The following is a 144,179-nucleotide window of genomic DNA, read 5'->3' on the forward strand; positions in this document are numbered from 1 at the left end:
TGGAAATATCTGCACCGCTCTCTCTATAAACATGGAAATATCTACACAGCCCTCTGTATAAACATGGAGATACCTACACAGTCATGTGTATAAACACGGAAATATCTACACCGCAATCTGTATAAACATGGAAATACCTACAAAGTCATCTGTATAAACATGGAAATATCTACACAGCCAGCTGTATAAACATGGAAATATCTACACAGCCATCTGTATATACATGGAAATATCTACACCGCCATCTGTTTAAACATGGAAATATATACACAGACATCTGTTTATACATGGAAATATCTACACCGCTATCTGTATAAACATGCTAATAACTACACCGCTATCTGAATAAATGTGGAAATATTTGCACCGCTATCTCTATAAACATGGTAATATCAACTCCATGATCTGTATAAACATGGAAATATGTACACCATGATCTGTATAAACATGGAAACATCTACACCGTCATCTGTATAAACATGGAAATATCTACACCCCTATCTGTATAAACATGGAAATATCCACACCGCTAACTCTATAAACATGGAAAAATCAACACCGCTATCTCTATGAACATGGAAATAACTACACCGCCATTTCTATCAACATGGAAATATCTACACCGCGATCAGTATAAACATGGAAATATCTACACCGCTATCTGCATAAACGTGGAAATATCTCCACTGCTATCTCTATAAACATCGAAATATCTACACCGCCATCTGTATCAACATGGAAATACTTACAAAGTTATCTGTATAAACATGGAAATATCTACACCGCCATCTGTATAAACATGGAAATATCTACACAGCCATGTGTATATACATGGAAATATCTACCCCGCTATCTATATAAACATGGAAATAACTACACCGCTTTCTGTATAAACACGGAAATATTTACACCGCCATCTACATATCCATAGAAATATCTGCGCCGCCAGCTGTATAAACATGGAAATATCTACACGGTCATCTGTGTATAGATGGAAATATCAACCCCGCCATCTGTACAAACATGGAAATAACTGCAAAGCTATCTGTATAAACATGGAAATATTTACACCGCGGTCTGTATACACATGGAAATATCTACATCGCTATCTGTATAAACATGGAAATATCTACACCGCTATCTCTATAAACATGGAAATATCTACACCGTTCTCTGTATAAACATGGAAATATTTTCACTGCTATCTGTATAAACATGGAAATATCTACACCGTTATCTGTATAAATATGGAAATATCTACACCGCTATCTCTATAAACATGGAAATATCTACACGGCCATCTGTATAAATATGGGAATATCTACACTGCTATGTCTGTAAACATGGAAATATCTACTATGCCATTGGTAAAAACATGGAAATACCTATACAGTCATCTGTATAAACATGGAAATATCTACACCACCATCTGTATAAACATGGAAATATCTACACCGCTATCTGTATAAACATGGAAATATCTACACCGCGATCTGTATAAACATGGAAATATCTACAGCGCCATCTCTATAAACATTGAAATATCTACACTGCCATCTGTAAAAACATGGAAATATCTACACAGTCATCTGAATAAACATGGAAATATCTACACCACCATCTGTATAAACATGGAAATACCTACAATACCATCTGTATACACATGGAAATATCTACACAGACATCTGTATAAGTATGGAAATATCTACACCGCCATCTGTATAAACATGGAAATATCTACACTGACATCTGTAGAAAGATGGAAATATCTACACCGCTATCTCTATAAATATGGAAATATCTACACCGCCATCTCTATAAACATGAAAATATCTACACTGCCATCTCCATAAAGATGGAAGTATCTACTCCGCCATGTGTATAAACACGGAAATATCTACACCACCATCTGTGAAAACATGGAAATATCTACACCGCTATCTGTATAAACATGGAAATATCTACACCGCCAATTGCATGTCCATGGAAATATCTACGCTGGCATCTGTATAAACATGGAAATATCTACACGGCCATCTGTGTATAGATGGAAATATCAACAACGCCATCTGTACAAACATGGAAATATCTACACCGCTATCTCTATATACATGGAAATATCTGCACAGCCATCTGTAAAACATGGAAATACCTCTACAGTCATCTGTATAAACATGGAAATATCTACAATGCCATCTGTATACACATGGAAATATCTACACAGCCATCTGTATAAACATGTAAATATCCACACTGCTATCTCTATAAACATGGAAATATCTACACCGCCATCTCTATAAACATGAAAATATCTACACTGCCATCTCCATAAACATGAAACAAACTACTCCGCCATCTGTATAAACATGGAAACATCTACACCTCCATCTGTGTGAATAAGGAAATATCTACAATGCCATCTGTATAAAGATATAAATATCTGCACCGCGAGCTGTATAAACATGGAAATATCTACATGGCTATCTCTATAAACGTGGAAATACCAACATATCTATCGGTATAAACATGGAAATATCTACAACGCCATCTATATAAACATGGAAATATCTACACCGCTATGTCTATAAACATGGAAATACCTACACCGCTATCTCTATAAACATGGAAATATCGACACCGCTATCTGTATAAACATGGAAATATCTACACCGGTATCTGTATAAACATGGAAATATCTACAACGCTATCTCTATAAACATGGAAATATCTACACTGCGGTCTGTATAAACATGGAAATATCTACACCGGTATCTGTATAAACATGGAAATTTCTACACCACGATCTGTATAAACATGGAAATATTTACACCGCTATCTATATAAAAATGGAAATATCTGCACCGCTTTCTCTAAAACATGGAAATATCTACAAAGCCATCTGTATAAACATGGAAATACCTACACAGTCATGTGTAGGAACATGGAAATATCTACACTGTCATCTGTATAAACATGGAAATATCTACACAGCCCTCTGTTTAAATATGGAAATATCTGCATAGGCATCTGTATAAACATCGAAATATCTGCACCGCTATCTGTATAAACATGGAAATAAATACAACGCTGTCTCTATAAACATGGAAATATGTACACCGCTATGTGTATAAACATGGAAATATCTCCACTGCTGTCTGTATAAACATGGAAATATCTACACAGCGATCTGTATAAATATGGAAATATCTACACCGCTATCTGTATAAACATGGAAATATCTACACAGCTATCTCTATAAACATGGAAATTTCTACACCGTTATCTGTATAAGTATGGAAATATCTACACCGCTACATCAATAAAAAAGGAAATATCTACACCGCCATCTGTATAAACATGGAAATACCTATATAGTCATCTGTGTAAACATGGAAATACCTACACCACCATCTGTATAAACATGGAAATATCTACAATGCCATCTGTGTACACATGGAAATACATACACGGCAATCTGTGTATAGATGGAAACATCAACACCGCCAGCTGTACAAACATGGAAATATCTACACTGCTATCTTTATAAACATGGAAATATCTACACTGCGGTCTGTATAAACATGGAAATATGTACACCGCTATCTGTATAAACATGGAAATAACTATACCACCATCTGTATGTCCATGGAAATATCTACGCAGCCATCTGTATAAACATGGAAATATCTACATGGCCATCTGTGTATATTTGGAAATATCATCACCGCCATCTGTACAAACATGGAAATATCTACACCGCTATCTCTATAAACATGGAAATATCTACACCGCAATCTGTATAAAAATGGAAATATCTACATTGCTATCTCTATAAACATGGAAATATCTACAATGCCATCTGTAAACACATGGAAATACCTATGAAGTCATCTGTATAAACACGGAAATATGTACACCACCATCTGTATAAACATGGAAATATGTACAATGCCATCTGTATACACATGGAAATACCTACACGGCAATCTGTGTATAGATGGAAACATCAACACCGCCATCTGTACAAACATGGAAATATCTACACCGCTATCTCTATAAACATGGAAATACCTACACTGCGGTCTGTATAAACATGCAAATATCTACACCGGTATCTGTATAAACATGGAAATATCTTCACCACGATCTGTATAAACATGGAAATATTTACACCGCTATCTGTATAAACATGGAAATATCTGCACCGCTATCTCTATAAACATGGAAATATCTACACAGCCCTCTGTATAAACATGGAGATACCTACACAGTCATGTGTATAAACACGGAAATATCTACACCGCAATCTGTATAAACATGGAAATACCTACAAAGTCATCTGTATAAACATGGAAATATCTACACAGCCATCTGTATAAACATGGAAATATCTACACAGCCATCTGTATATACATGGAAATATCTACACCGCCATCTGTTTAAACATGGAAATATATACACAGACATCTGTTTATACATGGAAATATCTACACCGCTATCTGTATAAACATGCTAATAACTACACCGCTATCTGAATAAATGTGGAAATATTTGCACCGCTATCTCTATAAACATGGTAATATCAACTCCATGATCTGTATAAACATGGAAATATGTACACCATGATCGGTATAAACATGGAAACATCTACACCGTCATCTGTATAAACATGGAAATATCTACAACCCTATCTGTATAAACATGGAAATATCCACACCGCTAACTTTATAAACATGGAAAAATCAACACCGCTATCTCTATGAACATGGAAATAACTACACCGCCATTTCTATCAACATGGAAATATCTACACCGCGATCAGTATAAACATGGAAATATCTACACCGCTATCTGCATAAACGTGGAAATATCTCCACTGCTATCTCTATAAACATCGAAATGTCTACACCGCCATCTGTATCAACATGGAAATACTTACAAAGTTATCTGTATAAACATGGAAATATCTACACCGCCATCTGTATAAACATGGAAATATCTACACAGCCATGTGTATATACATGGAAATATCTACCCCGCTATCTATATAAACATGGAAATAACTACACCGCTTTCTGTATAAACACGGAAATATTTACACCGCCATCTACATATCCATAGAAATATCTGCGGCGCCAGCTGTATAAACATGGAAATATCTACACGGTCATCTGTGTATAGATGGAAATATCAACCCCGCTATCTGTACAAACATGGAAAGAACTGCAAAGCTATCTGTATAAACATGGAAATATTTACACCGCGGTCTGTATACACATGGAAATATCTACATCGCTATCTGTATAAACATGGAAATATCTACACCGCTATCTCTATAAACATGGAAATATCTACACCGTTCTCTGTATAAACATGGAAATATTTTCACTGCTATCTGTATAAACATGGAAATATCTACACCGTTATCTGTATAAATATGGAAATATCTACACCGCTATCTCTATAAACATGGAAATATCTACACGGCCATCTGTATAAATATGGGAATATCTACACTGCTATGTCTGTAAACATGGAAATATCTACTATGCCATTGGTAAAAACATGGAAATACCTACACAGTCATCTGAATAAACATGGAAATATCTACACCACCATCTGTATAAACATGGAAATACCTACAATACCATCTGTATACACATGGAAATATCTACACAGACATCTGTATAAGTATGGAAATATCTACACCGCCATCTGTATAAACATGGAAATATCTACACTGACATCTGTAGAAAGATGGAAATATCTACACCGCTATCTCTATAAATATGGAAATATGTACACCGCCATCTCTATAAACATGAAAATATCTACACTGCCATCTCCATAAAGATGGAAGTATCTACTCCGCCATGTGTATAAACACGGAAATATCTACACCACCATCTGTGAAAACATGGAAATATCTACACCGCTATCTGTATAAACATGGAAATATCTACACCGCCATCTGCATGTCCATGGAAATATCTACGCTGGCATCTGTATAAACATGGAAATATCTACACGGCCATCTGTGTATAGATGGAAATATCAAAAACGCCATCTGTACAAACATGGAAATATCTACACCGCTATCTCTATAAACATGGAAATATCTGCACAGCCATCTGTAAAACATGGAAATACCTCTACAGTCATCTGTATAAACATGGAATTATCCTCAATGCCATCTGTATACACATGGAAATATCTACACAGCCATCTGTATAAACATGTAAATATCTACACTGCTATCTCTATAAACATGGAAAGATCTACACCGCCATCTCTATAAACATGAAAATATCTACACTGCCATCTCCATAAACATGGAACTAACTACTCCGACATCTGTATAAACATGGAAACATCTACACCGCCATCTGTGTGAATAAGGAAATATCTACAATGCCATCTGTAAAAAGATGTAAATATCTGCACCGCGAGCTGTATAAACATGTAAATATCTACATCGCTATCTGTATAGACGTTGAAATACCAACATCGCCATCCGTATAAACATGGAAATATCTACAACGCCATCTATATAACCATGGAAATATCTACACCGCTATGTCTATAAACATGGAAATACCTACACCGCTATCTCTATAAACATGGAAATATCTACACCGCTATCTGTATAAACATGAAACTATCTACACCGCTATCTATATAAACCTGGAAATATCTACACCGCGTTCTGTATAAACATGGAAATATCTACACCGCGATTTGTATAAACATGGAAATATTTTCACCACGATCTGTATAAACATGGAAATATCTACACCGCTATCTGTATAAACATGGTAATACCTACACCACCATCTATATAAACATGGAAATATCTACACCGCTATCTTTATAAACATGGAAATATCTACACCACGATCTGTATAAGCATGGAAATATCTACACCGCGATCTGTATAAACATGGAAATATCTTCAAAGCGATCTGTATAAACATGGAAATATCTACACCGCTATCTGTATAAACTTGGTAATATCTACACCACCATCTATATAAACATGGAAATATCTACACCGCTATCTGTATAAACATGGAAATATCTACACCGCGATCTGTATAAACATGGAAATATCTACAGCGCCATCTGTATAAACATGTAGATATCTACACTGCTATCTCTATAAACATGTAAATATCTACACCGCCATCTCTATAAACATGAAAATATCTACACTGCCATCTCCATAAACATGAAACAAACTACTCCGCCATCTGTATAAACATGGAAACATCTACACCTCCATCTGTGTGAATAAGGAAATATCTACAATGCCATCTGTATAAAGATATAAATATCTGCACCGCGAGCTGTATAAACATGGAAATATCTACATTGCTATCTGTATAAACGTGGAAATACCAACATATCTATCGGTATAAACATGGAAATATCTACAACGCCATCTATATAAACATGGAAATATCTACACCGCTATGTCTATAAACATGGAAATACCTACACCGCTATCTCTATAAACATGGAAATATCTACACCGCTATCTGTATAAACATTTAAATATCTACACCGCTATCTGTATAAACATGGAAATATCTACACCGCGATTTGTATAATCATGGAAATACCTTCACCACGATCTGTATAAACATGGAAATATCTACACCGCTATCTGTATAAACATGGTAATATCTGCAACACCATCTATATAAACATGGAAATATCTACACCTCCATCTGCATGAACATGGAAATATCTACAATGCCATCTGTAGAAAGATGGAAATATCTACACCGCAATCTGTGTAAACATGGAAATATCTACACCGATATCTGTAAAAACATGGAAATATCTACACCGCTATCTGTATAAACATGGAAATATCTACACCTCGATCTGTATGAACATGGAAATATCTACAGCGCCATCTCTATAAACATTGAAATATCTACACTGCCATCTGTAAAAACATGGAAATATCAACACAGTCATCTGAATAAACATGGAAATATATACACCACCATCTGTATAAACATGGAAATACCTACACAGTCATGTGTAGGAACATGGAAATATCTACCCTGCCGTCTGTATAAATGCAGAAATATCTACACAGCCCTCTGTATAAATATGGAAATATCTGCATAGGCATCTGTATAAACATGGAAATTTCTGCACCGCTATCTGTATAAACGTGGAAATACCTACACCGCTGTCTCTATACACATGGAAATATGTACACCGCTATGTGTATAAACATGGAAATATCTCCACTGCTGTCTGTATAAACATGGAAATATCTCCACGTTATCTGTATAAACATGGAAATATCTACAGCGCCATCTCTATAAACATTGAAATATCTACAGTGCCATCTGTAAAAACATGGAAATATCTACACAGTCATCTGAATAAACATGGAAATATCTACACCACCATCTGTATAAACATGGAAATAACTACGATACCATCTGTATACACATAGAAATACCTACACAGACATCTGTATAAATATGGAGATATCTACACTGCCATCTGTATAAACATGGAAATATCTACACTGCCATCTGTAGAAAGATGGAAATATCTAAACCGCTATCTCTATAAATATGGAAATATCTACACCTGCATCTCTGTAAACATGAAAATATCTACACTGCCATCTCCATAAAGATGGAAGTATCTACACCACCATGTGTATAAACACGGAAATATCTACACCACCATCTGTGTAAACATGGAAATATCTACACCGCTATCTGTATAAACATGGAAATAACTACACCGCCATCTGAATGTCCATGGAAATAACTATGCCGCCATCTGTATAAACATGGAAATATCTACATGGCCATCTGTGTATATATGGAAATATCAGCACCGCCATCTGTACAAACATGGAAATATCTACACCGCTATCTCTATAAACATGGAAATATCTGCACTGCCATCTGTAAAAACATGGAAATACCTATACAGTCATCTGTATAAACTTGGAAATATCTACAATGCCATCTTTATACACATGGAAATATATACATAGCCATCTGTAAAAACATGTAAATATCTACACTGCTATCTCTATAAACATGGAAATATCTACACAGCCATCTCTATAAACATGAAAATATCTACACTGCCATCTCCATAAACATGGAACTAACTATTCCGCCATCTGTATAAACATACAAACATCTACACCGCCATCTGTGTGAATAAGGAAATATCTACAATGCCATCTGTATAAAGATATAAATATTTGCACCACGAGCTGTATAAACATGGAAATATCTACATCGCTATCTGTATAAACGTGGAAATACCAACACGGCTATCGGTATAAACATGGAAATATCTACAACGCCATCTACATAAACATGGAAATATCTACACCGCTATGTCTATAAACATGGAAATACCTACACCGCTATCTCTATAAACATGGAAATATCCACACCGCCCTCTGCATATCCATGGAAATATCTACAACGCCATCTGTATAAAGATGGAAATATCTACACGGCAATCTGTGTACAGATGGAAATATCAACACCGCCATCTGAACAAACATGGAAATATCTACACTGCTATCTGTATAAACATAGAAATACCTACACTGCAGTCTGTATAAACATGGAAATATCTACACCGGTATCTGTATAAACATGGAAATATCTACACCACGATCTGTATAAACATGTAAATATTTACACCGCTATCTGTATAAACCTGGAAATATCTACACTGCTATCTCTATAAATATGGAAATATCTACACCGCCATCTGTATAAACATGGAAATAACTACACAGTCATGTGTAGGAACATGGAAATATCTACACCACCGTTTGTATAAAGATGGAAATATCTACAACGTTACCTGTAAAAACATGGAAATATCTACACAGTGATCTGTATAAACATGGAAATATGTACAGCACTCTCTGAATAAAGATGGAAATATCTACACCGCTATCTATAAAAACATGGAAATATCTACACCACTATCTGAATAAATATGGAAATATTTACACCGCTATCTCAATAAACATGGAAATATCTACACCGCTATCTCTATATACATGGCAATATCTACACCGCCATCTGTATTAACATGGAAATATCTACACAGTCATATGTATAAACCTGGAAATATCAACACTGTCATCTATATAAACTTGGAAATATCTACAGAGATCTCTGTATAAACATGGAAATATCGACACAGCCATCTGTATAAACATGGAAAAATCTACACCGCTATCTGTATAAACATGGAAATATCTACACAGCTATGTGTATGAACGTGTAAATATCTCCATTGCAATCTGTATAAACATGGACATATCTCCACGACAATCTGTATAAACATGAAAATATCTTCACCGCTATCTCTATAAACATGGAAATATCTACCCTTCCATCTGTACAATCATGGAAATATCTACACAGTCATCTGTAGAAATATGGAAATATCTACACCGCTATCTCTATAAACATGAAAATACTTACACCACCATCTCTATAAACATGGAGATATTTACACTGCTATCTCTATAAACATAGAAATAACTACACCGCCATATCTATAAACATGGAAATATCTACACCGCCATCTGAATAAACATGGAAATATCTACACAGACATCAGTATAAACATGGAAATATCTACAATGCCATCTGTATAAACTTGGAAATATCTACACTGACATCTGTAGAAAAATGGAAATGTCTACAAAGCGATCTGAATAAACATGGGAATTTCTACACCGCTACCTGTATAAACATGGAAATATCTACACCGCTATCTGTATCAACATGGAAATAACTACACCGCAATCTGTATAAACACGGAAATGTCTACAATGCTATCTCTGTAAACATGGAAATATCTACAAAGCTATCTGTGTAAACTTGGAAATATCTACACCGCTATCTGTGTAAATTTGGCAATACCTACAACGCAATCTGTGCAAAGATGGAAATACCTACACCACTATCTCTGTAAACATGGAAATATCTACACCGATATCTGTATAAACATGGAAATATCAACACTGCCATCTGTATAAACATGGAAATATCTACAGCGCCATCTGTATAAACATGGAAATATCTACATCGCCATCTGTACACACATGGAAATATCTACACAGCCATCTGTATAAACATGGAAATATCTACACTGCTATCTCTATAAACATGGAAATACCTTTACCGCTATCTGTACAAACATGGAAATGTCTACATCGCTATCTGTATAAACAGGGATATATCTCCACCGCTATCTGTATAAACATGGAAATATCTACACAGCTATCTGTGTAAACTTGGAAATATCTACACAGCTATCTCTGTAAAAATGGAAATATCTTCACAGCAATCTGCGCAAAGATGGATATATCTACACTGCTATCTCTGTAAACATGGAAATATCTACACCGCTATCTGTATAAACATGGAAATATCTATACCGCAGTCTCTATAAACATGGAAATATCTCCACCGATCTCTGTATAAACATGAAAATATCTACACCTCTTTCTGTATAAACATGGACATATCTACACCTCAATCTGTATAAACATGGAAATATCTACAACGCTATGTGTGTAAACATGGAAATATCTACACAGCTATCTGTGTAAACTTGGAAATATCTACACAGCTATCTGCGTAAACATGGAAATATCTACACGGAAATCTGTGCAAAGATGGAAATATCTACACCACCATCTGTATAAACATGGAAATATCTACACCGCCATCTGTATAAACATGGAAATATCTACACTGCCATCTGTAGAAAGATGGAAATATCTACACCGCTCTCTCTATAAATATGGAAGTATCTACACCGCCATCTCTATAAACATGAAAATATTTACACTGCCATCTCCATAAAGCTGGAAGTATCTACTCGACCATGTGTATAAACACGGAAATATCTACACCACCATCTGTGTAAGCATGGAAATATCTACACAGCTATCTGTATAAACATGGAAATAACTGCACCGCCATCTGAATGTCCATGGAAATATCTACGCCGCCATCTGTATAAACATGGAAATATCTACACGGCCATCTGTGTATAGATGGAAATATCAACACCGCCATCTGTACAAACATGGAAATATCTACACCGCTATCTCTATGAACATGGAAATATCTGCACTGCCATCTGTAAAAACATGGAAATACCTATACAGTCATCTGTATAAACATGGAAATATCTACAATGACATCTGTATACACATGGAAATATCTACACAGCCAACTGTATAAACATGTAAATATCTACACTGCTATCTCTATAAACATGGAAATATCTACAGTGCCATCTGTAAAAACATGGAAATATGTACACAGCCATCTGCATAAACTTGGAAATAACTACACCGCTATCTCTATACAAATGGAAATAATTACACAGCTATCTCTATAAACATGGAAATATCTACACTGCCATCTCTATAAACCTGGAAATATCCACACTGACATATTTTTAAACAAGAAAATATCTACACCGGCATCTCCATAAACATGGAACTATCTACACCACCATCTGTGTAAAAATGGAAATATCTACACCGCTATCTGTATAAACATGGACATATCTACACTGCCATCTGTATAAAGATGGAAATATCTACACCGTGAGCAGTATAAACATGGAAATATCTACACCGCTATCTGTATAAACATGGAAATACCAACACGGCCATCTGTATAAACATGGAAATATCTACACCGCTATCTGTATAAATATGGAAATATCCACACCACTATCCTTATAAACATGGAAATGTCTACACCGCTATCTGTATAAACATGGAAATATCTACATGGCTATCTCTATAAACATGGAAATATCAACAACGCTATCTGCATAAACACGGAAATATCTACATCGCTATCTGTATAAACGTGGAAATACCAACATATCTATCGGTATAAACATGGAAATATCTACAACGCCATCTATATAAACATGGAAATATCTACACCGCTATGTCTATAAACATGGAAATACCTACACCGCTATCTGTATAAATATGGAAATATCTACACCGCTATCTGTATAAACATGGAAATATCTACAGCGCTATCTGTATAAACATGGAAATATCTACACCGCGATCTGTATAAACATGGAAATATCTACACCACGATCTGTATGAACATGGAAATATCTTCACCACGATCTGTATAAACATGGAAATATCTACACCGCTATCTGTATAAACATGGTAATATCTACACCACCATCTATATAAACATGGAAATATCAACACCGCCATCTGCATAAACATGGAAATATCTACAATGCCATCTGTAGAAAGATGGAAATATCTACACCGCAATCTGTGTAAACATGGAAATATCTACACCGATATCTCTATATACATGGAAATATCTACACCGCTATCTGTATAAACATGGAAATATCTTCACCGCGATCTGTATAAACATGGAAATATCTACAGCGTCATCTCTATAAACATTGAAATATCTACACTGCCATCTGTAAAAACATGGAAATATATACACAGTCATCTGAATAAACATGGAAATAAATACACCACCATCTGTATAAACATGGAAATACCTACAATACCATCTGTATACACATGGAAATATCTACACAGACACCTGTATAAGTATGGAAATACCTCCACCGCCATCTGTATAAACTTGGAAATATCTACACTGCCATCTGTAGAAAGATGGAAATATCTACACCGCTATCTCTATAAATATGGAAATATCTACACCGCTATGTCTATAAACATGGAAATCCCTACACCGCTATCTCTATAAATATGGAAATATCTACACCGCTATCTGTATAAACATGGAAATATCTACACCGCTATCTGTATAAACATGGAAATATCTACACCGCGATCTGTATAAACATGGAAATATCTACACCACGATCTGTATGAACATGGAAATATCTTCACCACTATCTGTATAAACACGGAAATATCTACACCGCTATCTGTATAAACATGGTAATATCTACACCACCATCTATATAAACATGGAAATATCAACACCGCCATCTGCATAAACATGGAAATATCTACAATGCCATCTGTAGAAAGATGGAAATATCTACACCGCAATCTGTGTAAACATGGAAATATCTACACCGATATCTGTAAAAACATGGAAATATCTACACCGCTATCTGTATAAACATGGAAATATCTACACCGCGATCTGTATAAACATGGAAATATCTACAGCGTCATCTCTATCAACATTGAAATATCTACACTGCCATCTGTAAAAACATGGAAATATATACACAGTCATCTGAATAAACATGGAAATAAATACACCACCATCTGTATAAACATGGAAATATCTACAATACCATCTGTATACACATGGAAATATCTACACAGACATCTGTATAAGTATGGAAATATCTACACCGCCATCTGTATAAACATGGAAATATCTACACTGCCATCTGTAGAAAGATGGAAATATCTTCACCGTTATCTCTATAAATATGGAAATATCTACACCCCCATCTCTATAAACATGAAAATATCTACACTGCCATCTCCATAAAGATGGAACTATCTACTCCGCCATGTGTATAAACACGGAAATATCTACACCACCATCTGTGAAAACATGGAAATACCTACACCGCTATCTGTACAAACATGGAAATATCTACACCGCCATGTCCATGTCCATGGAAATATCTACGCTGCCATCTGTATAAACATGGAAATATCTACACGGCCGTCTGTGTATAGATGGAAATATCAACAACGCCATCGGTACAAACATGGAAATATCTTCAACGCTATATCAATATACATGGAAATATCTGCACAGCCATCTGGAAAACATGGAAATACCTCTACAGTCATCTGCATGAACATGGAAATATCTACAATGCCATCTGTATACACATGGAAATATCTACACAGCCATCTGCATAAACATGTAAATATCTACACTGCTATCTCTATAAACATGGAAATATCTACACTGCCATCTATATAAACATGAAAATATCTACACTGCCATCTCCATAAACATGGAACTAACTACTCCGCCATCTGTATAAACATGGAAACATCTACACCGCCATCTGTGTGAATAAGGAAATATCTACAATGCCATCTGTATAAAGATATAAATATCTGCACCGCGAGCTGTATAAACATGGAAATGTCTACATCGCTATCTGTATAAACGTGGAAATACCAACACATCTATCGGTATAAACATGGAAATATCTACAACGCCATCTATATAAACATGGAAATATCTACACCGCTATGTCTATAAACATGGAAATCCCTACACCGCTATCTCTATAAATATGGAAATATCTACACCGCTATCTGTATAAACATGGAAATATCTACACCGCTATCTGTATAAACATGGAAATATCTACACCGCGATCTGTATAAACATGGAAATATCTACACCACGATCTGTATGAACATGGAAATATCTTCACCACTATCTGTATAAACACGGAAATATCTACACCGCTATCTGTATAAACATGGTAATATCTACACCACCATCTATATAAACATGGAAATATCAACACCGCCATCTGCATAAACATGGAAATATCTACAATGCCATCTGTAGAAAGATGGAAATATCTACACCGCAATCTGTGTAAACATGGAAATATCTACACCGATATCTGTAAAAACATGGAAATATCTACACCGCTATCTGTATAAACATGGAAATATCTACACCGCGATCTGTATAAACATGGAAATATCTACAGCGTCATCTCTATCAACATTGAAATATCTACACTGCCATCTGTAAAAACATGGAAATATATACACAGTCATCTGAATAAACATGGAAATAAATACACCACCATCTGTATAAACATGGAAATATCTACAATACCATCTGTATACACATGGAAATATCTACACAGACATCTGGATAAGTATGGAAATATCTACACCGCCATCTGTATAAACATGGAAATATCTACACTGCCATCTGTAGAAAGATGGAAATATCTTCACCGTTATCTCTATAAATATGGAAATATCTACACCCCCATCTCTATAAACATGAAAATATCTACACTGCCATCTCCATAAAGATGGAACTATCTACTCCGCCATGTGTATAAACACGGAAATATCTACACCACCATCTGTGAAAACATGGAAATACCTACACCGCTATCTGTACAAACATGGAAATATCTACACCGCCATGTCCATGTCCATGGAAATATCTACGCTGCCATCTGTATAAACATGGAAATATCTACACGGCCGTCTGTGTATAGATGGAAATATCAACAACGCCATCGGTACAAACATGGAAATATCTTCAACGCTATCTCAATATACATGGAAATATCTGCACAGCCATCTGGAAAACATGGAAATACCTCTACAGTCATCTGCATAAACATGGAAATATCTACAATGCCATCTGTATACACATGGAAATATCTACACAGCCATCTGCATAAACATGTAAATATCTACACTGCTATCTCTATAAACATGGAAATATCTACACTGCCATCTCTATAAACATGAAAATATCTACACTGCCATCTCCATAAACATGGAACTAACTACTCCGCCATCTGTATAAACATGGAAACATCTACACCGCCATCTGTGTGAATAAGGAAATATCTACAATGCCATTTGTATAAAGATATAAATATCTGCACCGCGAGCTGTATAAACATGGAAATATCTACGTCGCTGTCTGTATAAACGTGTAAATACCAACACATCTATCGGCATAAACATGGAAATATCTACAACGCCATTTATATAAACATGGAAATATCTACACCGCTATGTCTATAAACATGGAAATACCTACACCGCTATCTCTATAAATATGGAAATATCTACACCGCTATCTGTATAAACATGGAAATATCTACACCACTATCTGTATAAACATGGAAATATCTACACCGCGATCTGTATAAACATGGAAATATTTACACCACGATCTGTATGAACATGGAAATATCTTCACCACGCTCTGTATAAACATGGAAATATCTACACCGCTATCTGTATAAACATGGTAATATCTACACCACCATCTATATAAACATGGAAATATCTACACCGCCATCTGCATAAACATGGAAATATCTACAATGCCATCTGTAGAAAGATGGAAATATCTACACCGCAATCTGTGTAAACATGGAAATATCTACACCGATATCTGTAAAAACATGGAAATATCTACACCGCTATCTGTATAAACATGGAAATATCTACACCGCGATCTGTATAAACATGGAAATACCTACAGCGTCATCTCTATAAACATTGAAATATCTACACTGCCATCTGTGAAAACATGGAAATATATACACAGTCATCTGAATAAACATGGAAATAAATACACCACCATCTGTATAAACATGGAAATATCTACAATACCATCTGTATACACATGGAAATATCTACACAGACATCTGTATAAGTATGGAAATATCTACACCTCCATCTGTATAAACATGGAAATATCTACACTGCCATCTGTAGAAAGATGGAAATATCTACACCGCTATCTCTAGAAATATGGAAATATCTACACCGCCATCTCTATAAACATGAAAATATCTACACTGCCATCTCCATAAAGATGGAAGTATCTACTCCGCCATGTGTATGAACACGGAAATATCTACACCACCATCTGTGAAAACATGGAAATATCTACACCGCTATCTGTACAAACATGGAAATATCTACACCGCCATCTGCATGTCCATGGAAATATCTACGCTGCCGTCTGTATAAACATGGAAATATCTACACGGCCATCTGTGTATAGATGGAAATATCAACAACGCCATCTGTACAAACATGGAAATATCTACACCGCTATCTCTATATACATGGAAATATCTGCACAGCCATCTGTAAAACATGGAAATACCTCTACAGTCATCTGTATAAACATGGAAATATCTACAATGCCATCTGTATACACATGGAAATATCTACACAGCCATCTGTATAAACATGTAAATATCTACACTGCTATCTCTATAAACATGGAAATATCTACACCGCCATCTCTATAAACATGAAAATATCAACACTGCCATCTCCATAAACATGAAACAAACTACTCCGCCATCTGTATAAACATGGAAACATCTACACCTCCATCTGTGTGAATAAGGAAATATCTACAATGCCATCTGTATAAAGATATAAATATCTGCACCGCGAGCTGTATAAACATGGAAATATCTACATGGCTATCTCTATAAACGTGGAAATACCAACATATCTATCGGTATAAACATGGAAATATCTACAACGCCATCTATATAAACATGGAAATATCTACACCGCTATGTCTATAAACATGGAAATACCTACACCGCTATCTCTATAAACATGGAAATATTGACACCGCTATCTGTATAAACATGGAAATATCTACACCGCTATCTGTATAAACATGGAAATATCTACAACGCTATCTCTATAAACATGGAAATATCTACACTGCGGTCTGTATAAACATGGAAATATCTACACCGGTATCTGTATAAACATGGAAATTTCTACACCACGATCTGTATAAACATGGAAATATTTACACCGCTATCTATATAAAAATGGAAATATCTGCACCGCTTTCTCTAAAACATGGAAATATCTACAAAGCCATCTGTATAAACATGGAAATACCTACACAGTCATGTGTAGGAACATGGAAATATCTACACTGTCATCTGTATAAACATGGAAATATCTACACAGCCCTCTGTTTAAATATGGAAATATCTGCATAGGCATCTGTATAAACATCGAAATATCTGCACCGCTATCTGTATAAACATGGAAATAAATACAACGCTGTCTCTATAAACATGGAAATATGTACACCGCTATGTGTATAAACATGGAAATATCTCCACTGCTGTCTGTATAAACATGGAAATATCTACACAGCGATCTGTATAAATATGGAAATATCTACACCGCTATCTGTATAAACATGGAAATATCTACACAGCTATCTCTATAAACATGGAAATTTCTACACCGTTATCTGAATAAGTATGGAAATATCTACACCGCTACATCAATAAACATGGAAATATCTACACCGCCATCTGTATAAACATGGAAATACCTATATAGTCATCTGTGTAAACATGGAAATACCTACACCACCATCTGTATAAACATGGAAATATCTACAATGCCATCTGTGTACACATGGAAATACATACACGGCAATCTGTGTATAGATGGAAACATCAACACCGCCAGCTGTACAAACATGGAAATATCTACACTGCTATCTTTATAAACATGGAAATATCTACACTGCGGTCTGTATAAACATGGAAATATGTACACCGCTATCTGTATAAACATGGAAATAACTATACCACCATCTGTATGTCCATGGAAATATCTACGCAGCCATCTGTATAAACATGGAAATATCTACATGGCCATCTGTGTATATTTGGAAATATCATCACCGCCATCTGTACAAACATGGAAATATCTACACCGCTATCTCTATAAACATGGAAATATCTACACCGCAATCTGTATAAAAATGGAAATATCTACATTGCTATCTCTATAAACATGGAAATATCTACAATGCCATCTGTAAACACATGGAAATACCTATGAAGTCATCTGTATAAACACGGAAATATCTACACCACCATCTGTATAAACATGGAAATATGTACAATGCCATCTGTATACACATGGAAATACCTACACGGCAATCTGTGTATAGATGGAAACATCAACACCGCCATCTGTACAAACATGGAATTATCTACACCGCTATCTCTATAAACATGGAAATACCTACACTACGGTCTGTATAAACATGCAAATATCTACACCGGTATCTGTATAAACATGGAAATATCTTCACCATGATCTGTATAAACATGGAAATATTTACACCGCTATCTGTATAAACATGGAAATATCTGCACCGCTATCTCTATAAACATGGAAATATCTACACAGCCCTCTGTATAAACATGGAGATACCTACACAGTCATGTGTATAAACACGGAAATATCTACACCGCAATCTGTATAAACATGGAAATACCTACAAAGTCATCTGTATAAACATGGAAATATCTACACAGCCAGCTGTATAAACATGGAAATATCTACACAGCCATCTGTATATACATGGAAATATCAACACCGCCATCTGTTTAAACATGGAAATATATACACAGACATCTGTTTATACATGGAAATATCTACACCGCTATCTGTATAAACATGCTAATAACTACACCGCTATCTGAATAAATGTGGAAATATTTGCACCGCTATCTCTATAAACATGGTAATATCAACTCCATGATCTGTATAAACATGGAAATATGTACACCATGATCTGTATAAACATGGAAACAACTACACCGTCATCTGTATAAACATGGAAATATCTACACCCCTATCTGTATAAACATGGAAATATCCACACCGCTAACTCTATAAACATGGAAAAATCAACACCGCTATCTCTATGAACATGGAAATAACTACACCGCCATTTCTATCAACATGGAAATATCTACACCGCGATCAGTATAAACATGGAAATATCTACACCGCTATCTGCATAAACGTGGAAATATCTCCACTGCTATCTCTATAAACATCGAAATATCTACACCGCCATCTGTATCAACATGGAAATACTTACAAAGTTATCTGTATAAACATGGAAATATCTACACCGCCATCTGTATAAACATGGAAATATCTACACAGCCATGTGTATATACATGGAAATATCTACCCCGCTATCTATATAAACATGGAAATAACTACACCGCTTTCTGTATAAACACGGAAATATTTACACCGCCATCTACATATCCATAGAAATATCTGCGCCGCCAGCTGTATAAACATGGAAATATCTACACGGTCATCTGTGTATAGATGGAAATATCAACCCCGCCATCTGTACAAACATGGAAATAACTGCAAAGCTATCTGTATAAACATGGAAATATTTACACCGCGGTCTGTATACACATGGAAATATCTACATCGCTATCTGTATAAACATGGAAATATCTACACCGCTATCTCTATAAACATGGAAATATCTACACCGTTCTCTGTATAAACATGGAAATATTTTCACTGCTATCTGTATAAACATGGAAATATCTACACCGTTATCTGTATAAATATGGAAATATCTACACCGCTATCTCTATAAACATGGAAATATCTACACGGCCATCTGTATAAATATGGGAATATCTACACTGCTATGTCTGTAAACATGGAAATATCTACTATGCCATTGGTAAAAACATGGAAATACCTATACAGTCATCTGGATAAACATGGAAATATCTACACCACCATCTGTATAAACATTGAAATATCTACACCGCTATCTGTATAAACATGGAAATATCTACACCACGATCTGTATAAACATAGAAATATCTACAGCGCCATCTCTATAAACATTGAAATATCTACACTGCCATCTGTAAAAACATGGAAATATCTACACAGTCATCTGAATAAACATGGAAATATCTACACCACCATCTGTATAAACATGGAAATAACTACAATACCATCTGTATACACATGGAAATATCTACACAGACATCTGTATAAGTATGGAAATATCTACACCGCCATCTGTATAAACATGGAAATATCTACACTGACATCTGTAGAAAGATGGAAATATCTACACCGCTATCTCTATAAATATGGAAATATCTACACCGCCATCTCTATAAACATGAAAATATCTACACTGCCATCTCCATAAAGATGGAAGTATCTACTCCGCCATGTGTATAAACACGGAAATATCTACACCACCATCTGTGAAAACATGGAAATATCTACACCGCTATCTGTATAAACATGGAAATACCTACACCGCTATCTCTATAAACATGGAAATATCGACACCGCTATCTGTATAAACATGGAAATATCTACACCGCTATCTGTATGAACATGGAAATATCTACAACGCTATCTCTATAAACATGGAAATATCTACACTGCGGTCTGTATAAACATGGAAATATCTACACCGGTATCTGTATAAACATGGAAATCTCTACACCACGATCTGTATAAACATGGAAATATTTACACCGCTATCTATATAAAAATGGAAATATCTGCACCGCTTTCTCTAAAACATGGAAATATCTACAAAGCCATCTGTATAAACATGGAAATACTTACACAGTCATGTGTAGGAACATGGAAATATCTACACTGTCATCTGTATAAACATGGAAATATCTACACAGCCCTCTGTTTAAATATGGAAATATCTGCATAGGCATCTGTATAAACATCGAAATATCTGCACCGCTATCTGTATAAACATGGAAATAAATACAACGCTGTCTCTATAAACATGGAAATATGTACACCGCTATGTGTACAAACATGGAAATATCTCCACTGCTGTCTGTATAAACATGGAAATATCTACACAGCGATCTGTATAAATATGGAAATATCTACACCGCTATCTGTATAAACATGGAAATATCTACACAGCTATCTCTATAAACATGGAAATTTCTACACCGTTATCTGTATAAGTATGGAAATATCTACACCGCTACATCAAAAAACATGGAAATATCTACACCGCCATCTGTATAAACATGGAAATACCTATATAGTCATCTGTGTAAACATGGAAATACCTACACCACCATCTGTATAAACATGGAAATATCTACAATGCCATCTGTGTACACATGGAAATACATACACGGCAATCTGTGTATAGATGGAAACATCAACACCGCCAGCTGTACAAACATGGAAATATCTACACTGCTATCTTTATAAACATGGAAATATCTACACTGCGGTCTGTATAAACATGGAAATATGTACACCGCTATCTGTATAAACATGGAAATAACTATACCACCATCTGTATGTCCATGGAAATATCTACGCAGCCATCTGTATAAACATGGAAATATCTACCTGGCCATCTGTGTATATTTGGAAATATCATCACCGCCATCTGTACAAACATGGAAATATCTACACCGCTATCTCTATAAACATGGAAATATCTACACCGCAATCTGTATAAAAATGGAAATATCTACATTGCTATCTCTATAAACATGGAAATATCTACAATGCCATCTGTAAACACATGGAAATACCTATGAAGTCATCTGTATAAACACGGAAATATCTACACCACCATCTGTATAAACATGGAAATATGTACAATGCCATCTGTATACACATGGAAATACCTACACGGCAATCTGTGTATAGATGGATACATCAACACCGCCATCTGTACAAACATGGAAATATCTACACCGCTATCTCTATAAACATGGAAATACCTACACTGCGGTCTGTATAAACATGCAAATATCTACACCGGTATCTGTATAAACATGGAAATATCTTCACCACGATCTGTATAAACATGGAAATATTTACACCGCTATCTGTATAAACATGGAAATATCTGCACCGCTATCTCTATAAACATGGAAATATCTACAGCGTCATCTCTATAAACATTGAAATATCTACACTGCCTTCTGTAAAAACATGGAAATATATACACAGTCATCTGAATAAACATGGAAATAAATACACCACCATCTGTATAAACATGGAAATACCTACAATACCATCTGTATACACATGGAAATATCTACACAGACACCTGTATAAGTATGGAAATACCTACACCGCCATCTGTATAAACTTGAAAATATCTACACTGCTATCTGTAGAAAGATGGAAATATCTACACCGCTATCTCTATAAATATGGAAATATCTACACCGCCATCTCTATAAACATGAAAATAACTACACTGCCATTTCCATAAAGATGGAAGTATCTACTCCGCCATGTGTATAAACACGGAAATATCTACACCACCATCTGTGAAAACATGGAAATATCTACACCGCTATCAGTAGAAACATGGAAATATCTACACGGCCATCTGCATGTCCATGGAAATATCTACGGTGCCATCTGTATAAACATGGAAATATCTACACGGCCATCTGTGTATAGATGGAAATATCAATAACGCCATCTGTACAAACATGGAAATATCTTCACCTCTATCTCTATAAACTTGGAAATATCTGCACAGCCATCTGTAAAACATGGAAATACCTCTACAGTCATCTGTATGAACATGGAAATATCTACAATGCCATCTGTATACACATGGAAATATCTACACAGCCATCTGTATAAACATGTAAATATCTACACTGTTATCTCTATAAACATGGAAATATCTACACCGCTATGTCTATAAACATGGAAATCCCTACACCGCTATCTCTATAAATATGGAAATATCTACACCGCTATCTGTATAAACTTGGAAATATCTACACCGCTATCTGTATAAACATGGAAATATCTACACCGCGATCTGTATAAACATGGAAATATCTACACCAAGATCTGTATGAACATGGAAATATCTTCACCACTATCTGTATAAACACGGAAATATCTACACCGCTATCTGTATAAACATGGTAATATCTACACCACCATCTATATAAACATGGAAATATCAACACCGCCATCTGCATAAACATGGAAATATCTACAATGCCATCTGTAGAAAGATGGAAATATCTACACCGCAATCTGTGTAAACATGGAAATATCTACACCGATATCTGTGAAAACATGGAAATATCTACACCGCTATCTGTATAAACATGGAAATATCTACACCGCGATCTGTATAAACATGGAAATATCTACAGCGTCATCTCTATCAACATTGAAATATCTACACTGCCATCTGTAAAAACATGGAAATATATACACAGTCATCTGAATAAACATGGAAATAAATACGCCACCATCTGTATAAACATGGAAATATCTACAATACCATCTGTATACACATGGAAATATCTACACAGACATCTGTATAAGTATGGAAATATCTACACCGCCATCTGTATAAACATGGAAATATCTACACTGACATCTGTAGAAAGATGGAAATATCTACACCGTTATCTCTATAAATATGGAAATATCTACACCGCCATCTCTATAAACATGAAAATATCTACACTGCCATCTCCATAAAGATGGAACTATCTACTCCGCCATGTGTATAAACACGGAAATATCTACACGACCCTCTGTGAAAACATGGAAATACCTACACCGCTTTCTGTACAAACATGGAAATATCTACACCGCCATGTCCATGTCCATGGAAATATCTACGCTGCCATCTGTATAAACATGGAAATATCTACACGGCCGTCTGTGTATAGATGGAAATATCAACAACGCCATCGGTACAAACATGGAAATATCTACACCGCTATCTCTATATACATGGAAATATCTGCACAGCCATCTGTAAAACATGGAAATACCTCTACAGTCATCTGTATAAACATGGAAATATCTACAATGCCATCTGTATACACATGGAAATATCTACACTGCCATCTGCATAAACATGTAAATATCTACACTGCTATCTCTATAAACATGGAAATATCTACACTGCCATCTCTATAAACATGAAAATATCTACACTGCCATCTCCATAAACATGGAACTAACTACTCCGCCATCTGTATAAACATGGAAACATCTACACCGCCATCTGTGTGAATAAGGAAATATCTACAATGCCATTTGTATAAAGATATAAATATCTGCACCGCGAGCTGTATAAACATGGAAATATCTACGTCGCTGTCTGTATAAACGTGTAAATACCAACACATCTATCGGTATAAACATGGAAATATCTACAACGCCATCCATATAAACATGGAAATATCTACACCGCTATGTCTATAAACATGGAAATACCTACACCGCTATCTCTATAAATATGGAAATATCTACACCGCTATCTGTATAAACATGGAAATATCTACACCGCTATCTGTATAAACATGGAAATATCTACACCGCGATCTGTATAAACATGGAAATATCTACACCACGATCTGTATGAACATGGAAATATCTTCACCACGATCTGTATAAACATGGAAATATCTACACCGCTATCTGTATAAACATGGTAATATCTACACCACCATCTATATAAACATGGAAATATCTACACCGCCATCTGCATAAACATGGAAATATCTACAATGCCATCTGTAGAAAGATGGAAATATCTACACCGCAATCTGTGTAAACATGGAAATATCTACACCGATATCTGTAAAAACATGGAAATATCTACACCGCTATCTGTATAAACATGGAAATAACTACACCGCGATCTGTATAAACATGGAAATACCTACAGCGTCATCTCTATAAACATTGAAATATCTACACTGCCATCTGTGAAAACACGGAAATATATACACAGTCATCTGAATAAACATGGAAATAAATACACCACCATCTGTATAAACATGGAAATACCTACAATACCATCTGTATACACATGGAAATATCTACACAGACATCTGTATAAGTATGGAAATATCTACACCTCCATCTGTATAAACATGGAAATATCTACACTGCCATCTGTAGAAAGATGGAAATATCTACACCGCTATCTCTATAAATATGGAAATATCTACACCGCCATCTCTATAAACATGAAAATATCTACACTGCCATCTCCATAAAGATGGAACTATCTACTCCGCCATGTGTATAAACACGGAAATATCTACACCACCATCTGTGAAAACATGGAAGTATCTACACCGCTATCAGAACAAACATGGAAATATCTACACCGCCATCTGCATGTCCATGGAAATATCTACGGTGCCATCTGTATAAACATGGAAATATCTACACGGCCATCTGTGTATAGATGGAAATATCAACAACGCCATCTGTACAAACATGGAAATATCTACACCGCGATCTCTATAAACATGGAAATATCTGCTCAGCCATCGGTAAAACATGGAAATACCTCTACAGTCATCTGTATAAACATGGAAATATCTACAACGCCATCTGTATACACATGGAAATATCTACACAGCCATCTGTATAAACATGTAAATATCTACACTGCTATCTCTATAAACATGGAAATCTCTACACCGCCATCTCTATAAACATGAAAATATCTACACTGCCATCTCCATAAACATGGAACTAACTACTCCGCCATCTGTATAAACATGGAAACATCTAAATCGCCATCTGTTTGAATAAGGAAATATCTACAATGCCATCTGTATGAAGATATAAATATCTGCACCGTGAGCTGTATAAACATGGAAATATCTACATCGCTATCTGTATAAACGTGGAAATACCAACACATCTATCGGTATCAACATGGAAATATCTACAACGCCATCTATATAAACATGGAAATATCTACACCGCTATGTCTATAAACATGGAAATACCTACACCGCTATCTCTATAAATGTGGAAATATCTTCACTGCTATCTGTAAACATGGAAATATCTACACCGCTATCTGTATAAACATGGAAATATCTACACCGCGATCTGTATAAACATGGAAATATCTACACCACGATCTGTATGAACATGGAAATATCTTCACCACGATCTGTATAAACATGGAAAATCTACACCGCGATCTGTATAAACATGGAAATATCTACACTGCCATCTGTATAAACATGTAAATATCTACACTGCTATCTCTATAAACATGGAAATCTCTACACCGCCATCTCTATAAACATGAAAATATCTACACTGCCATCTCCATAAACATGGAACTAACTACTCCGCCATCTGTATAAACATGGAAACATCTACACTGCCATCTGTGTGAATAAGGAAATATCTACAATGCCATCTGTATAAAGATATAAATATCTGCACCGTGAGCTGTATAAACATGGAAATATCTACATCGCTATCTGTATAAACGTGGAAATACCAACACATCTATCGGTATAAACATGGAAATATCTACAACGCCATCTATATAAACATGGAAATATCTACACCGCTATGTCTATAAACATGGAAATACCTACAGCGCTATCTCTATAAATATGGAAATATCTTCACTGCTATCTGTAAACATGGAAATATCTACACCGCTATCTGTATAAACATGGAAATATCTACACCGCGATCTGTATAAACATGGAAATATCTACACCACGATCTGTATGAACATGGAAATATCTTCACCACGATCTGTATAAACATGGAAAATCTACACCGCGATCTGTATAAACATGGAAATATCTACACCGCGATCTGTATAAACATGGAAATATCTACACCGCGATCTGTATAAACATGGAAATATCTACACCGCTATCTGTATAAACTTGGAAATATCTACACCGCGATCTGTATAAACAAGGAAACATCCTCACCGCTATCTGTATAAACATGGAAATATCTACACCGCTATCTGTATAAACATGGAAATATCTTCACCACCATCTGTATAAACATGGAAATACCTACAATACCATCTGTATACACATGGAAATATCTACACAGACATCTGTATAAGTATGGAAATATCTACACCGCCATCTGTATAAACATGGAAATATCTACACTGCCATCTGTAGAAAGATGGAAATATCTACACCGCTATCTCTATAAATATGGAAATATCTACACCGCCATCTCTATAAACATGAAAATATCTACACTGCCATCTCCATAAAGATGGAAGTATCTACTCCGCCATGTGTATAAACACGGAAATATCTACACCACCATCTGTGAAAACATGGAAGTATCTACACCGCTATCAGAACAAACATGGAAATATCTACACCGCCATCTGCATGTCCATGGAAATATCTACGCTGCCATCTGTATAAACATGGAAATATCTACACGGCCATCTGTGTATAGATGGAAATATCAACAACGCCATCTGTACAAACATGGAAATATCTTCACCTCTATCTCTATAAACATGGAAATATCTGCACAGCCATCTGTAAAACATGGAAATACCTCTACAGTCATCTGTATAAACATGGAAATATCTACAATGCCATCTGTATACACATGGAAATATCTACACAGCCATCTGTATAAACATGTAAATATCTACACTGCTATCTCTATAAACACGGAAATATCTACACTGCCATCTCTATAAATATGAAAATATCTACACTGCCATCTCCATAAACATGAAACTAACTACTCCGCCATCTGTATAAACATGGAAACATCTACACCGCCATCTGTGTGAATAAGGATATATCTACAATGCCATCTGTATAAAGATATAAATATCTGCACCGCGAGCTGTATAAACATGGAAATACCTACATCGCTATCTGTATAAACGTGGAAATACCAACACATCTATCGGTATAATCATGGAAATATCTACAACGCCATCTATATAAACATGGAAATATCTACACCGCTATGTCTATAAACATGGAAATACCTACACCGCTATCTCTATAAACATGGAAATATCTACACTTCTATCTGTATAAACATGGAAATATCTACACCGCTATCTGTATAAACATGGAAATATCTACACTGCGATCTCTATAAACATGGAAATATCTTCACCACGATGTGTATAAACATGGAAATATCTACACCGCTATCTGTATAAACATGGTAATATCTACACCACCATCTATATAAACATGGAAATATCTACACTGCCATCTGCATAAACATGGAAATATCTACAATGCCATCTGTAGAAAGATGGAAATATCTACACCGCAATCTGTGGAAACATGGAAATATCTACACTGATATCTGTAAAAACATGGAAATATTTACACCGCTATCTGTATAAACATGGAAATATCTACACCGCGATCTGTATAAACATGGAAATATCTACAGCGCCATCTCTATACTCATTGAAATATCTGCACTGCCATCTGTAAAACATGGAAATATCTACACAGTCATCTGAATAAACATGGAAATATCTACACCACCATCTGTATAAACATGGAAATACCTACAATACCATCTGTATACACATGGAAATATCTACACAGACATCTCTATAAGTATGGAAATATCTACACCGCCATCTGTATAAACATGGAAATAGCTACACTGCCATCTGTAGAAAGATGGAAATATCTACACCACTATCTCTATAAATATGGAAATATCTATACCGCCATCTGTATAAACATGAAAATATCTACACTGCCATCTCCATAAAGGTGGAAGTATCTACTCCGCCAAGTGTATAAACACGGAAATATCTACACCACCATCTGTGAAAACATGGAAATATCTACACCGCTCTCTGTATAAACATGGAAATATCTACACCGCCATCGGCATGTCCATGGAAATATCTACGCTGCCATCTGTATAAACATGGAAATATCTACACGGCCATCTGTGTATAGATGGAAATATCAAAAACGCCATCTGTACAAACATGGAAATATCTACACCGCGATCTCTATAAACATGGAAATATCTGCTCAGCCATCGGTAAAACATGGAAATACCTCTACAGTCATCTGTATAAACATGGAAATATCTACAACGCCATCTGTATACACATGGAAATATCTACACAGCCATCTGTATAAACATGTAAATATCTACACTGCTATCTCTATAAACATGGAAATCTCTACACCGCCATCTCTATAAACATGAAAATATCTACACTGCCATCTCCATAAACATGGAACTAACTACTCCGCCATCTGTATAAACATGGAAACATCTAAACCGCCATCTGTTTGAATAAGGAAATATCTACAATGCCATCTGTATGAAGATATAAATATCTGCACCGTGAGCTGTATAAACATGGAAATATCTACATCGCTATCTGTATAAACGTGGAAATACCAACACATCTATCGGTATCAACATGGAAATATCTACAACGCCATCTATATAAACATGGAAATATCTACACCGCTATGTCTATAAACATGGAAATACCTACACCGCTATCTCTATAAATATGGAAATATCTTCACTGCTATCTGTAAACATGGAAATATCTACACCGCTATCTGTATAAACATGGAAATATCTACACCGCGATCTGTATAAATATGGAAATATCTACACCACGATCTGTATGAACATGGAAATATCTTCACCACGATCTGTATAAACATGGAAAATCTACACCGCGATCTGTATAAACATGGAAATATCTACACTGCCATCTGTATAAACATGTAAATATCTACACTGCTATCTCTATAAACATGGAAATCTCTACACCGCCATCTCTATAAACATGAAAATATCTACACTGCCATCTCCATAAACATGGAACTAACTACTCCGCCATCTGTATAAACATGGAAACATCTACACAGCCATCTGTGTGAATAAGGAAATATCTACAATGCCATCTGTATAAAGATATAAATATCTGCACCGTGAGCTGTATAAACATGGAAATATCTACATCGCTATCTGTATAAACGTGGAAATACCAACACATCTATCGGTATAAACATGGAAATATCTACAACGCCATCTATATAAACATGGAAATATCTACACCGCTATGTCTATAAACATGGAAATACCTACAGCGCTATCTCTATAAATATGGAAATATCTTCACTGCTATCTGTAAACATGGAAATATCTACACCGCTATCTGTATAAACATGGAAATATCTACACCGCGATCTGTATAAACATGGAAATATCTACACCACGATCTGTATGAACATGGAAATATCTTCACCACGATCTGTATAAACATGGAAAATCTACACCGCGATCTGTATAAACATGGAAATATCTACACCGCGATCTGTATAAACATGGAAATATCTACACCGCGATCTGTATAAACATGGAAATATCTACACCGCTATCTGTATAAACTTGGAAATATCTACACCGCGATCTGTATAAACAAGGAAACATCCTCACCGCTATCTGTATAAACATGGAAATATCTACACCGCTATCTGTATAAACATGGAAATATCTTCACCACCATCTGTATAAACATGGAAATACCCACAATACCATCTGTATACACATGGAAATATCTACACAGACATCTGTATAAGTATGGAAATATCTACACCTCCATCTGTATAAACATGGAAATATCTACACTGCCATCTGTAGAAAGATGGAAATATCTACACCGCTATCTCTATAAATATGGAAATATCTACACCGCCATCTCTCTAAACATGAAAATATTTACACTGCCATCTCCATAAAGTTGGAAGTATCTACTCCGTCATGTGTATAAACACGGAAATATCTACACCACCATCTGTGAAAACATGGAAATATCTACACCGCTATCTGTATAAACATGGAAATATCTACACCGCCATCTGCATGTCCATGGAAATATCTACGCTGCCATCTGTATAAACATGGAAATATCTACACGGCCATCTGTGTATAGATGGAAATATCAACAACGCCATCTGTACAAACATGGAAATATCTACACAGCTATCTCTATAAACATGGAAATATCTGCACAGCCATCTGTAAAACATGGAAATACCTCTACAGTCATCTGTATAAACATGGAAATATCTACAATGCCATCTGTATACACATGGAAATACCTACACAGCCATCTGTATAAACATGTAAATATCTACACTACTATCTCTATAAACATGGAAATATCTTCACCGCCATCTGTATAAACATGAAAATATCTACACTGCCATCTCCATAAACATGGAACAAACTACTCCGCCATCTGTATAAACATGGAAACATCTACACCGCCATCTGTGTGAATAAGGAAATATCTACAATGCCATCTGTATAAAGATATAAATATCTGCACTGCGAGCTGTATAAACATGGAAATATCTACATCGCTATCTGTATAAACGTGGAAATACCAACACATCTATCGGTATAAACATGGAAATATCTACAATGCCATCTATATAAACATGGAAATATCTACACCGCTATGTCTATAAACATGGAAATACCTACACCGCTATCTCTATAAACATGGAAATATCTACACCGCAATCTGTATAAACATGGAAATATCTACACCGTGATCTGTATAAACATGGAAATATCTTCACCACGATCTGTATAAACATGGAAATATCTACACCGCTATCTGTATAAACATGGTAATATCTACACCGCCATCTATATAAACATGGAAATATATACACCGCCATCTGCATAAACATGGAAATATCTACAATGCCATCTGTAGAAAGATGGAAATATCTACACCGCAATCTGTGTAAACATGGAAATATCTACACCGATATCTGTAAAAACATGGAAATATCTACACTGCTATCTGTATAAACATGGAAATATCTACACCGCGATCTGTATAAACATGGAAATATCTACAGCGCCATCTCTATAAACATTGAAATATCTACACTGCCATCTGTAAAAACATGGAAATACCTACACAGTCATCTGAATAAACATGGAAATACCTACACCACCATCTGTATAAACATGGAAATATCTACAATACCATCTGTATACACATGGAAATATCTACACAGACATCTGTGTAAGTATGGAAATATCTACACCGCCATCTGTATAAACATGGAAATATCTACACTGCCATGTGTATAAACACGGAAATATCTACACCACCATCTGTGAAAACATGGAAACATCTACACCGCTCTCTGTATAAACATGGAAATATCTACACCGCCATCTGCATGTCCATGGAAATATCTTCGCTGGCAGCTGTATAAACATGGAAATATCTACACGGCCATCTGTGTATAGATGGAAATATCAACAACGCCATCTGTACAAACTTGGAAATATCTACACCGCTATGTCTATAAACATGAAAATATCTGCACAGCCATCGGTAAAACATGGAAATACCTCTACAGTCATCTGTATAAACATGGAAATATCTTCAATGCCATCTGTATACACATGGAAATATCTACACAGCCATCTGTATAAACATGTAAATATCTACACTGCTATCTCTATAAACATGGAAATCTCTACACCGCCATCTCTATAAACATGAAAATATCTACACTGCCATCTCCATAAACATGGAAATAAGTACTCCGCCATCTGTATAAACATGGAAACATCTACACCGCCATCTGTGTGAATAAGGAAATATCTACAATGCCATTTGTATAAAGATATAAATATCTGCACCGCGAGCTGTATAAACATGGAAATATCTACATCGCTATCTGTATAAACGTGGAAATACCAACATATCTATCGGTATAAACATGGAAATATCTACAACGCCATCTATATAAACATGGAAATATCTACACCGCTATGTCTATAAACATGGAAATACCTACACCGCTATCTCTATAAACATGGAAATATCTACACTGCTATCTGAATAAACATGGAAATATCTAAACCGCTATCTGTATAAACATGGAAATATCTACACCGCGATCTGTATAAACATGGAAATATCTACACCACGATCTGTATGAACATGGAAATATCTTCACCACGATCTGTATAAACATGGAAATATCTACACCGCTATCTGTATAAACATGGTAATATCTACACCACCATCTATATAAACATGGAAATATCTACACCGCCATCTGCATAAACATGGAAATATCTACAATGCCATCTGTAGAAAGATGGAAATATCTACACCGCAATCTGTATAAACATGGAAATATCAACACCGATATCTGTAGAAACATGGAAATATCTACAGCATCATCTCTATAAACATTGAAATATCTCCACTGCCATCTGTAAAAACATGGAAATATATACACAGTCATCTGAATAAACATGGAAAGAAATACACCACCATCTGTATAAACATGGAAATACCTACAATACCATCTGTATACACATGGAAATATCTACACAGACATCTGTATAAGTATGGAAATATCTACACCGCCATCTGTATAAACATGGAAATATCTACACTGCCATCTCCATAAAGATGGAAGTATCTACTCCGCCATGTGTATAAACACGGAAATATCTACACCACCATCTGTGAAAACATGGAAATATCTACACCGCTATCTGTACAAACATGGAAATATCTACACCGCCATCTGCATGTCCATGGAAATATCTACGCTGCCATCTGTATAAACATGGAAATATCTACACGGCCATCCATGTATAGATGGAAATATCAACAACGCCATTGGTACAAACATGGAAATATCTACAGCGCTATCTTTATACATGGAAATATCTGCACAGCCATCTGTAAAACATGGAAAAACCTCTACAGTCATCTGTATAAACATGGAAATATCTACAATGCCATCTGTATACACATGGAAATATCTACACAGCCATCTGTATAAACATGTAAATATCTACACTGCTATCTCTATAAACATGGAAATATCTACAACGCCATCTCTATAAACATGAAAATATCTACACTGCCATCTCCATAAACATGAAACAAACTACACCGCCATCTGTAAAACATGGAAACATCTACACTTCCATCTGTGTGAATAAGGAAATATCTACAATGCCATCTGTATAAAGATATAAATGTCTGCACCGCGAGCTGTATAAACATGGAAATATCTACATTACTATCTGTATAAACGTGGAAATACCAACATATCTATCGGTATAAACATGGAAATATCTACAACGCCATCTATATAAACATGGAAATATCTAAACCGCTATGTCTATAAACATGGAAATACCTACACCGCTATCTCTATAAACATGGAAATATCTACACTGGTATCTGTATAAACATGGAAATATCTACACCGCTATCCATATAAACCTGGAAATATCTACACCGCGTTCTGTATAAACATGGAAATATCTACACCGTGATTTGTATAAACATGGAAATATCTCCACCACGATCTGTATAAACATGGAAATATCTACACCGCTATCTGTATAAACATGGTAATATCTACACCACCATCTATATAAACATAGAAATATCTACACCGCTATCTTTATAAACATGGAAATATCTACACCACGATCTGTATATGCATGGAAATATCTACACCGCGATCTGTATAAACATGGAAATAACTTCACCGCGATCTGTATAAACATGGAAATATCTACACCGCTATCTGTATAAACTTGGTAATATCTACATCACCATCTATATAAACATGGAAATATCTACACCGCCATCTGCATAAACATGGAAATATCTACAATGCCATCTGTAGAAAGATGGAAATATCTACACCGCAGTCTGTGTAAACATGGAAATATCTACACCGATATCTGTAAAAACATGGAAATATCAACACCGCTATCTGTATAAACATGGAAATATCTACACCGCGATCTGTATAAACATGGAAATATCTACAGCGTCATCTCTATAAACATTGAAATATCTACACTGCCATCTGTAAAAACATGGAAATATATACACAGTCATCTGAATAAACATGGAAATAAATACACCACCATCTGTATAAACATGGAAATACCTACAATACCATCTGTATACACATGGAAATATCTACACAGACATCTGTATAAGTATGGAAATATCTACACCGCCATCTGTATAAACATGGAAATATCTACAATGCCATCTGTAGAAAGATGGAAATATCTACACCGCTATCTCTATAAATATGGAAATATCAACACTGCCATCTCTATAAACATGAAAATATCTACACTGTCATCTCCATAAAGATGGAACTATCTACTCCGCCATGTGTATAAACACGGAAATATCTACACCACCATCTGTGAAAACATGGAAATATCTACACCGCTATCTGTACAAACATGGAAATACCTACACCGCCATCTGCATGTTTATGGAAATATCTACGCTACCATCTGTATAAACATGGAAATATCTACACGGCCATCTGTGTATAGATGGAAATATCAACAACGCCATCTGTACAAACATGGAAATATCTACACCGTGATCTCTATAAACATGGAAATATCTGCACAGCCATCTGTAAAACATGGAAATACCTCTACAGTCATCTGTATAAACATGGAAATATCTACAATGCCATCTGTATACACATGGAAATATCTACACAGCCATCTGTATAAACATGTAAATATCTATACTGCTATCTCTATAAACATGGAAATATCTACACCGCCATCTCTATGAACATGAAAATATCTACACTGCAATCTCCATAAACATGAAACAAACTACTCCGCCATCTGTATAAACATGGAAACATCTACACCTCCATCTGTGTGAATAAGGAAATATCTACAATGCCATCTGTATAAAGATATAAATATCTGCACCGCGAGCTGTATAAACATGGAAATATCTACATAGCTATCTGTATAAACGTGGAAATACCAACATATCTATCGGTATAAACATGGAAATATCTACAACGCCATCTATATAAACATGGAAATATCTACACCGCTATGTCTATAAACATGGAAATACCTACACCGCTATCTCTATAAACATGGAAATATCTACACCGCTATCTGTATAAACATGGAAATATCTACACCGCTATCTGTATAAACATGGAAATATCTACACCGCGATTTGTATAATCATGGAAATACCTTCACCACGATCCGTATAAACATGGAAATATCTACACCGCTATCTGTATAAACATGGTAATATCTACAACACCATCTATATAAACATGGAAATATCTACACCTCCATCTGCATGAACATGGAAATATCTACAATGCCATCTGTAGAAAGATGGAAATATCTACACCGCAATCTGTGTAAACATGGAAATATTTACACCGATATCTGTTAAAACATGGAAATATCTACACCGCTATCTGTATAAACATGGAAATATCTACACCTCGATCTGTATAAACATGGAAATATCTACAGCGCCATCTCTATAAACATTGAAATATCTACACTACCATCTTTAAAAACATGGAAATATCAACACAGTCATCTGAATAAACATGGAAATATATACACCACCATCTGTATAAACATGGAAATACCTACAATACCATCTGTATACACATGGAAATATCTACAGAGACATCTGTATAAGTATGGAAATATCTACACCGCCATCTGTATAAACATGGAAATATCTACACTGCCATCTGTAGAAAGATGGAAATATCTACACCGCTATCTCTATAAATATGGAAATATCTACACCGCCATCTCTATGAACATGAAAATATCTACACTGCCATCTCCATAAAGATGGAAGTATCTACTCCGCCATGTGTACAAACACGGAAATATCTACACCACCATCTGTGAAAACATGGATATATCTACACCGCTCTCTGTATAAACATGGAAATATCTACACCGCCATCTGCATGTCCATGGGAATATCTACGCTGCCATCTGTATAAACATGGAAATATCTACACGGCCATCTGTGTATAGATGGAAATATCAACAACGCCATCTGAACAAACATGGAAATATCTACACCGCTATCTCTATAAACATGGAAATATCTACACAGCCATCTGTAAAACATGGAAATACTTCTACAGTCATCTGTATAAACATGGAAATATCTACAATGCCATCTGTATACACATGGAAATAACTACACAGCCATCTGTATAAACATGTAAATATCTACACTGCTATCTCTACAAACATGGAAATATCTAGACTGCCATCTCTATAAACATGAAAATATCTACACTGCCATCTCCATAAACATGGAACTAACTACTCCGCCATCTGTATAAACATGGAAACATCTACACCGCCATCTGTGTGAATAAGGAAATATCTACATTGCCATCTGTATAAAGATATAAATATCTGCACCGCGAGCTGTATAAACATGGAAATATCTACATCGCTATCTGTATAGACGTTGAAATACCAACATCGCCATCGGTATAAACATGGAAATATCTACAACGCCATCTATATAAACATGGAAATATCTACAACGCTATGTCTATAAACATGGAAATACCTACACCGCTATCTCTATAAACATGGAAATATCTACACCGCGATCTGTATAAACATAGAAATATCTTCACCACGATCTGTATAAACATGGAAATATCTACACCCCTATCTGTATAAACATGGTAATATCTACACCACCATCTATATAAACATGGAAATATCTACACCGCTATCTGTATAAACATGGAAATATCTACACCGTGATCTGTATAAACACGGAAATATCTACAGCGCCATCTCTATAAACATTGAAATATCTACATTGCCATCTGTAAAAACATGGAAATATCTACACAGTCATCTGAATGAACATGGAAATATCTACACCACCATCTGTATAAACATGGAAATACCTACAATACCATGTGTATACACATGGAAATATCTACACAGACATCTGTATAAGTATGGAAATATCTACACCGCCATCTGTATAAACATGGAAATATCTACACTGCCATCTGTAGAAAGATGGAAATATCTACACTGCTATCTCTATAAATATGGAAATATCTACACCGCCATCTCTATAAACATGAAAATATCTACACTGCCATCTCCATAAAGATGGAAGTATCTACACCGCCATGTGTATAAACACGGAAATCTCTACACCACCATCTGAGAAAACATGGAAATACCTACACCGCTATCTGTATAAACATGGAAATATCTACACTGCCATCTGCATGTCCATGGAAATATCTACGCCGCCATCTGTATAAACATGGAAATATATACACGGCCATCTGCGTATAGATGGAAATATCAACACCGCCATCTGTACAAACATGGAAATATCTACACCGCTATCTCTATAAACATGGAAATATCTGCACTGCCATCTGCAAAAACATGGAAATACCTCTACAGTCATCTGTATAAACATGGAAATATCTACAATGCCATCTGTATACACATGGAAATATCTACACAGCCATCTGTATAATCATGTAAATATCTACACTGCTATCTCTATAAACATGGAAATATCTACACCGCCATCTCTATAAACATGAAAATATCTACACTGCCATCTCCATAAACATGGAACTAACTACTCCGCCGTCTGTATAAACATGGAAATATCTACAACGCCATCTGTGTGAATAAGGAAATATCTACAATGCCATCTGTATAAAGATATAAATATCTGCACCGCGAGCTGTATAAACATGGAAATATCTACATCGCTCTCTGTATAAACGTGGAAATACCAACATCGCTATCGGTATAAACATGGAAATGCCTACAATGCCATCTATATAAACATGGAAATATCTACACCGCTATGTCTATAAACATGGAAATACCTACACCGCTATCTCTATAAACATGGAAATATCTACACCACTATCTGTATAAGCATGGAAATATCAACACCGCTATCTCTATAAACATGGAAATATCTACAGCGCCATCTGTATAAACATGGAAATATCTACACCGCGATCTGTATAAACATGGAAATATCTTCACCACTATCTCTATATACATGGAAATACCTACACAGCTATCTGTATAAACATGGTAATATCTACACCACCATCTATATAAACATGGAAATATCTACACCGCCATCTGTATAAACATGGAAATATTTACAATGCCATCTGTAGAAAGATGGAAATATCTACACCGCAATCTGTGTAAACATGGAAATATCTACATCGATATCTGTGTAAACATGAAAATATCTACACCGCTATGTGAATAAACATGGAAATATCTACAACGCGATCTGTATAAACATGGAAATATCTACACCGTGATCTGTGTAAACATGGAATTATCTACACCGCTATCTGTATAAACATGGAAATATCTACACAGCTATCTCTATAAACATGGAAATATCTACACCGCCATCTGTATAAACATGGAAATACCTACAAAGTCATCTGTATAAACATGGAAATATCTACACAGCCATCTGTAAACATGGAAATATCTACATAGCCATCTTTATATACATATAAATATCTACAAAACTATCTGTATAAACATGGAAATAACTACACCGCTATTTGCATAAACAAGCAAATATCTACACCGTGATCTGTATAAACATGGAAATATCTATACCGCCATCTCTATAAACATGGAAATATCTACACCCCTATCTGTATAAACATGGAAATATCCACACCGCTATCTCTATAAATATGGAAAAATCAATACCGCTATCTCTATGAACATGGAAATATCTACACCGCCGTTTCTATAAAAATGCAAATATCAACACCACGATCAGTATAGACATGGAAATATCTACACCGCTATCTGTATAAAGATGGAAATATCTCCACTGCTATCTCTATAAACATCTAAATATCTACACCGCCATCTGTATAAACATGGAAATACTTACAAAGTTATCTGTGTAAACATGGAAATATCTTCACCGCCATCTGTATGAACATGGAAATATCTACACAGCCATGTGTATATACATGGAAATATCTACACCGCTATCTATATACATGAAAATAACCACAACGCTATCTGTATAAACATGGAAATATCTACACCGCCATCTACATATCCATGGAAATATCTGCAACGCCATCTGTATAAGCATGGATATACCTACACGGTCATCTTTGTATAGATGGAAATATCAACACCGCCATCTGTACAAACCTGGAAATATCTACACCGCTATCTGTATAAACATGGAAATATCTACACCGCGGTCTGTATAAACATGGAAATATCTACACCGCTATCTGTATAAACATGGAAATATCTACACCGCTATCTCTATAAAAATGGAAATATCTACACCGTGATCTGTATAAACATGGAAATATTTACACCGCTATCTGTATAAACATGGAAATTTCTTCACCGTTATCTGTATAAATATGGAAATATCTACACCGCTATCTCTATAAACATGGAAATATCTACACTGCCATCTGTATAAACATGGAAATACCTATACAGTCATCTGTGTAAACATGGAAATATCTACACCACCATCTGTATAAACATGGAAATATCTACAATGACATCTGTATACACATGGAAATACCTACATAGCAATGTGTGTATAGATGGAAACATCAACACGGCCATCTGTACAAACATGAAAATATCTACACCACTATCACTATAAACATGGAATTATCTACTCTGCGGTCTGTATAAACATGGAAATATCTACACCGGTATCTGTATAAACATGGAAATATCTACACCACGATCTGTATAAACATGGAAATGTATACAGCGCTATCTGTATAAACATGGAAATATCTGCACCGCTATCTCTATAAACATGGAAATATCTACAAAGCAGTCTGTATAAACAAGGAAATACCTACACAGTCATTTGTAGGAACATGGAAACATCTACACCGCCATCTGTATAAACATGGAAATATCTACAATGCCATCTGTATAAAGATATAAATATCTGCACTGCGAGATGCATAAAGAAGGAAATATCTACATCGCTATCTGTATAAACGTGGAAATACCAACACCGCTATCGGTATAAACATGGAAATAACTACAACGCCATCTATATAAACATTGAAATATCTACACCGCTATGTCTATAAACATGGAAATACCTACACCGCTATCTCTATAAACATTGAAATATCTACACCGCTATCTGTATAAACATGGTAATATCTACAACACCATCTATATAAACATGGAAATATCTACACAACCATCTGTATAAACATGGAAATATCTACAATGCAATCTCTAGAAAGATGGAAATATCTACACCGCAATCTGTGTAAACATGGAAATAACTACACCGATATCTGTAAAAACATGGAAATATCTGAACCACTATCTGTATAAACATGGAAATATGTACACCATGATCTGTATAAACATGGAAACATCTACACCGTGATCTGTATAAACATGGAAATATCTACACCGCCATCTCTATAAACATGGAAATATCTACACCCCTATCTGTATAAACATGGAAATATCCACACCGCTATCTCTATAAACATGGAAAAATCAACACCGCTATCTCTATGAACATGGAAATAACTACACCGCCATTTCTATAAACATGGAAATATCTACACCGCGATCAGTATAAACATGGACATATCTACACCGCTATCTGCATAAACGTGGAAATATCTCCACTGCTATCTCTATAAACATCGAAATATCTACACCGCTATCTGTATCAACATGGAAATACTTACAAAGTTATCTGTATAAACATGGAAATATCTACACCGCCATCTGTATAAACATGGAAATATCTACACAGCCATGTGTATATACATGGAAATATCTACACCGCTATCTATATAAACATGGAAATAACTACACCGCTTTCTGTATAAACATGGAAATATTTACACCGCCATCTACATATCCATAGAAATATCTGCGCCGCCAGCTGTATAAACATGGAAATATCTACACGGTCATCTGTGTATAGATGGAAATATCAAGCCCCGCCATCTGTACAAACATGGAAATAACTGCAAAGCTATCTGTATAAACAAGGAAATATTTACACCACGGTCTGTATAAACATGGAAATATCTACATCGCTATCTGTATAAACATGGAAATATCTACACCGCTATCTCTATAAACATGGAAATATCTACACCGTGATCTGTATAAACATGGAAATATTTTCACTGCTATCTGTATAAACATGGAAATATCTACACCGTTATCTGTATAAATATGGAAATATCTACACCGCTATCTCTATAAACATGGAAATATCTACACCGCCATCTGTATAAATATGGAAATATCTACACTGCTATGTCTATAAACATGGAAATATCTACAATGCCATCGGTAAAAACATGGAAATACCTATACAGTCATCTGTATAAACATGGAAATACCTACACCACCATCTGTATAAACATGGAAATATCTGCAATGCCATCTGTATACACATGGAAATACTTACACGGCAATCTGTGTATAGATGGAAACTTCTACACCGCCATCTGTACAAACATGGAAATATCTACACCACTATCTCTATAAACATGGAAATATCTACACTGCGGTCTGTATAAACATGGAAATATCTACACCGGTATCTGTATAAACATGGAAATTTCTACACCACGATCTGTATAAACATGGAAATATTTACACCGCTATCTATATATAAATGGAATTATCTGCACCGCTTTCTCTAAAACATAGAAATATCTACAAAGCCATCTGTATAAACATGGAAATACCTACACAGTCATGTGTAGGAACATGGAAATATCTACACTGTCATCTGTATAAACATGGAAATATCTACACAGCCCTCTGTTTAAATATGGAAATATCTGCATAGGCATCTGTATAAACATCGAAATATCTGCACCGCTATCTGTATAAACATGGAAATAAATACAACGCTGTCTCTATAAACATGGAAATATGTACACCGCTATGTGTATAAACATGGAAATATCTCCACTGCTGTCTGTATAAACATGGAAATATCTACACAGCGATCTGTATAAATATGGAAATATCTACACCGCTATCTGTATAAACATGGAAATAACTACACAGCTATCTCTATAAACATGGAAATTTCTACACCGTTATCTGTATAAGTATGGAAATATCTACACCGCTACATCAATAAACATGGAAATTTCTACACCGCCATCTGTATAAACATGGAAATACCTACATAGTCATCTGTGTAAACATGGAAATACCTACACCACCATCTGTATAAACATGGAAATATCTACAATGCCATCTGTGTACACATGGAAATACATACACGGCAATCTGTGTATAGATGGAAACATCAACACCGCCAGCTGTACAAACATGGAAATATCTACACTGCTATCTTTATAAACATGGAAATATCTACACTGCGGTCTGTATAAACATGGAAATATGTACACCGCTATCTGTATAAACATGGAAATAACTACACCGCCATCTGAATGTCCATGGAAATATCTACGCAGCCATCTGTATAAACATGGAAATATCTACATGGCCATCTGTGTATATTTGGAAATATCATCACCGCCATCTGTACAAACATGGAAATATCTACACCGCTATCTCTATAAACATGGAAATATCTACACCGCAATCTGTATAAAAATGGAAATATCTACATTGCTATCTCTATAAACATGGAAATATCTACAATGCCATCTGTAAACACATGGAAATACCTATGAAGTCATCTGTATAAACACGGAAATATCTACACGACCATCTGTATAAACATGGAAATATGTACAATGCCATCTGTATACACATGGAAATACCTACACGGCAATCTGTGTATAGATGGAAACATCAACACCGCCATCTGTACAAACATGGAAATATCTACACCGCTATCTCTACAAACATGGAAATACCTACACTGCGGTCTGTATAAACATGTAAATATCTACACCGGTATCTGTATAAACATGGAAATATCTTCACCACGATCTGTATAAACATGGAAATATTTACACCGCTATCTGTATAAACCTGGAAATATCTACACTGCTATCTCTATAAATATGGAAATATCTACACAGCCCTCTGTATAAACATGGAGATACCTACACAGTCATGTGTATAAACACGGAAATATCTACACCGCAATCTGTATAAACATGGAAATACCTACAAAGTCATCTGTATAAACTTGGAAATATCTACACAGCCAGCTGTATAAACATGGAAATATCTACACAGCCATCTGTATATACATGGAAATATCTACACCGCCATCTGTTTAAACATGGAAATATATACACAGACATCTGTTTATACATGGAAATATCTACACCGCTATCTGTATAAACATGCTAATAACTACACCGCTATCTGAATAAATGTGGAAATATTTGCACCGCTATCTCTATAAACATGGTAATATCAACTCCGCGATCTGTATAAACATGGAAATATGTACACCATGATCTGTATAAACATGGAAACATCTACACCGTCATCTGTATAAACATGGAAATATCTACACCCCTATCTGTATAAACATGGAAATATCCACACCGCTAACTCTATAAACATGGAAAAATCAACACCGCTATCTCTATGAACATGGAAATAACTACACCGCCATTTCTATCAACATGGAAATATCTACACCGCGATCAGTATAAACATGGAAATATCTACACCGCTATCTGCATAAACGTGGAAATATCTCCACTGCTATCTCTATAAACATCGAAATATCTACACCGCCATCTGTATCAACATGGAAATACTTACAAAGTTATCTGTATAAACATGGAAATATCTACACCGCCATCTGTATAAACATGGAAATATCTACACAGCCATGTGTATATACATGGAAATATCTACCCCGCTATCTATATAAACATGGAAATAACTACACCGCTTTCTGTATAAACACGGAAATATTTACACCGCCATCTACATATCCATAGAAATATCTGCGCCGCCAGATGTATAAACATGGAAATATCTACACGGTCATCTGTGTATAGATGGAAATATCAACCCCGCCATCTGTACAAACATGGAAATAACTGCAAAGCTAGCTGTATAAACATGGAAATATTTACACCGCGGTCTGTATACACATGGAAATATCTACATCGCTATCTGTATAAACATGGAAATATCTACACCGCTATCTCTATAAACATGGAAATATCTACACCGTTCTCTGTATAAACATGGAAATATTTTCACTGCTATCTGTATAAACATGGAAATATCTACACCGTTATCTGTATAAATATGGAAATATCTACACCGCTATCTCTATAAACATGGAAATATCTACACGGCCATCTGTATAAATATGGGAATATCTACACTGCTATGTCTGTAAACATGGAAATATCTACTATGCCATTGGTAAAAACATGGAAATACCTATACAGTCATCTGTATAAACATGGAAATATCTACACCACCATCTGTATAAACATGGAAATATCTACACCGCTATCTGTATAAACATGGAAATAACTACACCGCGATCTGTATAAACATGGAAATATCTACAGCGCCATCTCTATAAACATTGAAATATCTACACTGCCATCTGTAAAAACATGGAAATATCTACACAGTCATCTGAATAAACATGGAAATATCTACACCACCATCTGTATAAACATGGAAATACCTACAATACCATCTGTATACACATGGAAATATCTACACAGACATCTGTATAAGTATGGAAATATCTACACCGCCATCTGTATAAACATGGAAATATCTACACTGACATCTGTAGAAAGATGGAAATATCTACACCGCTATCTCTCTAAATATGGAAATATCTACACCGCCATCTCTATAAACATGAAAATATCTACACTGCCATCTCCATAAAGATGGAAGTATCTACCCCGCCATGTGTATAAACACGGAAATATCTACACCACCATCTGTGAAAACATGGAAATATCTACACCGCTATCTGTATAAACATGGAAATATCTACACCGCCATCTGCATGTCCATGGAAATATCTACGCTGGCATCTGTATAAACATGGAAATATCTACACGGCCATCTGTGTATAGATGGAAATATCAACAACGCCATCTGTACAAACATGGAAATATCTACACCGCTATCTCTATAAACATGGAAATATCTGCACAGCCATCTGTAAAACATGGAAATACCTCTACAGTCATCTGTATAAACATGGAATTATCCTCAATGCCATCTGTATACACATGGAAATATCTACACAGCCATCTGTATAAACATGTAAATATCTACACTGCTATCTCTATAAACATGGAAATATCTACACCGCCATCTCCATAAACATGAAAATATCTACACTGCCATCTCCATAAACATGGAACTAACTACTCCGCCATCTGTATAAACATGGAAACATCTACACCGCCATCTGTGTGAATAAGGAAATATCTACAATGCCTTCTGTAAAAAGATGTAAATATCTGCACCGCGAGCTGTATAAACATGTAAATATCTACATCGCTATCTGTATAGACGTTGAAATACCAACATCGCCATCCGTATAAACATGGAAATATCTACAACGCCATCTATATAACCATGGAAATATCTACACCGCTATGTCTATAAACATGGAAATACCTACACCGCTATCTCTATAAACATGGAAATATCTACACCGCTATCTGTATAAACATGGAAATATCTACACCGCTATCTATATAAACCTGGAAATATCTACACCGCGTTCTGTATAAACATGGAAATATCTTCACCGCGATTTGTATAAACATGGAAATATTTTCACCACGATCTGTATAAACATGGAAATATCTACACCACTATCTGTATAAACATGGTAATACCTACACCACCATCTATATAAACATGGAAATATCTACACCGCTATCTTTATAAACATGGAAATATCTACACCACGATCTGTATAAGCATGGAAATGTCTACACCGCGATCTGTATAAACATGGAAATATCTTCAAAGCGATCTGTATAAACATGGAAATATCTACACCGCTATCTGTATAAACTTGGTAATATCTACACCACCATCTATATAAACATGGAAATATCTACACCGCTATCTGTATAAACATGGAAATATCTACACCGCCATCTGTATAAACATGTAGATATCTACACTGCTATCTCTATAAACATGTAAATATCTACACCGCCATCTCTATAAACATGAAAATATCTACACTGCCATCTCCATAAACATGAAACAAACTACTCTGCCATCTGTATAAACATGGAAACATCTACACCTCCATCTGTGTGAATAAGGAAATATCTACAATGCCATCTGTACAAAGATATAAATATCTGCACCGCGAGCTGTATAAACATGGAAATATCTACATTGCTATCTGTATAAACGTGGAAATACCAACATATCTATCGGTATAAACATGGAAATATCTACAACGCCATCTATATAAACATGGAAATATCTACACCGCTATGTCTATAAACATGGAAATACCTACACCGCTATCTCTATAAACATGGAAATATCTACACCGCTATCTGTATAAACATTTAAATATCTACACCGCTATCTGTATAAACATGGAAATATCTACACCGCGATTTGTATAATCATGGAAATACCTTCACCACGATCTGTATAAACATGGAAATATCTACACCGCTATCTGTATAAACATGGTAATATCTGCAACACCATCTATATAAGCATGGAAATATCTACACCTCCATCTGCATGAACATGGAAATATCTACAATGCCATCTGTAGAAAGATGGAAATATCTACACCGCAATCTGTGTAAACATGGAAATATCTACACCGATATCTGTAAAAACATGGAAATATCTACACCGCTATCTGTATAAACATGGAAATATCTACACCTCGATCTGTATGAACATGGAAATATCTACAGCGCCATCTCTATAAACATTGAAATATCTACACTGCCATCTGTAAAAACATGGAAATATCAACACAGTCATCTGAATAAACATGGAAATATATACACCACCATCTGTATAAACATGGAAATACCTACAATACCATCTGTATACACATGGAAATATCTTCACAGACATCTGTATAAGTATGGAAATATCTACACCGCCATCTGTATAAACATGGAAATATCTACACTGCCATGTGTAGAAAGATGGAAATATCTACACCGCTATCTCTATAAATATGGAAATATCTACACCGCCATCTCTATAAACATGAAAATATCTACACTGCCATCTCCATAAAGATGGAAGTATCTACACCGCCATGTGTATAAACACGGAAATCTCTACACCACCATCTGTGAAAACATGGAAATATCTACACCGCTATCTGTATAAACATGGAAATATGTACACTGCCATCTGCATGTCCATGGAAATATCTACGCCGCCATCTGTATAAACATGGAAATATATACACGGCCATCTGCGTATAGATGGAAATATCAACACCGCCATCTGTACAAACATGGAAATATCTACACCGCTATCTCCATAAACATGGAAATATCTGCACTGCCATCTGCAAAAACATGGAAATACCTCTACAGTCATCTGTATAAACATGGAAATATCTACACCGCCATCTGTATAAACGTGGAAATACCAATACAGTCATCTGTGTAAACATGGAAATACCTACAGCACCATCTGTATAAACATGGAAATATCTACAATGCCATCTGTGTACACATGGAAATACATACACGGCAATCTGTGTATAGATGGAAACATCAACACCGCCAGCTGTACAAACATGGAAATATCTACACTGCCATCTTTATAAACATGGAAATACCTACACTGTGGTCTCTATAAACATTGAAATATCTACACCGGTATCTGTATAAACATGGAAATATCTACATCACGATCTGTATAACCATGGAAATATATCCACCGCCCTCTGTATAAACATGGAAATATCTGCACCTCTATCTCTATAAAGATGGAAATAAATACAAAGCCATCTGTATAAACATGGAAATACCTACACAGTCATGTGTAGGAACATGGAAATATCTACCCTGCCGTCTGTATAAACGCAGAAATATCTACACAGCCCTCTGTATAAATATGGAAATATCTGCATAGGCATCTGTATAAACATGGAAATTTCTGCACCGCTATCTGTATAAACGTGGAAATACCTACACCGCTGTCTCTATACACATGGAAATATGTACACCGCTATGTGTATAAACATGGAAATATCTCCACTGCTGTCTGTATAAACATGGAAATATCTCCACCGTTATCTGTATAAACATGGAAATATCTACAGCGCCATCTCTATAAACATTGAAATATCTACAGTGCCATCTGTAAAAACATGGAAATATCTACACAGTCATCTGAATAAACATGGAAATATCTACACCACCATCTGTATAAACATGGAAATAACTACGATACCATCTGTATACACATAGAAATATCTACACAGACATCTGTATAAATATGGAAATATCTACACCGCCATCTGTATAAACATGGAAATATCTACACTGCCATCTGTAGAAAGATTGAAATATCTAAACCGCTATCTCTATAAATATGGAAATATCTACACCTGCATCTCTGCAAACATGAAAATATCTACACTGCCATCTCCATAAAGATGGAAGTATCTACACCACCATGTGTATAAACACGGAAATATCTACACCACCATCTGTGTAAACATGGAAATATCTACACCGCTATCTGTATAAACATGGAAATAACTACACCGCCATCTGAATGTCCATGGAAATAACTATGCCGCCATCTGTATAAACATGGAAATATCTACATGGCCATCTGTGTATATATGGAAATATCAGCACCGCCATCTGTACAAACATGGAAATATCTACACCGCTATCTCTATAAACATGGAAATATCTGCACTGCCATCTGTAAAAACATGGAAATACCTATACAGTCATCTGTATAAACTTGGAAATATCTACAATGCCATCTTTATACACATGGAAATATATACATAGCCATCTGTAAAAACATGTAAATATCTACACTGCTATCTCTATAAACATGGAAATATCTACACAGCCATCTCTATAAAAATGAAAATATCTACACTGCCATCTCCATAAACATGGAACTAACTATTCCGCCATCTGTATAAACATACAAACATCTACACCGCCATCTGTGTGAATAAGGAAATATCTACAATGCCATCTGTATAAAGATATAAATATTTGCACCACGAGCTGTATAAACATGGAAATATCTACATCGCTATCTGTATAAACGTGGAAATACCAACACCGCTATCGGTATAAACATGGAAATATCTACAACGCCATCCACATAAACATGGAAATATCTACACCACTATGTCTATAAACATGGAAATACCTACACCGCTATCTCTATAAACATGGAAATATCCACACCGCCCTCTGCATATCCATGGAAATATCTACAACGCCATCTGTATAAAGATGGAAATATCTACACGGCAATCTGTGTACAGATGGAAATATCAACACCGCCATCTGAACAAACATGGAAATATCTACACTGCTATCTGTATAAACATAGAAATACCTACACTGCAGTCTGTATAAACATGGAAATATCTACACCGGTATCTGTATAAACATGGAAATATCTACACCACGATCTGTATAAACATGTAAATATTTACACCGCTATCTGTATAAACCTGGAAATATCTACACTGCTATCTCTATAAATATGGAAATATCTACACCGCCATCTGTATAAACATGGAAATAACTACACAGTCATGTGTAGGAACATGGAAATATCTACACCACCGTTTGTATAAAGATGGAAATATCTACAACGTTACCTGTAAAAACATGGAAATATCTACACAGTGATCTGTATAAACATGGAAATATGTACAGCAATCTCTGAATAAAGATGGAAATATCTACACCGCTATCTATAAAAACATGGAAATATCTACACCACTATCTGAATAAATATGGAAATATTTACACCGCTATCTCAATAAACATGGAAATATCTTCACCGCTATCTCTATATACATGGAAATATCTACACAGCCCTCTGTATAAACATGGAGATACCTACACAGTCATGTGTATAAACACGGAAATATCTACACCGCAATCTGTATAAACATGGAAATACCTACAAAGTCATCTGTATAAACTTGGAAATATCTACACAGCCAGCTGTATAAACATGGAAATATCTACACAGCCATCTGTATATACATGGAAATATCTACACCGCCATCTGTTTAAACATGGAAATATATACACAGACATCTGTTTATACATGGAAATATCTACACCGCTATCTGTATAAACATGCTAATAACTACACCGCTATCTGAATAAATGTGGAAATATTTGCACCGCTATCTCTATAAACATGGTAATATCAACTCCGCGATCTGTATAAACATGGAAATATGTACACCATGATCTGTATAAACATGGAAACATCTACACCGTCATCTGTATAAACATGGAAATATCTACACCCCTATCTGTATAAACATGGAAATATCCACACCGCTAACTCTATAAACATGGAAAAATCAACACCGCTATCTCTATGAACATGGAAATAACTACACCGCCATTTCTATCAACATGGAAATATCTACACCGCGATCAGTATAAACATGGAAATATCTACACCGCTATCTGCATAACCGTGGAAATATCTCCACTGCTATCTCTATAAACATCGAAATATCTACACCGCCATCTGTATCAACATGGAAATACTTACAAAGTTATCTGTATAAACATGGAAATATCTACACCGCCATCTGTATAAACATGGAAATATCTACACAGCCATGTGTATATACATGGAAATATCTACCCCGCTATCTATATAAACATGGAAATAACTACACCGCTTTCTGTATAAACACGGAGATATTTACACCGCCATCTACATATCCATAGAAATATCTGCGCCGCCAGCTGTATAAACATGGAAATATCTACACGGTCATCTGTGTATAGATGGAAATATCAACCCCGCCATCTGTACAAACATGGAAATAACTGCAAAGCTAGCTGTATAAACATGGAAATATTTACACCGCGGTCTGTATACACATGGAAATATCTACATCGCTATCTGTATAAACATGGAAATATCTACACCGCTATCTCTATAAACATGGAAATATCTACACCGTTCTCTGTATAAACATGGAAATATTTTCACTGCTATCTGTATAAACATGGAAATATCTACACCGTTATCTGTATAAATATGGAAATATCTACACCGCTATCTCTATAAACATGGAAATATCTACACGGCCATCTGTATAAATATGGGAATATCTACACTGCTATGTCTGTAAACATGGAAATATCTACTATGCCATTGGTAAAAACATGGAAATACCTATACAGTCATCTGTATAAACATGGAAATATCTACACCACCATCTGTATAAACATGGAAATATCTACACCGCTATCTGTATAAACATGGAAATATCTACACCGCGATCTGTATAAACATGGAAATATCTACAGCGCCATCTCTATAAACATTGAAATATCTACACTGCCATCTGTAAAAACATGGAAATATCTACACAGTCATCTGAATAAACATGGAAATATCTACACCACCATCTGTATAAACATGGAAATACCTACAATACCATCTGTATACACATGGAAATATCTACACAGACATCTGTATAAGTATGGAAATATCTACACCGCCATCTGTATAAACATGGAAATATCTACACTGACATCTGTAGAAAGATGGAAATATCTACACCGCTATCTCTCTAAATATGGAAATATCTACACCGCCATCTCTATAAACATGAAAATATCTACACTGCCATCTCCATAAAGATGGAAGTATCTACCCCGCCATGTGTATAAACACGGAAATATCTACACCACCATCTGTGAAAACATGGAAATATCTACACCGCTATCTGTATAAACATGGAAATATCTACACCGCCATCTGCATGTCCATGGAAATATCTACGCTGGCATCTGTATAAACATGGAAATATCTACACGGCCATCTGTGTATAGATGGAAATATCAACAACGCCATCTGTACAAACATGGAAATATCTACACCGCTATCTCTATAAACATGGTAATACCTACACCACCATCTATATAAACATGGAAATATCTACACCGCTATCTTTATAAACATGGAAATATCTACACCACGATCTGTATAAGCATGGAAATGTCTACACCGCGATCTGTATAAACATGGAAATATCTTCAAAGCGATCTGTATAAACATGGAAATATCTACACCGCTATCTGTATAAACTTGGTAATATCTACACCACCATCTATATAAACATGGAAATATCTACACCGCTATCTGTATAAACATGGAAATATCTACACCGCGATCTGTATAAACATGGAAATATCTACAGCGCCATCTGTATAAACATGTAGATATCTACACTGCTATCTCTATAAACATGTAAATATCTACACCGCCATCTCTATAAACATGAAAATATCTACACTGCCATCTCCATAAACATGAAACAAACTACTCTGCCATCTGTATAAACATGGAAACATCTACACCTCCATCTGTGTGAATAAGGAAATATCTACAATGCCATCTGTACAAAGATATAAATATCTGCACCGCGAGCTGTATAAACATGGAAATATCTACATTGCTATCTGTATAAACGTGGAAATACCAACATATCTATCGGTATAAACATGGAAATATCTACAACGCCATCTATATAAACATGGAAATATCTACACCGCTATGTCTATAAACATGGAAATACCTACACCGCTATCTCTATAAACATGGAAATATCTACACCGCTATCTGTATAAACATTTAAATATCTACACCGCTATCTGTATAAACATGGAAATATCTACACCGCGATTTGTATAATCATGGAAATACCTTCACCACGATCTGTATAAACATGGAAATATCTACACCGCTATCTGTATAAACATGGTAATATCTGCAACACCATCTATATAAGCATGGAAATATCTACACCTCCATCTGCATGAACATGGAAATATCTACAATGCCATCTGTAGAAAGATGGAAATATCTACACCGCAATCTGTGTAAACATGGAAATATCTACACCGATATCTGTAAAAACATGGAAATATCTACACCGCTATCTGTATAAACATGGAAATATCTACACCTCGATCTGTATGAACATGGAAATATCTACAGCGCCATCTCTATAAACATTGAAATATCTACACTGCCATCTGTAAAAACATGGAAATATCAACACAGTCATCTGAATAAACATGGAAATATATACACCACCATCTGTATAAACATGGAAATACCTACAATACCATCTGTATACACATGGAAATATCTTCACAGACATCTGTATAAGTATGGAAATATCTACACCGCCATCTGTATAAACATGGAAATATCTACACTGCCATGTGTAGAAAGATGGAAATATCTACACCGCTATCTCTATAAATATGGAAATATCTACACCGCCATCTCTATAAACATGAAAATATCTACACTGCCATCTCCATAAAGATGGAAGTATCTACACCGCCATGTGTATAAACACGGAAATCTCTACACCACCATCTGTGAAAACATGGAAATATCTACACCGCTATCTGTATAAACATGGAAATATGTACACTGCCATCTGCATGTCCATGGAAATATCTACGCCGCCATCTGTATAAACATGGAAATATATACACGGCCATCTGCGTATAGATGGAAATATCAACACCGCCATCTGTACAAACATGGAAATATCTACACCGCTATCTCCATAAACATGGAAATATCTGCACTGCCATCTGCAAAAACATGGAAATACCTCTACAGTCATCTGTATAAACATGGAAATATCTACACCGCCATCTGTATAAACGTGGAAATACCAATACAGTCATCTGTGTAAACATGGAAATACCTACAGCACCATCTGTATAAACATGGAAATATCTACAATGCCATCTGTGTACACATGGAAATACATACACGGCAATCTGTGTATAGATGGAAACATCAACACCGCCAGCTGTACAAACATGGAAATATCTACACTGCCATCTTTATAAACATGGAAATACCTACACTGTGGTCTCTATAAACATTGAAATATCTACACCGGTATCTGTATAAACATGGAAATATCTACATCACGATCTGTATAACCATGGAAATATATCCACCGCCCTCTGTATAAACATGGAAATATCTGCACCTCTATCTCTATAAAGATGGAAATAAATACAAAGCCATCTGTATAAACATGGAAATACCTACACAGTCATGTGTAGGAACATGGAAATATCTACCCTGCCGTCTGTAAAACGCAGAAATATCTACACAGCCCTCTGTATAAATATGGAAATATCTGCATAGGCATCTGTATAAACATGGAAATTTCTGCACCGCTATCTGTATAAACGTGGAAATACCTACACCGCTGTCTCTATACACATGGAAATATGTACACCGCTATGTGTATAAACATGGAAATATCTCCACTGCTGTCTGTATAAACATGGAAATATCTCCACCGTTATCTGTATAAACATGGAAATATCTACAGCGCCATCTCTATAAACATTGAAATATCTACAGTGCCATCTGTAAAAACATGGAAATATCTACACAGTCATCTGAATAAACATGGAAATATCTACACCACCATCTGTATAAACATGGAAATAACTACGATACCATCTGTATACACATAGAAATATCTACACAGACATCTGTATAAATATGGAAATATCTACACCGCCATCTGTATAAACATGGAAATATCTACACTGCCATCTGTAGAAAGATGGAAATATCTAAACCGCTATCTCTATAAATATGGAAATATCTACACCTGCATCTCTGCAAACATGAAAATATCTACACTGCCATCTCCATAAAGATGGAAGTATCTACACCACCATGTGTATAAACACGGAAATATCTACACCACCATCTGTGTAAACATGGAAATATCTACACCGCTATCTGTATAAACATGGAAATAACTACACCGCCATCTGAATGTCCATGGAAATAACTATGCCGCCATCTGTATAAACATGGAAATATCTACATTGCCATCTGTGTATATATGGAAATATCAGCACCGCCATCTGTACAAACATGGAAATATCTACACCGCTATCTCTATAAACATGGAAATATCTGCACTGCCATCTGTAAAAACATGGAAATACCTATACAGTCATCTGTATAAACTTGGAAATATCTACAATGCCATCTTTATACACATGGAAATATATACATAGCCATCTGTAAAAACATGGAAATACCTATACAGTCATCTGTATAAACTTGGAAATATCTACAATGCCATCTTTATACACATGGAAATATATACATAGCCATCTGTAAAAACATGTAAATATCTACACTGCTATCTCTATAAACATGGAAATATCTACACAGCCATCTCTATAAAAATGAAAATATCTACACTGCCATCTCCATAAACATGGAACTAACTATTCCGCCATCTGTATAAACATACAAACATCTACACCGCCATCTGTGTGAATAAGGAAATATCTACAATGCCATCTGTATAAAGATATAAATATTTGCACCACGAGCTGTATAAACATGGAAATATCTACATCGCTATCTGTATAAACGTGGAAATACCAACACCGCTATCGGTATAAACATGGAAATATCTACAACGCCATCCACATAAACATGGAAATATCTACACCACTATGTCTATAAACATGGAAATACCTACACCGCTATCTCTATAAACATGGAAATATCCACACCGCCCTCTGCATATCCATGGAAATATCTACAACGCCATCTGTATAAAGATGGAAATATCTACACGGCAATCTGTGTACAGATGGAAATATCAACACCGCCATCTGAACAAACATGGAAATATCTACACTGCTATCTGTATAAACATAGAAATACCTACACTGCAGTCTGTATAAACATGGAAATATCTACACCGGTATCTGTATAAACATGGAAATATCTACACCACGATCTGTATAAACATGTAAATATTTACACCGCTATCTGTATAAACCTGGAAATATCTACACTGCTATCTCTATAAATATGGAAATATCTACACCGCCATCTGTATAAACATGGAAATAACTACACAGTCATGTGTAGGAACATGGAAATATCTACACCACCGTTTGTATAAAGATGGAAATATCTACAACGTTACCTGTAAAAACATGGAAATATCTACACAGTGATCTGTATAAACATGGAAATATGTACAGCAATCTCTGAATAAAGATGGAAATATCTACACCGCTATCTATAAAAACATGGAAATATCTACACCACTATCTGAATAAATATGGAAATATTTACACCGCTATCTCAATAAACATGGAAATATCTTCACCGCTATCTCTATATACATGGAAATATCTACACAGCCCTCTGTATAAACATGGAGATACCTACACAGTCATGTGTATAAACACGGAAATATCTACACCGCAATCTGTATAAACATGGAAATACCTACAAAGTCATCTGTATAAACTTGGAAATATCTACACAGCCAGCTGTATAAACATGGAAATATCTACACAGCCATCTGTATATACATGGAAATATCTACACCGCCATCTGTTTAAACATGGAAATATATACACAGACATCTGTTTATACATGGAAATATCTACACCGCTATCTGTATAAACATGCTAATAACTACACCGCTATCTGAATAAATGTGGAAATATTTGCACCGCTATCTCTATAAACATGGTAATATCAACTCCGCGATCTGTATAAACATGGAAATATGTACACCATGATCTGTATAAACATGGAAACATCTACACCGTCATCTGTATAAACATGGAAATATCTACACCCCTATCTGTATAAACATGGAAATATCCACACCGCTAACTCTATAAACATGGAAAAATCAACACCGCTATCTCTATGAACATGGAAATAACTACACCGCCATTTCTATCAACATGGAAATATCTACACCGCGATCAGTATAAACATGGAAATATCTACACCGCTATCTGCATAACCGTGGAAATATCTCCACTGCTATCTCTATAAACATCGAAATATCTACACCGCCATCTGTATCAACATGGAAATACTTACAAAGTTATCTGTATAAACATGGAAATATCTACACCGCCATCTGTATAAACATGGAAATATCTACACAGCCATGTGTATATACATGGAAATATCTACCCCGCTATCTATATAAACATGGAAATAACTACACCGCTTTCTGTATAAACACGGAGATATTTACACCGCCATCTACATATCCATAGAAATATCTGCGCCGCCAGCTGTATAAACATGGAAATATCTACACGGTCATCTGTGTATAGATGGAAATATCAACCCCGCCATCTGTACAAACATGGAAATAACTGCAAAGCTAGCTGTATAAACATGGAAATATTTACACCACGGTCTGTATACACATGGAAATATCTACATCGCTATCTGTATAAACATGGAAATATCTACACCGCTATCTCTATAAACATGGAAATATCTACACCGTTCTCTGTATAAACATGGAAATATTTTCACTGCTATCTGTATAAACATGGAAATATCTACACCGTTATCTGTATAAATATGGAAATATCTACACCGCTATCTCTATAAACATGGAAATATCTACACGGCCATCTGTATAAATATGGGAATATCTACACTGCTATGTCTGTAAACATGGAAATATCTACTATGCCATTGGTAAAAACATGGAAATACCTATACAGTCATCTGTATAAACATGGAAATATCTACACCACCATCTGTATAAACATGGAAATATCTACACCGCTATCTGTATAAACATGGAAATATCTACACCGCGATCTGTATAAACATGGAAATATCTACAGCGCCATCTCTATAAACATTGAAATATCTACACTGCCATCTGTAAAAACATGGAAATATCTACACAGTCATCTGAATAAACATGGAAATATCTACACCACCATCTGTATAAACATGGAAATACCTACAATACCATCTGTATACACATGGAAATATCTACACAGACATCTGTATAAGTATGGAAATATCTACACCGCCATCTGTATAAACATGGAAATATCTACACTGACATCTGTAGAAAGATGGAAATATCTACACCGCTATCTCTCTAAATATGGAAATATCTACACCGCCATCTCTATAAACATGAAAATATCTACACTGCCATCTCCATAAAGATGGAAGTATCTACCCCGCCATGTGTATAAACACGGAAATATCTACACCACCATCTGTGAAAACATGGAAATATCTACACCGCTATCTGTATAAACATGGAAATATCTACACCGCCATCTGCATGTCCATGGAAATATCTACGCTGGCATCTGTATAAACATGGAAATATCTACACGGCCATCTGTGTATAGATGGAAATATCAACAACGCCATCTGTACAAACATGGAAATATCTACACCGCTATCTCTATAAACATGGAAATATCTGCACAGCCATCTGTAAAACATGGAAATACCTCTACAGTCATCTGTATAAACATGGAATTATCCTCAATGCCATCTGTATACACATGGAAATATCTACACAGCCATCTGTATAAACATGTAAATATCTACACTGCTATCTCTATAAACATGGAAATATCTACACCGCCATCTCTATAAACATGAAAATATCTACACTGCCATCTCCATAAACATGGAACTAACTACTCCGCCATCTGTATAAACATGGAAACATCTACACCGCCATCTGTGTGAATAAGGAAATATCTACAATGCCATCTGTAAAAAGATGTAAATATCTGCACCGCGAGCTGTATAAACATGTAAATATCTACATCGCTATCTGTATAGACGTTGAAATACCAACATCGCCATCTGTATAAACATGGAAATATCTACAACGCCATCTATATAACCATGGAAATATCTACACCGCTATGTCTATAAACATGGAAATACCTACACCGCTATCTCTATAAACATGGAAATATCTACACCGCTATCTGTATAAACATGGAAATATCTACACCGCTATCTATATAAACCTGGAAATATCTACACCGCGTTCTGTATAAACATGGAAATATCTTCACCGCGATTTGTATAAACATGGAAATATTTTCACCACGATCTGTATAAACATGGAAATATCTACACCGCTATCTGTATAAACATGGTAATACCTACACCACCATCTATATAAACATGGAAATATCTACACCGCTATCTTTATAAACATGGAAATATCTACACCACGATCTGTATAAGCATGGAAATGTCTACACCGCGATCTGTATAAACATGGAAATATCTTCAAAGCGATCTGTATAAACATGGAAATATCTACACCGCTATCTGTATAAACTTGGTAATATCTACACCACCGTCTATATAAACATGGAAATATCTACACCGCTATCTGTATAAACATGGAAATATCTACACCGCGATCTGTATAAACATGGAAATATCTACAGCGCCATCTGTATAAACATGTAGATATCTACACTGCTATCTCTATAAACATGTAAATATCTACACCGCCATCTCTATAAACATGAAAATATCTACACTGCCATCTCCATAAACATGAAACAAACTACTCTGCCATCTGTATAAACATGGAAACATCTACACCTCCATCTGTGTGAATAAGGAAATATCTACAATGCCATCTGTACAAAGATATAAATATCTGCACCGCGAGCTGTATAAACATGGAAATATCTACATTGCTATCTGTATAAACGTGGAAATACCAACATATCTATCGGTATAAACATGGAAATATCTACAACGCCATCTATATAAACATGGAAATATCTACACCGCTATGTCTATAAACATGGAAATACCTACACCGCTATCTCTATAAACATGGAAATATCTACACCGCTATCTGTATAAACATTTAAATATCTACACCGCTATCTGTATAAACATGGAAATATCTACACCGCGATTTGTATAATCATGGAAATACCTTCACCACGATCTGTATAAACATGGAAATATCTACACCGCTATCTGTATAAACATGGTAATATCTGCAACACCATCTATATAAGCATGGAAATATCTACACCTCCATCTGCATGAACATGGAAATATCTACAATGCCATCTGTAGAAAGATGGAAATATCTACACCGCAATCTGTGTAAACATGGAAATATCTACACCGATATCTGTAAAAACATGGAAATATCTACACCGCTATCTGTATAAACATGGAAATATCTACACCTCGATCTGTATGAACATGGAAATATCTACAGCGCCATCTCTATAAACATTGAAATATCTACACTGCCATCTGTAAAAACATGGAAATATCAACACAGTCATCTGAATAAACATGGAAATATATACACCACCATCTGTATAAACATGGAAATACCTACAATACCATCTGTATACACATGGAAATATCTTCACAGACATCTGTATAAGTATGGAAATATCTACACCGCCATCTGTATAAACATGGAAATATCTACACTGCCATGTGTAGAAAGATGGAAATATCTACACCGCTATCTCTATAAATATGGAAATATCTACACCGCCATCTCTATAAACATGAAAATATCTACACTGCCATCTCCATAAAGATGGAAGTATCTACACCGCCATGTGTATAAACACGGAAATCTCTACACCACCATCTGTGAAAACATGGAAATATCTACACCGCTATCTGTATAAACATGGAAATATGTACACTGCCATCTGCATGTCCATGGAAATATCTACGCCGCCATCTGTATAAACATGGAAATATATACACGGCCATCTGCGTATAGATGGAAATATCAACACCGCCATCTGTACAAACATGGAAATATCTACACCGCTATCTCCATAAACATGGAAATATCTGCACTGCCATCTGCAAAAACATGGAAATACCTCTACAGTCATCTGTATAAACATGGAAATATCTACACCGCCATCTGTATAAACGTGGAAATACCAATACAGTCATCTGTGTAAACATGGAAATACCTACAGCACCATCTGTATAAACATGGAAATATCTACAATGCCATCTGTGTACACATGGAAATACATACACGGCAATCTGTGTATAGATGGAAACATCAACACCGCCAGCTGTACAAACATGGAAATATCTACACTGCCATCTTTATAAACATGGAAATACCTACACTGTGGTCTCTATAAACATTGAAATATCTACACCGGTATCTGTATAAACATGGAAATATCTACATCACGATCTGTATAACCATGGAAATATATCCACCGCCCTCTGTATAAACATGGAAATATCTGCACCTCTATCTCTATAAAGATGGAAATAAATACAAAGCCATCTGTATAAACATGGAAATACCTACACAGTCATGTGTAGGAACATGGAAATATCTACCCTGCCGTCTGTATAAACGCAGAAATATCTACACAGCCCTCTGTATAAATATGGAAATATCTGCATAGGCATCTGTATAAACATGGAAATTTCTGCACCGCTATCTGTATAAACGTGGAAATACCTACACCGCTGTCTCTATACACATGGAAATATGTACACCGCTATGTGTATAAACATGGAAATATCTCCACTGCTGTCTGTATAAACATGGAAATATCTCCACCGTTATCTGTATAAACATGGAAATATCTACAGCGCCATCTCTATAAACATTGAAATATCTACAGTGCCATCTGTAAAAACATGGAAATATCTACACAGTCATCTGAATAAACATGGAAATATCTACACCACCATCTGTATAAACATGGAAATAACTACGATACCATCTGTATACACATAGAAATATCTACACAGACATCTGTATAAATATGGAAATATCTACACCGCCATCTGTATAAACATGGAAATATCTACACTGCCATCTGTAGAAAGATGGAAATATCTAAACCGCTATCTCTATAAATATGGAAATATCTACACCTGCATCTCTGCAAACATGAAAATATCTACACTGCCATCTCCATAAAGATGGAAGTATCTACACCACCATGTGTATAAACACGGAAATATCTACACCACCATCTGTGTAAACATGGAAATATCTACACCGCTATCTGTATAAACATGGAAATAACTACACCGCCATCTGAATGTCCATGGAAATAACTATGCCGCCATCTGTATAAACATGGAAATATCTACATGGCCATCTGTGTATATATGGAAATATCAGCACCGCCATCTGTACAAACATGGAAATATCTACACCGCTATCTCTATAAACATGGAAATATCTGCACTGCCATCTGTAAAAACATGGAAATACCTATACAGTCATCTGTATAAACTTGGAAATATCTACAATGCCATCTTTATACACATGGAAATATATACATAGCCATCTGTAAAAACATGTAAATATCTACACTGCTATCTCTATAAACATGGAAATATCTACACAGCCATCTCTATAAAAATGAAAATATCTACACTGCCATCTCCATAAACATGGAACTAACTATTCCGCCATCTGTATAAACATACAAACATCTACACCGCCATCTGTGTGAATAAGGAAATATCTACAATGCCATCTGTATAAAGATATAAATATTTGCACCACGAGCTGTATAAACATGGAAATATCTACATCGCTATCTGTATAAACGTGGAAATACCAACACCGCTATCGGTATAAACATGGAAATATCTACAACGCCATCCACATAAACATGGAAATATCTACACCACTATGTCTATAAACATGGAAATACCTACACCGCTATCTCTATAAACATGGAAATATCCACACCGCCCTCTGCATATCCATGGAAATATCTACAACGCCATCTGTATAAAGATGGAAATATCTACACGGCAATCTGTGTACAGATGGAAATATCAACACCGCCATCTGAACAAACATGGAAATATCTACACTGCTATCTGTATAAACATAGAAATACCTACACTGCAGTCTGTATAAACATGGAAATATCTACACCGGTATCTGTATAAACATGGAAATATCTACACCACGATCTGTATAAACATGTAAATATTTACACCGCTATCTGTATAAACCTGGAAATATCTACACTGCTATCTCTATAAATATGGAAATATCTACACCGCCATCTGTATAAACATGGAAATAACTACACAGTCATGTGTAGGAACATGGAAATATCTACACCACCGTTTGTATAAAGATGGAAATATCTACAACGTTACCTGTAAAAACATGGAAATATCTACACAGTGATCTGTATAAACATGGAAATATGTACAGCAATCTCTGAATAAAGATGGAAATATCTACACCGCTATCTATAAAAACATGGAAATATCTACACCACTATCTGAATAAATATGGAAATATTTACACCGCTATCTCAATAAACATGGAAATATCTTCACCGCTATCTCTATATACATGGAAATATCTACACAGCCCTCTGTATAAACATGGAGATACCTACACAGTCATGTGTATAAACACGGAAATATCTACACCGCAATCTGTATAAACATGGAAATACCTACAAAGTCATCTGTATAAACTTGGAAATATCTACACAGCCAGCTGTATAAACATGGAAATATCTACACAGCCATCTGTATATACATGGAAATATCTACACCGCCATCTGTTTAAACATGGAAATATATACACAGACATCTGTTTATACATGGAAATATCTACACCGCTATCTGTATAAACATGCTAATAACTACACCGCTATCTGAATAAATGTGGAAATATTTGCACCGCTATCTCTATAAACATGGTAATATCAACTCCGCGATCTGTATAAACATGGAAATATGTACACCATGATCTGTATAAACATGGAAACATCTACACCGTCATCTGTATAAACATGGAAATATCTACACCCCTATCTGTATAAACATGGAAATATCCACACCGCTAACTCTATAAACATGGAAAAATCAACACCGCTATCTCTATGAACATGGAAATAACTACACCGCCATTTCTATCAACATGGAAATATCTACACCGCGATCAGTATAAACATGGAAATATCTACACCGCTATCTGCATAACCGTGGAAATATCTCCACTGCTATCTCTATAAACATCGAAATATCTACACCGCCATCTGTATCAACATGGAAATACTTACAAAGTTATCTGTATAAACATGGAAATATCTACACCGCCATCTGTATAAACATGGAAATATCTACACAGCCATGTGTATATACATGGAAATATCTACCCCGCTATCTATATAAACATGGAAATAACTACACCGCTTTCTGTATAAACACGGAGATATTTACACCGCCATCTACATATCCATAGAAATATCTGCGCCGCCAGCTGTATAAACATGGAAATATCTACACGGTCATCTGTGTATAGATGGAAATATCAACCCCGCCATCTGTACAAACATGGAAATAACTGCAAAGCTAGCTGTATAAACATGGAAATATTTACACCGCGGTCTGTATACACATGGAAATATCTACATCGCTATCTGTATAAACATGGAAATATCTACACCGCTATCTCTATAAACATGGAAATATCTACACCGTTCTCTGTATAAACATGGAAATATTTTCACTGCTATCTGTATAAACATGGAAATATCTACACCGTTATCTGTATAAATATGGAAATATCTACACCGCTATCTCTATAAACATGGAAATATCTACACGGCCATCTGTATAAATATGGGAATATCTACACTGCTATGTCTGTAAACATGGAAATATCTACTATGCCATTGGTAAAAACATGGAAATACCTATACAGTCATCTGTATAAACATGGAAATATCTACACCACCATCTGTATAAACATGGAAATATCTACACCGCTATCTGTATAAACATGGAAATATCTACACCGCGATCTGTATAAACATGGAAATATCTACAGCGCCATCTCTATAAACATTGAAATATCTACACTGCCATCTGTAAAAACATGGAAATATCTACACAGTCATCTGAATAAACATGGAAATATCTACACCACCATCTGTATAAACATGGAAATACCTACAATACCATCTGTATACACATGGAAATATCTACACAGACATCTGTATAAGTATGGAAATATCTACACCGCCATCTGTATAAACATGGAAATATCTACACTGACATCTGTAGAAAGATGGAAATATCTACACCGCTATCTCTCTAAATATGGAAATATCTACACCGCCATCTCTATAAACATGAAAATATCTACACTGCCATCTCCATAAAGATGGAAGTATCTACCCCGCCATGTGTATAAACACGGAAATATCTACACCACCATCTGTGAAAACATGGAAATATCTACACCGCTATCTGTATAAACATGGAAATATCTACACCGCCATCTGCATGTCCATGGAAATATCTACGCTGGCATCTGTATAAACATGGAAATATCTACACGGCCATCTGTGTATAGATGGAAATATCAACAACGCCATCTGTACAAACATGGAAATATCTACACCGCTATCTCTATAAACATGGAAATATCTGCACAGCCATCTGTAAAACATGGAAATACCTCTACAGTCATCTGTATAAACATGGAATTATCCTCAATGCCATCTGTATACACATGGAAATATCTACACAGCCATCTGTATAAACATGTAAATATCTACACTGCTATCTCTATAAACATGGAAATATCTACACCGCCATCTCTATAAACATGAAAATATCTACACTGCCATCTCCATAAACATGGAACTAACTACTCCGCCATCTGTATAAACATGGAAACATCTACACCGCCATCTGTGTGAATAAGGAAATATCTACAATGCCATCTGTAAAAAGATGTAAATATCTGCACCGCGAGCTGTATAAACATGTAAATATCTACATCGCTATCTGTATAGACGTTGAAATACCAACATCGCCATCTGTATAAACATGGAAATATCTACAACGCCATCTATATAACCATGGAAATATCTACACCGCTATGTCTATAAACATGGAAATACCTACACCGCTATCTCTATAAACATGGAAATATCTACACCGCTATCTGTATAAACATGGAAATATCTACACCGCTATCTATATAAACCTGGAAATATCTACACCGCGTTCTGTATAAACATGGAAATATCTTCACCGCGATTTGTATAAACATGGAAATATTTTCACCACGATCTGTATAAACATGGAAATATCTACACCGCTATCTGTATAAACATGGTAATACCTACACCACCATCTATATAAACATGGAAATATCTACACCGCTATCTTTATAAACATGGAAATATCTACACCACGATCTGTATAAGCATGGAAATGTCTACACCGCGATCTGTATAAACATGGAAATATCTTCAAAGCGATCTGTATAAACATGGAAATATCTACACCGCTATCTGTATAAACTTGGTAATATCTACACCACCGTCTATATAAACATGGAAATATCTACACCGCTATCTGTATAAACATGGAAATATCTACACCGCGATCTGTATAAACATGGAAATATCTACAGCGCCATCTGTATAAACATGTAGATATCTACACTGCTATCTCTATAAACATGTAAATATCTACACCGCCATCTCTATAAACATGAAAATATCTACACTGCCATCTCCATAAACATGAAACAAACTACTCTGCCATCTGTATAAACATGGAAACATCTACACCTCCATCTGTGTGAATAAGGAAATATCTACAATGCCATCTGTACAAAGATATAAATATCTGCACCGCGAGCTGTATAAACATGGAAATATCTACATTGCTATCTGTATAAACGTGGAAATACCAACATATCTATCGGTATAAACATGGAAATATCTACAACGCCATCTATATAAACATGGAAATATCTACACCGCTATGTCTATAAACATGGAAATACCTACACCGCTATCTCTATAAACATGGAAATATCTACACCGCTATCTGTATAAACATTTAAATATCTACACCGCTATCTGTATAAACATGGAAATATCTACACCGCGATTTGTATAATCATGGAAATACCTTCACCACGATCTGTATAAACATGGAAATATCTACACCGCTATCTGTATAAACATGGTAATATCTGCAACACCATCTATATAAGCATGGAAATATCTACACCTCCATCTGCATGAACATGGAAATATCTACAATGCCATCTGTAGAAAGATGGAAATATCTACACCGCAATCTGTGTAAACATGGAAATATCTACACCGATATCTGTAAAAACATGGAAATATCTACACCGCTATCTGTATAAACATGGAAATATCTACACCTCGATCTGTATGAACATGGAAATATCTACAGCGCCATCTCTATAAACATTGAAATATCTACACTGCCATCTGTAAAAACATGGAAATATCAACACAGTCATCTGAATAAACATGGAAATATATACACCACCATCTGTATAAACATGGAAATACCTACAATACCATCTGTATACACATGGAAATATCTTCACAGACATCTGTATAAGTATGGAAATATCTACACCGCCATCTGTATAAACATGGAAATATCTACACTGCCATGTGTAGAAAGATGGAAATATCTACACCGCGATCTGTATAAACATGGAAATATCTACAGCGCCATCTCTATAAACATTGAAATATCTACACTGCCATCTGTAAAAACATGGAAATATCTACACAGTCATCTGAATAAACATGGAAATATCTACACCACCATCTGTATAAACATGGAAATACCTACAATACCATCTGTATACACATGGAAATATCTACACAGACATCTGTATAAGTATGGAAATATCTACACCGCCATCTGTATAAACATGGAAATATCTACACTGACATCTGTAGAAAGATGGAAATATCTACACCGCTATCTCTCTAAATATGGAAATATCTACACCGCCATCTCTATAAACATGAAAATATCTACACTGCCATCTCCATAAAGATGGAAGTATCTACCCCGCCATGTGTATAAACACGGAAATATCTACACCACCATCTGTGAAAACATGGAAATATCTACACCGCTATCTGTATAAACATGGAAATATCTACACCGCCATCTGCATGTCCATGGAAATATCTACGCTGGCATCTGTATAAACATGGAAATATCTACACGGCCATCTGTGTATAGATGGAAATATCAACAACGCCATCTGTACAAACATGGAAATATCTACACCGCTATCTCTATAAACATGGAAATATCTGCACAGCCATCTGTAAAACATGGAAATACCTCTACAGTCATCTGTATAAACATGGAATTATCCTCAATGCCATCTGTATACACATGGAAATATCTACACAGCCATCTGTATAAACATGTAAATATCTACACTGCTATCTCTATAAACATGGAAATATCTACACCGCCATCTCTATAAACATGAAAATATCTACACTGCCATCTCCATAAACATGGAACTAACTACTCCGCCATCTGTATAAACATGGAAACATCTACACCGCCATCTGTGTGAATAAGGAAATATCTACAATGCCATCTGTAAAAAGATGTAAATATCTGCACCGCGAGCTGTATAAACATGTAAATATCTACATCGCTATCTGTATAGACGTTGAAATACCAACATCGCCATCTGTATAAACATGGAAATATCTACAACGCCATCTATATAACCATGGAAATATCTACACCGCTATGTCTATAAACATGGAAATACCTACACCGCTATCTCTATAAACATGGAAATATCTACACCGCTATCTGTATAAACATGGAAATATCTACACCGCTATCTATATAAACCTGGAAATATCTACACCGCGTTCTGTATAAACATGGAAATATCTTCACCGCGATTTGTATAAACATGGAAATATTTTCACCACGATCTGTATAAACATGGAAATATCTACACCGCTATCTGTATAAACATGGTAATACCTACACCACCATCTATATAAACATGGAAATATCTACACCGCTATCTTTATAAACATGGAAATATCTACACCACGATCTGTATAAGCATGGAAATGTCTACACCGCGATCTGTATAAACATGGAAATATCTTCAAAGCGATCTGTATAAACATGGAAATATCTACACCGCTATCTGTATAAACTTGGTAATATCTACACCACCGTCTATATAAACATGGAAATATCTACACCGCTATCTGTATAAACATGGAAATATCTACACCGCGATCTGTATAAACATGGAAATATCTACAGCGCCATCTGTATAAACATGTAGATATCTACACTGCTATCTCTATAAACATGTAAATATCTACACCGCCATCTCTATAAACATGAAAATATCTACACTGCCATCTCCATAAACATGAAACAAACTACTCTGCCATCTGTATAAACATGGAAACATCTACACCTCCATCTGTGTGAATAAGGAAATATCTACAATGCCATCTGTACAAAGATATAAATATCTGCACCGCGAGCTGTATAAACATGGAAATATCTACATTGCTATCTGTATAAACGTGGAAATACCAACATATCTATCGGTATAAACATGGAAATATCTACAACGCCATCTATATAAACATGGAAATATCTACACCGCTATGTCTATAAACATGGAAATACCTACACCGCTATCTCTATAAACATGGAAATATCTACACCGCTATCTGTATAAACATTTAAATATCTACACCGCTATCTGTATAAACATGGAAATATCTACACCGCGATTTGTATAATCATGGAAATACCTTCACCACGATCTGTATAAACATGGAAATATCTACACCGCTATCTGTATAAACATGGTAATATCTGCAACACCATCTATATAAGCATGGAAATATCTACACCTCCATCTGCATGAACATGGAAATATCTACAATGCCATCTGTAGAAAGATGGAAATATCTACACCGCAATCTGTGTAAACATGGAAATATCTACACCGATATCTGTAAAAACATGGAAATATCTACACCGCTATCTGTATAAACATGGAAATATCTACACCTCGATCTGTATGAACATGGAAATATCTACAGCGCCATCTCTATAAACATTGAAATATCTACACTGCCATCTGTAAAAACATGGAAATATCAACACAGTCATCTGAATAAACATGGAAATATATACACCACCATCTGTATAAACATGGAAATACCTACAATACCATCTGTATACACATGGAAATATCTTCACAGACATCTGTATAAGTATGGAAATATCTACACCGCCATCTGTATAAACATGGAAATATCTACACTGCCATGTGTAGAAAGATGGAAATATCTACACCGCTATCTCTATAAATATGGAAATATCTACACCGCCATCTCTATAAACATGAAAATATCTACACTGCCATCTCCATAAAGATGGAAGTATCTACACCGCCATGTGTATAAACACGGAAATCTCTACACCACCATCTGTGAAAACATGGAAATATCTACACCGCTATCTGTATAAACATGGAAATATGTACACTGCCATCTGCATGTCCATGGAAATATCTACGCCGCCATCTGTATAAACATGGAAATATATACACGGCCATCTGCGTATAGATGGAAATATCAACACCGCCATCTGTACAAACATGGAAATATCTACACCGCTATCTCCATAAACATGGAAATATCTGCACTGCCATCTGCAAAAACATGGAAATACCTCTACAGTCATCTGTATAAACATGGAAATATCTACACCGCCATCTGTATAAACGTGGAAATACCAATACAGTCATCTGTGTAAACATGGAAATACCTACAGCACCATCTGTATAAACATGGAAATATCTACAATGCCATCTGTGTACACATGGAAATACATACACGGCAATCTGTGTATAGATGGAAACATCAACACCGCCAGCTGTACAAACATGGAAATATCTACACTGCCATCTTTATAAACATGGAAATACCTACACTGTGGTCTCTATAAACATTGAAATATCTACACCGGTATCTGTATAAACATGGAAATATCTACATCACGATCTGTATAACCATGGAAATATATCCACCGCCCTCTGTATAAACATGGAAATATCTGCACCTCTATCTCTATAAAGATGGAAATAAATACAAAGCCATCTGTATAAACATGGAAATACCTACACAGTCATGTGTAGGAACATGGAAATATCTACCCTGCCGTCTGTATAAACGCAGAAATATCTACACAGCCCTCTGTATAAATATGGAAATATCTGCATAGGCATCTGTATAAACATGGAAATTTCTGCACCGCTATCTGTATAAACGTGGAAATACCTACACCGCTGTCTCTATACACATGGAAATATGTACACCGCTATGTGTATAAACATGGAAATATCTCCACTGCTGTCTGTATAAACATGGAAATATCTCCACCGTTATCTGTATAAACATGGAAATATCTACAGCGCCATCTCTATAAACATTGAAATATCTACAGTGCCATCTGTAAAAACATGGAAATATCTACACAGTCATCTGAATAAACATGGAAATATCTACACCACCATCTGTATAAACATGGAAATAACTACGATACCATCTGTATACACATAGAAATATCTACACAGACATCTGTATAAATATGGAAATATCTACACCGCCATCTGTATAAACATGGAAATATCTACACTGCCATCTGTAGAAAGATGGAAATATCTAAACCGCTATCTCTATAAATATGGAAATATCTACACCTGCATCTCTGCAAACATGAAAATATCTACACTGCCATCTCCATAAAGATGGAAGTATCTACACCACCATGTGTATAAACACGGAAATATCTACACCACCATCTGTGTAAACATGGAAATATCTACACCGCTATCTGTATAAACATGGAAATAACTACACCGCCATCTGAATGTCCATGGAAATAACTATGCCGCCATCTGTATAAACATGGAAATATCTACATGGCCATCTGTGTATATATGGAAATATCAGCACCGCCATCTGTACAAACATGGAAATATCTACACCGCTATCTCTATAAACATGGAAATATCTGCACTGCCATCTGTAAAAACATGGAAATACCTATACAGTCATCTGTATAAACTTGGAAATATCTACAATGCCATCTTTATACACATGGAAATATATACATAGCCATCTGTAAAAACATGTAAATATCTACACTGCTATCTCTATAAACATGGAAATATCTACACAGCCATCTCTATAAAAATGAAAATATCTACACTGCCATCTCCATAAACATGGAACTAACTATTCCGCCATCTGTATAAACATACAAACATCTACACCGCCATCTGTGTGAATAAGGAAATATCTACAATGCCATCTGTATAAAGATATAAATATTTGCACCACGAGCTGTATAAACATGGAAATATCTACATCGCTATCTGTATAAACGTGGAAATACCAACACCGCTATCGGTATAAACATGGAAATATCTACAACGCCATCCACATAAACATGGAAATATCTACACCACTATGTCTATAAACATGGAAATACCTACACCGCTATCTCTATAAACATGGAAATATCCACACCGCCCTCTGCATATCCATGGAAATATCTACAACGCCATCTGTATAAAGATGGAAATATCTACACGGCAATCTGTGTACAGATGGAAATATCAACACCGCCATCTGAACAAACATGGAAATATCTACACTGCTATCTGTATAAACATAGAAATACCTACACTGCAGTCTGTATAAACATGGAAATATCTACACCGGTATCTGTATAAACATGGAAATATCTACACCACGATCTGTATAAACATGTAAATATTTACACCGCTATCTGTATAAACCTGGAAATATCTACACTGCTATCTCTATAAATATGGAAATATCTACACCGCCATCTGTATAAACATGGAAATAACTACACAGTCATGTGTAGGAACATGGAAATATCTACACCACCGTTTGTATAAAGATGGAAATATCTACAACGTTACCTGTAAAAACATGGAAATATCTACACAGTGATCTGTATAAACATGGAAATATGTACAGCAATCTCTGAATAAAGATGGAAATATCTACACCGCTATCTATAAAAACATGGAAATATCTACACCACTATCTGAATAAATATGGAAATATTTACACCGCTATCTCAATAAACATGGAAATATCTTCACCGCTATCTCTATATACATGGAAATATCTACACAGCCCTCTGTATAAACATGGAGATACCTACACAGTCATGTGTATAAACACGGAAATATCTACACCGCAATCTGTATAAACATGGAAATACCTACAAAGTCATCTGTATAAACTTGGAAATATCTACACAGCCAGCTGTATAAACATGGAAATATCTACACAGCCATCTGTATATACATGGAAATATCTACACCGCCATCTGTTTAAACATGGAAATATATACACAGACATCTGTTTATACATGGAAATATCTACACCGCTATCTGTATAAACATGCTAATAACTACACCGCTATCTGAATAAATGTGGAAATATTTGCACCGCTATCTCTATAAACATGGTAATATCAACTCCGCGATCTGTATAAACATGGAAATATGTACACCATGATCTGTATAAACATGGAAACATCTACACCGTCATCTGTATAAACATGGAAATATCTACACCCCTATCTGTATAAACATGGAAATATCCACACCGCTAACTCTATAAACATGGAAAAATCAACACCGCTATCTCTATGAACATGGAAATAACTACACCGCCATTTCTATCAACATGGAAATATCTACACCGCGATCAGTATAAACATGGAAATATCTACACCGCTATCTGCATAACCGTGGAAATATCTCCACTGCTATCTCTATAAACATCGAAATATCTACACCGCCATCTGTATCAACATGGAAATACTTACAAAGTTATCTGTATAAACATGGAAATATCTACACCGCCATCTGTATAAACATGGAAATATCTACACAGCCATGTGTATATACATGGAAATATCTACCCCGCTATCTATATAAACATGGAAATAACTACACCGCTTTCTGTATAAACACGGAGATATTTACACCGCCATCTACATATCCATAGAAATATCTGCGCCGCCAGCTGTATAAACATGGAAATATCTACACGGTCATCTGTGTATAGATGGAAATATCAACCCCGCCATCTGTACAAACATGGAAATAACTGCAAAGCTAGCTGTATAAACATGGAAATATTTACACCGCGGTCTGTATACACATGGAAATATCTACATCGCTATCTGTATAAACATGGAAATATCTACACCGCTATCTCTATAAACATGGAAATATCTACACCGTTCTCTGTATAAACATGGAAATATTTTCACTGCTATCTGTATAAACATGGAAATATCTACACCGTTATCTGTATAAATATGGAAATATCTACACCGCTATCTCTATAAACATGGAAATATCTACACGGCCATCTGTATAAATATGGGAATATCTACACTGCTATGTCTGTAAACATGGAAATATCTACTATGCCATTGGTAAAAACATGGAAATACCTATACAGTCATCTGTATAAACATGGAAATATCTACACCACCATCTGTATAAACATGGAAATATCTACACCGCTATCTGTATAAACATGGAAATATCTACACCGCGATCTGTATAAACATGGAAATATCTACAGCGCCATCTCTATAAACATTGAAATATCTACACTGCCATCTGTAAAAACATGGAAATATCTACACAGTCATCTGAATAAACATGGAAATATCTACACCACCATCTGTATAAACATGGAAATACCTACAATACCATCTGTATACACATGGAAATATCTACACAGACATCTGTATAAGTATGGAAATATCTACACCGCCATCTGTATAAACATGGAAATATCTACACTGACATCTGTAGAAAGATGGAAATATCTACACCGCTATCTCTCTAAATATGGAAATATCTACACCGCCATCTCTATAAACATGAAAATATCTACACTGCCATCTCCATAAAGATGGAAGTATCTACCCCGCCATGTGTATAAACACGGAAATATCTACACCACCATCTGTGAAAACATGGAAATATCTACACCGCTATCTGTATAAACATGGAAATATCTACACCGCCATCTGCATGTCCATGGAAATATCTACGCTGGCATCTGTATAAACATGGAAATATCTACACGGCCATCTGTGTATAGATGGAAATATCAACAACGCCATCTGTACAAACATGGAAATATCTACACCGCTATCTCTATAAACATGGAAATATCTGCACAGCCATCTGTAAAACATGGAAATACCTCTACAGTCATCTGTATAAACATGGAATTATCCTCAATGCCATCTGTATACACATGGAAATATCTACACAGCCATCTGTATAAACATGTAAATATCTACACTGCTATCTCTATAAACATGGAAATATCTACACCGCCATCTCTATAAACATGAAAATATCTACACTGCCATCTCCATAAACATGGAACTAACTACTCCGCCATCTGTATAAACATGGAAACATCTACACCGCCATCTGTGTGAATAAGGAAATATCTACAATGCCATCTGTAAAAAGATGTAAATATCTGCACCGCGAGCTGTATAAACATGTAAATATCTACATCGCTATCTGTATAGACGTTGAAATACCAACATCGCCATCTGTATAAACATGGAAATATCTACAACGCCATCTATATAACCATGGAAATATCTACACCGCTATGTCTATAAACATGGAAATACCTACACCGCTATCTCTATAAACATGGAAATATCTACACCGCTATCTGTATAAACATGGAAATATCTACACCGCTATCTATATAAACCTGGAAATATCTACACCGCGTTCTGTATAAACATGGAAATATTTTCACCGCGATTTGTATAAACATGGAAATATTTTCACCACGATCTGTATAAACATGGAAATATCTACACCGCTATCTGTATAAACATGGTAATACCTACACCACCATCTATATAAACATGGAAATATCTACACCGCTATCTTTATAAACATGGAAATATCTACACCACGATCTGTATAAGCATGGAAATGTCTACACCGCGATCTGTATAAACATGGAAATATCTTCAAAGCGATCTGTATAAACATGGAAATATCTACACCGCTATCTGTATAAACTTGGTAATATCTACACCACCGTCTATATAAACATGGAAATATCTACACCGCTATCTGTATAAACATGGAAATATCTACACCGCGATCTGTATAAACATGGAAATATCTACAGCGCCATCTGTATAAACATGTAGATATCTACACTGCTATCTCTATAAACATGTAAATATCTACACCGCCATCTCTATAAACATGAAAATATCTACACTGCCATCTCCATAAACATGAAACAAACTACTCTGCCATCTGTATAAACATGGAAACATCTACACCTCCATCTGTGTGAATAAGGAAATATCTACAATGCCATCTGTACAAAGATATAAATATCTGCACCGCGAGCTGTATAAACATGGAAATATCTACATTGCTATCTGTATAAACGTGGAAATACCAACATATCTATCGGTATAAACATGGAAATATCTACAACGCCATCTATATAAACATGGAAATATCTACACCGCTATGTCTATAAACATGGAAATACCTACACCGCTATCTCTATAAACATGGAAATATCTACACCGCTATCTGTATAAACATTTAAATATCTACACCGCTATCTGTATAAACATGGAAATATCTACACCGCGATTTGTATAATCATGGAAATACCTTCACCACGATCTGTATAAACATGGAAATATCTACACCGCTATCTGTATAAACATGGTAATATCTGCAACACCATCTATATAAGCATGGAAATATCTACACCTCCATCTGCATGAACATGGAAATATCTACAATGCCATCTGTAGAAAGATGGAAATATCTACACCGCAATCTGTGTAAACATGGAAATATCTACACCGATATCTGTAAAAACATGGAAATATCTACACCGCTATCTGTATAAACATGGAAATATCTACACCTCGATCTGTATGAACATGGAAATATCTACAGCGCCATCTCTATAAACATTGAAATATCTACACTGCCATCTGTAAAAACATGGAAATATCAACACAGTCATCTGAATAAACATGGAAATATATACACCACCATCTGTATAAACATGGAAATACCTACAATACCATCTGTATACACATGGAAATATCTTCACAGACATCTGTATAAGTATGGAAATATCTACACCGCCATCTGTATAAACATGGAAATATCTACACTGCCATGTGTAGAAAGATGGAAATATCTACACCGCGATCTGTATAAACATGGAAATATCTACAGCGCCATCTCTATAAACATTGAAATATCTACACTGCCATCTGTAAAAACATGGAAATATCTACACAGTCATCTGAATAAACATGGAAATATCTACACCACCATCTGTATAAACATGGAAATACCTACAATACCATCTGTATACACATGGAAATATCTACACAGACATCTGTATAAGTATGGAAATATCTACACCGCCATCTGTATAAACATGGAAATATCTACACTGACATCTGTAGAAAGATGGAAATATCTACACCGCTATCTCTCTAAATATGGAAATATCTACACCGCCATCTCTATAAACATGAAAATATCTACACTGCCATCTCCATAAAGATGGAAGTATCTACCCCGCCATGTGTATAAACACGGAAATATCTACACCACCATCTGTGAAAACATGGAAATATCTACACCGCTATCTGTATAAACATGGAAATATCTACACCGCCATCTGCATGTCCATGGAAATATCTACGCTGGCATCTGTATAAACATGGAAATATCTACACGGCCATCTGTGTATAGATGGAAATATCAACAACGCCATCTGTACAAACATGGAAATATCTACACCGCTATCTCTATAAACATGGAAATATCTGCACAGCCATCTGTAAAACATGGAAATACCTCTACAGTCATCTGTATAAACATGGAATTATCCTCAATGCCATCTGTATACACATGGAAATATCTACACAGCCATCTGTATAAACATGTAAATATCTACACTGCTATCTCTATAAACATGGAAATATCTACACCGCCATCTCTATAAACATGAAAATATCTACACTGCCATCTCCATAAACATGGAACTAACTACTCCGCCATCTGTATAAACATGGAAACATCTACACCGCCATCTGTGTGAATAAGGAAATATCTACAATGCCATCTGTAAAAAGATGTAAATATCTGCACCGCGAGCTGTATAAACATGTAAATATCTACATCGCTATCTGTATAGACGTTGAAATACCAACATCGCCATCTGTATAAACATGGAAATATCTACAACGCCATCTATATAACCATGGAAATATCTACACCGCTATGTCTATAAACATGGAAATACCTACACCGCTATCTCTATAAACATGGAAATATCTACACCGCTATCTGTATAAACATGGAAATATCTACACCGCTATCTATATAAACCTGGAAATATCTACACCGCGTTCTGTATAAACATGGAAATATCTTCACCGCGATTTGTATAAACATGGAAATATTTTCACCACGATCTGTATAAACATGGAAATATCTACACCGCTATCTGTATAAACATGGTAATACCTACACCACCATCTATATAAACATGGAAATATCTACACCGCTATCTTTATAAACATGGAAATATCTACACCACGATCTGTATAAGCATGGAAATGTCTACACCGCGATCTGTATAAACATGGAAATATCTTCAAAGCGATCTGTATAAACATGGAAATATCTACACCGCTATCTGTATAAACTTGGTAATATCTACACCACCGTCTATATAAACATGGAAATATCTACACCGCTATCTGTATAAACATGGAAATATCTACACCGCGATCTGTATAAACATGGAAATATCTACAGCGCCATCTGTATAAACATGTAGATATCTACACTGCTATCTCTATAAACATGTAAATATCTACACCGCCATCTCTATAAACATGAAAATATCTACACTGCCATCTCCATAAACATGAAACAAACTACTCTGCCATCTGTATAAACATGGAAACATCTACACCTCCATCTGTGTGAATAAGGAAATATCTACAATGCCATCTGTACAAAGATATAAATATCTGCACCGCGAGCTGTATAAACATGGAAATATCTACATTGCTATCTGTATAAACGTGGAAATACCAACATATCTATCGGTATAAACATGGAAATATCTACAACGCCATCTATATAAACATGGAAATATCTACACCGCTATGTCTATAAACATGGAAATACCTACACCGCTATCTCTATAAACATGGAAATATCTACACCGCTATCTGTATAAACATTTAAATATCTACACCGCTATCTGTATAAACATGGAAATATCTACACCGCGATTTGTATAATCATGGAAATACCTTCACCACGATCTGTATAAACATGGAAATATCTACACCGCTATCTGTATAAACATGGTAATATCTGCAACACCATCTATATAAGCATGGAAATATCTACACCTCCATCTGCATGAACATGGAAATATCTACAATGCCATCTGTAGAAAGATGGAAATATCTACACCGCAATCTGTGTAAACATGGAAATATCTACACCGATATCTGTAAAAACATGGAAATATCTACACCGCTATCTGTATAAACATGGAAATATCTACACCTCGATCTGTATGAACATGGAAATATCTACAGCGCCATCTCTATAAACATTGAAATATCTACACTGCCATCTGTAAAAACATGGAAATATCAACACAGTCATCTGAATAAACATGGAAATATATACACCACCATCTGTATAAACATGGAAATACCTACAATACCATCTGTATACACATGGAAATATCTTCACAGACATCTGTATAAGTATGGAAATATCTACACCGCCATCTGTATAAACATGGAAATATCTACACTGCCATGTGTAGAAAGATGGAAATATCTACACCGCTATCTCTATAAATATGGAAATATCTACACCGCCATCTCTATAAACATGAAAATATCTACACTGCCATCTCCATAAAGATGGAAGTATCTACACCGCCATGTGTATAAACACGGAAATCTCTACACCACCATCTGTGAAAACATGGAAATATCTACACCGCTATCTGTATAAACATGGAAATATGTACACTGCCATCTGCATGTCCATGGAAATATCTACGCCGCCATCTGTATAAACATGGAAATATATACACGGCCATCTGCGTATAGATGGAAATATCAACACCGCCATCTGTACAAACATGGAAATATCTACACCGCTATCTCCATAAACATGGAAATATCTGCACTGCCATCTGCAAAAACATGGAAATACCTCTACAGTCATCTGTATAAACATGGAAATATCTACACCGCCATCTGTATAAACGTGGAAATACCAATACAGTCATCTGTGTAAACATGGAAATACCTACAGCACCATCTGTATAAACATGGAAATATCTACAATGCCATCTGTGTACACATGGAAATACATACACGGCAATCTGTGTATAGATGGAAACATCAACACCGCCAGCTGTACAAACATGGAAATATCTACACTGCCATCTTTATAAACATGGAAATACCTACACTGTGGTCTCTATAAACATTGAAATATCTACACCGGTATCTGTATAAACATGGAAATATCTACATCACGATCTGTATAACCATGGAAATATATCCACCGCCCTCTGTATAAACATGGAAATATCTGCACCTCTATCTCTATAAAGATGGAAATAAATACAAAGCCATCTGTATAAACATGGAAATACCTACACAGTCATGTGTAGGAACATGGAAATATCTACCCTGCCGTCTGTATAAACGCAGAAATATCTACACAGCCCTCTGTATAAATATGGAAATATCTGCATAGGCATCTGTATAAACATGGAAATTTCTGCACCGCTATCTGTATAAACGTGGAAATACCTACACCGCTGTCTCTATACACATGGAAATATGTACACCGCTATGTGTATAAACATGGAAATATCTCCACTGCTGTCTGTATAAACATGGAAATATCTCCACCGTTATCTGTATAAACATGGAAATATCTACAGCGCCATCTCTATAAACATTGAAATATCTACAGTGCCATCTGTAAAAACATGGAAATATCTACACAGTCATCTGAATAAACATGGAAATATCTACACCACCATCTGTATAAACATGGAAATAACTACGATACCATCTGTATACACATAGAAATATCTACACAGACATCTGTATAAATATGGAAATATCTACACCGCCATCTGTATAAACATGGAAATATCTACACTGCCATCTGTAGAAAGATGGAAATATCTAAACCGCTATCTCTATAAATATGGAAATATCTACACCTGCATCTCTGCAAACATGAAAATATCTACACTGCCATCTCCATAAAGATGGAAGTATCTACACCACCATGTGTATAAACACGGAAATATCTACACCACCATCTGTGTAAACATGGAAATATCTACACCGCTATCTGTATAAACATGGAAATAACTACACCGCCATCTGAATGTCCATGGAAATAACTATGCCGCCATCTGTATAAACATGGAAATATCTACATGGCCATCTGTGTATATATGGAAATATCAGCACCGCCATCTGTACAAACATGGAAATATCTACACCGCTATCTCTATAAACATGGAAATATCTGCACTGCCATCTGTAAAAACATGGAAATACCTATACAGTCATCTGTATAAACTTGGAAATATCTACAATGCCATCTTTATACACATGGAAATATATACATAGCCATCTGTAAAAACATGTAAATATCTACACTGCTATCTCTATAAACATGGAAATATCTACACAGCCATCTCTATAAAAATGAAAATATCTACACTGCCATCTCCATAAACATGGAACTAACTATTCCGCCATCTGTATAAACATACAAACATCTACACCGCCATCTGTGTGAATAAGGAAATATCTACAATGCCATCTGTATAAAGATATAAATATTTGCACCACGAGCTGTATAAACATGGAAATATCTACATCGCTATCTGTATAAACGTGGAAATACCAACACCGCTATCGGTATAAACATGGAAATATCTACAACGCCATCCACATAAACATGGAAATATCTACACCACTATGTCTATAAACATGGAAATACCTACACCGCTATCTCTATAAACATGGAAATATCCACACCGCCCTCTGCATATCCATGGAAATATCTACAACGCCATCTGTATAAAGATGGAAATATCTACACGGCAATCTGTGTACAGATGGAAATATCAACACCGCCATCTGAACAAACATGGAAATATCTACACTGCTATCTGTATAAACATAGAAATACCTACACTGCAGTCTGTATAAACATGGAAATATCTACACCGGTATCTGTATAAACATGGAAATATCTACACCACGATCTGTATAAACATGTAAATATTTACACCGCTATCTGTATAAACCTGGAAATATCTACACTGCTATCTCTATAAATATGGAAATATCTACACCGCCATCTGTATAAACATGGAAATAACTACACAGTCATGTGTAGGAACATGGAAATATCTACACCACCGTTTGTATAAAGATGGAAATATCTACAACGTTACCTGTAAAAACATGGAAATATCTACACAGTGATCTGTATAAACATGGAAATATGTACAGCAATCTCTGAATAAAGATGGAAATATCTACACCGCTATCTATAAAAACATGGAAATATCTACACCACTATCTGAATAAATATGGAAATATTTACACCGCTATCTCAATAAACATGGAAATATCTTCACCGCTATCTCTATATACATGGAAATATCTACACAGCCCTCTGTATAAACATGGAGATACCTACACAGTCATGTGTATAAACACGGAAATATCTACACCGCAATCTGTATAAACATGGAAATACCTACAAAGTCATCTGTATAAACTTGGAAATATCTACACAGCCAGCTGTATAAACATGGAAATATCTACACAGCCATCTGTATATACATGGAAATATCTACACCGCCATCTGTTTAAACATGGAAATATATACACAGACATCTGTTTATACATGGAAATATCTACACCGCTATCTGTATAAACATGCTAATAACTACACCGCTATCTGAATAAATGTGGAAATATTTGCACCGCTATCTCTATAAACATGGTAATATCAACTCCGCGATCTGTATAAACATGGAAATATGTACACCATGATCTGTATAAACATGGAAACATCTACACCGTCATCTGTATAAACATGGAAATATCTACACCCCTATCTGTATAAACATGGAAATATCCACACCGCTAACTCTATAAACATGGAAAAATCAACACCGCTATCTCTATGAACATGGAAATAACTACACCGCCATTTCTATCAACATGGAAATATCTACACCGCGATCAGTATAAACATGGAAATATCTACACCGCTATCTGCATAACCGTGGAAATATCTCCACTGCTATCTCTATAAACATCGAAATATCTACACCGCCATCTGTATCAACATGGAAATACTTACAAAGTTATCTGTATAAACATGGAAATATCTACACCGCCATCTGTATAAACATGGAAATATCTACACAGCCATGTGTATATACATGGAAATATCTACCCCGCTATCTATATAAACATGGAAATAACTACACCGCTTTCTGTATAAACACGGAGATATTTACACCGCCATCTACATATCCATAGAAATATCTGCGCCGCCAGCTGTATAAACATGGAAATATCTACACGGTCATCTGTGTATAGATGGAAATATCAACCCCGCCATCTGTACAAACATGGAAATAACTGCAAAGCTAGCTGTATAAACATGGAAATATTTACACCGCGGTCTGTATACACATGGAAATATCTACATCGCTATCTGTATAAACATGGAAATATCTACACCGCTATCTCTATAAACATGGAAATATCTACACCGTTCTCTGTATAAACATGGAAATATTTTCACTGCTATCTGTATAAACATGGAAATATCTACACCGTTATCTGTATAAATATGGAAATATCTACACCGCTATCTCTATAAACATGGAAATATCTACACGGCCATCTGTATAAATATGGGAATATCTACACTGCTATGTCTGTAAACATGGAAATATCTACTATGCCATTGGTAAAAACATGGAAATACCTATACAGTCATCTGTATAAACATGGAAATATCTACACCACCATCTGTATAAACATGGAAATATCTACACCGCTATCTGTATAAACATGGAAATATCTACACCGCGATCTGTATAAACATGGAAATATCTACAGCGCCATCTCTATAAACATTGAAATATCTACACTGCCATCTGTAAAAACATGGAAATATCTACACAGTCATCTGAATAAACATGGAAATATCTACACCACCATCTGTATAAACATGGAAATACCTACAATACCATCTGTATACACATGGAAATATCTACACAGACATCTGTATAAGTATGGAAATATCTACACCGCCATCTGTATAAACATGGAAATATCTACACTGACATCTGTAGAAAGATGGAAATATCTACACCGCTATCTCTCTAAATATGGAAATATCTACACCGCCATCTCTATAAACATGAAAATATCTACACTGCCATCTCCATAAAGATGGAAGTATCTACCCCGCCATGTGTATAAACACGGAAATATCTACACCACCATCTGTGAAAACATGGAAATATCTACACCGCTATCTGTATAAACATGGAAATATCTACACCGCCATCTGCATGTCCATGGAAATATCTACGCTGGCATCTGTATAAACATGGAAATATCTACACGGCCATCTGTGTATAGATGGAAATATCAACAACGCCATCTGTACAAACATGGAAATATCTACACCGCTATCTCTATAAACATGGAAATATCTGCACAGCCATCTGTAAAACATGGAAATACCTCTACAGTCATCTGTATAAACATGGAATTATCCTCAATGCCATCTGTATACACATGGAAATATCTACACAGCCATCTGTATAAACATGTAAATATCTACACTGCTATCTCTATAAACATGGAAATATCTACACCGCCATCTCTATAAACATGAAAATATCTACACTGCCATCTCCATAAACATGGAACTAACTACTCCGCCATCTGTATAAACATGGAAACATCTACACCGCCATCTGTGTGAATAAGGAAATATCTACAATGCCATCTGTAAAAAGATGTAAATATCTGCACCGCGAGCTGTATAAACATGTAAATATCTACATCGCTATCTGTATAGACGTTGAAATACCAACATCGCCATCTGTATAAACATGGAAATATCTACAACGCCATCTATATAACCATGGAAATATCTACACCGCTATGTCTATAAACATGGAAATACCTACACCGCTATCTCTATAAACATGGAAATATCTACACCGCTATCTGTATAAACATGGAAATATCTACACCGCTATCTATATAAACCTGGAAATATCTACACCGCGTTCTGTATAAACATGGAAATATTTTCACCGCGATTTGTATAAACATGGAAATATTTTCACCACGATCTGTATAAACATGGAAATATCTACACCGCTATCTGTATAAACATGGTAATACCTACACCACCATCTATATAAACATGGAAATATCTACACCGCTATCTTTATAAACATGGAAATATCTACACCACGATCTGTATAAGCATGGAAATGTCTACACCGCGATCTGTATAAACATGGAAATATCTTCAAAGCGATCTGTATAAACATGGAAATATCTACACCGCTATCTGTATAAACTTCGTAATATCTACACCACCGTCTATATAAACATGGAAATATCTACACCGCTATCTGTATAAACATGGAAATATCTACACCGCGATCTGTATAAACATGGAAATATCTACAGCGCCATCTGTATAAACATGTAGATATCTACACTGCTATCTCTATAAACATGTAAATATCTACACCGCCATCTCTATAAACATGAAAATATCTACACTGCCATCTCCATAAACATGAAACAAACTACTCTGCCATCTGTATAAACATGGAAACATCTACACCTCCATCTGTGTGAATAAGGAAATATCTACAATGCCATCTGTACAAAGATATAAATATCTGCACCGCGAGCTGTATAAACATGGAAATATCTACATTGCTATCTGTATAAACGTGGAAATACCAACATATCTATCGGTATAAACATGGAAATATCTACAACGCCATCTATATAAACATGGAAATATCTACACCGCTATGTCTATAAACATGGAAATACCTACACCGCTATCTCTATAAACATGGAAATATCTACACCGCTATCTGTATAAACATTTAAATATCTACACCGCTATCTGTATAAACATGGAAATATCTACACCGCGATTTGTATAATCATGGAAATACCTTCACCACGATCTGTATAAACATGGAAATATCTACACCGCTATCTGTATAAACATGGTAATATCTGCAACACCATCTATATAAGCATGGAAATATCTACACCTCCATCTGCATGAACATGGAAATATCTACAATGCCATCTGTAGAAAGATGGAAATATCTACACCGCAATCTGTGTAAACATGGAAATATCTACACCGATATCTGTAAAAACATGGAAATATCTACACCGCTATCTGTATAAACATGGAAATATCTACACCTCGATCTGTATGAACATGGAAATATCTACAGCGCCATCTCTATAAACATTGAAATATCTACACTGCCATCTGTAAAAACATGGAAATATCAACACAGTCATCTGAATAAACATGGAAATATATACACCACCATCTGTATAAACATGGAAATACCTACAATACCATCTGTATACACATGGAAATATCTTCACAGACATCTGTATAAGTATGGAAATATCTACACCGCCATCTGTATAAACATGGAAATATCTACACTGCCATGTGTAGAAAGATGGAAATATCTACACCGCTATCTCTATAAATATGGAAATATCTACACCGCCATCTCTATAAACATGAAAATATCTACACTGCCATCTCCATAAAGATGGAAGTATCTACACCGCCATGTGTATAAACACGGAAATCTCTACACCACCATCTGTGAAAACATGGAAATATCTACACCGCTATCTGTATAAACATGGAAATATGTACACTGCCATCTGCATGTCCATGGAAATATCTACGCCGCCATCTGTATAAACATGGAAATATATACACGGCCATCTGCGTATAGATGGAAATATCAACACCGCCATCTGTACAAACATGGAAATATCTACACCGCTATCTCCATAAACATGGAAATATCTGCACTGCCATCTGCAAAAACATGGAAATACCTCTACAGTCATCTGTATAAACATGGAAATATCTACACCGCCATCTGTATAAACGTGGAAATACCAATACAGTCATCTGTGTAAACATGGAAATACCTACAGCACCATCTGTATAAACATGGAAATAACTACAATGCCATCTGTGTACACATGGAAATACATACACGGCAATCTGTGTATAGATGGAAACATCAACACCGCCAGCTGTACAAACATGGAAATATCTACACTGCCATCTTTATAAACATGGAAATACCTACACTGTGGTCTGTATAAACATTGAAATATCTACACCGGTATCTGTATAAACATGGAAATATCTACATCACGATCTGTATAACCATGGAAATATATCCACCGCCCTCTGTATAAACATGGAAATATCTGCACCTCTATCTCTATAAAGATGGAAATAAATACAAAGCCATCTGTATAAACATGGAAATACCTACACAGTCATGTGTAGGAACATGGAAATATCTACCCTGCCGTCTGTATAAACGCAGAAATATCTACACAGCCCTCTGTATAAATATGGAAATATCTGCATAGGCATCTGTATAAACATGGAAATTTCTGCACCGCTATCTGTATAAACGTGGAAATACCTACACCGCTGTCTCTATACACATGGAAATATGTACACCGCTATGTGTATAAACATGGAAATATCTCCACTGCTGTCTGTATAAACATGGAAATATCTCCACCGTTATCTGTATAAACATGGAAATATCTACAGCGCCATCTCTATAAACATTGAAATATCTACAGTGCCATCTGTAAAAACATGGAAATATCTACACAGTCATCTGAATAAACATGGAAATATCTACACCACCATCTGTATAAACATGGAAATAACTACGATACCATCTGTATACACATAGAAATATCTACACAGACATCTGTATAAATATGGAAATATCTACACCGCCATCTGTATAAACATGGAAATATCTACACTGCCATCTGTAGAAAGATGGAAATATCTAAACCGCTATCTCTATAAATATGGAAATATCTACACCTGCATCTCTGCAAACATGAAAATATCTACACTGCCATCTCCATAAAGATGGAAGTATCTACACCACCATGTGTATAAACACGGAAATATCTACACCACCATCTGTGTAAACATGGAAATATCTACACCGCTATCTGTATAAACATGGAAATAACTACACCGCCATCTGAATGTCCATGGAAATAACTATGCCGCCATCTGTATAAACATGGAAATATCTACATGGCCATCTGTGTATATATGGAAATATCAGCACCGCCATCTGTACAAACATGGAAATATCTACACCGCTATCTCTATAAACATGGAAATATCTGCACTGCCATCTGTAAAAACATGGAAATACCTATACAGTCATCTGTATAAACTTGGAAATATCTACAATGCCATCTTTATACACATGGAAATATATACATAGCCATCTGTAAAAACATGTAAATATCTACACTGCTATCTCTATAAACATGGAAATATCTACACAGCCATCTCTATAAAAATGAAAATATCTACACTGCCATCTCCATAAACATGGAACTAACTATTCCGCCATCTGTATAAACATACAAACATCTACACCGCCATCTGTGTGAATAAGGAAATATCTACAATGCCATCTGTATAAAGATATAAATATTTGCACCACGAGCTGTATAAACATGGAAATATCTACATCGCTATCTGTATAAACGTGGAAATACCAACACCGCTATCGGTATAAACATGGAAATATCTACAACGCCATCCACATAAACATGGAAATATCTACACCACTATGTCTATAAACATGGAAATACCTACACCGCTATCTCTATAAACATGGAAATATCCACACAGCCCTCTGCATATCCATGGAAATATCTACAACGCCATCTGTATAAAGATGGAAATATCTACACGGCAATCTGTGTACAGATGGAAATATCAACACCGCCATCTGAACAAACATGGAAATATCTACACTGCTATCTGTATAAACATAGAAATACCTACACTGCAGTCTGTATAAACATGGAAATATCTACACCGGTATCTGTATAAACATGGAAATATCTACACCACGATCTGTATAAACATGTAAATATTTACACCGCTATCTGTATAAACCTGGAAATATCTACACTGCTATCTCTATAAATATGGAAATATCTACACCGCCATCTGTATAAACATGGAAATAACTACACAGTCATGTGTAGGAACATGGAAATATCTACACCACCGTTTGTATAAAGATGGAAATATCTACAACGTTACCTGTAAAAACATGGAAATATCTACACAGTGATCTGTATAAACATGGAAATATGTACAGCAATCTCTGAATAAAGATGGAAATATCTACACCGCTATCTATAAAAACATGGAAATATCTACACCACTATCTGAATAAATATGGAAATATTTACACCGCTATCTCAATAAACATGGAAATATCTTCACCGCTATCTCTATATACATGGAAATATCTACACAGCCCTCTGTATAAACATGGAGATACCTACACAGTCATGTGTATAAACACGGAAATATCTACACCGCAATCTGTATAAACATGGAAATACCTACAAAGTCATCTGTATAAACTTGGAAATATCTACACAGCCAGCTGTATAAACATGGAAATATCTACACAGCCATCTGTATATACATGGAAATATCTACACCGCCATCTGTTTAAACATGGAAATATATACACAGACATCTGTTTATACATGGAAATATCTACACCGCTATCTGTATAAACATGCTAATAACTACACCGCTATCTGAATAAATGTGGAAATATTTGCACCGCTATCTCTATAAACATGGTAATATCAACTCCGCGATCTGTATAAACATGGAAATATGTACACCATGATCTGTATAAACATGGAAACATCTACACCGTCATCTGTATAAACATGGAAATATCTACACCCCTATCTGTATAAACATGGAAATATCCACACCGCTAACTCTATAAACATGGAAAAATCAACACCGCTATCTCTATGAACATGGAAATAACTACACCGCCATTTCTATAAACATGGAAATATCTACACCGCGATCAGTATAAACATGGACATATCTACACCGCTATCTGCATAACCGTGGAAATATCTCCACTGCTATCTCTATAAACATCGAAATATCTACACCGCCATCTGTATCAACATGGAAATACTTACAAAGTTATCTGTATAAACATGGAAATATCTACACCGCCATCTGTATAAACATGGAAATATCTACACAGCCATGTGTATATACATGGAAATATCTACCCCGCTATCTATATAAACATGGAAATAACTACACCGCTTTCTGTATAAACACGGAAATATTTACACCGCCATCTACATATCCATAGAAATATCTGCGCCGCCAGCTGTATAAACATGGAAATATCTACACGGTCATCTGTGTATAGATGGAAATATCAACCCCGCCATCTGTACAAACATGGAAATAACTGCAAAGCTAGCTGTATAAACATGGAAATATTTACACCGCGGTCTGTATACACATGGAAATATCTACATCGCTATCTGTATAAACATGGAAATATCTACACCGCTATCTCTATAAACATGGAAATATCTACACCGTTCTCTGTATAAACATGGAAATATTTTCACTGCTATCTGTATAAACATGGAAATATCTACACCGTTATCTGTATAAATATGGAAATATCTACACCGCTATCTCTATAAACATGGAAATATCTACACGGCCATCTGTATAAATATGGGAATATCTACACTGCTATGTCTGTAAACATGGAAATATCTACTATGCCATTGGTAAAAACATGGAAATACCTATACAGTCATCTGTATAAACATGGAAATATCTACACCACCATCTGTATAAACATGGAAATATCTACACCGCTATCTGTATAAACATGGAAATATCTACACCGCGATCTGTATAAACATGGAAATATCTACAGCGCCATCTCTATAAACATTGAAATATCTACACTGCCATCTGTAAAAACATGGAAATATCTACACAGTCATCTGAATAAACATGGAAATATCTACACCACCATCTGTATAAACATGGAAATACCTACAATACCATCTGTATACACATGGAAATATCTACACAGACATCTGTATAAGTATGGAAATATCTACACCGCCATCTGTATAAACATGGAAATATCTACACTGACATCTGTAGAAAGATGGAAATATCTACACCGCTATCTCTCTAAATATGGAAATATCTACACCGCCATCTCTATAAACATGAAAATATCTACACTGCCATCTCCATAAAGATGGAAGTATCTACCCCGCCATGTGTATAAACACGGAAATATCTACACCACCATCTGTGAAAACATGGAAATATCTACACCGCTATCTGTATAAACATGGAAATATCTACACCGCCATCTGCATGTCCATGGAAATATCTACGCTGGCATCTGTATAAACATGGAAATATCTACACGGCCATCTGTGTATAGATGGAAATATCAACAACGCCATCTGTACAAACATGGAAATATCTACACCGCTATCTCTATAAACATGGAAATATCTGCACAGCCATCTGTAAAACATGGAAATACCTCTACAGTCATCTGTATAAACATGGAATTATCCTCAATGCCATCTGTATACACATGGAAATATCTACACAGCCATCTGTATAAACATGTAAATATCTACACTGCTATCTCTATAAACATGGAAATATCTACACCGCCATCTCTATAAACATGAAAATATCTACACTGCCATCTCCATAAACATGGAACTAACTACTCCTCCATCTGTATAAACATGGAAACATCTACACCGCCATCTGTGTGAATAAGGAAATATCTACAATGCCATCTGTAAAAAGATGTAAATATCTGCACCGCGAGCTGTATAAACATGTAAATATCTACATCGCTATCTGTATAGACGTTGAAATACCAACATCGCCATCCGTATAAACATGGAAATATCTACAACGCCATCTATATAACCATGGAAATATCTACACCGCTATGTCTATAAACATGGAAATACCTACACCGCTATCTCTATAAACATGGAAATATCTACACCGCTATCTGTATAAACATGGAAATATCTACACCGCTATCTATATAAACCTGGAAATATCTACACCGCGTTCTGTATAAACATGGAAATATCTTCACCGCGATTTGTATAAACATGGAAATATTTTCACCACGATCTGTATAAACATGGAAATATCTACACCGCTATCTGTATAAACATGGTAATACCTACACCACCATCTATATAAACATGGAAATATCTACACCACTATCTTTATAAACATGGAAATATCTACACCACGATCTGTATAAGCATGGAAATATCTACACCGCGATCTGTATAAACATGGAAATATCTTCAAAGCGATCTGTATAAACATGGAAATATCTACACCGCTATCTGTATAAACTTGGTAATATCTACACCACCATCTATATAAACATGGAAATATCTACACCGCTATCTGTATAAACATGGAAATATCTACACCGCGATCTGTATAAACATGGAAATATCTACAGCGCCATCTGTATAAACATGTAGATATCTACACTGCTATCTCTATAAACATGTAAATATCTACACCGCCATCTCTATAAACATGAAAATATCTACACTGCCATCTCCATAAACATGAAACAAACTACTCTGCCATCTGTATAAACATGGAAACATCTACACCTCCATCTGTGTGAATAAGGAAATATCTACAATGCCATCTGTACAAAGATATAAATATCTGCACCGCGAGCTGTATAAACATGGAAATATCTACATTGCTATCTGTATAAACGTGGAAATACCAACATATCTATCGGTATAAACATGGAAATATCTACAACGCCATCTATATAAACATGGAAATATCTACACCGCTATGTCTATAAACATGGAAATACCTACACCGCTATCTCTATAAACATGGAAATATCTACACCGCTATCTGTATAAACATTTAAATATCTACACCGCTATCTGTATAAACATGGAAATATCTACACCGCGATTTGTATAATCATGGAAATACCTTCACCACGATCTGTATAAACATGGAAATATCTACACCGCTATCTGTATAAACATGGTAATATCTGCAACACCATCTATATAAGCATGGAAATATCTACACCTCCATCTGCATGAACATGGAAATATCTACAATGCCATCTGTAGAAAGATGGAAATATCTACACCGCAATCTGTGTAAACATGGAAATATCTACACCGATATCTGTAAAAACATGGAAATATCTACACCGCTATCTGTATAAACATGGAAATATCTACACCTCGATCTGTATGAACATGGAAATATCTACAGCGCCATCTCTATAAACATTGAAATATCTACACTGCCATCTGTAAAAACATGGAAATATCAACACAGTCATCTGAATAAACATGGAAATATATACACCACCATCTGTATAAACATGGAAATACCTACAATACCATCTGTATACACATGGAAATATCTTCACAGACATCTGTATAAGTATGGAAATATCTACACCGCCATCTGTATAAACATGGAAATATCTACACTGCCATGTGTAGAAAGATGGAAATATCTACACCGCTATCTCTATAAATATGGAAATATCTACACCGCCATCTCTATAAACATGAAAATATCTACACTGCCATCTCCATAAAGATGGAAGTATCTACACCGCCATGTGTATAAACACGGAAATCTCTACACCACCATCTGTGAAAACATGGAAATATCTACACCGCTATCTGTATAAACATGGAAATATGTACACTGCCATCTGCATGTCCATGGAAATATCTACGCCGCCATCTGTATAAACATGGAAATATATACACGGCCATCTGCGTATAGATGGAAATATCAACACCGCCATCTGTACAAACATGGAAATATCTACACCGCTATCTCCATAAACATGGAAATATCTGCACTGCCATCTGCAAAAACATGGAAATACCTCTACAGTCATCTGTATAAACATGGAAATATCTACACCGCCATCTGTATAAACGTGGAAATACCAATACAGTCATCTGTGTAAACATGGAAATACCTACAGCACCATCTGTATAAACATGGAAATAACTACAATGCCATCTGTGTACACATGGAAATACATACACGGCAATCTGTGTATAGATGGAAACATCAACACCGCCAGCTGTACAAACATGGAAATATCTACACTGCCATCTTTATAAACATGGAAATACCTACACTGTGGTCTGTATAAACATTGAAATATCTACACCGGTATCTGTATAAACATGGAAATATCTACATCACGATCTGTATAACCATGGAAATATATCCACCGCCCTCTGTATAAACATGGAAATATCTGCACCTCTATCTCTATAAAGATGGAAATAAATACAAAGCCATCTGTATAAACATGGAAATACCTACACAGTCATGTGTAGGAACATGGAAATATCTACCCTGCCGTCTGTATAAACGCAGAAATATCTACACAGCCCTCTGTATAAATATGGAAATATCTGCATAGGCATCTGTATAAACATGGAAATTTCTGCACCGCTATCTGTATAAACGTGGAAATACCTACACCGCTGTCTCTATACACATGGAAATATGTACACCGCTATGTGTATAAACATGGAAATATCTCCACTGCTGTCTGTATAAACATGGAAATATCTCCACCGTTATCTGTATAAACATGGAAATATCTACAGCGCCATCTCTATAAACATTGAAATATCTACAGTGCCATCTGTAAAAACATGGAAATATCTACACAGTCATCTGAATAAACATGGAAATATCTACACCACCATCTGTATAAACATGGAAATAACTACGATACCATCTGTATACACATAGAAATATCTACACAGACATCTGTATAAATATGGAAATATCTACACCGCCATCTGTATAAACATGGAAATATCTACACTGCCATCTGTAGAAAGATGGAAATATCTAAACCGCTATCTCTATAAATATGGAAATATCTACACCTGCATCTCTGCAAACATGAAAATATCTACACTGCCATCTCCATAAAGATGGAAGTATCTACACCACCATGTGTATAAACACGGAAATATCTACACCACCATCTGTGTAAACATGGAAATATCTACACCGCTATCTGTATAAACATGGAAATAACTACACCGCCATCTGAATGTCCATGGAAATAACTATGCCGCCATCTGTATAAACATGGAAATATCTACATGGCCATCTGTGTATATATGGAAATATCAGCACCGCCATCTGTACAAACATGGAAATATCTACACCGCTATCTCTATAAACATGGAAATATCTGCACTGCCATCTGTAAAAACATGGAAATACCTATACAGTCATCTGTATAAACTTGGAAATATCTACAATGCCATCTTTATACACATGGAAATATATACATAGCCATCTGTAAAAACATGTAAATATCTACACTGCTATCTCTATAAACATGGAAATATCTACACAGCCATCTCTATAAAAATGAAAATATCTACACTGCCATCTCCATAAACATGGAACTAACTATTCCGCCATCTGTATAAACATACAAACATCTACACCGCCATCTGTGTGAATAAGGAAATATCTACAATGCCATCTGTATAAAGATATAAATATTTGCACCACGAGCTGTATAAACATGGAAATATCTACATCGCTATCTGTATAAACGTGGAAATACCAACACCGCTATCGGTATAAACATGGAAATATCTACAACGCCATCCACATAAACATGGAAATATCTACACCACTATGTCTATAAACATGGAAATACCTACACCGCTATCTCTATAAACATGGAAATATCCACACCGCCCTCTGCATATCCATGGAAATATCTACAACGCCATCTGTATAAAGATGGAAATATCTACACGGCAATCTGTGTACAGATGGAAATATCAACACCGCCATCTGAACAAACATGGAAATATCTACACTGCTATCTGTATAAACATAGAAATACCTACACTGCAGTCTGTATAAACATGGAAATATCTACACCGGTATCTGTATAAACATGGAAATATCTACACCACGATCTGTATAAACATGTAAATATTTACACCGCTATCTGTATAAACCTGGAAATATCTACACTGCTATCTCTATAAATATGGAAATATCTACACCGCCATCTGTATAAACATGGAAATAACTACACAGTCATGTGTAGGAACATGGAAATATCTACACCACCGTTTGTATAAAGATGGAAATATCTACAACGTTACCTGTAAAAACATGGAAATATCTACACAGTGATCTGTATAAACATGGAAATATGTACAGCAATCTCTGAATAAAGATGGAAATATCTACACCGCTATCTATAAAAACATGGAAATATCTACACCACTATCTGAATAAATATGGAAATATTTACACCGCTATCTCAATAAACATGGAAATATCTTCACCGCTATCTCTATATACATGGAAATATCTACACAGCCCTCTGTATAAACATGGAGATACCTACACAGTCATGTGTATAAACACGGAAATATCTACACCGCAATCTGTATAAACATGGAAATACCTACAAAGTCATCTGTATAAACTTGGAAATATCTACACAGCCAGCTGTATAAACATGGAAATATCTACACAGCCATCTGTATATACATGGAAATATCTACACCGCCATCTGTTTAAACATGGAAATATATACACAGACATCTGTTTATACATGGAAATATCTACACCGCTATCTGTATAAACATGCTAATAACTACACCGCTATCTGAATAAATGTGGAAATATTTGCACCGCTATCTCTATAAACATGGTAATATCAACTCCGCGATCTGTATAAACATGGAAATATGTACACCATGATCTGTATAAACATGGAAACATCTACACCGTCATCTGTATAAACATGGAAATATCTACACCCCTATCTGTATAAACATGGAAATATCCACACCGCTAACTCTATAAACATGGAAAAATCAACACCGCTATCTCTATGAACATGGAAATAACTACACCGCCATTTCTATCAACATGGAAATATCTACACCGCGATCAGTATAAACATGGAAATATCTACACCGCTATCTGCATAACCGTGGAAATATCTCCACTGCTATCTCTATAAACATCGAAATATCTACACCGCCATCTGTATCAACATGGAAATACTTACAAAGTTATCTGTATAAACATGGAAATATCTACACCGCCATCTGTATAAACATGGAAATATCTACACAGCCATGTGTATATACATGGAAATATCTACCCCGCTATCTATATAAACATGGAAATAACTACACCGCTTTCTGTATAAACACGGAAATATTTACACCGCCATCTACATATCCATAGAAATATCTGCGCCGCCAGCTGTATAAACATGGAAATATCTACACGGTCATCTGTGTATAGATGGAAATATCAACACCGCCATCTGTACAAACATGGAAATAACTGCAAAGCTAGCTGTATAAACATGGAAATATTTACACCGCGGTCTGTATACACATGGAAATATCTACATCGCTATCTGTATAAACATGGAAATATCTACACCGCTATCTCTATAAACATGGAAATATCTACACCGTTCTCTGTATAAACATGGAAATATTTTCACTGCTATCTGTATAAACATGGAAATATCTACACCGTTATCTGTATAAATATGGAAATATCTACACCGCTATCTCTATAAACATGGAAATATCTACACGGCCATCTGTATAAATATGGGAATATCTACACTGCTATGTCTGTAAACATGGAAATATCTACTATGCCATTGGTAAAAACATGGAAATACCTATACAGTCATCTGTATAAACATGGAAATATCTACACCACCATCTGTATAAACATGGAAATATCTACACCGCTATCTGTATAAACATGGAAATATCTACACCGCGATCTGTATAAACATGGAAATATCTACAGCGCCATCTCTATAAACATTGAAATATCTACACTGCCATCTGTAAAAACATGGAAATATCTACACAGTCATCTGAATAAACATGGAAATATCTACACCACCATCTGTATAAACATGGAAATACCTACAATACCATCTGTATACACATGGAAATATCTACACAGACATCTGTATAAGTATGGAAATATCTACACCGCCATCTGTATAAACATGGAAATATCTACACTGACATCTGTAGAAAGATGGAAATATCTACACCGCTATCTCTCTAAATATGGAAATATCTACACCGCCATCTCTATAAACATGAAAATATCTACACTGCCATCTCCATAAAGATGGAAGTATCTACCCCGCCATGTGTATAAACACGGAAATATCTACACCACCATCTGTGAAAACATGGAAATATCTACACCGCTATCTGTATAAACATGGAAATATCTACACCGCCATCTGCATGTCCATGGAAATATCTACGCTGGCATCTGTATAAACATGGAAATATCTACACGGCCATCTGTGTATAGATGGAAATATCAACAACGCCATCTGTACAAACATGGAAATATCTACACCGCTATCTCTATAAACATGGAAATATCTGCACAGCCATCTGTAAAACATGGAAATACCTCTACAGTCATCTGTATAAACATGGAATTATCCTCAATGCCATCTGTATACACATGGAAATATCTACACAGCCATCTGTATAAACATGTAAATATCTACACTGCTATCTCTATAAACATGGAAATATCTACACCGCCATCTCTATAAACATGAAAATATCTACACTGCCATCTCCATAAACATGGAACTAACTACTCCTCCATCTGTATAAACATGGAAACATCTACACCACCATCTGTGTGAATAAGGAAATATCTACCATGCCATCTGTAAAAAGATGTAAATATCTGCACCGCGAGCTGTATAAACATGTAAATATCTACATCGCTATCTGTATAGACGTTGAAATACCAACATCGCCATCCGTAAAAACATGGAAATATCTACAACGCCATCTATATAACCATGGAAATATCTACACCGCTATGTCTATAAACATGGAAATACCTACACCGCTATCTCTATAAACATGGAAATATCTACACCGCTATCTGTATAAACATGGAAATATCTACACCGCTATCTATATAAACCTGGAAATATCTACACCGCGTTCTGTATAAACATGGAAATATCTTCACCGCGATTTGTATAAACATGGAAATATTTTCACCACGATCTGTATAAACATGGAAATATCTACACCGCTATCTGTATAAACATGGTAATACCTACACCACCATCTATATAAACATGGAAATATCTACACCACTATCTTTATAAACATGGAAATATCTACACCACGATCTGTATAAGCATGGAAATATCTACACCGCGATCTGTATAAACATGGAAATATCTTCAAAGAGATCTGTATAAACATGGAAATATCTACACCGCTATCTGTATAAACTTGGTAATATCTACACCACCATCTATATAAACATGGAAATATCTACACCGCTATCTGTATAAACATGGAAATATCTACACCGCGATCTGTATAAACATGGAAATATCTACAGCGCCATCTGTATAAACATGTAGATATCTACACTGCTATCTCTATAAACATGTAAATATCTACACCGCCATCTCTATAAACATGAAAATATCTACACTGCCATCTCCATAAACATGAAACAAACTACTCTGCCATCTGTATAAACATGGAAACATCTACACCTCCATCTGTGTGAATAAGGAAATATCTACAATGCCATCTGTACAAAGATATAAATATCTGCACCGCGAGCTGTATAAACATGGAAATATCTACATTGCTATCTGTATAAACGTGGAAATACCAACATATCTATCGGTATAAACATGGAAATATCTACAACGCCATCTATATAAACATGGAAATATCTACACCGCTATGTCTATAAACATGGAAATACCTACACCGCTATCTCTATAAACATGGAAATATCTACACCGCTATCTGTATAAACATTTAAATATCTACACCGCTATCTGTATAAACATGGAAATATCTACACCGCGATTTGTATAATCATGGAAATACCTTCACCACGATCTGTATAAACATGGAAATATCTACACCGCTATCTGTATAAACATGGTAATATCTGCAACACCATCTATATAAGCATGGAAATATCTACACCTCCATCTGCATGAACATGGAAATATCTACAATGCCATCTGTAGAAAGATGGAAATATCTACACCGCAATCTGTGTAAACATGGAAATATCTACACCGATATCTGTAAAAACATGGAAATATCTACACCGCTATCTGTATAAACATGGAAATATCTACACCTCGATCTGTATGAACATGGAAATATCTACAGCGCCATCTCTATAAACATTGAAATATCTACACTGCCATCTGTAAAAACATGGAAATATCAACACAGTCATCTGAATAAACATGGAAATATATACACCACCATCTGTATAAACATGGAAATACCTACAATACCATCTGTATACACATGGAAATATCTTCACAGACATCTGTATAAGTATGGAAATATCTACACCGCCATCTGTATAAACATGGAAATATCTACACTGACATCTGTAGAAAGATGGAAATATCTACACCGCTATCTCTATAAATATGGAAATATCTACACCGCCATCTCTATAAACATGAAAATATATACACTGCCATCTCCATAAAGATGGAAGTATCTACACCGCCATGTGTATAAACACGGAAATCTCTACACCACCATCTGTGAAAACATGGAAATATCTACACCGCTATCTGTATAAACATGGAAATATGTACACTGCCATCTGCATGTCCATGGAAATATCTACGCCGCCATCTGTATAAACATGGAAATATATACACGGCCATCTGCGTATAGATGGAAATATCAACACCGCCATCTGTACAAACATGGAAATATCTACACCGCTATCTCCATAAACATGGAAATATCTGCACTGCCATCTGCAAAAACATGGAAATACCTCTACAGTCATCTGTATAAACATGGAAATATCTACACCGCCATCTGTATAAACGTGGAAATACCAATACAGTCATCTGTGTAAACATGGAAATACCTACAGCACCATCTGTATAAACATGGAAATATCTACAATGCCATCTGTGTACACATGGAAATACATACACGGCAATCTGTGTATAGATGGAAACATCAACACCGCCAGCTGTACAAACATGGAAATATCTACACTGCCATCTTTATAAACATGGAAATACCTACACTGTGGTCTGTATAAACATTGAAATATCTACACCGGTATCTGTATAAACATGGAAATATCTACATCACGATCTGTATAACCATGGAAATATATCCACCGCCCTCTGTATAAACATGGAAATATCTGCACCTCTATCTCTATAAAGATGGAAATAAATACAAAGCCATCTGTATAAACATGGAAATACCTACACAGTCATGTGTAGGAACATGGAAATATCTACCCTGCCGTCTGTATAAACGCAGAAATATCTACACAGCCCTCTGTATAAATATGGAAATATCTGCATAGGCATCTGTATAAACATGGAAATTTCTGCACCGCTATCTGTATAAACGTGGAAATACCTACACCGCTGTCTCTATACACATGGAAATATGTACACCGCTATGTGTATAAACATGGAAATATCTCCACTGCTGTCTGTATAAACATGGAAATATCTCCACCGTTATCTGTATAAACATGGAAATATCTACAGCGCAATCTCTATAAACATTGAAATATCTACAGTGCCATCTGTAAAAACATGGAAATATCTACACAGTCATCTGAATAAACATGGAAATATCTACACCACCATCTGTATAAACATGGAACTAACTACGATACCATCTGTATACACATAGAAATAACTACACAGACATCTGTATAAATATGGAAATATCTACACCGCCATCTGTATAAACATGGAAATATCTACACTGCCATCTGTAGAAAGATGGAAATATCTAAACCGCTATCTCTATAAATATGGAAATATCTACACCTGCATCTCTGCAAACATGAAAATATCTACACTGCCATCTCCATAAAGATGGAAGTATCTACACCACCATGTGTATAAACACGGAAATATCTACACCACCATCTGTGTAAACATGGAAATATCTACACCGCTATCTGTATAAACATGGAAATAACTACACCGCCATCTGAATGTCCATGGAAATAACTATGCCGCCATCTGTATAAACATGGAAATATCTACATGGCCATCTGTGTATATATGGAAATATCAGCACCGCCATCTGTACAAACATGGAAATATCTACACCGCTATCTCTATAAACATGGAAATATCTGCACTGCCATCTGTAAAAACATGGAAATACCTATACAGTCATCTGTATAAACTTGGAAATATCTACAATGCCATCTTTATACACATGGAAATATATACATAGCCATCTGTAAAAACATGTAAATATCTACACTGCTATCTCTATAAACATGGAAATATCTACACAGCCATCTCTATAAACATGAAAATATCTACACTGCCATCTCCATAAACATGGAACTAACTATTCCGCCATCTGTATAAACATACAAACATCTACACCGCCATCTGTGTGAATAAGGAAATATCTACAATGCCATCTGTATAAAGATATAAATATTTGCACCACGAGCTGTATAAACATGGAAATATCTACATCGCTATCTGTATAAACGTGGAAATACCAACACCGCTATCGGTATAAACATGGAAATATCTACAACGCCATCTACATAAACATGGAAATATCTACACCACTATGTCTATAAACATGGAAATACCTACACCGCTATCTCTATAAACATGGAAATATCCACACCGCCCTCTGCATATCCATGGAAATATCTACAACGCCATCTGTATAAAGATGGAAATATCTACACGGCAATCTGTGTACAGATGGAAATATCAACACCGCCATCTGAACAAACATGGAAATATCTACACTGCTATCTGTATAAACATAGAAATACCTACACTGCAGTCTGTATAAACATGGAAATATCTACACCGGTATCTGTATAAACATGGAAATATCTACACCACGATCTGTATAAACATGTAAATATTTACACCGCTATCTGTATAAACCTGGAAATATCTACACTGCTATCTCTATAAATATGGAAATATCTACACCGCCATCTGTATAAACATGGAAATAACTACACAGTCATGTGTAGGAACATGGAAATATCTACACCACCGTTTGTATAAAGATGGAAATATCTACAACGTTACCTGTAAAAACATGGAAATATCTACACAGTGATCTGTATAAACATGGAAATATGTACAGCAATCTCTGAATAAAGATGGAAATATCTACACCGCTATCTATAAAAACATGGAAATATCTACACCACTATCTGAATAAATATGGAAATATTTACACCGCTATCTCAATAAACATGGAAATATCTACACCGCTATCTCTATATACATGGCAATATCTACACCGCCATCTGTATTAACATGGAAATATCTACACAGTCATATGTATAAACCTGGAAATATCAACACTGTCATCTATATAAACTTGGAAATATCTACAGAGATCTCTGTATAAACATGGAAATATCGACACAGCCATCTGTATAAACATGGAAAAATCTACACCGCTATCTGTATAAACATGGAAATATCTACACAGCTATGTGTATTAACGTGTAAATATCTCCATTGCAATCTGTATAAACATGGACATATCTCCACGACAATCTGTATAAACATGAAAATATCTTCACCGCTATCTCTATAAACATGGAAATATCTACCCTTCCATCTGTACAATCATGGAAATATCTACACAGTCATCTGTAGAAATATGGAAATATCTACACCGCTATCTCTATAAACATGAAAATACTTACACCACCATCTCTATAAACATGGAGATATTTACACTGCTATCTCTATAAACATAGAAATAACTACACCGCCATATCTATAAACATGGAAATATCTACACCGCCATCTGAATAAACATGGAAATATCTACACAGACATCAGTATAAACATGGAAATATCTACACTGCCATCTGTATAAACTTGGAAATATCTACACTGACATCTGTAGAAAAATGGAAATGTCTACAAAGCGATCTGTATAAACATGGGTATTTCTACACCGCTACCTGTATAAACATGGAAATATCTACACCGCTATCTGTATCAACATGGAAATAACTACACCGCAATCTGTATAAACACGGAAATGTCTACAATGCTATCTCTGTAAACATGGAAATATCTACAAAGCTATCTGTGTAAACTTGGAAATATCTACACCGCTATCTGTGTAAATTTGGCAATACCTACAACGCAATCTGTGCAAAGATGGAAATACCTACACCACTATCTCTGTAAACATGGAAATATCTACACCGATATCTGTATAAACATGGAAATATCAACACTGCCATCTGTATAAACATGGAAATATCTACAGCGCCATCTGTATAAACATGGAAATATCTACATCGCCATCTGTACACACATGGAAATATCTACACAGCCATCTGTATAAACATGGAAATATCTACACTGCTATCTCTATAAACATGGAAATATCTTTACCGTTATCTGTACAAACATGGAAATGTCTACATCGCTATCTGTATAAACAGGGATATATCTCCACCGCTATCTGTATAAACATGGAAATATCTACACAGCTATCTGTGTAAACTTGGAAATATCTACACAGCTATCTGTGTAAAAATGGAAATATCTTCACAGCAATCTGCGCAAAGATGGATATATCTACACTGCTATCTCTGTAAACATGGAAATATCTACACCGCTATCTGTATAAACATGGAAATATCTATACCGCAGTCTCTATAAACATGGAAATATCTCCACCGATCTCTGTATAAACATGAAAATATCTACATCTCTTTCTGTATAAACATGGACATATCTACACCTCAATCTGTATAAACATGGAAATATCTACAACGCTATGTGTGTAAACATGGAAATATCTACACAGCTATCTGTGTAAACTTGGAAATATCTACACAGCTATCTGCGTAAACATGGAAATATCTACACGGAAATCTGTGCAAAGATGGAAATATCTACACCACCATCTGTATAAACATGGAAATATCTACACCGCCATCTGTATAAACATGGAAATATCTACACTGCCATCTGTAGAAAGATGGAAATATCTACACCGCTCTCTCTATAAATATGGAAGTATCTACACCGCCATCTCTATAAACATGAAAATATTTACACTGCCATCTCCATAAAGCTGGAAGTATCTACTCGACCATGTGTATAAACACGGAAATATCTACACCACCATCTGTGTAAGCATGGAAATATCTACACCACTATCTGTATAAACATGGAAATAACTGCACCGCCATCTGAATGTCCATGGAAATATCTACGCCGCCATCTGTATAAACATGGAAATATCTACACGGCCATCTGTGTATAGATGGAAATATCAACACCGCCATCTGTACAAACATGGAAATATCTACACCGCTATCTCTATGAACATGGAAATATCTGCACTGCCATCTGTAAAAACATGGAAATACCTATACAGTCATCTGTATAAACATGGAAATATCTACAATGACATCTGTATACACATGGAAATATCTACGCAGCCATCTGTATAAACATGTAAATATCTACACTGCTATCTCTATAAACATGGAAATATCTACAGCGCAATCTCTACAAACATGGAAATATCTACACGGCCATGTATATAAACATGAAAATATCTACACCGCCATCTCCATAAACATGGATCTATGTACACCGCCATCTGTATAAACATGGAAATATCTACACCACTATCTGTATAAAGTTGGAAATATCTACACCGCTATCTGTATAATCATGGAAATATCTTCACCGCCATCTGTATAAACATGGAATACCTACACAGACTTCTGTATACACATGGAAATATCTACACCGCCATCCCTATAAACATGAAAACATCTACACCGCCATCTTCAGAAACATGGATGTATCTACACCGCCATCTGTAAAAACATGGAAATATCTACACCGCTATATGTATAAATATGGAAATATCCATAACGCTCTCCCTATAAACAGGGAAATGTCTACACCGCTATCTGTATAAACATGGAAATATCTACATGGCTATCTCTATAAACATGGATATATCAACACCGCTATCTGCGTAAACACGGAAATATCTACACCGCTATCTGCATAGACATGGAATTATCTACATCGTTATCTGTACAAACATGGAAATATCTCCATCGCTATCTCTATGAACATGGAAATATCTCCACCGCTATCTCTATAAACTTGGAAATATCTTCACCGCTATCTTTATAACCATGGAAATATCTACTCCACTATCTGTATAAACATGGATGTATCTACACTGCCATCTGTATAAACATGCTAATAGCCACACCGCTATCTGTATAACCATGGAAATATCTACACCACCATCTGAATAAACATACAAATATCTAAACCGCTATCTGTATATATATGGAAATATCTACACAGCTATCTCTGTAAACATGGAAATATCTACACCGCTACCTGTATAAACATGGACATATCTACACCGCTATCTCTATAAACATGGAAATATCTACACCGCTACCTGCATAAACTTGGAAATATCTACACCACCATCTCTAGAAACATGGAAATATCTCCACCGCTATCTGTATAAACATGGAAATATCTCCACCACTCTCTATATAAACATGGAAATATCTACAACGCTGTCTGTATAAACACGGAAATCTCAACACCGCTATCTGTATAAACATGGAAATATCTACACTGCTATCTTTATAAACATGTAAATATCTACACCGCAATCGGTGTAAACATGGAAATATCTACAACACTATCTGTGTAAACATGGAAATATGTACACAGCAGTCTGTTTAAACATGGAAATATGTACACCGCAATCTGTGTGAAGATGTAAATGTCTACACCGCAATCTTTGCAAATATGGAAATATCTACACCTCTATCTCTGTTAACATGGAAATATCTACACCACTCCTGTATAAACATGGAAATTTCTACACCGCTATCTGTATAAACATGGAAATATCTACACCACAATCTGTATAAACATGGATATATCTACACAGCTATCTGTATAAACATGGAAATATCTACATCACTATCTGTATAAACATGGAAATAACTACTCCGCTATCTGTATAAATATGGAAATACCTACACCACTATCTCTATACACATGGAAATGTCTACACCGCTATTTGTATAAACATGGAAATATCTACATGGCCATGTCCATAAACATGGAACTATCTACACCGACATCTGTATAAACATGGAAATACCTACACCACTATCTAAATAAACATGGAAATATCTACACCACCGTCATTATAAACATGGAAATACCTACACCACCATCTCTATACACATGGATATATTTACACCGCTATCTCTATAAACATAGAAATATCAACACCGCCATCTCTGTAAACATGGAAATATCTATACCGCCTTCTGAATGAACATGGAAATGTCTACACCGCCATGTGTATAAACATGGAAATATCTAAACTGCCATCTGAGGAAAATGGAAATACCTACACCACAATCTGTATAAACATGGAAATATGAACACCGCTACCTGTATAAACATGGAAATATCTACACGGCTCTCTGTATAAACAGAGAAACATCTACAACACGATCTCTATAAACAAGGAAATATCTCCACCGCTATCTGTATAAACATGGAAATATCTACACCGCCATCTGTATAAACATGGAAATATCTACACAGTCATCTCTATAAAAATGGAAATATCTACACAACCATCTCTATAAACATGAAAATATCTACACCGCCATCTCCATAAACATGGAACAATCTACACCGCTATCTGTATAAACATGGAAATAAAAACACAGCTATCTGTATAAACATGGAAATACCTAAACCACTATCTCTATAAACATGGAAATATCTATAATGCTAATTGTGTAAACATGGAAATGTCTACAGAGCTATCTGTATAAACATGGAAATATCTACAACGCTATCTGAATAAACATGGAAATATCCACACCGCAATCTGTTCAAAGATGGAAATATCTACACCGCTCTCTGTGTAAACATGGTAATATCTACACTGCTATCTGTATAAACATGGAAATATCTACACCGATATCTGTATAAACATGGAAATATCTACACCGCCATCTCTATAAACATGGACATATCTACACCGCGATCTGTATAAACATAGTAATATCTATAAAGCTATCTGTATTAATATGGAAATATCTGCACTGCTATCTCTATAAACACGGAAATACCTACACCTCTATCTGTATAAACATGGAAATATCTACACCACTATCTCTATAAACATGGAAATAACTACACAACCCTCTGTATAAACATGGAAATATCTACACAGTCATCTCTATGAACATGGAAATGTCGACACCACCATCTGCTTAAACATGGAAACATCTACACTGCCATCTTTATGCACATGGAAATATCTACACAGCCATCTGCATTGACATGGAAATATCCTCACCGCCATCTCTATAAACACGGAAATACCTACACCGCTATCTCTATAAACATGGAAATATCTACACCGCCATCTCTATATACGTGGAAAAATCTACACCGCCATCTCTATAAACCTGAAAATATCTGCACCGTGATCTCCATAAACATGGAAATATCTACACCACCATCTGTATAAACACGGAAGTATCTATACCGCTATCTGTAAAAACATGGAATTATCTACACTGCCATCTCTAAAAAGATGGAAATAACAACACCGCGAGCTATATAAACATGGGAATATCTACTCCACTATCTGTATAAACATGGAAATATCTACACCGCTATCTGTATAAACATGGAAATATCTACACCGCTATCTGTATAAACATGGAAATATTTACACCACAATCTGTATAAACATGGATATATCTACACTGCTATCTGTATAAACATGTTAATATCTACACTGCTATCTGTATAAACATGGAAATATCTACATGGCTATCCCTAAAAACTTGGAAATATCTACACCGCCTTCTGTATAAACATGGAAATATCTACACTGCCATCAGTATAAACATGGAAATAACTAAACCGCAAACTCTATAAACATTGAAATATCTACACCGCTATCTGCATAAACGTGGCAATATGTACACCACAATCTGTGCAAATATGGAAATATCTACACCTCTATCTCTGTAAATATGGAAATATCTACACTGCTATCTGTATAAACAGGGAAATATCTACACCGCAATCAGCATAAACATGGATATATCTACACCGCTATCTGTATAAACATGGAAATATCTACACCGCTATCTGTATAAACATGGAAATATCTACACCACGATCTGTATAAATATGGAAATATCTACACCGCCATCTCTATAAACATGAAAATCTCTACACTGCCATCTCCATAAAGATGGAAGTATCTTCTCCGCCATGTGTATAAACACGGAAATATCTACACCACCATCTGTGAAAACATGGAAATATCTACACCGCTATCAGTACAAACATGGAAATATCTACACCGCCATCTGCATGTCCATGGAAATATCTACGGTGCCATCTGTATAAACACGGAAATATCTACACGGCCATCTGTGTATAGATGGAAATATCAACAACGCCATCTGTACAAACATGGAAATATCTTCACCACTATCTCTCTAAACATGGAAATATCTACACAGCCATCTGTAAAACATGGAAATACCTCTACAGTCATCTGTATAAACATGGAAATATCTACAGTGCCATCTGTATACACATGGAAATATCTACACAGCCATCTGTATAAACATGTAAATATCTACACTGTTATCTCTATAAACATGGAAATATCTACACCGCCATCTCTATAAATATGAAAATATCTACACTGCCATCTCCATAAACATGAAACTAACTACTCCGCCATCTGTATAAACATGGAAACATCTACACCGCCATCTGTGTGAATAAGGAAATATCTACAATGCCATCTGTATAAAGATATAAATATCTGCACCGCGAGCTGTATAAACATGGAAATGTCTACATCGCTATCTGTATAAACGTGGAAATACCAACACATCTATCGGTATAAACATGGAAATATCTACAACGCCATCTATATAAACATGGAAATATCTACACCGCTATGTCTATAAACATGGAAATCCCTACACCGCTATCTCTATAAATATGGAAATATCTACACCGCTATCTGTATAAACATGGAAATATCTACACCGCTATCTGTATAAACATGGAAATATCTACACCGCGATCTGTATAAACATGGAAATATCCACACCACGATCTGTATGAACATGGAAATATCTTCACCACTATCTGTATAAACACGGAAATATCTACACCGCTATCTGTATAAACATGGTAATATCTACACCACCATCTATATAAACATGGAAATATCAACACCGCCATCTGCATAAACATGGAAATATCTACATTGCCATCTGTAGAAAGATGGAAATATCTACACCGCAATCTGTGTAATCATGGAAATATCTACACCGATATCTGTAAAAACATGGAAATATCTACACCGCTATCTGTATAAACATGGAAATATCTACACCGCGATCTGTATAAACATGGAAATATCTACAGCGTCATCTCTATCAACATTGAAATATCTACACTGCCATCTGTAAAAACATGGAAATATATACACAGTCATCTGAATAAACATGGAAATAAATACACCACCATCTGTATAAACATGGAAATATCTACAATACCATCTGTATACACATGGAAATATCTACACAGACATCTGTATAAGTATGGAAATATCTACACCGCCATCTGTATAAACATTGAAATATCTACACTGCCATCTGTAGAAAGATGGAAATATCTACACCGTTATCTCTATAAATATGGAAATATCTACACCGCCATCTCTATAAACATGAAAATATCTACACTGCCATCTCCATAAAGATGGAACTATCTACTCCGCCATGTGTATAAACACGGAAATATCTACACCACCATCTGTGAAAACATGGAAATACCTACACCGCTATCTGTACAAACATGGAAATATCTACACCGCCATGTCCATGTCCATGGAAATATCCACGCTGCCATCTGTATAAACATGAAAATATCTACACGGCCATCTGTGTATAGATGGAAATATCAACAACGCCATCGGTACAAACATGGAAATATCTACAACGCTATCTCTATATACATGGAAATACCTGCACAGCCATCTGTAAAACATGGAAATACCTCTACAGTCATCTGTATAAACATGGAAGTATCTACAATGCCATCTGTATACACATGGAAATATCTACACAGCCATCTGCATAAACATGTAAATATCTACACTGCTATCTCTATAAACATGGAAATATCTACACTGCCATCTCTATAAACATGAAAATATCTACACTGCCATCTCCATAAACATGGAACTAACTACTCCGCCATCTGTATAAACATGGAAACATCTACACCGCCATATGTGTGAATAAGGAAATATCTACAATGCCATTTGTATAAAGATATAAATATCTGCACCGCGAGCTGTATAAACATGGAAATATCTACGTCGCTGTCTGTATAAACGTGTAAATACCAACACATCTATCGGTATAAACATGGAAATATCTACAACGCCATCTATATAAACATGGAAATATCTACACCGCTATGTCTATAAACATGGAAATACCTACACCGCTATCTCTATAAATATGGAAATATCTACACCGCTATCTGTATAAACATGGAAATATCTACACCGCTATCTGTATAAACATGGAAATATCTACACCGCGATCTGTATAAACATGGAAATATCTACACCACGATCTGTATGAACATGGAAATATCTTCACCACGATCTGTATAAACATGGAAATATCTACACCGCTATCTGTATAAACATGGTAATATCTACACCACCATCTATATAAACATGGAAATATCTACACCGCCATCTGCATAAACATGGAAATATCTACAATGCCATCTGTAGAAAGATGGAAATATCTACACCGCAATCTGTGTAAACATGGAAATATCTACACCGATATCTGTAAAAACATGGAAATATCTACACCGCTATCTGTATAAACATGGAAATATCTACACCGCGATCTGTATAAACATGGAAATACCTACAGCGTCATCTCTATAAACATTGAAATATCTACACTGCCATCTGTGAAAACATGGAAATATATACACAGTCATCTGAATAAACATGGAAATAAATACACCACCATCTGTATAAACATGGAAATACCTACAATACCATCTGTATACACATGGAAATATCTACACAGACATCTGTATAAGTATGGAAATATCTACACCTCCATCTTTATAAACATGGAAATATCTACACTGCCATCTGTAGAAAGATGGAAATATCTACACCGCTATCTCTAGCAATATGGAAATATCTACACCGCCATCTCTATAAACATGAAAATATCTACACTGCCATCTCCATAAAGATGGAAGTATCTACTCCGCCATGTGTATGAACACGGAAATATCTACACCACCATCTGTGAAAACATGGAAATATCTACACCGCTATCTGTACAAACATGGAAATATCTACACCGCCATCTGCATGTCCATGGAAATATCTACGCTGCCATCTGTATAAACATGGAAATATCTACACGGCCATCTGTGTATAGATGGAAATATCAACAACGCCATCTGTACAAACATGGAAATATCTACACCGCTATCTCTATATACATGGAAATATCTGCACAGCCATCTGTAAAACATGGAAATACCTCTACAGTCATCTGTATAAACATGGAAATATCTACAATGTCATCTGTATACACATGGAAATATCTACACAGCCATCTGTATAAACATGTAAATATCTACACTGCTATCTCTATAAACATGGAAATATCTACACCGCCATCTCTATAAACATGAAAATATCTACACTGCCATCTCCATAAACATGAAACAAACTACTCCGCCATCTGTATAAACATGGAAACGTCTACACCTCCATCTGTGTGAATAAGGAAATATCTACAATGCCATCTGTATAAAGATATAAATATCTGCACCGCGAGCTGTATAAACATGGAAATATCTACATGGCTATCTCTATAAACGTGGAAATACCAACATATCTATCGGTATAAACATGGAAATATCTACAACGCCATCTATATAAACATGGAAATATCTACACCGCTATGTCTATAAACATGGAAATACCTACACTGCTATCTCTATAAACATGGAAATATCGACACCGCTATCTGTATAAACATGGAAATATCTACACCGCTATCTGTATAAACATGGAAATATCTACACCGCGATGTGTATAAACAAGGAAATACCTTCACCACGATCTGTATAAACATGGAAATATCTACACCGCTATCTGTATAAACATGGTAATATCTACACCACCACCTATATAAACATGGAAATATCTACACCTCCATCTGCATAAACATGGAAATATCTACAATGCCATCTGCAGAAAGATGGAAATATCTACACCGCAATCTGTGTAAACATGGAAATATCTACACCGATATCTGTAAAAACATGGAAATATCTACAATACCATATGTATACACATGGAAATATCTACACAGACATCTGTATAAGTATGGAAATATCTACACCGCCATCTGTACAAACATGGAAATATCTACACCGCTATCTGTATAAACATGGAAATATCTTCACCACGATCTGTATAAACATGGAAATATCTACACCGCGATCTGTATAAACATGGAAATATCTACACCGTGATCTGTATAAACATGGAAATATCTACACCGCGATCTGTATAAACATGGAAATATCTACACCGCTATCTGTATAAACTTGGAAATATCTACACCGCGATCTGTATAAACAAGGAAACATCCACACCGATATCTGTATAAACATGGAAATATCTACACCGCTATCTGTATAAACATGGAAATATCTACACCGCCATCTGCATGTCCATGGAAATATCTACGCTGCCATCTGTATAAACATGGAAATATCTACACGGCCATCTGTGTATAGATGGAAATATCAACAACGCCATCTGTACAAACATGGAAATATCTACACCGCTATCTCTATAAACATGGAAATATCTGCACAGCCATCTGTAAAACATGGAAATACCTCTACAGTCATCTGTATAAACATGGAAATATCTACAATGCCATCTGTATACACATGGAAATACCTACACAGCCATCTGTATAAACATGTAAATATGTACACGGCTATCTCTATAAACATGGAAATATCTACACCGCCATCTCTATAAACATGAAAATATCTACACTGCCATCTCCATAAACATGGAACAAACTACTCCGCCATCTGTATAAACATGGAAACATCTACACCGCCATCTGTGTGAATAAGGAAATATCTACAATGCCATCTGTATAAAGATATAAATATCTGCACCGCGAGCTGTATAAACATGGAAATATCTACATCGCTATCGGTATAAACGTGGAAATACCAACATATCTATCAGTATAAACATGGAAATATCTACAACGCCATCTATATAAACATGGAAATATCTACACCGCTATGTCTATAAACATGGAAATACCTACACCGCTATCTCTATAAACATGGAAATATCTACACCGCTATCTGTTTAAACATGGAAATATCTACACCGCTATCTGTATAAACATGGAAATATCTACACCACGATCTGTATAAACATGGAAATATCTTCACCACGATGTGTATAAACATGGAAATATCTACACCGCTATCTGTATAAACATGGTAATATCTACACCACCATCTATATAAACATGGAAATATCTACACTGCCATCTGCATAAACATGGAAATTTCTACAATGCCATCTGTAGAAAGATGGAAATATCTACACCGCAATCTGTGGAAACATGGAAATATCTACACTGATATATGTAAAAACATGGAAATATTTACACCGCTATCTGTATAAACATGGAAATATCTACACCGCGATCTGTATAAACATGGAAATATCTACAGCGCCATCTCTATACACATTGAAATATCTACACTGCCATCTGTAAAACATGGAAATATCTACACAGTCATCTGAATAAACTTGGAAATATCTACACCACCATCTGTATAAACATGGAAATACCTACAACAGCATCTGTATACACATGGAAATATCTACACAGACATCTGTATAAGTATGGAAATATCTACACCGCCATCTGCATGTCCATGGAAATATCTACGCTGCCATCTGTATAAACATGGAAATATCTACACGGCCATCTGTGTATAGATGGAAATATCAACAATGCCATCTGTACAAACATGGAAATATCTACACCGCGATCTCTATAAACATGGAAATATCTGCTCAGCCATCGGTAAAACATGGAAATACCTCTACAGTCATCTGTATAAACATGGAATTATCTACAATGCCATCTGTATACACATGGAAATATCTACACAGCCATCTGTATAAACATGTAAATATCTACACTGCTATCTCTATAAACATGGAAATATCTACACCGCCATCTCTATAAACATGAAAATATCTACACTGCCATCTCCATAAACATGGAACTAACTACTCCGCCATCTGTATAAACATTGAAACATCTACACTGCCATCTGTGTGAATAAGGAAATATCTACAATGCCATCTGTATAAAGATATGAATATCTGCACCGTGAGCTGTATAAACATGGAAATATCTACATCGCTATCTGTATAAACGTGGAAATACCAACATATCTATCGGTATAAACATGGAAATATCTACAACGCCATCTACATAAACATGGAAATATCTACACCGCTATGTCTATAAACATGGAAATACCTACACCGCTATCTCTATAAATATGGAAATATCTACACCGCTATCTGTATAAACATGGAAATATCTACACCGCTATCTGTATAAACATGGAAATATCTACACCGCGATCTGTATAAACATGGAAATATCTACATCGTCATCTCTATAAACATTGAAATATCTACACTGCCATCTGTAAAAACATGGAAATATATACACAGTCATCTGAATAAACATGGAAATAAATACACCACCATCTGTATAAACATGGAAATACCTACAATACCATCTGTATACACATGGAAATATCTACACAGACATCTGTATAAGTATGGAAATATCTAAACCGCCATCTGTATAAACATGGAAATATCTACACTGCCATCTGTAGAAAGATGGAAATATCTACACCGCTATCTCTATAAATATGGAAATATCTACACCGCCATCTCTATAAACATGAAAATCTCTACACTGCCATCTCCATAAAGATGGAAGTATCTTCTCCGCCATGTGTATAAACACGGAAATATCTACACCACCATCTGTGAAAACATGGAAATATCTACACCGCTATCAGTACAAACATGGAAATATCTACACCGCCATCTGCATGTCCATGGAAATATCTACGGTGCCATCTGTATAAACACGGAAATATCTACACGGCCATCTGTGTATAGATGGAAATATCAACAACGCCATCTGTACAAACATGGAAATATCTTCACCACTATCTCTCTAAACATGGAAATATCTACACAGCCATCTGTAAAACATGGAAATACCTCTACAGTCATCTGTATAAACATGGAAATATCTACAGTGCCATCTGTATACACATGGAAATATCTACACAGCCATCTGTATAAACATGTAAATATCTACACTGTTATCTCTATAAACATGGAAATATCTACACCGCCATCTCTATAAATATGAAAATATCTACACTGCCATCTCCATAAACATGAAACTAACTACACCGCCATCTGTATAAACATGGAAACATCTACACCGCCATCTGTGTGAATAAGGAAATATCTACAATGCCATCTGTATAAAGATATAAATATCTGCACCACGAGCTGTATAAACATGGAAATGTCTACATCGCTATCTGTATAAACGTGGAAATACCAACACATCTATCGGTATAAACATGGAAATATCTACAACGCCATCTATATAAACATGGAAATATCTACACCGCTATGTCTATAAACATGGAAATCCCTACACCGCTATCTCTATAAATATGGAAATATCTACACCGCTATCTGTATAAACATGGAAATATCTACACCGCTATCTGTATAAACATGGAAATATCTACACCGCGATCTGTATAAACATGGAAATATCCACACCACGATCTGTATGAACATGGAAATATCTTCACCACTATCTGTATAAACACGGAAATATCTACACCGCTATCTGTATAAACATGGTAATATCTACACCACCATCTATATAAACATGGAAATATCAACACCGCCATCTGCATAAACATGGAAATATCTACAATGCCATCTGTAGAAAGATGGAAATATCTACACCGCAATCTGTGTAAACATGGAAATATCTACACCGATATCTGTAAAAACATGGAAATATCTACACCGCTATCTGTATAAACATGGAAATATCTACACCGCGATCTGTATAAACATGGAAATATCTACAGCGTCATCTCTATCAACATTGAAATATCTACACTGCCATCTGTAAAAACATGGAAATATATACACAGTCATCTGAATAAACATGGAAATAAATACACCACCATCTGTATAAACATGGAAATATCTACAATACCATCTGTATACACATGGAAATATCTACACAGACATCTGTATAAGTATGGAAATATCTACACCGCCATCTGTATAAACATTGAAATATCTACACTGCCATCTGTAGAAAGATGGAAATATCTACACCGTTATCTCTATAAATATGGAAATATCTACACCGCCATCTCTATAAACATGAAAATATCTACACTGCCATCTCCATAAAGATGGAACTATCTACTCCGCCATGTGTATAAACACGGAAATATCTACACCACCATCTGTGAAAACATGGAAATACCTACACCGCTATCTGTACAAACATGGAAATATCTACACCGCCATGTCCATGTCCATGGAAATATCCACGCTGCCATCTGTATAAACATGGAAATATCTACACGGCCATCTGTGTATAGATGGAAATATCAACAACGCCATCGGTACAAACATGGAAATATCTACAACGCTATCTCTATATACATGGAAATACCTGCACAGCCATCTGTAAAACATGGAAATACCTCTACAGTCATCTGTATAAACATGGAAGTATCTACAATGCCATCTGTATACACATGGAAATATCTACACAGCCATCTGCATAAACATGTAAATATCTACACTGCTATCTCTATAAACATGGAAATATCTACACTGCCATCTCTATAAACATGAAAATATCTACACTGCCATCTCCATAAACATGGAACTAACTACTCCGCCATCTGTATAAACATGGAAACATCTACACCGCCATATGTGTGAATAAGGAAATATCTACAATGCCATTTGTATAAAGATATAAATATCTGCACCGCGAGCTGTATAAACATGGAAATATCTACGTCGCTGTCTGTATAAACGTGTAAATACCAACACATCTATCGGTATAAACATGGAAATATCTACAACGCCATCTATATAAACATGGAAATATCTACACCGCTATGTCTATAAACATGGAAATACCTACACCGCTATCTCTATAAATATGGAAATATCTACACCGCTATCTGTATAAACATGGAAATATCTACACCGCTATCTGTATAAACATGGAAATATCTACACCGCGATCTGTATAAACATGGAAATATCTACACCACGATCTGTATGAACATGGAAATATCTTCACCACGATCTGTATAAACATGGAAATATCTACACCGCTATCTGTATAAACATGGTAATATCTACACCACCATCTATATAAACATGGAAATATCTACACCGCCATCTGCATAAACATGGAAATATCTACAATGCCATCTGTAGAAAGATGGAAATATCTACACCGCAATCTGTGTAAACATGGAAATATCTACACCGATATCTGTAAAAACATGGAAATATCTACACCGCTATCTGTATAAACATGGAAATATCTACACCGCGATCTGTATAAACATGGAAATACCTACAGCGTCATCTCTATAAACATTGAAATATCTACACTGCCATCTGTGAAAACATGGAAATATATACACAGTCATCTGAATAAACATGGAAATAAATACACCACCATCTGAATAAACATGGAAATACCTACAATACCATCTGTATACACATGGAAATATCTACACAGACATCTGTATAAGTATGGAAATATCTACACCTCCATCTGTATAAACATGGAAATATCTACACTGCCATCTGTAGAAAGATGGAAATATCTACACCGCTATCTCTAGCAATATGGAAATATCTACACCGCCATCTCTATAAACATGAAAATATCTACACTTCCATCTCCATAAAGATGGAAGTATCTACTCCGCCATGTGTATGAACACGGAAATATCTACACCACCATCTGTGAAAACATGGAAATATCTACACCGCTATCTGTACAAACATGGAAATATCTACACCGCCATCTGCATGTCCATGGAAATATCTACGCTGCCATCTGTATAAACATGGAAATATCTACACGGCCATCTGTGTATAGATGGAAATATCAACAACGCCATCTGTACAAACATGGAAATATCTACACCGCTATCTCTATATACATGGAAATATCTGCACAGCCATCTGTAAAACATGGAAATACCTCTACAGTCATCTGTATAAACATGGAAATATCTACAATGTCATCTGTATACACATGGAAATATCTACACAGCCATCTGTATAAACATGTAAATATCTACACTGCTATCTCTATAAACATGGAAATATCTACACCGCCATCTCTATAAACATGAAAATATCTACACTGCCATCTCCATAAACATGAAACAAACTACTCCGCCATCTGTATAAACATGGAAACGTCTACACCTCCATCTGTGTGAATAAGGAAATATCTACAATGCCATCTGTATAAAGATATAAATATCTGCACCGTGAGCTGTATAAACATGGAAATATCTACATGGCTATCTCTATAAACGTGGAAATACCAACATATCTATCGGTATAAACATGGAAATATCTACAACGCCATCTATATAAACATGGAAATATCTACACCGCTATGTCTATAAACATGGAAATACCTACACTGCTATCTCTATAAACATGGAAATATCGACACCGCTATCTGTATAAACATGGAAATATCTACACCGCTATCTGTATAAACATGGAAATATCTACACCGCGATGTGTATAAACAAGGAAATACCTTCACCACGATCTGTATAAACATGGAAATATCTACACCGCTATCTGTATAAACATGGTAATATCTACACCACCACCTATATAAACATGGAAATATCTACACCTCCATCTGCATAAACATGGAAATATCTACAATGCCATCTGCAGAAAGATGGAAATATCTACACCGCAATCTGTGTAAACATGGAAATATCTACACCGATATCTGTAAAAACATGGAAATATCTACAATACCATATGTATACACATGGAAATATCTACACAGACATCTGTATAAGTATGGAAATATCTACACCGCCATCTGTACAAACATGGAAATATCTACACCGCTATCTGTATAAACATGGAAATATCTTCACCACGATCTGTATAAACATGGAAATATCTACACCGCGATCTGTATAAACATGGAAATATCTACACCGTGATCTGTATAAACATGGAAATATCTACACCGCGATCTGTATAAACATGGAAATATCTACACCGCTATTTGTATAAACTTGGAAATATCTACACCGCGATCTGTATAAACAAGGAAACATCCACACCGATATCTGTATAAACATGGAAATATCTACACCGCTATCTGTATAAACATGGAAATATCTACACCGCCATCTGCATGTCCATGGAAATATCTACGCTGCCATCTGTATAAACATGGAAATATCTACACGGCCATCTGTGTATAGATGGAAATATCAACAACGCCATCTGTACAAACATGGAAATATCTACACCGCTATCTCTATAAACATGGAAATATCTGCACAGCCATCTGTAAAACATGGAAATACCTCTACAGTCATCTGTATAAACATGGAAATATCTACAATGCCATCTGTATACACATGGAAATACCTACACAGCCATCTGTATAAACATGTAAATATGTACACGGCTATCTCTATAAACATGGAAATATCTACACCGCCATCTCTATAAACATGAAAATATCTACACTGCCATCTCCATAAACATGGAACAAACTACTCCGCCATCTGTATAAACATGGAAACATCTACACCGCCATCTGTGTGAATAAGGAAATATCTACAATGCCATCTGTATAAAGATATAAATATCTGCACCGCGAGCTGTATAAACATGGAAATATCTACATCGCTATCGGTATAAACGTGGAAATACCAACATATCTATCGGTATAAACATGGAAATATCTACAACGCCATCTATATAAACATGGAAATATCTACACCGCTATGTCTATAAACATGGAAATACCTACACCGCTATCTCTATAAACATGGAAATATCTACACCGCTATCTGTTTAAACATGGAAATATCTACACCGCTATCTGTATAAACATGGAAATATCTACACCACGATCTGTATAAACATGGAAATATCTTCACCACGATGTGTATAAACATGGAAATATCTACACCGCTATCTGTATAAACATGGTAATATCTACACCACCATCTATATAAACATGGAAATATCTACACTGCCATCTGCATAAACATGGAAATTTCTACAATGCCATCTGTAGAAAGATGGAAATATCTACACCGCAATCTGTGGAAACATGGAAATATCTACACTGATATATGTAAAAACATGGAAATATTTACACCGCTATCTGTATAAACATGGAAATATCTACACCGCGATCTGTATAAACATGGAAATATCTACAGCGCCATCTCTATACACATTGAAATATCTACACTGCCATCTGTAAAACATGGAAATATCTACACAGTCATCTGAATAAACTTGGAAATATCTACACCACCATCTGTATAAACATGGAAATACCTACAACAGCATCTGTATACACATGGAAATATCTACACAGACATCTGTATAAGTATGGAAATATCTACACCGCCATCTGTATAAACATGGAAATATCTACACTGCCATTTGTAGAAAGATGGAAATATCTACACCGCTATCTCTATAAATATGGAAATATCTATAACGCCATCTCTATAAACATGAAAATATCTACACTGCCATCTCCATAAAGGTGGAATTATCTACTCCGCCATGTGTATAAACACAGAAATATCTACACCACCATCTGTGAAAACATGGAAATATCTACACCGCTCTCTGTATAAACATCGAAATATCTGCACCGCCATCTGCATGACCATGGAAATATCTACGCTACCATCTGTATAAACATGGAAATATCTACACGGCCATCTGTTTATAGATGGAAATATCAACAACGCCATCTGTACAAACATGGAAATATCTACACCGTGATCTTTATAAACATGGAAATATCTGCTCAGCCATCGGTAAAACATGGAAATACCTCTACAGTCATCTGTATAAACATGGAAATATCTACAATGCCATCTGTATACACATGGAAATATCTACACAGCCATCTGTATAAACATGTAAATATCTACACTGCTATCTCTATGAACATGGAACTAACTACTCCGCCATCTGTATAAACATGGAAACATCTACACTGCCATCTGTGTGAATAAGGAAATATCTACAATGCCATCTGTATAAAGATATAAATATCTGCACCGTGAGCTGTATAAACATGGAAATATCTACATCGCTATCTGTATAAACGTGGAAATACCAACACATCTATCGGTATAAACATGGAAATATCTACAACGCCATCTATATAAACATGGAAATATCTGCACCGCTATGTCTATAAACATGGAAATACCTACAGCGCTATCTCTATAAATATGGAAATATCTTCACTGCTATCTGTAAACATGGAAATATCTACACCGCTATCTGTATAAACATGGAAATATCTACACCGCGATCTGTATAAACATGGAAATATCTACACCACGATCTGTATGAACATGGAAATATCTTCACCACGATCGGTATAAACATGGAAAATCTACACCGCGATCTGTATAAACATGGAAATATCTACACCGCGATCTGTATAAACATGGAAATATCTACACCGCGATCTGTATAAACATGGAAATATCTACACCGCTATCTGTATAAACTTGGAAATATCTACACCGCGATCTGTATAAACAAGGAAACATCCTCACTGCTATCTGTATAAACATGGAAATATCTACACCGCTATCTGTATAAACATGGAAATATCTTCACCACCATCTGTATAAACATGGAAATACCTACAATACCATCTGTATACACATTGAAATATCTACACAGACATCTGTATAAGTATGGAAATATCTACACTGCCATCTGTAGAAAGATGGAAATATCTACACCGCTATCTCTATAAATATGTAAATATCTACACCGCCATCTGTATAAACATGAAAATATATACACTGCCATCTCCACAAAGATGGAAGTATCTACTCCGACATGTGTATAAACACGGAAATATCTACACCACCATCTGTGAAAACATGGAAATATCTACACCGCTATCAGTACAAACATGGAAATATCTACACCGCCATCTGCATGTCCATGGAAATATCTACGCCGCCATCTGTATAAACATGGAAAAAGCTACACGGCCATCTGCATAAACATGGAAATATCTACAATGCCATCTCTATAAACATTGAAATATCTACACTGCCATCTGTAAAAACATGGAAATATATACACAGTCATCTGAATAAACATGGAAATAAATACAAAACCATCTGTATAAACATGGAAATACCTACAATACCATCTGTATAAACATGGAAATATCTACACTGCCATCTGTAGAAAGATGGAAATACCTACACCGCTATCTCTATAAATATGGAAATATCTACACCGCCATCTCTATAAACATGAAAATCTCTACACTGCCATCTCCATAAAGATGGAAGTATCTACTCCGCCATGTGTATAAACACGGAAATATCTACAACACCATCTGTGAAAACATGGAAATATCTACACCGCTATCAGTACAAACATGGAAATATCTACAACACCATCTACATGTCCATGGAAATACCTACGGTGCCATCTGTATAAACATGGAAATATCTACACGGCCATCTGTGTATAGATGGAAATATCAACAACTCCATCTGTACAAACATGGAAATATCTTCACCTCTATCTCTATAAACATGGAAATATCTGCACAGCCATCTGTAAAACATGGAAATACCTCTACAGTCATCTGTATAAACATGGAAATATCTTCAATGCCATCTGTATACACATGGAAATATCTACACAGCCATCTGTATAAACATGTAAATATCTACACTGCTATCTCTATAAACATGGAAATCTCTACACCGCCATCTTTATAAACATGAAAATATCTACACTGCCATCTCCATAAACATGGAACTAACTACTCCGCCATCTGTATAAACATGGAAACATCTACACTGCCATCTGTGTGAATAAGGAAATATCCACAATGCCATCTGTATAAAGATATAAATATCTGCACCGTGAGCTGTATAAACATGGAAATATCTACATCGCTATCTGTATAAACGTGGAAATACCAACACATCTATCGGTATAAACATGGAAATATCTACAACGCCATCTATATAAACATGGAAATATCTACACCGCTATGTCTATAAACATGGAAATACATACACCGCTATCTCTATAAATATGGAAATATCTTCACTGCTATCTGTAAACATGGAAATATCTACACCGCTATCTGTATAAACATGGAAATATCTACACCGCGATCTGTATAAACATGGAAATATCTACACCACGATCTGTATGAACATGGAAATATCTTCACCACGATCTGTATAAACATGGAAATATCTACACCGCTATCTGTATAAACATGGTAATATCTACACCACCATCTATTTAAACATGGAAATATCAACACCGCCATCTGCATGAACATGGAAATATCTACAATGCCATCTGTAGAAAGATGGAAATATCTACACCGCAATCTGTATAAACATGGAAATATCTACACCGATATCTGTAAAAACATGGATATATCTACACCGCTATCTGTATAAACATGGAAATATCTACACCGCGATCTGTATAAACATGGAAATATCTACAGCGTCATCTCTATAACCATTGAAATATCTACACTGCCATCTGTAAAAACATGGAAATATCTACACAGTCATCTGAATAAACATGGAAATAAATACACCATCATCTGTATAAACATGGGAATACCTACAATACCATCTGTATACACATGGAAATATCTACACAGACATCTGTATAAGTATGGAAATATCTACACCGCCATCTGTATAAACATGGAAATATCTACACTGCCATCTGTAGAAAGATGGAAATATCTACACCGCAATCTCTATAAATATGGAAATATCTACACCGCCATCTCTATAAACATGAAGATATCAACACTGCCATCTCCATAAAGATGGAAGTATCTACACCGCCATGTGTATAAACACGGAAATCTCTACACCACCATCTGAGAAAACATGGAAATACCTACACCGCTATCTGTATAAACATGGAAATATCTACACTGCCATCTGCATGTCCATGGAAATATCTACGCCGCCATCTGTATAAACATGGAAATATATACACGGCCATCTGCGTATAGATGGAAATATCAACACCGCCATCTGTACAAACATGGAAATATCTACACCGCTATCTCTATAAACATGGAAATATCTGCACTGCCATCTGCAAAAACATGGAAATACCTCTACAGTCATCTGTATAAACATGGAAATATCTACAATGCCATCTGTATACACTTGGAAATATCTACACAGCCATCTGTATAATCCTGTAAATATCTACACTGCTATCTCTATAAACATGGAAATATCTACACCGCCATCTCTATAAACATGAAAATATCTACACTGCCATCTCCATAAACATGGAACTAACTACTCCGCCATCTGTATAAACATTGAAACATCTACACTGCCATCTGTGTGAATAAGGAAATATCTACAATGCCATCTGTATAAAGATATGAATATCTGCACCGTGAGCTGTATAAACATGGAAATATCTACATCGCTATCTGTATAAACGTGGAAATACCAACATATCTATCGGTATAAACATGGAAATATCTACAACGCCATCTACATAAACATGGAAATATCTACACCGCTATGTCTATAAACATGGAAATACCTACACCGCTATCTCTATAAATATGGAAATATCTACACCGCTATCTGTATAAACATGGAAATATCTACACCGCTATCTGTATAAACATGGAAATATCTACACCGCAATCTGTATAAACATGGAAATATCTACATCGTCATCTCTATAAACATTGAAATATCTACACTGCCATCTGTAAAAACATGGAAATATATACACAGTCATCTGAATAAACATGGAAATAAATACACCACCATCTGTATAAACATGGAAATACCTACAATACCATCTGTATACACATGGAAATATCTACACAGACATCTGTATAAGTATGGAAATATCTAAACCGCCATCTGTATAAACATGGAAATATCTACACTGCCATCTGTAGAAAGATGGAAATATCTACACCGCTATCTCTATAAATATGGAAATATCTACACCGCCATCTCTATAAACATGAAAATCTCTACACTGCCATCTCCATAAAGATGGAAGTATCTTCTCCGCCATGTGTATAAACACGGAAATATCTACACCACCATCTGTGAAAACATGGAAATATCTACACCGCTATCAGTACAAACATGGAAATATCTACACCGCCATCTGCATGTCCATGGAAATATCTACGGTGCCATCTGTATAAACACGGAAATATCTACACGGCCATCTGTGTATAGATGGAAATATCAAAAACGCCATCTGTACAAACATGGAAATATCTTCACCACTATCTCTCTAAACATGGAAATATCTACACAGCCATCTGTAAAACATGGAAATACCTCTACAGTCATCTGTATAAACATGGAAATATCTACAGTGCCATCTGTATACACATGGAAATATCTACACAGCCATCTGTATAAACATGTAAATATCTACACTGTTATCTCTATAAACATGGAAATATCTACACCGCCATCTCTATAAATATGAAAATATCTACACTGCCATCTCCATAAACATGAAACTAACTACTCCGCCATCTGTATAAACATGGAAACATCTACACCGCCATCTGTGTGAATAAGGAAATATCTACAATGCCATCTGTATAAAGATATAAATATCTGCACCGCGAGCTGTATAAACATGGAAATGTCTACAACGCTATCTGTATAAACGTGGAAATACCAACACATCTATCGGTATAAACATGGAAATATCTACAACGCCATCTATATAAACATGGAAATATCTACACCGCTATGTCTATAAACATGGAAATCCCTACACCGCTATCTCTATAAATATGGAAATATCTACACCGCTATCTGTATAAACATGGAAATATCTACACCGCTATCTGTATAAACATGGAAATATCTACACCGCGATCTGTATAAACATGGAAATATCCACACCACGATCTGTATGAACATGGAAATATCTTCACCACTATCTGTATAAACACAGAAATATCTACACCGCTATCTGTATAAACATGGTAATATCTACACCACCATCTATATAAACATGGAAATATCAACACCGCCATCTGAATAAACATGGAAATATCTACAATGCCATCTGTAGAAAGATGGAAATATCTACACCGCAATCTGTGTAAACATGGAAATATCTACACCGATATCTGTAAAAACATGGAAATATCTACACCGCTATCTGTATAAACATGGAAATATCTACACCGCGATCTGTATAAACATGGAAATATCTACAGCGTCATCTCTATCAACATTGAAATATCTACACTGCCATCTGTAAAAACATGGAAATATATACACAGTCATCTGAATAAACATGGAAATAAATACACCACCATCTGTATAAACATGGAAATATCTACAATACCATCTGTATACACATGGAAATATCTACACAGACATCTGTATAAGTATGGAAATATCTACACCGCCATCTGTATAAACATTGAAATATCTACACTGCCATCTGTAGAAAGATGGAAATATCTACACCGTTATCTCTATAAATATGGAAATATCTACACCGCCATCTCTATAAACATGAAAATATCTACACTGCCATCTCCATAAAGATGGAACTATCTACTCCGCCATGTGTATAAACACGGAAATATCTACACCACCATCTGTGAAAACATGGAAATACCTACACCGCTATCTGTACAAACATGGAAATATCTACACCGCCATGTCCATGTCCATGGAAATATCCACGCTGCCATCTGTATAAACATGGAAATATCTACACGGCCGTCTGTGTATAGATGGAAATATCAACAACGCCATCGGTACAAACATGGAAATATCTACAACGCTATCTCTATATACATGGAAATACCTGCACAGCCATCTGTAAAACATGGAAATACCTCTACAGTCATCTGTATAAACATGGAAGTATCTACAATGCCATCTGTATACACATGGAAATATCTACACAGCCATCTGCATAAACATGTAAATATCTACACTGCTATCTCTATAAACATGGAAATATCTACACTGCCATCTCTATAAACATGAAAATATCTACACTGCCATCTCCATAAACATGGAACTAACTACTCCGCCATCTGTATAAACATGGAAACATCTACACCGCCATATGTGTGAATAAGGAAATATCTACAATGCCATTTGTATAAAGATATAAATATCTGCACCGCGAGCTGTATAAACATGGAAATATCTACGTCGCTGTCTGTATAAACGTGTAAATACCAACACATCTATCGGTATAAACATGGAAATATCTACAACGCCATCTATATAAACATGGAAATATCTACACCGCTATGTCTATAAACATGGAAATACCTACACCGCTATCTCTATAAATATGGAAATATCTACACCGCTATCTGTATAAACATGGAAATATCTACACCGCTATCTGTATAAACATGGAAATATCTACACCGCGATCTGTATAAACATGGAAATATCTACACCACGATCTGTATGAACATGGAAATATCTTCACCACGATCTGTATAAACATGGAAATATCTACACCGCTATCTGTATAAACATGGTAATATCTACACCACCATCTATATAAACATGGAAATATCTACACCGCCATCTGCATAAACATGGAAATATCTACAATGCCATCTGTAGAAAGATGGAAATATCTACACCGCAATCTGTGTAAACATGGAAATATCTACACCGATATCTGTAAAAACATGGAAATATCTACACCGCTATCTGTATAAACATGGAAATATCTACACCGCGATCTGTATAAACACGGAAATACCTACAGCGTCATCTCTATAAACATTGAAATATCTACACTGCCATCTGTGAAAACATGGAAATATATACACAGTCATCTGAATAAACATGGAAATAAATACACCACCATCTGTATAAACATGGAAATACCTACAATACCATCTGTATACACATGGAAATATCTACACAGACATCTGTATAAGTATGGAAATATCTACACCTCCATCTGTATAAACATGGAAATATCTACACTGCCATCTGTAGAAAGATGGAAATATCTACACCGCTATCTCTAGCAATATGGAAATATCTACACCGCCATCTCTATAAACATGAAAATATCTACACTGCCATCTCCATAAAGATGGAAGTATCTACTCCGCCATGTGTATGAACACGGAAATATCTACACCACCATCTGTGAAAACATGGAAATATCTACACCGCTATCTGTACAAACATGGAAATATCTACACCGCCATCTGCATGTCCATGGAAATATCTACGCTGCCATCTGTATAAACATGGAAATATCTACACGGCCATCTGTGTATAGATGGAAATATCAACAACGCCATCTGTACAAACATGGAAATATCTACACCGCTATCTCTATATACATGGAAATATCTGCACAGCCATCTGTAAAACATGGAAATACCTCTACAGTCATCTGTATAAACATGGAAATATCTACAATGCCATCTGTATACACATGGAAATATCTACACAGCCATCTGTATAAACATGTAAATATCTACACTGCTATCTCTATAAACATGGAAATATCTACACCGCCATCTCTATAAACATGAAAATATCTACACTGCCATCTCCATAAACATGAAACAAACTACTCCGCCATCTGTATAAACATGGAAACATCTACACCGCCATCTGTGTGAATAAGGAAATATCTACAATGCCATCTGTATAAAGATATAAATATCTGCACCGCGAGCTGTATAAACATGGAAATATCTACATGGCTATCTCTATAAACGTGGAAATACCAACATATCTATCGGTATAAACATGGAAATATCTACAACGCCATCTATATAAACATGGAAATATCTACACCGCTATGTCTATAAACATGGAAATACCTACACTGCTATCTCTATAAACATGGAAATATCGACACCGCTATCTGTATAAACATGGAAATATCTACACCGCTATCTGTATAAACATGGAAATATCTACACCGCGATGTGTATAAACAAGGAAATACATTCACCACGATCTGTATAAACATGGAAATATCTACACCGCTATCTGTATAAACATGGTAATATCTACACCACCACCTATATAAACATGGAAATATCTACACCTCCATCTGCATAAACATGGAAATATCTACAATGCCATCTGCAGAAAGATGGAAATATCTACACCGCAATCTGTGTAAACATGGAAATATCTACACCGATATCTGTAAAAACATGGAAATATCTACAATACCATATGTATACACATGGAAATATCTACACAGACATCTGTATAAGTATGGAAATATCTACACCGCCATCTGTACAAACATGGAAATATCTACACCGCTATCTGTATAAACATGGAAATATCTTCACCACGATCTGTATAAACATGGAAATATCTACACCGCGATCTGTATAAACATGGAAATATCTACACCGTGATCTGTATAAACATGGAAATATCTACACCGCGATCTGTATAAACATGGAAATATCTACACCGCTATCTGTATAAACTTGGAAATATCTACACCGCGATCTGTATAAACAAGGAAACATCCACACCGATATCTGTATAAACATGGAAATATCTACACCGCTATCTGTATAAACATGGAAATATCTACACCGCCATCTGCATGTCCATGGAAATATCTACGCTGCCATCTGTATAAACATGGAAATATCTACACGGCCATCTGTGTATAGATGGAAATATCAACAACGCCATCTGTACAAACATGGAAATATCTACACCGCTATCTCTATAAACATGGAAATATCTGCACAGCCATCTGTAAAACATGGAAATACCTCTACAGTCATCTGTATAAACATGGAAATATCTACAATGCCATCTGTATACACATGGAAATACCTACACAGCCATCTGTATAAACATGTAAATATGTACACGGCTATCTCTATAAACATGGAAATATCTACACCGCCATCTCTATAAACATGAAAATATCTACACTGCCATCTCCATAAACATGGAACAAACTACTCCGCCATCTGTATAAACATGGAAACATCTACACCGCCATCTGTGTGAATAAGGAAATATCTACAATGCCATCTGTATAAAGATATAAATATCTGCACCGCGAGCTGTATAAACATGGAAATATCTACATCGCTATCGGTATAAACGTGGAAATACCAACATATCTATCGGTATAAACATGGAAATATCTACAACGCCATCTATATAAACATGGAAATATCTACACCGCTATGTCTATAAACATGGAAATACCTACACCGCTATCTCTATAAACATGGAAATATCTACACCGCTATCTGTTTAAACATGGAAATATCTACACCGCTATCTGTATAAACATGGAAATATCTACACCACGATCTGTATAAACATGGAAATATCTTCACCACGATGTGTATAAACATGGAAATATCTACACCGCTATCTGTATAAACATGGTAATATCTACACCACCATCTATATAAACATGGAAATATCTACACTGCCATCTGCATAAACATGGAAATTTCTACAATGCCATCTGTAGAAAGATGGAAATATCTACACCGCAATCTGTGGAAACATGGAAATATCTACACTGATATATGTAAAAACATGGAAATATTTACACCGCTATCTGTATAAACATGGAAATATCTACACCGCGATCTGTATAAACATGGAAATATCTACAGCGCCATCTCTATACACATTGAAATATCTACACTGCCATCTGTAAAACATGGAAATATCTACACAGTCATCTGAATAAACTTGGAAATATCTACACCACCATCTGTATAAACATGGAAATACCTACAACAGCATCTGTATACACATGGAAATATCTACACAGACATCTGTATAAGTATGGAAATATCTACACCGCCATCTGTATAAACATGGAAATATCTACACTGCCATTTGTAGAAAGATGGAAATATCTACACCGCTATCTCTATAAATATGGAAATATCTATAACGCCATCTCTATAAACATGAAAATATCTACACTGCCATCTCCATAAAGGTGGAATTATCTACTCCGCCATGTGTATAAACACAGAAATATCTACACCACCATCTGTGAAAACATGGAAATATCTACACCGCTCTCTGTATAAACATCGAAATATCTGCACCGCCATCTGCATGACCATGGAAATATCTACGCTACCATCTGTATAAACATGGAAATATCTACACGGCCATCTGTTTATAGATGGAAATATCAACAACGCCATCTGTACAAACATGGAAATATCTACACCGTGATCTCTATAAACATGGAAATATCTGCTCAGCCATCGGTAAAACATGGAAATACCTCTACAGTCATCTGTATAAACATGGAAATATCTACAATGCCATCTGTATACACATGGAAATATCTACACAGCCATCTGTATAAACATGTAAATATCTACACTGCTATCTCTATGAACATGGAACTAACTACTCCGCCATCTGTATAAACATGGAAACATCTACACTGCCATCTGTGTGAATAAGGAAATATCTACAATGCCATCTGTATAAAGATATAAATATCTGCACCGTGAGCTGTATAAACATGGAAATATCTACATCGCTATCTGTATAAACGTGGAAATACCAACACATCTATCGGTATAAACATGGAAATATCTACAACGCCATCTATATAAACATGGAAATATCTACACCGCTATGTCTATAAACATGGAAATACCTACAGCGCTATCTCTATAAATATGGAAATATCTTCACTGCTATCTGTAAACATGGAAATATCTACACCGCTATCTGTATAAACATGGAAATATCTACACCGCGATCTGTATAAACATGGAAATATCTACACCACGATCTGTATGAACATGGAAATATCTTCACCACGATCGGTATAAACATGGAAAATCTACACCGCGATCTGTATAAACATGGAAATATCTACACCGCGATCTGTATAAACATGGAAATATCTACACCGCGATCTGTATAAACATGGAAATATCTACACCGCTATCTGTATAAACTTGGAAATATCTACACCGCGATCTGTATAAACAAGGAAACATCCTCACTGCTATCTGTATAAACATGGAAATATCTACACCGCTATCTGTATAAACATGGAAATATCTTCACCACCATCTGTATAAACATGGAAATACCTACAATACCATCTGTATACACATTGAAATATCTACACAGACATCTGTATAAGTATGGAAATATCTACACTGCCATCTGTAGAAAGATGGAAATATCTACACCGCTATCTCTATAAATATGTAAATATCTACACCGCCATCTGTATAAACATGAAAATATATACACTGCCATCTCCACAAAGATGGAAGTATCTACTCCGACATGTGTATAAACACGGAAATATCTACACCACCATCTGTGAAAACATGGAAATATCTACACCGCTATCAGTACAAACATGGAAATATCTACACCGCCATCTGCATGTCCATGGAAATATCTACGCCGCCATCTCTATAAACATGGAAAAAGCTACACGGCCATCTGCATAAACATGGAAATATCTACAATGCCATCTCTATAAACATTGAAATATCTACACTGCCATCTGTAAAAACATGGAAATATATACACAGTCATCTGAATAAACATGGAAATAAATACAAAACCATCTGTATAAACATGGAAATACCTACAATACCATCTGTATAAACATGGAAATATCTACACTGCCATCTGTAGAAAGATGGAAATACCTACACCGCTATCTCTATAAATATGGAAATATCTACACCGCCATCTCTATAAACATGAAAATCTCTACACTGCCATCTCCATAAAGATGGAAGTATCTACTCCGCCATGTGTATAAACACGGAAATATCTACACCACCATCTGTGAAAACATGGAAATATCTACACCGCTATCAGTACAAACATGGAAATATCTACAACACCATCTACATGTCCATGGAAATACCTACGGTGCCATCTGTATAAACATGGAAATATCTACACGGCCATCTGTGTATAGATGGAAATATCAACAACGCCATCTGTACAAACATGGAAATATCTTCACCTCTATCTCTATAAACATGGAAATATCTGCACAGCCATCTGTAAAACATGGAAATACCTCTACAGTCATCTGTATAAACATGGAAATATCTTCAATGCCATCTGTATACACATGGAAATATCTACACAGCCATCTGTATAAACATGTAAATATCTACACTGCTATCTCTATAAACATGGAAATCTCTACACCGCCATCTTTATAAACATGAAAATATCTACACTGCCATCTCCATAAACATGGAACTAACTACTCCGCCATCTGTATAAACATGGAAACATCTACACTGCCATCTGTGTGAATAAGGAAATATCCACAATGCCATCTGTATAAAGATATAAATATCTGCACCGTGAGCTGTATAAACATGGAAATATCTACATCGCTATCTGTATAAACGTGGAAATACCAACACATCTATCGGTATAAACATGGAAATATCTACAACGCCATCTATATAAACATGGAAATATCTACACCGCTATGTCTATAAACATGGAAATACCTACACCGCTATCTCTATAAATATGGAAATATCTTCACCGCTATCTGTAAACATGGAAATATCTACACCGCTATCTGTATAAACATGGAAATATCTACACCGCGATCTGTATAAACATGGAAATATCTACACCACGATCTGTATGAACATGGAAATATCTTCACCACGATCTGTATAAACATGGAAATATCTACACCGCTATCTGTATAAACATGGTAATATCTACACCACCATCTATTTAAACATGGAAATATCAACACCGCCATCTGCATAAACATGGAAATATCTACAATGCCATCTGTAGAAAGATGGAAATATCTACACCGCAATCTGTGTAAACATGGAAATATCTACACCGATATCTGTAAAAACATGGATATATCTACACCGCTATCTGTATAAACATGGAAATATCTACACCGCGATCTGTATAAACATGGAAATATCTACAGCGTCATCTCTATAACCATTGAAATATCTACACTGCCATCTGTAAAAACATGGAAATATCTACACAGTCATCTGAATAAACATGGAAATAAATACACCATCATCTGTATAAACATGGGAATACCTACAATACCATCTGTATACACATGGAAATATCTACACAGACATCTGTATAAGTATGGAAATATCTACACCGCCATCTGTATAAACATGGAAATATCTACACTGCCATCTGTAGAAAGATGGAAATATCTACACCGCTATCTCTATAAATATGGAAATATCTACACCGCCATCTCTATAAACATGAAAATATCTACACTGCCATCTCCATAAAGATGGAAGTATCTACACCGCCATGTGTATAAACACGGAAATCTCTACACCACCATCTGAGAAAACATGGAAATACCTACACCGCTATCTGTATAAACATGGAAATATCTACACTGCCATCTGCATGTCCATGGAAATATCTACGCCGCCATCTGTATAAACATGGAAATATATACACGGCCATCTGCGTATAGATGGAAATATCAACACCGCCATCTGTACAAACATGGAAATATCTACACCGCTATCTCTATAAACATGGAAATATCTGCACTGCCATCTGCAAAAACATGGAAATAACTCTACAGTCATCTGTATAAACATGGAAATATCTACAATGCCATCTGTATACACTTGGAAATATCTACACAGCCATCTGTATAATCATGTAAATATCTACACTGCTATCTCTATAAACATGGAAATATCTACACCGCCATCTCTATAAACATGAAAATATCTACACTGCCATCTCCATAAACATGGAACTAACTACTCCGCCATCTGTATAAACATGGAAACATCTACAACGCCATCTGTGTGAATAAGGAAATATCTACAATGCCATCTGTATAAAGATATAAATATCTGCACCGCGAGCTGTATGAACATGGAAATATCTACATCGCTCTCTGTATAAACGTGGAAATACCAACACCGCTATTGGTATAAACATGGAAATACCTACAATGCCATCTATATAAACATGGAAATATCTACACCGCTATGTCTATAAACATGGAAATACCTACACCGCTATCTCTATAAACATGGAAATATCTACACCACTATCTGTATAAGCATGGAAATATCAACACCGCTATCTGTATAAACATGGAAATATCTACAGCGCCATCTGTATAAACATGGAAATATCTACACCGCGATCTATATAAACATGGAAATATCTTCACCACTATCTCTATATACATGGAAATATCTACACCGCTATCTGTATAAACATGGTAATATCTACACCACCATCTATATAAACATGGAAATATCTACACCGCCATCTGTATAAACATGGAAATATTTACAATGCCGTCTGTAGAAAGATGGAAATATCTACACCGCAATCTGTGTAAACATGGAAATATCTACATCGATATCTGTGTAAACATGGAAATATCTACACCGCTATGTGAATAAACATGGAAATATCTACACCGCGATCTGTATAAACATGGAAATATCTACACCGTGATCTGTGTAAACATGGAATTATCTACACCGCTATCTGTATAAACATGGAAATATCTACACAGCTATCTCTATAAACATGGAAATATCTACACCGCCATCTGTATAAACATGGAAATACCTACAAAGTCATCTGTATAAACATGGAAATATCTACACAGCCATCTGTAAACATGGAAATATCTACATAGCCATCTGTATATACATATAAATATCTACAAAACTATCTGTATAAACATGGAAATATCTACACCGCTATTTGCATAAACAAGCAAATATCTACACCGTGATCTGTATAAACATGGAAATAACTACACCGCCATCTCTATAAACATGGAAATATCTACACCCCTATCTGTATAAACATGGAAATATCCACACCGCTATCTCTATAAATATGGAAAAATCAATACCGCTATCTCTATGAACATGGAAATATCTACACCGCCGTTTCTATAAAAATGCAAATATCAACACCACGATCAGTATAAACATGGAAATATCTACACCGCTATCTGTATAAAGATGGAAATATCTCCACTGCTATCTCTATAAACATCTAAATATCTACACCGCCATCTGTATAAACATGGAAATACTTACAAAGTTATCTGTGTAAACATGGAAATATCTTCACCGCCATCTGTATGAACATGGAAATATCTACACAGCCATGTGTATATACATGGAAATATCTACACCGCTATCTATATACATGAAAATATCCACAACGCTATCTGTATAAACATGGAAATATCTACACCACCATCTACATATCCATGGAAATATCTGCGACGCCATCTGTATAAGCATGGATATACCTACACGGTCATCTTTGTATAGATGGAAATATCAACACCGTCATCTGTACAAACATGGAAATATCTACACCGCTATCTGTATAAACATGGAAATATCTACACCGCGGTCTGTATAAACATGGAAATATCTACACCGCTATCTGTATAAACATGGAAATATCTACACCGCTATCTCTATAAAAATGGAAATATCTACACCGTGATCTGTATAAACATGGAAATATTTACACCGCTATCTGTATAAACATGGAAATTTCTACACCGTTATCTGTATAAATATGGAAATATCTACACCGCTATCTCTATAAACATGGAAATATCTACACTGCCATCTGTATAAACATGGAAATACCTATACAGTCATCTGTGTAAACATGGAAATATCTACACCACCATCTGTATAAACATGGAAATATCAACAATGACATCTGTATACACATGGAAATACCTACATAGCAATGTGTGTATAGATGGAAACATCAACACGGCCATCTGTACAAACATGAAAATATCTACACCGCTATCACTATAAACATGGAATTATCTACTCTGCGGTCTGTATAAACATGGAAATATCTACACCGGTATCTGTATAAACATGGAAATATCTACACCACGATCTGTATAAACATGGAAATGTATACAGCGCTATCTGTATAAACATGGAAATATCTGCACCGCTATCTCTATAAACATGGAAATATCTACAAAGCTGTCTGTATAAACAAGGAAATACCTACACAGTCATTTGTAGGAACATGGAAACATCTACACCGCCATCTGTATAAACATGGAAATATCTACAATGCCATCTGTATAAAGATATAAATATCTGCACTGCGAGATGTATAAACAAGGAAATATCTACATCGCTATCTGTATAAACGTGGAAACACCAACACCGCTATCGGTATAAACATGGAAATAACTACAACGCCATCTATATAAACATTGAAATATCTACACCGCTATGTCTATAAACATGGAAATACCTACACCGCTATCTCTATAAACATTGAAATATCTACACCGCTATCTGTATAAACATGGTAATATCTACAACACCATCTATATAAACATGGAAATATCTACACAACCATCTGTATAAACATGGAAATATCTACAATGCCATCTCTAGAAAGATGGAAATATCTACACCGCAATCTGTGTAAACATGGAAATAACTACACCGATATCTGTAAAAACATGGAAATATCTACCCCCCTATCTGATAAACATGGAAATATCCACACCGCTATCTCTATAAACATGAAAAAATCAACACCGCTATCTCTATGAACATGGAAATATCTACACCGCCATTTCTATAAACATGGAAATATCTACACCGCGATCAGTATAAACATGGAAATATCTACACCGTTATCTGTATAAATATGGAAATATCTACACCGCTATCTCTATAAACATGGAAATATCAGCACCACCATCTGTATAAACATGGAAATATCTACACTGCTATCTCTATAAACATGGAAATATCTACAATGCCATCTGTAAAAGCATGGAAATACCTATACAGTCATCAGTATAAACATGGAAATATCTACACCACCATCTGTATAAACATGGAAATATCTACAATGCCATCTGTATACACATGGAAATATATACACGGCAATCTGTGTATAGATGGAAACATCTACACCGCCATCTGTACAAACATGGAAATATCTACACCGCTATCTCTATAAACATGGAAATATCTACACTGCGGTCTGTATAAACATGGAAATATCTACACCGGTATCTGTATAAACATGGAAATATCTACACCACGATCTGTATAAACATGGAAATATTTACACCTCTATCTGTATAAACAAGGAAATATCTGCACCGCTATATCTATCAACATGGAGATATCTACAAAGCCATCTGTATAAACATGGAAATACCAACACAGTCATGTGTAGGAACATGGAAATATCTACACTGTCATCTGTATAAACATGGAAATATCTACACAGCCCTCTGTATAAATATGGAAATATCTGCATAGGCATCTGTATAAACATGGAAATATCTGCACCACTATCTGTATAAACATGGAAATACCTACACCGCTGTCTCTATAAAAATGGAAATATGTACACCGCTATGTGTATAAACATGGAAATATCTCCACTGCTGTCTGTATAAACATGGAAATATCTACACCGCAATCTGTATAAACATGGAAATATCTACACCGCTATCTGTATAAACATGGAAATATCTACACAGCTATCTCTATATACATGGAAATACCTACACCGCCATCTGTATAAACATGGAAATACCTACAAAGTCATCTGTAAAAACATGGAAATATCTACACAGCCATCTGTATAAACATGGAACTATCTACACAGCCATCTGTATATACATGGAAGTAACTACACCGCTATCTGTATAAACATTGAAATAACTACACCTCTATTTGTATAAACAAGGAAATATCTACACCGCCATCTGTTTAAACATGGAAATATATACACAGACATCTGTTTATACATGGAAATATCTACACCGCTATCTGTATAAACATACTAATAACTACACCACTATCTGTATAAATGTGGAAATATTTGCACCGCTATCCCTATAAACATGGTAATATCAACACCACGATCTGTATAAATATGGAAATATGTACACCATGATCTGTATAAACATGGAAACATCTACACCGTGATCTGTATAAACATGGAAATATCTACACCGCCATCTCTATAAACATGGAAATATCTACCCCCCTATCTGTATAAACATGGAAATATCCACACCGCTCTCTCTATAAACATGGAAAAATCAACACCGCTATCTCTATGAACATGGAAATATCTACACCGCCATTTCTATAAACATGGAAATATCTACACCGCTATCAGTATAAACATGGAAATATCTACACCGCTATCAGTATAAACGTGGAAATATCTCCATTGCTATCTCTATAAACATTGATATACCTACACCGCCATCTGTATAAACATGGAAATACTTACAAAGTTATCTGTAAAAACTTGGAAATAACTACACAACCATGTGTACATACATGGAAATATCTACACCGCTCTCTATATAAACATGGAAATATCTACACCGCTATCTGTATATACATGGTAATATCTACAATGCCATCTACATATCCATAGAAATCTCTGTGCCACCATCTGTATAAACATGGAAATATCTACACGGTCATCTGTGTATACATGGAAATATC

The sequence above is a fragment of the Pan paniscus genome, chromosome 6 (assembly GCF_029289425.2).
Source record: "Pan paniscus chromosome 6, NHGRI_mPanPan1-v2.0_pri, whole genome shotgun sequence".
Classification (NCBI taxonomy): Eukaryota; Metazoa; Chordata; class Mammalia; order Primates; family Hominidae; genus Pan; species Pan paniscus.